This window comes from Centruroides vittatus, unplaced genomic scaffold (genome assembly GCF_030686945.1).
Source record: "Centruroides vittatus isolate TY-2023 unplaced genomic scaffold, ASM3068694v2 contig_409, whole genome shotgun sequence".
NCBI classification, from domain to species: domain Eukaryota; kingdom Metazoa; phylum Arthropoda; class Arachnida; order Scorpiones; family Buthidae; genus Centruroides; species Centruroides vittatus.
The window spans coordinates 682,712-826,890 of NW_027122221.1; the positions used below are offsets into that span (position 1 = coordinate 682,712).

The 144,179-nt window shown below is 34.9% G+C and overlaps 4 protein-coding genes across 4 annotated transcripts in view; 1 reads left to right on the forward strand and 3 right to left on the reverse strand.

Annotated features, from left to right (window-relative positions):
- The window catches only part of LOC136976595 (uncharacterized), a 414-nt gene extending 290 nt beyond the window's left edge, over positions 1–124 (reverse strand). Inside the window, exon 1 of the mRNA XM_067271924.1 lies at positions 1–124. This exon is cut by the window's left edge and continues 290 nt beyond it. Coding sequence (XP_067128025.1) covers positions 1–124 — 124 coding nt within the window.
- Positions 125–17,515: 17,391 nt separating this feature from the next.
- Positions 17,516–54,427, forward strand: LOC136976608 (rifampicin phosphotransferase-like). Its single transcript, XM_067271945.1, has 40 exons — positions 17,516–17,647; positions 23,742–23,932; positions 24,267–24,523; positions 26,174–26,227; positions 26,673–26,783; positions 27,185–27,297; positions 28,305–28,360; positions 28,491–28,543; positions 28,745–28,872; positions 28,989–29,127; positions 29,944–30,002; positions 30,072–30,199; positions 30,272–30,375; positions 30,472–30,510; positions 30,576–30,703; positions 31,152–31,222; positions 32,107–32,171; positions 32,451–32,598; positions 33,094–33,211; positions 33,288–33,382; positions 34,324–34,395; positions 35,885–35,991; positions 36,875–36,947; positions 41,118–41,222; positions 42,973–43,146; positions 43,936–44,070; positions 44,228–44,312; positions 44,723–44,811; positions 44,942–45,004; positions 46,506–46,595; positions 47,621–47,680; positions 47,920–48,014; positions 50,236–50,299; positions 50,676–50,839; positions 50,909–50,999; positions 52,110–52,155; positions 52,230–52,306; positions 52,461–52,563; positions 52,738–52,812; positions 54,191–54,427. Exons 1-40 carry the CDS (start codon positions 17,551–17,553, stop codon positions 54,256–54,258), a joined length of 3,990 nt encoding a protein of 1,329 aa, XP_067128046.1. The 5' UTR covers positions 17,516–17,550; the 3' UTR covers positions 54,259–54,427.
- Positions 54,154–90,335, reverse strand: LOC136976609 (rifampicin phosphotransferase-like). The gene is made up of 40 exons (XM_067271946.1): positions 90,259–90,335; positions 87,694–87,872; positions 86,691–86,935; positions 86,173–86,214; positions 84,292–84,402; positions 83,135–83,253; positions 80,696–80,745; positions 80,437–80,489; positions 80,246–80,364; positions 78,401–78,542; positions 78,281–78,324; positions 75,364–75,491; positions 74,244–74,347; positions 73,617–73,652; positions 73,416–73,543; positions 72,110–72,180; positions 71,962–72,026; positions 71,157–71,304; positions 70,353–70,470; positions 67,961–68,058; positions 66,719–66,790; positions 66,250–66,356; positions 65,094–65,166; positions 64,209–64,313; positions 62,468–62,644; positions 62,200–62,337; positions 60,790–60,874; positions 59,233–59,321; positions 59,102–59,164; positions 57,650–57,742; positions 57,510–57,569; positions 57,285–57,373; positions 57,153–57,216; positions 56,923–57,086; positions 55,906–55,984; positions 54,875–54,926; positions 54,736–54,812; positions 54,561–54,663; positions 54,413–54,487; positions 54,154–54,340 (listed from the first exon to the last, which is right to left on the reverse strand). Exons 1-40 carry the CDS (start codon positions 90,308–90,310, stop codon positions 54,255–54,257), a joined length of 3,903 nt encoding a protein of 1,300 aa, XP_067128047.1. The 5' UTR covers positions 90,311–90,335; the 3' UTR covers positions 54,154–54,254.
- Positions 90,336–105,726: 15,391 nt separating this feature from the next.
- LOC136976596 (rifampicin phosphotransferase-like) lies at positions 105,727–110,569 on the reverse strand. The gene is made up of 5 exons (XM_067271925.1): positions 110,474–110,569; positions 106,207–106,311; positions 106,032–106,134; positions 105,884–105,958; positions 105,727–105,812 (listed from the first exon to the last, which is right to left on the reverse strand). Exons 1-5 carry the CDS (start codon positions 110,567–110,569, stop codon positions 105,727–105,729), a joined length of 465 nt encoding a protein of 154 aa, XP_067128026.1.
- Positions 110,570–144,179: the final 33,610 nt, after the last annotated feature.

Consider the following 144,179-nt stretch of genomic DNA (forward strand, 5'->3'; position numbering starts at 1 on the left):
CATCCGCACGCGCTAGTAGTAACAGTTCGTTTCTCGACTCATTTTCATTGTCTATCCCCCGGGCCATTCCGACTACACCTAAGATGGATGTACGCATTGCCGTCCGGGCTCGGTCCATTTCCATCTCTTTTCAGTTCTAGAGCCTTTCCCGTTTCTTCCCGGTACTGTCATTGGCTTCGAGTTAATATACATCGTACGAGAAACGACGGTTTTGCTTTTTCTTCGTCATTACCCGGAGCTTGACTTTCATGTTGGTTTTCTGTTCCCGCTCCCGCTCCTCCGAGATACGTATTCTTACAATGTATCACATTTGAAGCCAGTAGGAAAAAGTATTTGACAAGATTCAAATCCCGAAAAAATATAATTAATGTATCGCGTTTATCAAAAATGATTATTATTATGTTTTATTGCATTATACCAAGCTATTCAATTACTTTGTTACAACGTACTAACTTTTTATGTAGTACTTTAACCGTTTCGTAAGGAACGAAGGCCGGACAATAAGGAATTGAAATAAAACACCCAACGAAAGTTTTCAATAAGAGAATAAACACTTTTTACATTTAAAGGTTTAAGAATCTTTTCAGAGAAAAAGCAAACGGCAAACGTAAATTGATGCGAAACAAATATAAATTTTTTAACACATTTTTTTGTATAAATTTTTCAATTATCAAAATTCAAATTATCATTTGTATTGCAAAATTATACGGTCGTTCCTTCTAATTCTAATTCGTTTTCTGTTTTTTCTCGTACCGTGTCCTTATTTCGGGATAGTCTTCGACCGTATCCCAACTCCGTGTCAATTGATTATGGTTCCTGTCTGTAAAGACGAATAAAAGGTTCGAGACAAAGACGACGAAATTCGACGCAATATCCAAATGTTTAACATTAAACCGAGTCGCTACGCGACAATACAATTTTCTCGTTGTCGAGAGAGGATTTATTGTTGACTGGTGCGGTTATTTATTGCCAGTGTTTTCTCGAGTTTTGCTGCATTTGCAGCGATTATTTAAATAAGTTTAGACTACGAACTTTCTAGATTTAAATATTCTTTAACTTTGATAAGCAAAATATCACAATTAGCGGCGGCGGTTTTCGATAAGAATTGATGGGTTTTCTTCGGAGGAATCGCATCCTTTCACTTGGGTGGAACCGATTCATTCTTTTCGTCGTTAATTTTCCAATCGAATTGTTAATGCAAAATGAAATTTAATTAATAGCCTAATTTAAAACTGTCATTCCCCGCTATAGTTTATATGTTACGTACGTATATACATTAATATCCCGTCCGAATCTTAATTCATTACAACAATTCCAGCTTATTCGTCGTCCCGTTTCCTCTATTTCCACACGTGTTTTGTGTTACGGCAGTAAACAGAATAGCACAATTTTTTATGAACTAATTTCTCTATCGAACATTAAACTTATTATATGTAATAAAAATTTTATTACAATATTCAAGGAATTAAATCATTTTTGCATTCGGAATTTACAATTCACAACAGGGAATATACACAGTAAGTTCTGGTTTCGCAACAGTCGATCATTTTTCTCGCAGAATGGACAATTTCAGAGAATTAAAGAAGTGGTCTGGCCCGGTCCGATGTAACACGGATGCTTCCGAAAGAGGGAGGAGTGGCGTATACCCGACGTCAAACGGGTGGTCGCGGTAACTCCGGCGACGGCGCCTCGTTCTCCGGAGCGGCGATATCCCGAAGTTGCGGAGCGAACGACAGAGACACGGTCACGCGACGATACCCGACTTCGCAGAAAGGAGTCCGAAGAAATGGCGAAAGAATCCTTCGAGCGTAAAAGGTCTCGGTGGGAAAGAGCGTTTTGCTGCCGGAAAATATAACCTTTTTCCTGCCGAGGCCTTCTTGCGCGGATTTCGACTTTCCATCGCTGCGACATAGCCACCCGGAAGTGACCTTTCATCCGGCTACGTCTTAATCGACCGGACTCGATTTTCCATCCCAATTCGCGGATGGATACTCTGACGACATTCGAGGTTGGTTCTTCCACTTCGGTTAAAGTGCGTAGAACGACGACAGCGACGTCTGCCGTGGCAAAGTAAGAAGGAAACATTAAGCGGCGTTCCGGTGTTAAAGACCGTTTAAACGACTATAACCGGTCGAGGCAACTTAGAATGTTTCGACCGGTGTTCTATCGATACTAGTAAAACATTTCATTATAGAATAACGAACTACCGGAGAAAACCGCGTTCGCGTCGAACTTTAAGTAAACACACTTCGCAGTCGGCACGCGCTCAGACCGGAATTATAATTACTTCGACAATTAAAATTGTACACGAAATTTTCACGATCGTGTATAAATTTTGATATTTAACAAAACGTATTAAATTTCTTATTAACGTCTTTTCTTTTCTTTCGAAGACACAATGTAGTGACGTAAACTTAAACACTGGGCGAATTTTTCATCCTTTTTATTCGGTTGGAACGCTTTTTTATTACATAACGCGTTTCGGGCCGATGCCCCTCTTCAGCCAACTAAACATTAAAAAGTGAGAGATGACTATATACAAATATTTAAAATAAATATCGTGACAGTATACATAATTAGTTTTTTAGAGGTTGTTACCTTCTAAATCCTGGTAAGAGCTTGTATACCGTTAAAAGCTGGTCCGTACCTCATTCGGTAGTTTAGACGGATGTAATAGTCCAAGGGTACGAATCTTGATAAAAATTCCATAAAAAAGGAAGGTTTAGTATCAGTCTGTAGAAGTATACGGGGTTATTCTTTCACAAATCATATTCGTGAAACCATACCTGAGATTCGTCTTCCGGTGTGTTGTCTAACACTGAGCTCGTACTCCTCCACCTCAACTGCGGAGCACGATCTATTTTTAATTTGCATATGTCTGGTCGAGCATTAGCAGGGGAATGTTCCTTTTTTTTAATAGGTTTCTTTTCCGATAAAATTATTCGGGGGGTTTAGCGGTGATTTTTTTAGAACATAGCACGTGGCCATTGCTATTTTTTCCCGCTTTTAGTATTTTTAATATTTGTCGCTATGCAAATGACGTAACAGATCGTAAAACAGTTTTTTATTTTATAGTATATTTTATAGTAATTTAATCCAGTTTTCATTGATTTTTATGCTTAGATTAGTATTTATGCAGGTCTTATTTTTATTTTTAATGATTTCTACACTTTCTTTGAATTTTCTGTTGTATGTCTTCTTTTCTCTATGTAAAATGCTTGTTTTAGTATCATCGATTTTACAGTTATTTAACACACAATGGTCATGGAATACTGAGTTTAGTCTGTTGTACTTTAAATCGGCTATATGTTCTTTCACTCTTATTTTGAGTTTTCGTTTTGTTTCTCCTATATAGAAGTTGGTATTTTTGCAAGTGCATGGTATCTTGTAAACTATGTTTTTCATATCTTCTTTTTTTATCGTGCTATGTTCTAAAAAAATCACCGCTAAACCCCCCGAATAATTTTATCGGAAAAGAAACCTATTAAAAAAAAGGAACATTCCCCTGCTAATGCTCGACCAGACATATGCAAATTAAAAATAGATCGTGCTCCGCAGTTGAGGTGGAGGAGTACGAGCTCAGTGTTAGACAACACACCGGAAGACGAATCTCAGGTATGGTTTCACGAATATGATTTGTGAAAGAATAACCCCGTATACTTCTACAGACTGATACTAAACCTTCCTTTTTTATGGAATTTTTATCAAGATTCGTACCCTTGGACTATTACATCCGTCTAAACTACCGAATGAGGTACGGACCAGCTTTTAACGGTATACAAGCTCTTACCAGGATTTAGAAGGTAACAACCTCTAAAAAACTAATTATGTATACTGTCACGATATTTATTTTAAATATTTGTATATAGTCATCTCTCACTTTTTAATGTTTAGTTGGCTGAAGAGGGGCATCGGCCCGAAACGCGTTATGTAATAAAAAAGCGTTCCAACCGAATAAAAAGGATGAAAAATTCGCCCAGTGTTTAAGTTTACGTTACTACATTGTGTCTTCGAAAGAAAAGAAAAGAAACGAAAATACAAAACACGGTTTCCTCAAGATAGATTCTTATTAACGTTTTAAAATTCGATATTTATCAAAATATTAAAATGGCGCATTTTTGGATTAATTTCTAACTAGAGACATTTTTATTATCGGTTGCGAGGACGACGAAAGAGTAAAAATTACATTAAAACGAGGTCAGCCGACCCGTCGATAAACACGTTTTTAACATCGGCGGAAACAAAACGACGACGAGTTTCCTAACTTTCCCGGCAACATTCGACGGCGCCATCCGTTACGCTATTTTATTAAAATCTTTTTACGGTTTAACTATTATAAAATGGCAATAAACTTAAGTTCGAGGGCAGGGATGGGTTTTACAAAAAAATATTGTAAATGTTACTAACGAGTAAAATTGTAATTAAGTCCGACCCTACTCGAGGTACGACACACGATTTTTTTTCTCTCTTCGACCCGCCGACAATTAATCCGCAAAATTTAACGGCATCACTCTTCCTCGTACACAGAGCTCCCGCAAAATTTCAGAAATTATATACAGTCAAACCTGTTTTTATGCGGTCTTTTTATGCGCGATTTTTATTTGTGCGATTTTTTTTATGCGAATTTTTATTTGTGCGGTATAATTGGCGACTAGTCTCGTGCGATTCGTCATGTCTCACGTTGACTTATTATAGCTAAATAAACTTATTATAGCATAAATGCACTTATTATAGTAATATTATTGCCCCCAGGCATTTTTCGGGGGTGGTCCGTTCGGATATGTCGGGCCCCGTCCCTCACCACCCGGTCGCCCCATTGTGGGCCTGGCCGAACCCATAATGGGGCTACTAAAAGAGGCCCTCTTAGTGCCCACAGGGAGGAAAGAGTTAAAAAAAAGTAATATTATTGCATGAATATGCGAAAAATGAAATAATTTACTTTCTAAGTTAACAAAACACCATCTGGACAAAAATATGTAAAACAGACGATAGACCAGACGATGCAGTCAAGTGCTGACATCTGTTGTCAATAAATTCTATTTCGTACGGTTTTGAGTTATTTTCTATGCGAGACTTTTTTTATGCGGTCCCTGTTGACCGCATAAAAAATATATTTTTAATTGTGTTGCGAAAACTATTATTTACAGCCATTCGTGAAGTTTCGTGAGATTTTTTTAATGCGTTTTTTTAAATGCGGTCCCTATCCACCGCATAAAAACAGGTTTGACTGTATATATAAAGCCCAGGGGTTATTAAGCTTCGAACGGGGTGAACAAAATCGTGCCACAAATACACTAACGTCCATACATACAGAAAAAAACCCATTTTTTTTTTTAAATTTGTCGACATTTCGAGATATCCGAGCCCAATAACGTAAAAATCTCGAGGGGTTATTTTTCGACCGACGGCTATACTTTCCTTTTGTTATTTATAACAGAGCGGGAGCGATTATTTATCGCCACGCGGTCGTAACGCCGGGCCGCAATTTTTAATCATATTTTAAATTTATTTAATTTAAAATATATTCTTTTCTCCTCAAATTAGTAGTTAATCGCCTCCCGGTATATTATACTTTTCCTCTAACGATAGAGTCGTGCCGACCATAGGGTTTAATTAACCCGGCCGTCTCCGTCGCGGGCCCGACCGACCTCGAGATAAATATGGGGGGGAAGTCCCTCTTAGCGTCTACGGGGCAGAAAGATCGAACGTAGAAGAAAGTCTTTACATTTTGTCTTTTTTAATACGATCGGTCGATAAATACCCGTCAAAAAGTAAATAGGTTATTTTTGAAAGTTTTAGTCGGCGAACGATAAACTAAAGAAAGCCGAGGTAAACATCTAAATATAATTAAAAAGGTATTTTCGACGATGTAAAGTTTTTATTTCGTCGGAATATCGATTTTGCGAAGTAAATATTTACCGTAACTTATTGTACGCCGGTTAAAACTTTCCGAGAAAAGCCATTTATTTTCCGACGCGTTTTTTCCGGCGTATTTTTCGATAAATTATATCGGATAAGAAAAAATTAAGACTTTTCCGATAGGAGAAGGGGAATCGATCTAGAAGCGTCTCGAAACATTTTCGGAGTAAGTAAGAATATTACGTGTTATTTAACTTTTATTAATTTAGAAAGTTCGAGTTTGAATTGAATATAAATTTGATCGTACACAACGCTTGCCTAAAAGAAACATAAATTTCGATACTCGGTTGGCAAAAGATATTAACAAAATCCCTCGGCAAAACGAGTACCGAAGTCTCGGTTAATCTCGGATTCGTTGGCGAATATAATTTGTGATTAAACGATTTTGACGGGTAATTACGTATAACGAATAAATATTTTATAATGGTAAATGTTAACCGAGAGAAATTTCTTATCTCGCCAAGAGAATTTCCTTAAAACGTTTTCGCGTTACGCTCTACGAGTAACGGAATATTTTTCTTCGCTAAGATACTGGCGAAGAGAATATCGGTTCTTTCGTTTTCTGTAAGACACTCGTAAGGCGAATGAAAGAAAACACCGAGCATCGGACGTAACGGAAAAAGACTAAAGCGGAAAATGAGTTTTCTTATTCCAATACGTGGGCCCCAAGAAGGCCTTTTTTTCTTTTTTCCGTACCCATTACGCTCGGCATTTTTGCGGAAATTCTTATAGAGTTACTTGCCCGGATCGAATCCGGACGGGTCGAAAATCCCCGGAAAGTTTTCGGGGGCGGTAGGTCCGGATACGTAGGCCAAACCCGTAATAGGCTGGCCGAAGAGATATTTTTAGCGCCGACGGGGTGTTAAGAGTTAATAAAAATCCCGAGTTTTCGAACAAGTAGGAAGACGCCTCGACGCTTTAATAGATGCGTTTAGTACGGTAATTCAGTGTTTTTTTATCGCGATATTTTAGACAATTTCGTATACGGCATTTTACTTAATTGGCCAAGTTTTCTTTTCAGATAAAGTTAGCTCCGGAGCTAAAGAAATGTTATCCGGGTAAGTTTTTCGAGAATTTCGTAATATATTTTAAAATTTTTTACCGGAATATCGTTAATTTCAGAACGAGCGTACGAAACCTAAGAGAAAACAATACGAATTCCTCGATTCGGTTCGATCGTATCGAGAAATTTACGGACGAAGAAGAAACGAGACTTTCCGTCTACGGATATAGATGGAAATCGTTAATGTTGTCCATGAAAATGTTAGGTTTGAAATTCGAGAAAAGATTTACTCCGCATATAATCTTTACGTTGACGACGGCAAAAATATGCGTAATTTTCTACGTCTGCGAAAATATATCGTTAATGAAATATTCTTCGTCGTTGGTTAATTGGATTATATTCGCATTCTTTTTTTTCTTTCTCGTCGTAAATATATTTTCTATGTATTATTATCACCTAAATAAGAAAAGAATTATGTCGAAATTGAACGACTTATACGAAATTTCTGGGATAAGAATCGAGAATTCCGGCCGGTCTAGATCGATGGTAATTAAAGTCTGTTTGACTTTCTTCAATACTATCGTTTTCAATACCGTGAATTACGTCAATGCCAATTCGAAGAGATTCGAGTCGGTTATCGACGAGATCTTTGGCGAAAAATTTGACGATTGCCGAGACGACATCGTTAGATTTCTTCCTCATCTTCTTAGTAGCTGGACCGTCAACATCCAGTTCCACTTCTTATTGCTTTTTTTCTTTTCCATTTGCAAGGATTTTGAGTATTCTTTCGCGTCACTTCGTAAAAATCTTGCCGACGCGCGAAATCGGGAAGAAATTAAACCGGCATCGTTTAAATATATTCAAATATCGGATGTGGTAAACGAGATAGAAAATATTTATTCCCCCGTTTTGTTCCTATGGTCGATTTTGATCGTCGGGAATGTTACGTTTACGATTGGCAATTATTTTAAAACAATTAAATCTTCCTCCAGCGTAATAGATGTAATATCGTTTTTCTGTTTCTGCGGTTTTCCTTTCTTATTATTTTCTAGTGTTTGTTTCGTTTCGTCTAATATGAACAAAGAGGCCAAGAAGTTTGCCATGTCCGTTTACAAAACATCGCTTTCTAGCCAGGATAGATCCACTCGGGAATTCGCGTTTCAATTTTCTGTACAAGCGCTGCAAGATTTGCCCAGTTTTTCCGCGTGCAACATGTTTTGCATCGATAATAATCTCACGTTGGCAATTTTTAGCGTCGTTCTCACTTACGGTCTCCTTATGTATCAGTTTTCAAAAAAAGAATAATTGTAAAATTCGGCACGTTTTAAGTAGACCGCTACAGTTTTTATAATTATGATATTTTGAATTTCATAAATATCTGGGAATTTAATCACTGTACGTATGGAAAACACATTTTACACACTTAGAAATTCGTAGTGAAAGGTCGAACTCGGATTCGACCGAAGAAGCGTCCGAAATTTTAAAATGTGCCGCATATACGATTGTTCTATCGGCGCATTTTCCAAATGTTTACATTGTATATAATATATTTGTTAATAAATTTGTGTACCGCCTAGTCTGACGTAGTGAATAATGAATTACACTTCTCCAGTACGGGAATGTTGTGGAGAGATTGAGTCTTCCTCGCATCAGATTTACGAGTTCTTTTACGTGTGGTCGGTCAGAAGTTAAGATGCCACCCATCTAAAAATCCGTGTAAACGTCGTAGTTTTTTCAAACCAATTCCAAAAGTTGCCACACAATCAGGGCCGGATTATCGAATAGGCAAAGTAGGCAAATGTCTAGGGCCCGTAATTCGGAGGGGCCGCCATTAGCCATTACCTAAAAAAAAAAAGACCAACAGCCATCCGTGCGTCAGAAGTAATCTCTCCCACGAGATCTCTCGCACCATCTACAAATATTCTTAGGGCCGCCTCTCATAGTAATACTGATGCGAGGTTATGATTCATTTTCTAAATTTATACTTATACGTCGCGACATCGCATCGTTCAAGTTGCTCGAGTGGGAAGTTATTACAATTCAATAGTGTTTTATAAAACAGTTAAAAAGGGTAACACTACGGTGTGACTTGGGGTGACACCACGATATCTGCACCGGGTGTCACCCATGCTAGCTACGCTAATGTCACATTATATAAGATTTGTTTAGAAGCAACTTATTTAAATAGGGCCCCAATTTAAATTTTGTCTAGGGCCCGCTAGAGGCTTAATCCGGCGCTGCACACAATGTAGAATCCCAAATAACAGTTGCGGATTTTACGAGTCTGCAGTGATGCGGGTGACAGCGAGGGCCTATTCTCTCGCTGTCCATCCGCATTATTGGTGGACCTTGCCGAGCTCTCGATGGGTTTAGAAAAAGGCCCTCTTAATGCCTGCAGGAAAATAGAGTTTAAATAAACACGCTAATCAATTTACACGCAAATTTCTCTTCGAAAGATATTATTTTGCTAATTTTGATGATATTTCGTTGAATAAATTTACGACAAATTTTCAAAAATTATCCGATTTGTTCTTTTATTTGATAAATAATTCCGATAAAATGACGAGGAACGAACAAACAAAGCGACATTAGCGGAAAATAATAATACAGTCAAACATCTGTTTACGAACTTAGTTTATTCCTAAAAGTTGTTCGGAAACTGATGTTTTTCTCAAACCGAAACAAAATTTTTCGTAGAAGCTGTGTAAAATAGATTAATCCGTTTCCGACCCCCAAAACAAAACATTGTTTTTAAGTTTTCTTTGCCGTACAGTATTTGTAATATCAATTAAAGCAGTTTTTATTAATTAATTTGATTTAAATTCAAACTGTGGCGCGTACCGAAAAACCGAAATAGTATGCGCGTTGAAATATAATTTAAATAGCAACGTCATTCGTGATTCGTTACGTGACACAAAGCGATCTCGGCGCCACCAACTTCCGAATCGGTAGTTCCGTCGCTAACAAGTCGGGTCGTCGAATTTCTTTAACGCAAAAAGTTGACCATTATTGACCGGCTCTGCCGAGTAGCTTGTTCGAAAACCGAGCAAATATGGTGTTTCAAATTTTGTTCGTAAATCGAATTGTTCGTAAACAGGGGCGTTAGTAACTAGAGGTTTGACTGTACATAAATGTTATTCGTTATTTCCGTCAATTAACTAGATACTTCACATACTTTAAAACATACGCATTATTTAAAAATTTAAAAATCACCATTTAACCACTTTTATCAACACGTATTTTTTCTAAATATTTACATTAAAAAGAGGGATTTTTTTAGTTTTCCAAAATAAAAATAAAAGTAATAACAATTTTTTTAGTATTTTTGCTGATGACATTACTTTGTAAATAAAGTTTAATGTATTAAGGTAAATTCTCGATTTAATGATTCCTCGATATAGTTAATGTTTTGTCGGTTCTTGCTTTTCTTCGTGTATATAAATGAATTTTTGATATAGTGGACGATTTGTCTCAGAGTTCGCTATATCGAAAAGGTTGGATTGATGGAATAAGTCAACGCCTCGTGTGGGCGATCTGCCAGGGGAGACTATCTTTGGGAGGACTTTCTATGGAAAACTGGCCCTATTTAGATGTTACACACGTGAAGAAAACCAGGAAAACTCCACCTGGCTAACCCATTGGTGAGGCGCGACCAACGACTGATGTTCCGTGGTTTTATTCACTGTTGGGTCCTATATCGCGAGTCTACTGTATTTTAAACGAGATTAAAACTTATCGTCATTTTTACAAGTTAGAGTATGCTATTCACAAATTTTATCCCCCTTTAAATGTGTTATATCTGTAAATAGAGCTTCAAATGGTGTGTAAGGTGAACAACTTGCCTGTCTGGGGATCCGAGATCGAATCCGACGGAGCATCACCCCAGAAATTTTTGGGGTGATGCTCCGTCCGTATATGTAGACTGCGTTCCTCAGCCGCTCTATTGTGGACGTGGTCGAACCTGTAATGGGCTTGCTAAAAGAGGCCCTCTAAGAGAACCTATTTTAGCAAGCCCATTACGGGCTCGGCCACGTAGAAAGCTTCTCGACATTATCTATCCTCTCATACTTTATGGGTACTCTCCAACGTTGATCCATACCCGGATCAACGTTGAAGAGCAGAGCTTTTTTCCAGTCGTTGTCTGTAAGGGGATATAGCAAATTCATAATTTCTGACCGAGAAAGAGTGTTTCTGTTAGTACATTTCAAACTGGACGCCTCGCCCGTACTATCGGGTCAAAATGCTTGGAGAGTAGCCATTACGTGTCTGCACTCTATAAAGACTAAAATGAACCAACCTACACTACAGACAAGTGATCCGAAAGAGTGGTACAATATGTATTTTAAGGGACCCGAACCGAAGTCTAATATAGTAACTCGGAAACTGGAACTGTACTTTGGAACATGAAATGATTGTAAGTTAAAAATGTGGTTCTAGTGGTGTTGGCACGTGTGGTTGTATGGTTTAAAATTTAATAGTTGTTTTTCAAAATTGGCTAAGGTAATCACGAAAAGAAGTAATTTTGTCGAATTGTGATAAATTTCTGTATATAAAATAATATTTACTTTTAAAAGAGACTAAAATACATTAGCCTAAATTTAAAATTGTGTGTGGCGCCATGTGTTACGAGATTTTATTAAAAATAATTTTTTATATTATTAATTATTATAAAAAGGCAAGAAGTTTAATTTTGAGGGCAGAACTGAGTTTTTAAACATATTATAATTGCCAATAACGAGTAGAATTTTCATTAAGTCCGACTTCACTCGAAATACCACACGCGGTCCCTTCTATGTTTACACTTTTTTTTTTGAACAGTAATCACAAAAATTTAATACCACCAATGCCCATTATATAGAAATAAACCTTCCATTTTTCAAAATTTTTGGCGCATCCAGTCCTCAGATATAATGAAAAATAAACCAGCAACGAGTTGCTCAACTTTCCCGGCAACATTTAAAATTTTGATGGCGCCATCTGTTGTCATATTTTATTAAAACAATTTTTTATATTTTTAACAATTATAAAATGACAAAAAGCTTAATTTTGAGAGTAAAGACGAGTTTTACAAAAAAACTGTAAATGCTAATAACTAGTTAAATCGTCATTAAGTCCGACCCTGCACCAGGTACTGTACATACGACCCCCATTATCGCCTCACCTCTCGATCTTTATCCACCATAATTTAAAAGCCTCAATCCCCTAATAACCAAACCTCCCTGCAAAATTTCAGAAATTTTCGACAAAAGGCACAGGAGTTATTAAGCTTCAAACGGGGTGAACACAAAATCGTGCTCCTCACACCCGTACATATAAAAAATATCTCCAAATGTGTTTTTGCATTTGTCGACGTTTCGACGTGTTCCGAGTTCAAAAATGTAAAAATTTCATCGATGTAATATTTAATATTATGAACTAAGAGAGGAATTTCTTCGACCGGATACTTCCAAATTCACCCAGCGGACGAATGGAAGGATGCAGGAACTCCTTTTCGATCCGAGAAACGGGACGAAATTAAAGATTTCGTCACGAAATATAGTGTTTCGAAATCTAGTCATTACGAAGAATACTTCGATTCGAAATATTTATGGATCACGAAACATCAAACGTTTATTTACATCTTTGGTTTCTGTACATTTTTAACATTTCTAACATCATAAAACTGTTTTAGTTGTGCAAACGTGTAGTCGAAATGTGGATGTCGAGGGTCGCATTATCTCGTATAAACAGATTTTCTGAGTTACTCCGAGACGAAAACGACTTCGAATTGATGCAACCGTTTCTCAATACTTACGAAAAACCTGGTATTTACGAAAATAATCCTCATTCAAAGATAAGGAAACACGAGATAAGGAAGTTTTCGCAACGTACGACATCGATGAGTTGTCGATGTAACACGGACATTAGATCTAAAGACACAAGAAGTATCGAATAGCGGTCTTTTCATTTGACTCTCTTTTCTGTATACCTACGGGAGGATTTATAACCACCCCGCAGGAGTGTAGATAGAGTTATAAATAAAAATTTATGAATTAAGAATCACTGGTTTTGATAAGGAACGAATTACGGGTGTATTTAAACTAAAAATCGAATAAATTACATAAAACAATCTCTTATTATAACCGTTTATCGAAAGTAACGCATTCCTCCGAATGCATACGCGAGTCGAATACAGAAATGACGTAACTTAAATTCCGTGGCCTCCCGAAAATATCTTGTCAAAGAAAAATAAATTGGAATTTTCGGGGTATTTCTTATTGTATTAAAACAAGTAACTGGACAATAAAATGAAGTTATTAAATATTTATTGCTATGGACATTTGACTTTATATTCGTCCTTGTGTGTAAAGGCAGTTTCGTTAATATAATGGTTAGTTTAAAGGTAATGTATTTAATATAAAATGTAACGCTGGCACTTATATTAGAGGTGGCCATTTATGGAACTGCGAGTGGTTTTGAAAAGGTTCTGTAATTAGTTTCCGCTGTAACGAAAAGGGCTTATCGCATCGAGACGAGAAGGAATATAATAACCACTAAATAACCAAACTCAAATTCTTCAAAAACAACTTTAATTAATACAGAGAATGCGTTTCGGGTACTCGGACTCCTCATCAGCCCATTAAAGGTTATAAGGTTAGATATATCTATAGTATTAAACACAATAAATGTTTAAAATATTGTAACAAGCATCCGGGTGATCGACAGATTTCCACCAACGAAGTTTTTTGCCACCCAAAACTCTACATTTTCCCATCCTAGTGTCTTTCGTTACATACACCCCAGGCTCTGTGAAAGTTTCACTGATTTGGAATAAATATTATCATTTATATCCGCTTTTTACACTTTATTCTTAACTTTTGGAAATTTACTCTCTCTCTCTTCACTCGATTATCAGTTTTATTCGACGAAAAAATGGAATTATTTGGCAATTTTTTACATTTTTCTAAGTCATTGGATGTCGTAAAACACATTTTAATTCGTAAGCACGAAATTCCTCTATGTTCACGCTAAAATGACTTAGACAATTGATTATGATGAAAATTAATACATTTCAAATTCATTTAAATTAGAGAATTAGAGGTTCAATTTTGGATGTTGCGCTGCATAACATCGGCTGTATATTATTTAATTCGATTATTCGGTCGCAAAAATGTCTTATTATTACACATGCCAATGACGAAACAATAAATTGCAGTTTATATTCGATTAAACGTGTGACGAAATTGGTTTAGACCGGAGGTTGTTAACCTCGCGACGTGACCGTTTTCGGGAGAGGTGCGAATATAAACGAGTGTGAAGACGATCCGTTTAGATTGTCTACTGCCCTATTTAAACTATGGTAAATTAGACAAGTAAATGCATCGTTTATATAAAATTAAGCAGAAATTCCATTAATCGGGGTCGGATCAACTGGGATCTTGGTATTCAAGGTCGTCGAGAGAAAAGAATTTGCGCGTTATTTACAATTTTGAACAACTTTAAGTAATACAAGACATGAAAAATTGTCATTACGCTTCGGTGTTCTCGTAGAAGAATGTTACGCTCGTGCTCTAGTAACAGTTACGTTACTGCTTTCGTATAGTGAGGATGGAACCTGCTGCACAAATCGTGTCTGTAATTAGGCGTGCAGCTTATAAAGGTGAGAGCATTAAAAATCTTTCTGTTAATTAACAATACTGGTTCCTTTTCAGACGATTGACTTGCAACGGTCACTTGGAGTTTTCCGAGTGGACGTTGCGCAGAGACGAACCTAGGACCAGTTACCACGGTTGTATTCATGTTTTCAGCAACGTTGGTTTTTTATTTTAAAAAACCCCGCGTACAAAATAACCTCTTAACAACGGTCACTTTTATATGTTCTCGTCAGTGGCCGTTATTCACAGGTTTGACTGTATTATGATCGATTCATTTTGCAGAGTTACTCTTTATTTATTTATTATTTTTACTTTTCCTTCTCTGTTATATATAACAGAGGGAAAGTATGGTAGTCGGTCAAAAAATGGCCTTCAAGATTTTTACGTTTTTGGACTCGGGACGCGTTGAAACGTCGAGAAATGCGAAATAATTTCAGGTTTTTTTTCTGTACGTATGGATGTTATAGTGTTTGTGCATGATTTTGTTCACTCTGAAGTTTAATAACTCCCGTGCTTTTTGTCAAAAATTTCTTAAATTTTGCAGGGAGGTTTTGGTTATTAGGGGGATTGATGCTGTTAAATTTTGGTGGTTGAAGGTCGAGGGGTGGTGAGATATAAATGGGTCAGGTGTCGTATCTCGAGAGGGAACGGACTTAATACTTTACCAGTTATTAGCATTTACAAATAAATAAATAAATAAATAAAACTCATTCCTATCCTCAAAATTAGGCATTTTGCCATTTCATAATATTTAATTACATGAAAAGTTTATAAATAAAACATCGTAACAGATGGCGCCACATGCAGTTTTAAATGTTGCCGGAAAAGTTAAACAACTCGTTTTTGTATTATTAAAAATAAGGAATACGATTTAAAAACAGTAAATAAACATCGGTTTTTAAGCGTTCATTAGCATTTTCCCCGAAAGTTTGAAATTTAAAAATTAATTTTATATTTAATAAGGAATTAGACAAATTAATTTTAAAATACTAATTTTGTGATTTTCTGTAGAAAACTGACCTTTATTTAGGTGTTAGACACGCGAAGAAAACCCCGAAAACTTCACTGGGCCAGTTCATTGGTGAGGCACGAACCCGTGACTATGTTCGGGGGTTTTCACTACATTGTAACTGGGAAAAATAACCATTGTAGAATGCCACTCGGTTTTTCGCGAGATCTGGCAACTACAGTCGTGTATAAACACCTTTTTTATACGGGCAAGTCTAAGTTGTGGGAAGAAGGAAGCTACACGACAATGACCTAATATACAATATACAATACGAGTATAGGAGAAGGTGGTATTATGGAACCCTATTTTCATTCATTACAGTAAATTGTAAACAAGGTATCATAACTACGCCCACATTTTTTGTGCGGAAAGTACTGGTAACTATCAAACTAAATGTTCCAAATTGGATTTTTCGCTAGTATAACTATAAGCATGGTTTTTGAAGGCTTCTGTAAGAAAAGTCAGAAAGTCGTTTTTGGGAAGCTGGATGGTAATATGGAACCCCATTGTATGTTTTCCAAAAACAATATGCCTTAATGTATTCAAAAACAAATAGAAAAGTACAAAAATGTTAATTAATTACAAAATCATTAACTCCAATGTATTTTATCGAAAAAATGCTTTAATAATAGAAAAATATGACCTCCATCAACAATACATATTCCAGAAGCTCTTTTTCGATATTCTCGGAAAGAATTGTCTTTCTACCTAGTGTCTTTTTCACAAATTGCTCCGGACGAACGTCTGCTTGCAAAGAGGAGTTCGCGAAGTAGTTTTTGGCACCTCATAAAATTTTGCAGCTTTCTTCGGCTCCCATTTTCTTGTCCCTTACCATACTCACTGTCTCTGCCCTTATCTCCTGGCTCTATGTTTGTCTCCTCGAGTTTTTCTTTGGCTCGTTCAGCTGGGCCCTAAGCGTGTGAAAATTAAAATAAAATCAATTTAAGTGTTCTTTTATGATTTTTTACCTATCCAGAACAGTTTTTTAAAACCAAAAATAACTTCAGAATTTAGCTAGATCTACTTATCTATACTTTTAGATATCTATTTCTAATTTTTTCATTCGTCTACCACATACTAAAACTATTCTGTGGTTTTAACTTGTGGGTATTACGAACCCCAGAGGAGTCGGGTTCCATATTAAAAACGCCAATGGGATCCGTATTTCGCGCATCTTAATTTCTGTCAACATCAAACTTTAAAAACGTGAACATCAGACAGATTAACACGTACCCCCTGGGCCTATAGAACGGGACACACGCACCAGTTAATAATTAAATTCGCTTACCATTCAAAAATTTGGAATGGCGAAAAACACAAATGTCCCGTTTCACCGAGCTCAACCGCATAACTGAAATGGGAGGCGTCCTCCCCTTGCTGCGGATGTCTGCCTAGTGCAGCACAGCCGCAATTTGCTAGAGTTCGAATCTATTATCAGTCCGAAATGGAGGAGTTCCATAATACCACCTTCTCTACTAAACTGTAAACAACTGAGTCGCGAACACGTGCTACAGAGGCACTGAACTTATTCGGGATGAGCCTCGCTGACGACTTCGTATCACGCGACATTCTTCTGGCGCTTCTTTAAGCTTCTTTAATGAGCGTCGTCGATCGAACCATCGAAGGGGGAACGAAAGAATGTCAACGCGAGGGAATTCGCGACAATCGCATCCAGTAGTGGATTCAGAAATCTTTAGAGGAGGTTCAGAAAGGAAACAATATGGGTTAGAAAGTTTTTTACGCACTTTTACTCTGAAAAAACACCCAAAATGGGCGCGATGAACCCGGTCGACGCTGTTCCTTCTCGCTTAAACTCCCGAGAAATTCGACGTTCGATCGGGTTTACCTCCGTAAAGTGCATTTAATTATCGAAGGGTCGAAAGTTGTTATCGCGCGATGACGAAGGACGCGCGATAGAGGTAGATTGATTACGTCACCGTCGCTATTTATTTAGGAACGGCGCAACGAAGATCGCTCAGAAAAGAATGGAAACGGTTTTGGCTGTGGTGGCGCTAATAGCGATCTATTCTGTACATCGTCTCTTCTCGCGGGACGGGGCAGACGAGAAGTCAACTCGTACAGGTATCGTCACTTCCTCCCTTACGTTATCGTTTATAAAGTAACTCTCAGCCGGAAAACTTCCGGAATTACGTACAAATTGCGAAAATTGATAACGCCCCTCTATTTCCGATCCTCACCGGAACTCAAACAATTCGTAAAGAAGGATAGAAGTCACGCCGGGATGTAGAAACATTGTAAGTGTGCGGAAATGGCGCCACAAAGCGGCGAGACATAATTAAAGAAAATGACGCCATTAAAACGACCTTTACCGTTTGATAGGAAAAATGAAGCCAGGATTCGAGATAAAACAAAAATCATTTTCCGGGGCGTTCTACTCGATAACATTGTATTTTTTTATCGGGCAAAAAATTGGGTTTCGCCACCGGAAGTCGCGCGGGAGCTCCGTAAAGATGCGGAATTAACGCATTTAAGCCGATTAAAACTATTTTGACTTTAATATCGACGAGAATTAAATGGTTTGAGAATGAAAAATTGTTTACGTAGGACGAAATCTCGAATGTATCGCGTTTAGTAACGGATAACGGGTTCGAATCGGCACGTTATCCGAATTAAACCTTGAGTTCATTCGTTATGTCGAGATTGAATATCGATTCGACCTCGACATAACGAATAAACACCCAGAAAAACACTTTCTATCGCTCGATCCTTCCTTATATATCAATACATTTCCATCGTTTCGGTCTATAACTTTACGCTAATTCCGGCGAACGGGTATCCGAACGGATCCAGAATTTAATTACTTTTCGAAGATAAAAGCGAGGATTTTGAAGAATAATTTAGAAAATTGATTAGCAAATTACATTTCGTTCGCGTTATATGCGGGTTTCTCCGTCGTTTTCTATTTCCGTTTTTTAAAAAATAGATATTTTTATAATCGACAAACACAGAAGACAATGGTTTTTATCGATGATTGTGAAAGTCGCGATTAAATTATCGGGCATTATTATTACTGTTTCTATTATAAATAGAAATGACGATTTTATTTTTCGAAGCAACCGAAAACTAATTCTTTATCTTATTCGTTATCTTTCGAAATTTGCTCCCTGTCTTGATACCAGACTACGATTTTTCGCATTTATTTTTTACTCGGACAAAGGAATATTCTCGTAATCTCAATAGTTAAACGAATAAAAAATTAAAATCGACAAGAAAAAATATGTTTCAATTAATTGTAAATACGGTGTAATCTGAGCCGTTCTCTACGCCATATTCTAAAGTAGAGTTAATGTGTCGTGTTGCCGATTGCTGGCGCTAGAATCGCTTTGCGGCGAAAAGTTGGTTTATCCGCTTGTTTAGTAGGTAGTTTTCGAGCATTCTACTGTGTCAAGAAAAATCTTATTCGTAATTATATTTTTAAATTTTATATCACGTATAAAGAAAGAAAAAGTATATTTGGTTTTTAGAAAAATTTAACAAGATAATAATTTAAAAGTACAGATGAGGATGTGAATAAATAGAAAATAATTTTATTTTCGATTTAATTTATCCGAGTTTTAAATAGAGATTTGTTTAAAACTGTGAATGAAAGCTTCGTACGTAATATTCTGTGTATAATATATCTGTTTAATAAATTGGTAGTGGTAAAATAAGTAAATAAATTTTCATTTTATTTTATTACATATGTATGAGAATATAATTAGGAAAACCATAGCTTATCTTCCGATACGTTTAAATAGCCATAGAAATTTAATCTAGATAAAAACAAACTATTTTTAAGAATAATTTATTAACTTTAACACTACATAAAGTGTGCTATACAATTTTACTCGATTCATTATGGTGAGAAATAGTATTTGGAATGAAATTGTTTTGTATTTTTGACACGAGAAATTACATTTCTTATAACACTCACATATTTTGGTAATTTATATAATATTCTGCACTATCGAAGTAAAATATGAATGAAAATTTATTGACGGCCTATTACACCTGTCCTTTGTTTATATAGGCCTAAATTATTAGTAACATATCTTTATTTTAGACTCCGTGTCATCACTAATCACTATCACCGTCAATATCTAATAATACCGTCCGAACTCTCGCCATCCTACATTTACCTATTTTTTTTAATATTTGTCAACCCCTAACTCATCATCCTCTAATTACCTAACATTATGTGTCTGTAAATATGTCGAATATGTTGTCTAAATAGTTGGAATTTCTGTTATTTAGACAACATATCTAACGTAACTGTAATTCAATTTGTTCACGTCCTCACGAAGTATAACGTTTTCTGTACGCTGTTTCAGTCACGTCAAGCACGAATTGACAACTCAAGTTTTGCGACTCCCCGCTCCGCTTATTCGCCGAAATTACTTTTTATACTACATTTTTCTGTTACCTAATAAATACATAGATTAATGCTTATAATCAAGGAGTTTTATTAAAAGGTGGCATAAAATGTTTAGAGTAAGAGTTTGAACTTGTTAATTCACGATAATGAACGTCCATTAATGACCGAATGAATAAAACCACACGTCAAGTATAGTGTAGTTATTAACACGTAGCGATGTAACGGACGTGTGCGAGTCATGTATTCACTTTTATGAAACACAACATAGTTACAAATGACAAGGTGCGAGTTGTTAGATGTTTGTAGAGGGAGATATCAACGAAGTTGTTGAGTCAAGGATTGGATTGAGGAGTTTGGAAGGATTTTTTTAATAGGAGATTGACTCATATTGAAATGTGAGAAACGTCAAGTATATCAGAAAACTCCACATGTTTAACCCATCGTTCAAACGCAAACAATATCAACGTTCAGTGTAGTTGGTGTCGTATTTGTTCCCACATATTTTTACGAGTGTCGTGAAAGACCCCGAATTAAAAATCATAAAAATAGAAATGAAATATTTAATAAGTGTAAAAAGTTTCGAAGTATTTTAAAAGATCATTAAATTTTAATTGTTAATAATTAAATTTAATTTTTCATTTTTCTAAGGAGTAAAAGGTTCTACAGATTTACACTGGAATTATGTTTGTAAACGTGTTTTGTTATCGAAACGAATTTTATCAAACTAAACAGTTATAAAAACACGAGATAATATCTTATAATTAAGATAATAAATATACAGCTCAACTCTTTCAAATCAATGTTTATCATGTCTGATGGGTTAAATACTTTGAAAATAAAACTTGGTTCACACGATCCGGATGCTCTTTTCACCCCGAAGGCGCCTGTCGCGGGTTCGGCCTACTATGGGATCGGTCGGGTCCGACGTATCGTTCGTCCACCAAAAAATTCCAAAACTGACATTTTATAAAATATATTTAAGACGTAAAAAGAGAGAATATTCCGTATAAACGGGAAGTTGTAGAAGGTTGTTTTTTGTTATTTATTAACAAAAGGGCAAGAGAAGGGAAGAATAATAATAATTAAAAAATAATAGCAAGGAAGCTTGTTTGAATTTCGAAATCGCACCGTAAACGCTTCCTCTATCACGTTTGACATTTATATTTATAAACGTAACAAGGATTATTTTTGTTTAATTTAGCCATATAAACAAACTATCGAATTAAATAAACTTTTATAAATGAATGTAAAGTAGTATTAAAGGAGATTCAATATAATAGACTGAACGAATTAAAAACTGAAATTAAGCAATTTGTCAATCGTGAAATCTCCTAATTTTTCTTTTTTCTTCTTTAAGCTTCTTATTTGAGAATTATAAACACTAGTATACTGTATATAAAACACTGAACTTAGAACATCTGTGCGTGTAAACGGTCGCTTTCAATTCGAGTTTAAAGCAATAACTGCAGGCGTAAACAGAAATATATGAGAATGGAATAATGAAGTTGGCATTATTCTCTCTGACCAGAAGGCCCACCAGTGGCCGAGTGGACGAAATCACCGAACACTGGTCGCACGTGGGGTTATCCGGACCACCAACGAGCTAGACACGTGGAGTTTTCCGGGTTTCTTCGTGCGTTTAACACCTAAGGGCCAGTTTTCTTTAGAAAGTCCTCTAGGAGTCATTGGCAGAACGTCCTTGCGCCGCACTATCTTATCTCACCAAACCAGAGGCGTAGTAGTAAATTCAAAAGTGTCAGGGCGCTAACCGGAGCCCCGAGTTTGAATCGTCGTTGTCTAAGGAAGCGCCACTGTCTACGGAATTTTGTACGGGCAAAGCGCAATGTTGTTGCGCAATAACTGCGAAACGGCTTAAGCGTGGCCTATATATTGGTATATAGCGCAGAAAAAAACTGCAAGAAGTAATTTTCCAGCTTTTTGGCCGAGGTACATTGTCTAAATGTTTACAAACTACAATGGCTTCACTCTGCTTTAAAAATAGTACCGAAGCACCACCTTGTCAGACTTCGCGCTGCACTAAACCCCAACTATTTAGTATGGAACAAAACCTGTGAGTACCTTTGACTTAAGAAAAGTGTTAAAAAAGGTCTTATTTACCGAGCAAATACTTTAGTTTAAAGGTTTTATAGTTTATAAAAAAAGAAACAAATTAATCCAATATTTACGATTTCTAGTTAAAAATATCTTTTTAAAATAAGAGTAAGTAAACTAGAATATTTCTGTGACGTCAGATAAATTGTCGATTGCTTAACACATCCAAATATCTATGTTATCGTACACAAATCACAGAATTAATGTTTGAGACCTTTTTAAATAAAATGTCGCAATTAATGTCTTCTTGGTGGTCGAGGCCACTCCGAGGGATCCGACATCGAATTTTTATGGACGATCAGTGCCGGATTTGTCGGGTTTCGTCCCTCACCACTTTGTTGCCCCACTAGCGAACCTGGCAGAACGGATTAATTAGATAAGACAACACATTATTTGGGCGATCTGCCAAGAGGTTATATCTTCCGAGGAAACTTTCTGTAGAAAACTGACCCTTATGTAGGGGTTAGACACATTTTCATTCATTAAGTTTATTTAACGGGGTTAGACACACGAAGGAAATTTGGAAAACTCCACGCGCCAGTCCGTTGTTCGGTGGTTTTATAAACTAGGCCACTCGTAGGTCTTTTGGTCAGAGCGAATAATGGCAACTTTATACCATTCTCGTAGATGGGCCTACGTTGATTGACTTAAACTCGAATTGAAAACAATACTTTACACGCAAAGGTATACTAACCTCGTAATTATAACAACGTAATGAAAGAAAAGCGTGCATCGGATCTAAATCTTCGGACTTTGAACTGTTTATTTAAGTAATATATACTTTAAATAAAAGCGAAAACAAACCATGTTTATTTTAACTTCCAAATTTGAAATACAAATAGAGACGTGAGGAGGCTACGTCTCTATTTGTATTTCAAATTGAAAATTAACAAAGGGGATCTTTGCTACTTATTTTCGTAAATAAATAAATGAGGAAAAATAAATACAGCAGCAAGATTTCAATGTCTTAATTCTCGTAAATATACAATATCCAAGAGTTTATTTTTCATAATGGTACAAAGGCGTAAAACCAGTGAAACTGGTAGTTAGTCGAGGAGAAATCCCCTTGTCAAACTGCCCAAGTGTGGTGTTGCTTTGCCTGTCAACCAAATCCAGGGGTAAATGTAGACTATTATATCCTAATTTGGACCCTTCAATCTCTAGTTACGTTAAGGATTCTATGCAGAAACGATTTATCGCTGGTCTGTATTTATCAGTTTTAATGCTGAGGAATGTTGCAACGAAGTTAATATAGCGACTAATAAATCATTTTATCGGAAATATTTAATCTGTCGAATTAATTTTAGAAAATAAATAGATAAATAGGAACGATTTCCTATGTAATTATAAATATTTTTCATTTCTTAAATCAGAGATCAAGATCGTTTATTATAATTTTTAATCTTTCCATCCCGCATGTACAGTACTGACGAGGAACGTTTTTAAATACTTGTCAAATACCGGCCACCTCGTGAAAAATACAGATGATTGGTAAGAACTGTGGCTCAAAATTTCTGAAGATGGTGGCGTATGAAAACATAATGTAGAGTTGCTAGATATATAGAGTACCGTATTCCTTTGAGTTAGCCATTCGCCATCTTTAGTCCAGTTATTAGTAAACTACGATAATTTTATTATCCTACGAATACTGTATTCTGTATAATAATATTTTATTTGCTTCGTTTGCAGGTTTGGTCTTCGCTGCGAAACACGCGTTGGCATTCTTATACATAAAATTGCTGAGACTAATCGGTAAGGACAGGAAGGGCAAAGAGGACGTTTATGGAGAAGTTAAAAACGACTGTGTGTCGCTAGGAGTGTTGTCTCATTCTAGAGAATGGGAATATGAATTACCTCGTCCCGACCATCCATCTTCTCAGGTAGGTCATAATTAGGTGGTAATTCTACGAAGCGCTTCGATCCCTTCTCGGTTTGGACCATGGTCATAATGGTGGCGACAGAGGAATCTGACGTATCCTAATCAAAACACTTACTTCTCACTATTTCGTTCCGAGAAATAGGTGTTTTGGCCGCACCTATTACGAACCTGGGAGAAAGAGTAACGAGAGTCAAAACACATTTGGGAAATATTTGAGAACTTTAACTGGACTCAAACAAGTCGAATTGTAGTTGTTCAAATGTTTTTCGTACTTTTTGTCCAAACATAATCCGAGAAAAATGAATGAATTTGTCATTTTTATATATTTTTAAAAGAGAAGCGACGAGATCGCCTTCCATGGTGTCAATTCGAAGGGAGCGTGTCTTGTGACGTATCTGATTCGAAGAGTGGACGATTTTGCCGACGTTTGGTTGTACCTGAAACTAGAAGACGGTCGATGTTACTCCCTGTTGCGTCAACCCATCACCGCCAATTACGTCGGCACGGAGCATTGTTTCGCTGCTCACGGACTATCCATCAGGTGTCTGAGTCCCATGCGTCGCTGGAGAATTGTCTTCAATGGACTCCTCAAGTAAGCATTTTTTAAAAAACTATTGGCGCGTGTATAGAAACGTCACAAGCGGGAAGCAGCTGCACCCCTTTTCCGAGTTAGCCGGGTTGTAAAAAATATGTAAGGTCGACTGTCTCCTTTCTGCACTCCCTTCTAAAGATTTCTGGATCCTCTATTGGTCATACATAAAATTTATATTTCGGATCGATTTTCCTGTTATCTTGCCGACTAATAGAGAAGTAACGGATAAGCGCATAACTATTTATCCGTGGCGGGTACATTCGAAGACTTCTCATCGCCCCGCAACACGGTTTCGTTACTATGACAGAAAACTCACTGTTCTTTCTTTCTCTACGAAGCATATTTGAATATCGAAAGGTGATTCTGAATTATCTTCAAGAAAAATCAACAAATGGACTATTTTACTTTGTTATACAGCATCCAAACCATTCTTACACGCTCGTGCTCGAGTTTGCTCCTCCTCGTTCTCTATCGGAAGAATCGCTCGATGGAATATCGATGGCGAACCAAGGACCGATATCCACTGATCGAGACGCAAAGATAACGACTAGCGTCGATAAAGTGTGACTTTGTATCCCGTATAAACGCCACAAAGATAACTAGAAAATAGATCACGCATCATTACCCGGCATTATCATTTTAGTAAACGTTCTTTCTTTGCTTCAACAAACAACCGATAAAGTTCGGTATTTGTCAGGATACTATAAATGAATAAGTTTACTTTAGAATCAACTATTATAGTGTCTTTAATAAAAACGAAAGAAACCTGTGTTATTTGGACTCGATGCATATATCCAATCCATCCAATACATAAACAAGAAAATTCGAATTTCGGGAAATAGTGATAAGTAATTGCTGTTTTATAGTTACAAATAAAAATAACACTTAAGATCAACTTTCTTCAGTCTTTTGAAAAAATAAGGTGTGCATGTATACAAATATAGGCTACCATAAAATATTGTTTATAGAAGATGACCGCCATTAAATAATGCTTCGGATACAGGTCTAGTTGTTTCAGGAAACAGCAAACTCCTTTCAGTGTTGAATCCATTTAGATTTTTTTTTGTTTTTGCTCTTTTCGCCCTTGGGACACTAAGGGAGGTCTCATACACATCGTGGGTTCGGCCAGGTGCATAATGGAGGTGGCTAGATTGCGAGGGACAGCAAGTAACATAAACGGGACAGATCGCTGGTGAAAAATTCCAAAATTTCTGCGCCGAGTTCCAATAGACATCCCGACAATGAGACTCGGTGTAGCACCATTCTAAGTTTAATCCTTCCACCCCGGGAGACCCGAGAACGAATCTGCTCGGGACAAAAAGTTTAGGAGTTTTACGGGGTGGTCCATCCCGGATACGTCGTCTCTCACCATCTGGCAGCCCATTGTTGCTATGCCAAACTCACGTTGGGTTTGATTAAAGGGCCCTGCCTACAGGCAGAAAGAATTAAAAAACAGATATCTGTGCATTACGAAAGCAGAACGAAATCTCTTTTGCATGTCAATTTAATAATTTACTATTCGTTTGAATATTTGGAAATACCTTCAATGTTTGATACGATGGCGAAACTGGAGGAATAAAAATTTTATTTCCATAATTACTTTACTCTTAAATTCTTCGTCTTATAAAATATTCACTTTTATATTGACAGGACTGTACCTGCTACGGATCCTCCGACCGTAACCCACGTGAAATTCCAGTTTACGTAAGTATTCGTTTTCATTTTCACGCAACCTTAACCAATTAACCGAAGTTCCTTCTCCCACCGTTTCGTTTGAAAATAGAAAAAAAATCACGCGTGAAATTCCAATGTCTTTAATCTAAATCAGTGATTTTCAAAGTCCAGAATGTCACGGATTACTCGACACGCAATTATATACCGGCTGCCCAACTGGTATACTAAAGTCTTACACCAGTTAGGTAGCCGGGTTTTAAAAACACTTGGAAATCACTGGTTTAATGTTCTTCGTTTCGTCCAACGCTCGAACCATGACCGGTACAACTGCGATCAAATTGTTGTGTTCGTAATTTTCTTCCCGTACGAAGAAAGTTCGGTTCCTACCCTAACGGTTCGTACTTAGACGATTGGATAAAAGAAAGAAAATCAAATGGAATTTGAATTTTTAACGAGGAAATGACGTATTTGACAGATGGAATGCCACCAGCACCGTTTACGACTTATTTTACGACACTCCCGTCGATCTAGTTGCTTCGGCCATGGCCGCGGAAAAGTGGAAAAGTAATCTTCCCGACGTAGAAAAGTAAGTACTTTTAATTTCCAATTAATAACTACTTATTCAAACGCGTAATTTTCAATTAACTCAATTACTCCCACGTGTTTATTTTGTTTGTAATTCACCGCCGAATTTCAAAAATAGAAAGGTACTGTACGTACCGATTAAAGGTAATTCGGAAGACGGTCACGGAGGAAAAATCGGCGTTACGTTACCAGAAAGCCAATAACAAATTCGCACTTCGATGAGGCGAATTTAATTAGTTTTATTTTGAAATTTTTCTTTTCCTCTTAACCACAAAATTAAAACCAGCATCAAAATGCCTTAATAAATTAAAACCGAGAATTTAAATTTCGGTCTTTTTGAAGGATATAAAATCAATTATTTGGAGATTTTATAAACAATCGACAGTTTATATTTATTGGTAGACTGAAGACGATGTTAAATAAATACGAGCAATGCGGATGTTTAATGGGAACCGTCACCGTGGATGGTAAAGAAGAGGAGCTGCATCTGTGGGGAACCAGAAGCAGAAGTTACGGTAATTCGCCTTGTAGTCTCTCGTCAATGGCTGCGTTGTCTGGTAAAGCGGCTTTACACAGATAAAGAAATTGTTTGTACTGTATTAAAGTCGCCCCACCAGGCAACGCGCCCAATTTCTTCTATCGGCTTCTTTCTCAGTTTTCTCTTCCGGATGACTCGTGACTATCAAAAATTTTCGCGGGTGGTTTTATATGGATCCCTCGGGCCTGTCTTTTACTAGGCCCGGTTGTTGACGTTAGAAGTCGTGCTAGGTTTGCAAAAGAAAGGTCCACTCGATGCCTGCGAGAACAGAAAAAATTTAACTAGTTTCGAATTCGGCTGGCTACTCTACCGACCAGCAGAAGTAGCGTAATCGAAATAACTGCTCTACTTTAACCAGTAGAATAAGGAAGAGCAAACACAGCACTCTATCAGTACTCCAGATCGGCCAGAATTCTCGATAAAAAGTGATTATTTAACATTATTTATTGATAGCTTAATCGACTCGTATTGTTTTTGTCACCCCTAATTAGCGGAGAATTAAAATGCAAGAAGCAGTTTTGATTTGTTTCGTTCTTAATTGAAGAAATGCTTTCATTGTATAGCAAATATCAGCCATTGCTACGAGGGCAGTCAGTGGCGAGGGACGACCACTGGCGAAACATTCCAGGAGGATCCCCACCCGAATTCGATTCCGGGTTTCTCAGATAAACGGGAGGTAGGATGGGTCCGTTACCGCCTCGGCTATCTCACCGCGGTATTATTATATGAGAACATTTATTAAATAAGTTTATGCCACACGACTCAAGACTCAACAATTTCGCGTTGCATTTTGCATAATTCAAAACTAGTTATTCTGGACAGAAAGTAGAAATTCGTTTATAGGTCAGGATTTTTTCCTATAGAAACTGAACCTACCTAAACATCAAATTTATGCCCATCGTTAGGACTTGTTCAGTCGGTTCTTAAGCAAATTTTGTCTGTCTTTCGGCGGTTATCTAACGTAAGATTTATTGGATTTTACAGGGACTCTACGAACTCAACCCTCTTATCATCATTTGCATCTCGTCGGAATGGGGAAGGTAAGCGTTTCGATTTAATCTATCTCTTCGAGATACGAAAGATGATGGATATGCGCTCTTATCTGGCAAAAAGAGGAGAAACTACAAATGCCTCCTAGCTTTATTAAATGTGGATATTTGTACTTTGCAGACGGGCGAGACCGTCAGCATTGGCGCTCTGAACGTCCCCGAAGTGATTTCGGAGTGAGTATTTTTTGTTTTCATTTTAAATCCTTACCACACTGCGGGCAACGATATGGCCTTATTCGTGCCATCGTGGGTTCGCCGCGTATACAACGGGGACGGCCGGATGTCGAAGAATGGAATCAGACATATTCGGAGCGAGTTTCGGTTGTAAATTTCCTAGAGTGATTAGTAAATTTCAAGTTATTTCATTTTGGACAGTTTCAAGTATGGATTCGTCACGACGGGCAACGGATTTCTCTACCCGATCGACGTTTCCGACGTCAGTTTGAGTCGACTCTATCTGGACGGACTCCCTCCCACTGTCAAAGTGGCACGAATACGATCCCGTAAGTAATTTCTGTCCCATAATTTCTTCCTCGTAACAATAAGGGAGAGACAGCCGAGAATTCTCTTATAAGTAAACTCTTCGGAATGATTAATGTAAATGACGGTGGTCTTTCAGGCAAGAGATGGTGGAAGATGAACATCGACGGGATGGACGCTAAGACAAGTATCGGGACGACCTTCTTTTCCGAATTGCAATTGTCTTCGGCCAGACTGAACGACAAGCGAGCACGCAGCGTCTGTGTCTTCTATCACAAGTAAGTTCCGTTTCCGAAAGTTTTCCATTGGCTAAAAACTCGACGATGATGTAATTTACCGATAAGCTATGTTCGAGAGTTCCTCTTTCTCGAGAAATTCTGGAGACAAAGAATTTGCATGAATTAAAACTTGAAATACTATATTCGTGATTTAAATCGGTCGAATACCTGTCTTAATGCGACTTACTCCTAATATATTTCCAGGAATCCCAAACGGGGTCGTACGAGGCTCAGAGGTAGAGCAGGCTCCTTTAGCCTTTTGCTGGGCTGCAATTTGAATAAACTGTAGACCTATAAATTCCCACTGTCGCCGGTCCGTCCGTCTGTTTTCCCTTAATCTCGAAAACGGAGTTAGACGAATGAAGAGACCAGATATGGAAACCCAGGGGCGAGAGGACCCGATTAAATATATAATAACTTCCGATACGAACGGAATGTCATATTATTTCGATTCAAAAATTTTCCCGTGAAAAACGTTAGACGACCGGCACGACTCTATTGTTAAAAGAAAGCACGACGTATAGGGGCGAGGCGCTACTAAATTGAGGTGGAGAGGATATAGTTTAAATTAAATGATTTAAAAATATGATTAAAAGTTGCAGCCCGACATTGCGACGATCGTTCGTTTAGAGAAGTGTTAATTTACCAAAAAGTATTTAAATTCCTTCCCCCTTACAGTTTAATACCGCTCCTTTCTTCCGAGCTCGAAAGACTACGAAGATTTTTCGTATTAATTATCTTCTCGTCATCTCATAATTGGACTACGAATTCGGGTTGGAAATACTAAAAATAGATTATTTTTTAACGAAATTTTAGATTAAGACCAGAAACGATAAGAGAGAGACACGTGCCTCGTTTCATCCCTCGGATCAAAGGTAATCCTTTGATTTTATCCCGAATTTACACGTAAAGACGAATTAATCGGTTATAAAATTTTCCCGCAGATAACGAAGAAGTGGGAGCCATTTTGGTGACGTCGTTGCAAAATTCGACCACGAATCGATCGTCGATCCTGGGTGGAAAAGGAAGTTCTCTGGTCGATTTACACCAAATTTCCGATATCGAAAAAAGCGTAATGTTTATTTTCCTAAATGCTAGGCGTAAATATTTTTATTAATTTGCGAAAATTTAAATAATTTTTCAGTTTTACGTACCGAAAGGAATTGTAGTAACTTTCAACGCCTATCGAGAGTTAATCGGAAACGAAGAATTACTTCTTCGCATTTCCCGATTGGAAGATGCCGCTTGGTAATTTGCCAACGACTATTTTACATTGTTCCGTAAAAAATAACGTTTTATCTAAGAAAAATCACCTTTAAAGGTCGTCTCGTTGCTTTTTTGCAGGGGTAAAACCGGCGAAGACGTCAAAGAAATTTGCTCGCAGTCAGTCTGAAATTCTTACTTTCGAAATTACGTTTCCTCGTGAACTGAAAAGAATTTCGTTTCAGAACTGTCGAATACCTGAAAGAATATTCTTTACCCGCGTCCTTGGCTCGGGTTCTCCACGACAAGTTCGTCCAAGTCTTCGGAACAGAATATACGTCGCTCCCCTTTGCCGTCAGATCTTCGGCCCAGGGTTGGAATCTTTTTTGTTACGTAATAATGAATATTCGGAAAATTTCCGTACGGTCGATTTATTCCTTTAGTAAAATTCTTGTTCGGTTTTATATCGAAGCTATCGAGGAAAATACAAGAAACGCGCGTAAAACAATTAATTTCCGGTGCCTTATTAATTTTTAAAATTTCATTTAAAAAAGGTATAATAGAACCATTTTCGTACTGCAAATTTTAAGAATCCTGTTGCCATACTTTTCGTCGGGTTTGACTAAGAGCGCGACGAGGTAGGCGGGTGGTGAGGGACGAGATCCCATACGTTTGGATGGAACTAAGCGAGAGAATTTCCGAGTCGGCTCGAAGTGTAATCCGGGTGTTAATTCTTTTATCGGCAACGAAGAATATTTTATTTTGCCCACTTTTTAATAAATATAAATGTGTTGTAATTAGGGAAATATTTTCGTTCCCAGGAGAAGATTCCGAAGATTTATCGGCCGCGGGGCAAATGGAAACGTTTCTCAACGTAACCGGAATCCGAGAGGTAAATGAAGATCTTTGCGTAGAGAATGAAATGTTTTATTTTAGAATTTAATTCTTTAGAAAGCGATGCGTGTGTTCGATTACCAATTGCTGTCTTACTGTAACTCGCGATGTGTAGAGGTTTTCGTTTCGTTTCGAAAAGTTTATCGAGGCTGACGTTTTTCGTTACGTCTATTTTCCACCACGATTCATCCATCACTTTTTATACGCTTTCCTTTCTGGTCTTTCTCGATTTATTTCTTGCGCGTGCCATCAATGGCCGTGTGGATAAATTCACCGAACATCGGTGCCTAACCGCAGAGATGGCCGTCTGGAGTTTTCGGGATTGTTTTTTACGTGTTTAGCGCCTAAATAGACCGGATTCCCGCAGAAAATTCTGGAAGGTCGACCATTGTCTTCTCTCGTCGATTCAATGATCTCTAATGTAGTTTCCATTCTATGTTTTTGGCAAAATTCTTGTTGCCGTTGTTGCATCGAATCTGCAACGGCGGCGAAATTTTCGGATAATTCTTTGACACGCGTGCAAAATAACCTTTAAAATTAGAGAATCTCCGAACGGCAGCCACTTTTTACGTTCTGTCGGTGGCCGTTGTTCTCTTTTTGCCACATCGATATTCCACTAAACTCCATTCGGCCCCGTGTTAACCGGCGTTGTTTTATCCAATTATTTTTCTCATCTTGGCTTAATTCCACCCGTAAATGTTTCTTACGGTTACTTTAATCTCTTCGTTGTCATTCGCAGAAACATTAAGAGTAAAAGAAACGGTGGCAAAATCTGTCAGAAAATGTATCAGTTTAAAATTGGTATAACAAAGTACTGAAATAATTTATTAACGACGGCAGATGTGACTGTTATTATAAATAATTAAATATTTCATATTTCAGATTCACAAAGCCATTATGAGGTGCTGGGCATCGCAGTTTTCGCACATCGCCGTTCAATATAAAAGGTACAATTTGATGTTTGATTTATATTCTGCCGGATAAGTGCTCTTTTTTGAATTACGATTAGAACCATTCTGTCTATATCCATTTAAGACCATAGTTACCGTAGTACTGTCGAGTTGACGAGTCAGCCGCCATATTTAGCCCTTCTTATTCTTTCTCGATTAGTCTTTAGTTTAAATTCCTATTTTATTTATTTATGCACTCAATATTTCCAAGTATTTATAAGAATGTATGCGATTTCGATTAATTTTAAATTAAAAGTAATGTTTTTAACACTTTAGGATAAATGGCCAGGCAATAAATACTCCGATGGCTGTAATAATACAAGAAATGGTGAAGGCCGACGTTGCCGGTGTAATGTTTACGTGCGATCCGGTCACCTCGAATCCTAATTATTTGACTATTTCTGCAAATTACGGACTAGGAGAAGTGGGTATAGTAACTGCTCTTCGATTACCGATTCGAATCGTTATTTTAAAATCGCTTACACCGTATACAATGATATATGTTTTATCCTGCGAGCATCGTGGCTTTCTCCTCGAGATCATTCTTGCCATTTAGTTGTTATAGTTAAGTAGGTTAATCGAGTCGATTTCCTCTCGAGACTGTTTCTATAAACTTTATACAAGCCGAAGAGTGTGATGTATTAAATCTAAGCTGTCGGATGGGCTGGTTAGTGCTGTCTGGACGAGGTCGCGAGATGTCAGACTGCCGCTCGGGGTTCTAGGACCTACTATCCGCAATAATTTCCGATGAGCGGGACCGGTAATTTCGTTCGGATATATCGCTTCATTCTGGATTTTGCTAAACATACGATATACGCGACGAAAGCCACGTCAGTGCCCACAGAAGCTTATTGAGCTAGAGAATAAATAATATAATGTAAATTGCTTTATCGATTCGTATAATATATATTCTATTCAGTCTGTTGTATCGGGTTCGTCGGAAGCTGATACGATAACTCTGTGGCGAAATCACGAGAATCGACTTAGTATTTATTCTTCGAATGTTGGATCGAAGAAAACTAAAGTTGTTTCAAAGGGTAATTACATATTTATCTTTTATTCGTTTTCAATTATGATTGTGCTGGAAATCTCACGTGTATTTTAAAAAAATAGAATCCGGAGGAATAGAAGAAGTCAATAATTTGGAAGAAAATAAATTATGTTTGAACGACGAACAAGTACTTCGACTGGGAAAAATTGGAATTTTGGTAAAGTAATTATACAATTAAAATAATTAAATCCGATAATTTCACAATTACTGGGTTTAATTCTATATTAATGACCGGAGATAAGGCAGTATGTAATATTGACAATGGACGTGTTAATAAATCGGAAAATAATTTCATAAAGGATTAAGTACTTATAAGCGTTTGAGGTGGAATAAGAAATAAAGATACTTTCCGTCTTAGTTAATTAGGATACCCGAGTGTGAGCGCGTACACTCTCGCGCATTACACGCCTCTAAAAGTTCTGACGGATGATTTTATTATCCCGCATACTTGTGATCTATCGGCAGAAACCGATCACTCGCACGAAGCCTCGAGTGTTTGGTTTGGTACGATGGGATAAGACAACATAAAACGTGGGGGTGAAACGCTAAGGGGATGCCTCCCGGAAGACTTTCCACGAGAAACTGGTCCCTATTTAGGTGTTAGAAACCCGGAAGACTCACGCGGCTAGTCCATCGGAGAGACGTGAACCAGTGATCGGCCGATGGTGATTTCACGAGTAATTTCAGTGAATTTCAGAGATTTCACCTCTAAACGCGAGTGATTTCAAGAAACTTTAGAAAAAAACTGGGATACCGACTTTCCTATTACCAAAAGTCCTGCTTATAAGTTTAATTTATCCAAATATACAATTTTTGTATTAATAAGAGTACAAATACCATATTAACACGGAGAAATAAGGTTTGTCGCTGTTTATACATTTACTGTGTATAAATTTATGCACAAATTCTTTATTATTCGCGATTTTAAATCGTAATCATTTTGTGAATGATAAATTGATATTTCGATTATTTCGATATTTCAAAGCTTTTAAAATGTATTAAAAAGTTTTGGCTATTTTATATAAAACATTTCGTGAAATAACGTAGAATTAAAAATAAATTTCGAAATATTCATAAACATTCGATTTTTTTTTTCAGATCGAAGAATACTTTGGAAGTTTAAGAGATATTGAATGGGCCATTTATGGAAATGATATTTATCTTTTACAGGTGACTATGACGCCAATAATAATACAATCTAACCTAATATTCTAAAGAAACACTAAATAAATGGCTTCTATAGAAATGTATCGTCATCCAAATATTTCCAACCAGCTTTATTGTTTCGTAGCTCTTATTTTATTATCGGTAAGTTACGGCAATTTCCAGCGAGGCGCTCCGGAGTAACGGGTGTTGTCAGACAGAAAATTCGGGTGACAAATAGAATAGCCACCGAGTCCATTTTCGCGGTGACGAACGAATAGGATAAGAATGTTTAGAGGACGTCACAAATGCAGCAACTATTGAATTGTGTATTCTGGAAAAGAGACGTAATAGCGATACGTTGCAGAAATACCTGTAGTGTAAACCAGCCTCTAAGCGATCTTAGATGCAGCAAATATATCAAAATGTGTGCCAAGTCGCTTATAATAAAGTATTTTTATTGTTATAAGTTAAAATGTTTGCATTCTACTATTAATTTAAGAAGGAATTGTTTTTAGTTTAAGGAGAGTCGACGGCCGAAACTCGTAATGAAATAACAGCAAGAAATAAAAACTCCGATTGGAAATCTTTAAGCAGAGATATATTTCTACAGAATTCGTTTATTTGGAGTTCTTTAAATATTACATAGAATTTAGCGTGTCGTTTAATTAACACCCATTTTTAAAGCGCTATAACCGTTTTAAAATAACTGTCCGATTATTACTATTTTAAGAGAGGAAGAGGGACTGAATTTGGTTCTTCAAAATTACTTTAAAATGACGTTTGAGATATAAAAATACGACAGCTTTTTTAAATTAAATTTTCGAGACGTCTTTCCCACGCTAATCACGCGCTCTACCAGGTCCACAATGGCGAGGGATGGGGATTTCACACGTCGGGCTTACGAAAATTTATCGGGGTGTTCCGCTTGCCCGGATTCAATCTTGAATTTCCTACAGCGGTCGGCAACCTTTCTCACCTCACGGACCACTAAATTCGGAATTTAGTGGTCCGTGAGGTGACCACCATCACGAATTTTTTTAAACGATACAAAATCTTAGAATAATGATTGTAAAAATTCGATTTTACTATATTAATACGAAACTCGCGTGTTTAATTATAAATTAATGCCAGCCTAAAGTTCATTGCCGCCTGTTTGAAATAAGTTTATGGATTCTTAGCGCTTTCCACCGAGGACGGCCACGGCACTCGCAATACTGTTTATTGTTCATTATTTGTCGATAACAGTCGCTTCGTATTTGGTTTTAGATCGGAATAAAAGCCCCAATGAGTGAAAAAAAGCAACTAAGCACTTTGCATTTCTTTCGTAATCCTTCGCGTAACCTTCGGTTAATCGTGTCCAAATTTCTCTGCGGACCACCGGTTGCCGACTGCCGTCCTAGAGCTACAAATAGTTGCGGCCACCCGGTCGTCAACTATTTGTAGGTGTAGAATGTTTATTACGCACGTCTCGTCTTAAGAGATTATTTACAGTATTTTTATATTTTATGCACAGACTCGACCGATTACGTCTGTCGATAAAGAAAACGATTATTCGATCAGACGAGAGTTAGAAGGACCTTGGAAAAGCGAATGCGAATATATAACTAAAGCCAATTTAGGGTAAGAAATCTTTTCACTTTGTAACAAGTTAATTCAATTCTACTCAATTTTTCTCAATTTGCTAAATTTGTATAAGAACACAAATATTGAAGGAAATTATCGTTTAAATTCGGAGATAATTTTTATCTAAAATTAAGTAATAAACATTAAGAATCGTTTGAAAATATAAGACTTTAGAATTTGGAAATGGTTTTTCCGGATTTTTAAAAAACATACTTTTGCCCGTAAGCACTAAGAGGGTCTTTATTCGTGTCCAGTCGGTCAGACTTCGAGACGAGTGAATGCTTCGGGGCAGGTCTAATCTACGGATGGAAATTGGACAGGATCTAGCCAGTTCTTCGGAGCGGAAGGCACGTTCCATACAGCTTTGGTCATATAATTAGATTGTAGTTGTGTGTGGGAAGAGATCACCCGAAATTGAAGCGTGAAAAGGTCCGTACAAATTGCCATTCGTAGATCCGAAGAGCGACTCCACCGAAAGCGGCACTCCATCGAACTGCCACAGAAAGTTCCAAAAATCGCGAGTAGTTACCTCGTATATGTCGGGCGGATGGCAAAGACGACAAAAGTGTCAGTATGTCACTTTGGGGATTCGTCTTCGAGTCCGAATCGGGAACTGAAATTTTTCGTGGATGAATTATCCCAGACATATTTTTCTTGTACCTCACCACGAAGACCTGGCCGATCCGACGGTGACTACGAGGAACGAAAAATCCTCTTATTGCTCGTAGAGCGGCAAAAGTAATAAGTCGCGATCGATTTCGGGCCGTTCGCGCAGCAAAACAATCGAGTTTATTGGTATATTTATTCAATAAATTAATATTAGTTTTTAGTAAACATTTACTTTACTGTATCTAATTAAAAAATATCTATTTTTTTATAGAGAAGTATTTCCCGGCGCTATAACACCTCTTACATTTAGCATAATTATAAAAGTCTTCGACACTTCGGGTCAGGTAAGCAAATGATAATTTTTATTACGTTTAGGAATTGTTATACCTTGTTAAGCTTAATGTCTTTTTTGGCACTTTATACTTTACGGGAACAAAAATCTTTCTTTACGTTCATCGCGCACGAACCTTGGGAGCCAGGTAATTGCCTCCCACATATTTGAGACAGGCAACTTACGAAAAGCCTAAAGTTCCGCGCATCAGAACCTCAAAATGTTTTTGGATTCGAGTTTAACTCGAACAGAGGCGCGCGCTCTACTTTTCAAAATTTCGGCAATTCGCCCATCACAGTTACTTAGTTAAATTATGGGACCTAAACAATGCGAGACAGAGCTCAAAACCGAGAAGAGAATGACAAGTAACTTTAAAATCGCTTACTAAAATCACGAGAAAAGCTTGTTTTGGTTATCGAAATTTTCTGTAAGATTATATGTACAATTGTTCGATGATTTTGTATTCAATACACGGTAGAATTCCCGCGCTCTAAAGCGTATTAGTTGAAATACACCTATGAAAATTAACTTATTATAATCAGAGTTTCGATTATAGTTATCCTCTTCGAGTAAATAAGCGTTTGAAATCAGTCTTTCCACGCTATCGTATTCAACGTATGACTGATAACACGCGATGTTTATTGTTTTAAGCAGTGCTTCTAAGTAGTTCGGTAGTTTATATTCAGTTGTATATCCAGTTGTTTACATTAATAGCACTTTTTTGGCTTTTTCCATTTTCCAATGAGCTGGCCACGCCGAGTTTTCCGGGTTTTAACTCTTAAATAGGGACCAGTTTTACAGAAAAGTTCTCTCGGCGGGTACAGATCTCTCACGTGTTGCATTGCCTTATTCTATCAATTCGGTATTGCCGGCACTGACGTCATGTATGACAAATAGATAAATTATAAAAATAAAAACTAATAAGTTTCTAAGTTATACATTTTTTAATCGTTTTAAGATGCGAATAAAATTAGAATTTCCATTAACTGTGGTGTAATTTATTTACTCCGCTTAATTTTAACAATATAGACAAGTTCCTAAATGATCATAATAAGCGGATTCTGCCGTATCAACAGGTTAAAATTCTGTTTAAAATGCTTAAAAAAATGAAAGTTCGATACGAAAACTGTTGAATTGCGTAGTAGTTTAATACCAAGAATATTTGAGAAATTGACCGCGATGCTGCAAAATTACTATGACAATCACACTGGAGTATTCCGGAAGGCTAGATGGCCGAGACGATAAAGGCGCCAACCCGCCATTTTAGGCAACCGAAGTGTGAATCGAGAACGGAAACTAAAGTGTACTAAAGAACAGCGATTAAAGTAATACGAACTATTGCGCCGGATTGCCGATGGCCGAAGTGGTTAAGATGGTAAATACCTAACGTGACCATTTATTTTTTGACTCAAAACGGGACATTGGTTTATTTAGGTTAATTAACAGGTAGTCAATAAAAAACTTTTTTAAAGTTATTTATTCAGAAAAAGTCAGTTAGTTTAAAAGTTACGAATTAAAAAATATATATACCCGAAACGTTTAGTTATATTTATATTTATCAGAGGAACAAATTTGCTTTAATATAGCTGGTGATGATTTTAAGTAAGAATGAAACTCTTGGCGCGTTTTTTTTATATTCACCTTAATTATCAACATCGCCTTTAGAACTGAAATTTGTAACTGGGTCTTCTCAGATGGCCACAATTTGTTCATCATAGAAAATACTCTTTCTACTGGAGCATTTGTAGCGGGCAAACATAAAATATATTCAATTAAAATAGAAAAGTTTTCATGCCGAAGATTGTTGGCTCGAAAGTGTTTGAATACTTCCACACAACGAGTTTCCGTGGAAACATTTAGATTATTCCATTCGGTTACTTTCTGCGATGTAATGTAGTTACAAATTAACGAAAATTCGTCAAAAACTTCTGCATCTTTATTACAGTCAATATATTCCTTTTCAATTAATACATCCAGAGATTTTTGAACGTCTTCCCATGCGGGGACCTTTTTTAAATCTGCCCAATAAAATATCTCCATTTCTTTGGTAAGAAAGCAAGTCCACTGCTCCAGATATTCACGGCTTGTTTGATAAAATTCTGTAGCCGCCCTTTTCACAAACTCTTCATCTATGTCAGTAACATTATCTTTCGATTTCACTATTAATTGACGGACCATAAATGGAAGAAACTGATTGGTCCGTTTCTGAGTCAAATTGTCTTTTAGTTGATTGATTTCTTTTGCAGCTTCAATTGCCGATACAGTCTGACCTTCCAGTTTCAATACAGCTTGATGAAAACTTGCTGACAGAGCGTGTAAAAAATAAAGCCACAATTCGGATGTGGGATCTTCAAAAAAGTTTTTTAGTAACAGGGGACATTTTTCAATACTCAAAAAGTAGTTTTTTAATGGCTGATACATTTTTAAAACCCTTTCCAAGGCAGGCATAAGAGCAAGCCATCTAGTTTTGCTATAGCCGAGCATTTGTTGATATTCCGTTTCAGTTTCGGCGCAAAACTCCTTTAGAGCTTCAACTCGAATCGTGTAAATATAAAAAAATGAATATATCTTCACAATAATGCTTTCGTAATCTAAGGGTAGCCTGTCTGCAGCAGATTTTATTGCATTGTGAATTACGTGGGCTCCACATCCAATACCTATCAATGGCTTTTTCGGTGATGATTGCAATTTCGTTAACACATTGTTAGTTCCTCGCCTAGCCGCACCTCCGGAATTGACGTTGGCATTGTCTCCGCAAAATGCCACGACTTTTGCTGTCAAATTATTATCTGTCAACACTTGATTTAAATAATCGACAATGATGTCAGAAGTCTTACCTGGTTGGTCTTGGAGATCTAAAATTTTTACTTGCGCACCTACGTGAGGTTGAAAAAAGCGCACTAGAATAGGGTATATTTTCTTGTTACCGTGGTTTGAAGCGTCGTTTAGTATTGTAATACAATTGGACTTATCAAGATCATCTTTTAATTCTTTCATTGCTGTAGGCGTCAAAACATTTACTACAATAGCTTCTGATTTCGTACGCGCGCATGTAAATTTGGGATCAAAACATGATTGAATTAATTTCGACGCACAATCATTAGAGCGAAAACTGTGGTTTTCTTGTATCGTGTGATAAGCCCAGACGCCTTCTGCCGCGGCGATATCCAAATCCTTTAAAGTTGGTGCGTCCGATTTCTTGAAAAAGGTTAACATCGAAGAACTCGAAGCGGCGGTACGATCGGCATTTTTATGTTTTACAGACTTTAAATGCTGTTCAATATCACTGGCACCACCATGGGAAACGCTAAATTCTGTACGACACTTTTCACATCTGACATCTGAGGGAGTATTTATTTGCTTGATAAACGGATATTTTGCTTGTAAGTTAACATTGAACGTACACTTGCGTTTCGGCATTTTAACTTATGATTCCAAAACAAAAGAAGTTTAAGTTATTTACTAGGTACACTAGCATCAAACAAGAACAAAACAAATATCGAAAAGTGGGCGAACGAAAAATCTGCCAAACAATAGTCAACAAAGCGCGAGCTTCGCCACTCTCGGCTATCGTCGCGTCAACCGACGACGCGGTTTGCTCTCGCACACCGATCGCGTCCGGCCGCCGGCGCGACTACTCAAATTTTCGCGCGGTGTCAGAAAACGGGACAATTTTGCGTCCCAGAGTTCATTTCGGGGACACCGGGACTCGTAACTCTAAAAAGGGACAGTCCCGTTCAAAACGGGACGTCTGGTCACGTTGTAAATACCACTCCGGAGAGTGTAGAATCGAATGTTGGCGAGAAACCTCAGAAATATTTTATGGGAAGTCTGTCCCGAAATCTCGGGCGATATCTTTCACCACACAACGGCGGTAGGGGAAACCTCTTACTACCCACAGGACGGAAAGAGCCAAAAGTGAAAAAAAGTTTAGCAGACAGAACTCATTTAATACGAATGTAAGTGCATTTTACCAGTGTTTTTCGGCTTTCGATCCGCATTTACTTTCGTATTAAATCGGTTTTTAATTAAAACGGATGGCGTAAAACCGAAATTCGGTAGTTAAATAGTTGTTCATTTTTCATTTACTCCCTTTTGAAATATCACGTACTGTAATCTATACATACAAGTTAATTTCAGTTATTCTAACATCAACTATTTATGTATTTTTGCATTTCTGTAGAGAAGAATGCAGAGAAGAGGAAGATTAGAAGAAGGAGCATTTTGCCCTTATTTCCTACGTGGCATGATGATTACTAACGGTCACATGGTATTTAATTTAATAGACGTAGGTATAAGGAATGAAATTATTATCATTATTAGTAAACAGTAATCTGAATATAGTATATAGTTTAATATTTATATTTTGTTCTAATCGAAAGACTAAAAGTAATTATATCTTAACACCTCACTTAACGCTTAGGATACGTTCCTAGAATACGTCTCCATAATTTTAAATTTTAGATAAAGGGTCGGAGTTTAGTCTTACGGAATCTTGGCTTCTCGATGGAGCAATCGACAGTCAATCGCTTTTTCTTCCTTCGATCACGAAGGAGTTATCGATAGCGGGATATCATTTACATAATCCGGAACACTCTCTATTATTGTTTTGTAATTAGAATGATCGTTGAGATAATACTGTTGGAGAAGTTGCAGGAAGTTTTATGTCATCTTGAGAATCGGAAATTGTAGCTCGTCTGGAAGCATAGCTCTGACAGTAGTCGAAATTCTTTATTCCTTAAAACAATTAGCACGGAATTACAACAATACCCGAATTATCGTAGCCAAAGAAGCCAGTTTGAAAAAAAAATTAAGAGTGCAAGTTGTCCATTCCAGGAACTTACTGCTTTATTGAGTATTAGCAAAAGCACGCTATAACGAAACAGCATTAATGTTAAGCGGGGTTTTACCGTTTTAATTAAATCTGAAGTTAGATTTTAGTACCTCTTTTATCAATAGCGATTTTATTTCGATCGTACGGGAAAATACACTCGTAGACGTTAGGACGTGTAGGATGGGTAGGAGGTAGGACGTGCGATGTAACCTCATATAATTCTTTCATTTAAATAAACTGTTGTTTTGGAAGAAAAACTCCGAGGCAAGTCTCTCGTTGCCTTTCTCCAACGGTCATACGAGGAAAAAAAGAGTTAAAATCCCTCACATACGTATTTTGAGTTAGTTTTTCGCCCCAAAAGACTGATTTGTGTCATATCTTCTAAGATAGATGTCAAACACCACGAAGGGAATTGGTATTCGTCGATGACGGGCATTATTCCGTGAACGAAACGATGCCCGTCATCAACGAACATCGACTTCTTTATCACGGCACGACACCATCTGGATCCCGTGGCACGAAACTCTTGTCGTTACAAGCTTCGCAAGTTACAAATTACAAGTAAAATGTCTCGAATGAAAAGTTTTGTAACAAGTTACAAGCTAAGTTCTTTATAAGAAACTAGTCTTAAGCAAGTTTGATTGCATAAAGTTACTTAAAATCAGTAACAAGCTGCAAGTACTCGCTACAAATAGCTTGTAAGTATTTTTTTTTAACTCTTTCTGCCCTGTGGGCACTAAGAGGGCCTCTTTTAGTAGGCCCATTATGGATGCGGCCAGGCCCACAACGGGGTGACCGGGTGGTGAGGGACGGGGCCCGACATATCCGAACGGACCACCCTCGAAAAATTCCTGGGGATTTTTCGACCCGTTCGGATTCGATCCCGGGTCCCCCAGAGCAGTAGGCTGCCACCATGACCGCTCGGCCATCCGGCCGCAGCTTGTAAGTATTAGTTTGTTACTTGTAATTTATATGCCACAGGGTCCCGGTGAATATAGAAATCGATTTATTCTTAAGAAATAGTTATTTTATTATTTCTTCGTTATTTCTGTTATCACGTAATATGTTATGCGCTAATAGAAATTACGAAAATGCGTGATAAATCGGGCAGTAAGAAATAAAAAAGTTATATTGACGAATAATAGAATTAACATACATTTTATATTTTAAAAAACATATAACAAGAAATTTCATTTATTTTTAGACTTTATACCGATATAATTCGGAAAAGGCTACTACTTTAAGTAATTCTTCTTTAGTCTCGTTATTTGGACGAATTCTGGAAGAGGATGACGAATTTAGAAAGAGAGGAAGAGAACGATACAGCACAAATCGTTCGACCACGCAAGCAGTTTATCGTCTCGCGTATCTCTTTTATGTAAGTACCTCTATTTGTGTATCTAGAAATTACATTATTTTAAGGGAAAGAAATTGGCCTAGGCAAATCGCAGTGTTAAACAATCAAGATTTTTCTTATTTAAGTTGATTCATTCTTATATAATAGGCGTGTCCTTTTAGGTTACATTTCGAGAGGATTGCCAGATGATATTTTAAGAAAAGTCATAAAAGTTTGTCTGAAAATAGCAAAAGCAGCCCAATATTCACGAGAATTACTGTAAAGAAAGTTATACATCTTACTGGGTGTCCCGTAACTTACGCACGTCAGACTTACGATGTGTTTAATGCGACTTCTGTCCTGTTGCACGCAGAGATTTAAAAAAAATGGGAATCCAATCATTCCAAATACCTTGTAAGACGTTACGAGTCTTGACCCCGGTATGCAAATTAGCTGCTCGAACCGGATGCTTGCGGATGAACTTCTCTGCCACTTCCCCGTTGCCGCGCTGGCTGATTATTAGATCCGCTAACACAGATGACATACAACGGAATGACAAGCTTTGAAACGAAAAACCCATATTATGGAGCATCCTGCGTAAATATTATGCGCCTACAATTTAAATAATACTAATACAATTCTTCTATACTTGTGTATAATTACTTTGACAACGAGAGTTTTGATTATATCATCAGAAATAAGTTGCAAGAACCGAATTTGTAATTTTTCGCTAAGTCTGGCAACTTATTTTCAATGGAAAAATTTTAACTTTTTAATATTAATGTGAATTTTTAATAATTAAAATTTGTATTTTTAAAATCTCTTTTACAGGATATATATAGATCCAAAAAATTATTAGACAAAACATTGGCCAAATATGCAGATTTTAAGGTTTCGACGACCGAATTGAATTCCTCATCAGAAATATTTGAGGAAATTTGTAAGAAACTATACCACATAGAAGAGGTAACTCGTTTACACCTTTTCCGTGGAAAATACTTTAATAACGTAAAGAAGATTTTAGGCTATTTGTGCGGATAATACATCATTAAGAAATTCTTTTAGTATTTTTTAAAACAGTGTAAAATATTCGGATATTTTAAACGCAGAACTTATTTTTCAGCCCGTTAACGTCCACATAATATGTACCGTCAGTTCGTCTATCTGGAATTCGGCAGTTTTATCCAACCTCGTTAAGGCGCAAAATGGTAACAATATTTCTATATAAGTTAATATTATGATTTTAAAAACGAATAAATACGTGTATATTTGACACTTTCGTTATGTGGAAACAAAGAAAATCTCGCCTTTTATGCATATTATGAGTACGGTCAGGCCCCGGGAGAACCACAGAGCCGATACATCGTTGGATCGCTGGACTCCGGTCAATCCACCAATGAAAATTTCTACGGTTTCGACTCCAGCTGGTTTATTAGGCTAGAATTGTCTCCTCACGCTTAATACTTAAATTACGGCAATAGAAAGTCTTCTCTCGAGAGACACCCCCTTGGAAAATTATATTTTGCAATTCTGATTATGGACAATTATAATAATTTAAAGTAAGAATATATATAATTGTGGAAAATTACAATAAAATTGCTTTTATTTCTATATTTAGGTTGGACGACCGAAGTTTATGCAGATTTTGCATTTCTTACATCGAACATAAATTCAATCGAAAGCGCATCTGTTCCTGCAGCAATAGATGTAAAAATATTTGAAATTTTTATTATTTTATTTAATGAAATTTGAAAAAGGCTTTTATTTTAAATAAAGAAATAAATTCAATTTATTTATCAGTTATTTGTTGTGATGTATTTTCAAAATTGAATTTCAGGAATTGGCATCGCTTATATCGAAACATATAGAAACAGAGGAACTTCGAAAAATGGAAACACAGGTAAGAATTTGAAACGTATACTTACTTTTAACGCAATTTATACGGTGGGTGATCGGTTAACGAACACTTTCGCGAAAAATTTTTATGTTCGGACAACGAACACCTCGCAGTACAAACACAAGAAGAAGCGACGTAAAATAACGAATACCGGTTGGTCTTCCCTCGTCTTCGGGCAACAATTCGAAACTTTTCGGGAGAGCGGGAGACGTCGACATCGACGCTCAACCCGGTAACTCGATCGGATAGTATTCTCCCCCGAACTTTGAAACTCTCCCTTGTAATTCCAGCCTTTTATTTTTCTGACAGAAACAATTCTTTTATGGTATTCGCGGGTAACCGGTAGATACAACTCGTGTTGTCTAAACATGCGGCAAATGCGTGCAGTAATGCGGCACAGAACGGTACTGACGGACGGACTATTGCGCATTCCTTTAGGATGTGTAAAGTGGTGGCGGCAAAAAGAGATTTGTTAACCTTGTTCGAGATATGCTTATGTTTGTGAATGGCACACCCAGCCGCATTTACTGTTGAGCAAATGGCAGTAAGTTCAATACCGGTAGCGGTGTGCAGTAAAATTAAAATTTAATTTTATCAATACTACATGTTTTTACTCGCGTAGTCTTTTATAATGTCGTCCTACGCCAGCGATATCGTAATATCATTTTCTATTGATAATATGCGTAAGTCTGCCAATCTTTCATTATTCGTAGTATTACCATACTTGTTTTTTGTGTAGCTCATCCTGGAGAAAGAACTTTCCGCCTGACAATTTACGATAATAATTCAATTTTTGTGGGCCCTCGACACTCGGAGGTTTAGGGCTTAAGTCCTGTTAGTTTCTACGTAAATCCGCCCCTGGTTGTGCCGAGCATCGCTACACGGTCCCACAGCGGGGTGTGTCGATGTCGTAACACCATCCCAGCGAGACTGTCGGGCGGGCACTCGTTAAGTTTTGCGTGGGTTTTTATTTTCGAAAGGCGAGAGTATAATAGCAAAGGTAGAGAGTGAGCGGATGTCTGATGTTGCTAGGCAGTATGGCTCGAACGGGTCTACGGTAGACCGCAGTTCAATCTTATCTAAGAAAGATACAATATAATCAAGAAGACTCGAGCAGCTAAATAAGTAACAAAATCCACATCTGAGAAATGAAGAACTTCGAAGAGGTCATAATGGAACCCGAAACGAATCTGACGACAGAAGATCGCCAAGAACTCTCGAATGAAAAACACCAAGAAACTCGGCGAGATATGTATCGGCGGATAGCTAGGACTCGGTAGGCCTCGCATAGCCTTTTGTGGAGAGGCTAAGTAAGGCCTAAGCAAAGCTATATACTAGGAGGCCTCAAAAAGTTTGTCTCGATGTCGAAGAGTTGCCGTCAAAGACGAAGAAGAGACGCTCGAGTCGATAATATATTACGAGCACCACGAGTTAAATCTTTTTAATTGAAAAAAATCAAATTTGAATAAAAACTAATTTTATAAAAAAATAATTTATTTTTCAGAAAGTTGTTTCTTGGTTGAACGATAATTCCGAAGTAAGAAAAAAATTTCAAGAATTTATACAAAAGCACGGTCATAGATGTATTAAAGAGGTAACATTTATAATTTCTTATTGTCGAATGTTATAATAAGACACAATAAGATATTTTATTAATTGTAATTAAAATTATTGAGGTGTTTTGAAATTTTTATTTGGAGATCAATTATGTGAATTTCGGGATTGTTTGTATCTCTTCATCTAACCTTTATTCTACTTTATATTTGAACATATCAGAAGCTAAGCGAGACTCGGGAGGCTTTACGTAGCCTTTTGTAGAGGAGCCAAGTAAAGCCTAATTGTAATGAATTTCAATTACGATTTATCCATATCCATTATTGATTGGGCCTAGTACAAAATGCGGGTGGCAGAGTAATAAAGGAAGAGGTCCGAGTTAGATGTCTTTTGACAATTTCTGAGGATCTCGCTCGCTTCAACTATACTCTCTGGCTACTGTTTTCTATCAGCTTACTTCTCTTAGAAAAGCAAGATGACGGCTTTTGTCATGCACGACTCGTTGGCCCAAGCCCGATCAATCATTCCAATTTAACGTTCGTTAGATGCTTTATTTGATTTTTCTCGATCGAATTATAACATTTTCTGACAGCTTCTTCTCGTATTATTAATCTTATTATTATTATCTTCTCTGCTCTAGAAAAATCTGTTTCTGTTTGAAGTCTGCTCTAGAAATTTAGTTAAAGTCGTAATACTGGCGAGATCCAGAGGCAATGAAGTATCACGTGTCTTTATAGCCAGGTTGGAATATCGCAGATTTTCGTGAATGGTTAAGTCTATCCTGGAAAATTAACTGGGAATTGAGGGATGGAGTCCGATACATTAGGCTCGGTTCCTCAGCTTCCGATCTTCCTACTGTATATTTGATGAAATCTATCACGGGCTTTCAGAAAAAAGTGTAATAAATTTTGATTAAGAATGTAATAGATTTGTTAAATTTAAACGACATTAAATTAGTGTTATCGGTAAAAATTGTTAACAGATACATTACAAATAATAATTGTAGTAATAGATTATAATACCCGATATACACCATATAAAAATATTTTCTTATTGTATATCTAGTTTGATTTATATTCTAAAACCTGGAAGATGGATCCTTTACCATTAATTAAGACATTACAGGTATGCTAATTCCAGAAACTTACGTAAGATATTTCGTGTAAATACTTTGAAGAGTAAATATATTTGGCGTGTTTCGATACATAACGCATTAAAATACGAGAAATGCTTCTCCCTTCTAAAATGTCGATAAATATGTATCAACTTTCATAAAAAATTTCTATGTTTTTCTTTATTTTCTTTATATATTTACTGACAATAAATCGTAGAAATTATTTGAAAAATGACTGTACTTATTACAGAATTCAGTGGGAAAACCGATAAAACAGAAAGAAGGTGAAATGGATATCGAATTGTTATTGAATAAAATTAAGTCACCTTTAACCACGGGGCAAAAGTACGTATTTTTGTTTAATTCAATATAAACTGTAATATTTATATAAAATACCTTGCATATATTTATACAGAGCGCGAGTCAAAATTCCCTTGTACCCTTTGTACCCTTGTCCTCTTTTATTTTAAAAGTACCTAAAATGTATCAATTTTTTTTACTGTAGTTACACGGGAAGTCGTGCATGGAGAATCGGATGGTCCGTTTTGATCTCGAAATGATTTTCAAAGTCACTTACTTTGTAACTTCTTAACTAGCAAAGATAACGTAACACAATTCCGTGCTGCAATTTTTAATAATATTTCTATTGTATTTAATTTAAAATATATGCTCTCTAACTCGGATTATTAGTGGTGTCTTGCCTCTGTATATCATACTGTGACCAACGGGTCGGAACCAGACCGGTGATGCCTATGTCAGGCATCACCGGTCTGTGTCTTTTAAGGCAGACACAGAAACCTTGTTGGTTGCGGTTTCGGTTTTGCGCGTGTGTGAGCAGTCGGATTCGGGAGGTTGGACGTCTAAGAGACAACACGGCCGAAAGAAGTGCACATTACAACTTAATTATAAAGAAATAATACCCGTTTATTTATATAAACTATTTACACGAATACATAGAATAACAGAGAGGATAACTTTTATATATTGTCATAAAATGGATAAACCTTATAAGCGTAACATACTGGATAAGGCTGATACAGCGTAACGTAATTGATTAGGCTTTGTACTAAGTTAACGAGTTCCTAGCCGAGAGAGAGAACTGACATTATGCGAGATGCTAAATACCTCGATTGGTCCTTGATCGAAGTCTCGAGGTCGCAAAACGTTCCGATGACGGGGTGGGGTCGTGCCCATCATCTATTAACTGCTTTCGGGGGAAAGTTTTGAATCGAAATAACGTAACTTCCAATTTGAATCGGAAGTTCTTATACAGTTAATTGGGACATCCTGTCCCTAAGATTTCCATATCTGATCTCGTGTTCATCTATCTAACTCCGTTCTCGAGATTAAGGAAATACAGACGGACAGGTGGACGGAAGACAGCGGGAATTTTAGGTCTACGGTTTTTCCAATTTTTCCAGATCGTCATATTATTTCAATTCAAAAATTTTTCTCCGGAAAGTGTTAGATGATCGGCACTAATCTATTATTGAAGGAAAAGTATGATGTACAGGGGCAAGTCGCTACAAATTTCAGATGGAGAACATACATTTTAAAATAAAATAAATTAAAAATATGATTAAAAATTGCAGCCCGGCATCGTGACGATGTCACAATAAACAAGTGCTCGGTTTTATTTACATTTTTCGACTTGTGGGACTGAGCGCTTTTTTTTTTTAAATGAAACTCATCGTGTGTTCAGCCAGGATTCACAATAGGGCGATCGGGTGTGAAGTATGGGACTCGACATATCCAGTATGGACCACTTTTCAAATCTTGCAGATTCTCAACCGATTATGATTCGGACCCGGATTTTCCAGAGAGGCAGATTAACGTTTTAGCCCCTGACTGTCAAGTCGGAAACAATTTGTACATTCCTCTAGATAATTCAGATTGCACCTACAGAAAGTTTTTAGATCGTTTCATTAAGATATAAGGGCCCTAACCTATTGTGACTTTCCCGAACACACGCTAGGTCCTTCTAGTGTCTACAGTTAAGAAAGAGTTTGTTTTTAAAAATTTTTTTTCTGTTTACCCTAAAAAATATTTTCTTAGAAGTCCTCGAAATAAAAGCGATTTTTCTTTTATAATTTCTAAAGGTAACAAGAATTTTGTTTTGTTTCTAATCATTTCTTCCGTGCGGACACTAAGAGGACCTCTTTTCATCGAGCCCGTGATGCGATCTGCCAGGCTCACATTGGGCAGTCAGATGGGCCATCTCCTGAAAAATCCTTGGAGATTCAATCCTGGATCTCCAAGAGCGATAGGCTGACGCCTTGATCACCTCACATCTTTTGTGTTTTATACTAATCTATTTTTAAAACTATATTTTGATACGAGATTTTATTGTCACGACATTTTAGATTTAAATTTAAATAAAAACTAAAATGATGACGTATCTCCATTGATTTTCAATTTGTGTTGTTACTTTATTTTTGTGTTAAATAAATTGTATTGCATTATTAGTATCATATTTGAAATATAAGCAATACGAAGTTATAAATATCTGTTTATTTATGATTAATAATAATTCAAAAGTTTCAATTGTTATTGTCTAAATTCACAGACGAATACTTCGATTCGTGTTGCCAAGATGTCGAAAAGCAGTCGAATACAGAGAAGCAACTAAAGTAAGATAATTAATCATTGGTTATTAAATTATAAATTTACGAGTTTGGTTTGATCAAAATTAATGCAGTCGGTTGGGGTGAGGAACCGGACACGACATATCCAGATTGAGGTTGCTCATCTGGCATCAAACTCTGGTGCTCTGAGCAGCAGTCCGATGCCTTTATTGTGTGGGGTCTAGTTATCACTATTTCAGCCTATGGGCTTACATAGAGCCTGTTCTCTCTCTCATTACGAATATAGTGAAGTTTTCAATGAGAACGATTTCTGGGCAAATTACTCCAGAAAATTGCCCATTACTCGGTTGCTTAGGGTGACAAACTGATAACGGGTAACCTTATGAAATATTTTAAAGTAATCCTATTTTTCTCTTTACAGTCTTTTCTAATCAAAACATTAAATTCGTTTCGAGAAGCATTTTATCGTTTGGGACAAGTGATGGTAGATGAAGGAAGGTTATTTGACAAAGAACACATATTTTTTCTAACCTTCGAAGAACTGGATATGTTAATAAAAACGAGATCTGCAAGAATATTGCACAAGTAAATAAAAGAATGATTATAAGAGTAAATATAATTAAATTATTAATTAAAATTTTTGCAATTTTGTAGAGCAGTAGCCCGTCATAAAGTCTACTACGAACTCGACTCCCTGAAACTTCCTGAAGTTCATTGTGGTATTCCTAATCCTTATCGTAATGAAGTAAGTACTACGGTATACAGCAAATTCTTAATTCAAAATTCAAGGGACGAAATAATCGCGAGTTCGAATTAACGAGGATTTCTTGCAATGTGTACAGTAATAATCACAATATAAAAAGTCAACGAAGAAAGGTCAGGTTTGTAATTTAATAAATACAGTTCTTGCTGTATATTGAAAGTAAAATTACGATATTTTCCTGCGTATTATCCGCGGGTTATACGTATTTCAAAGACAAGTTGATTAGGGTGCGGGAGTTATATACCGATTATAAATTGCAAATATTAAACACACGCCTATTTAGTAACGGCTGCTCTATACTTTCGAGGTATACGATGGGTGGGTTATTTTTATTTTATTTTTATTGTATCAATTTTCTGCGGGAACGAAAATACTACGTAAATAATCAGAAAATAACACGTTATCTATAGAAATAGGCAATTTTCTCACGTTCTTATCAAATATTTTAAGATAGCGATCCTCTTTGCGAGTTTCACCTGCACTTTTTGTATATATATTACACTACTTAATAGTCAGAAAACTTACAAAAATTATTGTATGTGTATAAATAGTACGTATCAAATTCATAAAAAGAAATTGTGTACGTAGGAACCACTAGACAAGGGTCTAGAAGGTCTAGAAGAGTCCCGTGAGGTTCTCGAGCCACAGTTTGGCAATCTTCATATCGAGTGTGAGTGAATATGTACCGTATATCGAAGTGTTTCTTGTCACGAAAACAATATATTCTTACTAGCAGTATTCCAGAATATTGGGAAGAAAAGAATTGGTTTAGTTCGGTATGATGGTACAAAGCAAATTAACACCAGGGCAACCTGTCAAGGGGGATTGACTTATAGGAGGACTGTCTGTGAAAAATTAACCCCTACATAGATGTTAGACAGGTGAAGAAAATCCCTAAACTTCAGGCGATCAGGCAGTTAGTCAGTTGAAAACTCGGGACTATCTTTTTTATCCATAGTAGAAAAAGGTATTCGGGTCCACGTGTATGAAATTTTCATAAATAACGATTAACTATATTGTTATTTTTCACTACTTTGTTCCTTTTAATTATTTTTTTGTGGCTACAAAATAAATGTAATTTTATTTTAATAGGCAGTAATTGAAAATAATAGAAATCGAGCATCCGTAATAATGAAAGGTAGGTTAACATATTTTAAAAGAGTTTATTACGCTGTTGTAATTTAAATGTACACTTTTATGATTTTCTCGTAGGAACTCCTGTCAGTCAAGGAATAGTTAAAGGAAAAGCCAGAGTTATACTTAACATAAAAGAAGCCGATTCTATTTGTGTGAGTAACATTTTAAATCAGTTCTATAAGATTATAGGCACTTTATATACGTGACATCATACGTGGATGGCTCAAAATTCAGTTAACGGATAAATTTCATATCAAACAGAAAATGAATGTGAATTTTTATATTTATTATTATTATTTTTTACAGCAAGGAGAAATACTAATAACGTACAGTACAGATATCGGATGGAGTCCTTATTTTCCTCTTATATCCGGTCTGGTTACCGAACTCGGTGGATTAATATCGCACGGTAAATAAGCAATATTCTTATTTGTTTAATATGGGCTGATAAAAAACTTTCGATGGCAGGGGATAAAAAAGTAAAAGCTTAATAACTTATAAATATGTATTTTTAATTTGATCATTTTCGACTTTGCTACATTCGTTTTTATGAAAGTAATATTTAAACATTGTTTTCCTTTAGGTGCGGTAGTGGCCAGAGAATACGGTCTTCCTTGCATTGTCGGAGTTCATTCTGCGTCAGAAGTATTTCGAACAGGTAATTTCAGCAAAAACTTCGAAAATGTCGCGTTTTCCTTATATGATCGTTGGCGGGGCCACATTTACGTGCAAAATAAATAAGCTATAGCTTAGAGCCTCGGCTTTAGGAAGGTCTCCACAAAGTACTGCGATTACAAACATAATTTTCTCATAATCTCTTATGCTGGATGCGGCTGATTAACTGACAGTTTTTAAATTAAAACAATATACAAGTTACGTAATTGTGCTAAATTAATTTATCATCACGCTGCACTTAACTTCAAAGCATTTAACATTGGGATTCGTAAGTCACTTTTCGAATGTTGTGTCAGTTAGATTGCCCCTCATCCCGTCAAAACCACAGATTCTGGTATTTAATATCACACCGGCGCATCTACAGTTCGAGAAAGTTGCGCAACATTTCGATGTAGCCAGCCGAATTTACTGTCGCAATCCCGCATTCTTTGTCTTAGAATAAAATATAGACTAATTATTTTAAAAGTTGATACACATCGTTAAGCATTAATCTGCCGCGAGGCTTCATAGAAAAGTCTTTTATTTAATAACAAAGATATAGAAACACACAATAATAAATATATGATATGACGGATTGTCCTCTACTTTTTCACGTAATTGCTTAACTGCTCAGTTTTCCACCGCGTATTCCACACCTTCGTACTGCTTGCTGCCTGTACTTCATCGTTAGTAAAGTGTTTTTCACGAAGCAAACTTTTTAAAGGTGCAAAGAGATGGAAATCAGAGAATGGGTGGATGCTAAATAACCGTCTTCCATATATCATGTATAGAGTAAATCCTGGTTTAATGCAAGATTTTGTAGTTGTAAATTAAAATCAGCGTGTAACCAGTTCTATCGCATAAGCTTCATTCCCTTTCAAATTATCTTTTAAACACACAAACTGCAGATAATTCTCACAAAAATACGGTATTTATAGAATAAGTTTGTTTACCTTATAAAATACATAGCGTATTTAAAGTCTAAGCAAAATAAAATTAGATTGTAATTTTATTATTTTTTCTAAATTCGAATACATTTTTTTCGATATTTTGAATGGTCATTCCGATGATTTAAAATATAATATAAAAGTATGTTTTTCATTTAAAAACTTTTGCGTGTCGATTTAAAACCTCACCAAATGATTATAGTATACATTTCGGCAGATTTTAGTGCAATTTCTAAGGAATGGTCTTATGAGAAAAAAGGACCTCTGGAAAGAATAGTATTCGAACATTCCGTTCTGCGGATACTAAAACGACTTTAATCCTAAAATTGTTTTGTGCACAATTCCCGAAAATGGTTACTCGTACAAAGGCCAACACGAAATAGTAACTCGGACTCGGATTGAAAATTCAAAAACATTTTATTTTTTTAATTTCAGGTGACATTGTTCTATTGGATGGAAACAGCGGAATTCTACAGAAAGTGGCAGAAGGGGAAGGTTTCTAGAGGCGCTCTCCTCCATTGACCGCATCGGATTCCTTCACTTTGCATATGGTTCCTTCATCGCCGTTTAAAACGATAATGTCTCCTAAAATATTTCCATTTATATTTATAAAAATGTAATATTTTCGATAATAAATTATTAGAAAAAAGTTTCAACCTGTCTCGAAGACTTTGATGGCTCCGTGAGCGGCCACAACGCACGGAAGTCCGTACTCCCGAGCCACGACGGCTCCTAAACCATTAAAATATTTAAAATGAAAGAATGCTTAAAGCTTTCTAGACAACGCGCCAACGACGATACTTGCCGTGCGAAATGAGTCCTCCGATTTCCGTTACTATTCCCGCCAAAAGGGGGAAATACGGGCTCCAACCGATGTCCGTACTGTACGTGATTAGAATGTCTCCCGGCTGAAAATTACGCAAAAATATGAATTAAAAGGGCAGAGAAATGTCGCGTGGATCTCGCATTTGGTTCCCTACTCGAATGTCAACCGCTTCTTCCACGTTGAGGATCACTCTGGCCGGACCTTTGACCCTTCCGCAACTGACCGGAATTCCTTTAAAAAACAGTAGGAATGAGTTATTTATTTATTACTTTGAATTAATAAAATCTGCTCACCTTTCATGACGGCCTCGGATTTGTAGGTGATTTCTGAAGATCCTAAATTGATCTTTGAAAATGACACGAGAAATTAGAATGTAAAACGTTAAAGAAACGTAAAAAATAAATTGGTTTAAAAATTGTTGAAGACATTTTTTTTATGGAGTCCATATCAGAATAAAAGGAAGGTTTTAAATAATTTTTCAGTTTTGGCTCCTTCCGTTTTACGGCCGCTACGAATATTATTTGTTTTCTGATAATCATCGTGGCACGTCCAGAACAACAATCGGAGCGATCGAATGGTGAGGGATGAGTCCCGACATATGTAGGATAGACCGCCTAAGAAAAATTCCCGGAGTGCTGCTACGAGGAACCTAAGGGTCGATTTACACACAACAGTGACCGTTTGGTGCATAAACATCGATAAATATCACACGTAGCCAATCGGAGTTTCATCTACGACACGTGATCTGTATTCTGTCAATCATACAAGTATCGTACATGAAATTCCGATTGGCTATGTATGATATTTATCGATGCTTACTGCACTGTGCCGGCACGTCGCTGTTGTGTGTAAATCGACCCTAAGATAAAATCCGGGCGAGGAATTCCCTGGCATGCCGGGAATTTCTGCGCCCGGGACAGACAGCCCATCTGTCCCGGATTTATCGGGCTTCGTCCTTCAATACCCAGCCGCTTTCATTCGTTGTCCGGAGTCACGACTTTAAAAACTGCCTTCTTATTGTCCGTAGGACAGAAAGCGTAAAACAGTTATTTCTCTAAAGCGATTTTACATTTGTGAAAATTGCCTGATTGTCATTAATGTTATAATTACCGATTCTTTTCAATAGATGATCTGTGCACATCTCATATGTATTTATATCTTATTTCTCATTGTCTGGTTTACGGCTTTTTATATCTTTGTATTAATTTATTCACGTTTTCACTAATATGTCGCAATTTCGTCTAATGTGCAAAAAGCGATAACAAACAATCTAAATAATTCTTTGTTCAAAGGTTTTGATTTTCGGACAATTTTTTCTACTTACGGGTTGGGGTATGCCACGCATAACTTCCGGATACATAATTTTGTCCTGTTCCGCGTGAATCTTCTTTCGACGGATCGCTCTGTAAATTGATGTTAAAATTTAATTAATTTAAATTATAATTTAGTTCGAGTTACTGTTTTTTATTATTTATTTATTTTTTTACGCGTACGTCACCTACTGAAATTCGCGAGCTACTTTGTGGACAAGAACTCGGTTGTGGAATTTTCCTATTATTACCAGGTGTAGTTTTGTATATTGCTGCATATTGTACGTGCCAAGCCTACCAGTGATGGAATGGATAAAACTACTGAATATTTTTGTAATTGAGGCCTGACTAACGGGTGGACCACGAGAAGTTAGGTATTTTTTACGTATAAAACACATAAATAGGGGTCAGTTTTGGACAGAAAGTTACTTCCGCGTGACAACCTTTGGAAGTACGCCCTTGGGTTGCTCGTCTTATTTATAAAAATGAATGAGACTTTGTAACAAACTAAAAGTTTTAAATACACGTAAGTTATAAAATTTAATATACACAATAACTGCAAACAACAGTCGATGGGATTATTACGATTTTTGTGCGCTCTAGGACATAGAACATGGGACGTAATGGAATAACGCAAACCAGTTTATTTGACGATTTGTCGAGAAAAAATGCTTCCCCAAATTTTTAGAAAACTGGCTTTTACTTAGGTGTTACGCGTGAAGAAAACTCGGAAAACTTCACGCGGACATCCCGTTGGTCGGGTGCAAACCCACGATTAGTGAATTTTACAGTCGAAATTGAGAAACGGAGAATCAGAGTTCAAGTTCTGATAAAATCCTCACAAATTTTGTTTTGTGGATTGAGATGAAAATATCGAGTCCATTCTTCACTATCCGACGGCCATATTCGTGGCAGCCAGATGGAATCATCAATGGGCACGACTGCTTTCTGTGTGCGCGAAGATCAAAATTTTGTAAAAACAATCTGATCATCCGGAACACAAGACAGTTCTATCGCATTTTAATACTCACTTGGAAATTATTTTCGACGAACGCGTTCTTATCAGCTCTCCAATTTCGTCATGCGACAAGAAAAACAGAAGCTCTCTGTGTGGAAGTCTTCCTTCCACAACCATCAATTCGGCCAAGCGCCAATACGCTTCACGATTCACGTCGAACATCTTTATCATCAACGACTGAAAAGAATAGAGAAATGCTTTCCTCGGTTATATCTTAACGCGACAGTAAACGAATTTCCTTACTTTCGCTCTCTCCCTCAGTCTAACTGCCTGTTGACATCTGGGCAACAGAAATTTCAACAACAGCCTATTCGAAAATATTTTATAATTATAACTAACATTTTCGCAAACTAACACGAAACGCCATTGGATTACCTGGATTTCCAACTTGGGTATTTCCTCAATTTGTCAAGAACGTTGCCACGAACAGACGATTTAGTATTCTTTACGTTATTCACGATATTCTATTGTAATTTTAATAAAGAAAGGTGAAATTTCGTGGTTAATGACAATTTACGTAAGTCCGAGAAGTTGTACAAATGCATTCTACAAACCCGGGCACTTTTAAATTATTAAAACTACCGTATATAACCTGGTTACCTGTAAAGTCTGGACTAATTTATGTTGATTCTTTCTCCAAGGGATCGAATACGGATCGAACTAAAATTGTTAAATATATAAAATATATGAAATATAAAGTATAATTTCAAATATAACAGATATTTTAACGAAGAAATGACCTCTTTTATAGATCTATGTCCGTGAATATCGAGAAAATTTTTGAAATCTTCTGCCGATTTCGACGACGATGTCTGAAGCCATTTTAATGCATCCTGAAACAAATCGAATGAATCAATTATTATAATATTTAAAAAATTACGCACGATTTTAATATTTTGTAGCTTGAAATGACAATAAACAAAACAAAGACTTTTTTATTTTCAATATTTTACGCCACTGATGCTAAAAGCCAGTTGTGACTCGTAACATTTAATGTCGGGGCCCCGTCTAGAAGGCCCCTCGTGCAACCCAGACAGAATCGTTTTAACTTCTAATAACGGTCCGATCGGTTCTCGATTTAGATAATCTTAACATCTCGATACAATTAAATTAACGTTTTTATAAAACGGAGCGAGTCGCGGTCTCCGGATGCGGCAACCGCCTCGTAGAAAATCCGAGCAGTCGTAGACCGGACTCAATCCCGAATGTTCCAGAGCGGAAAGCCGAAACAGCCTCTTTTGCCAGCCAGCAGACTCGAGACGACAACAATAAAGATATAATTAGAAAGTTTTATGCTTATTTTAAAGCTCGAGGGGATCCCGCGAAAGTATCGTGTTCGAATGGTACACTTAAGTTAAATGGTGCCGTTTATTATTATCCGGGGCCACTAGAATTATATTTTATTTTAAAAATGGAACTGCGGATTAAGATTTTCCAGTTTTCAAAGACAATATTTCTGTTACTTATTAGAGAAGAGGAAAACACTTTATTGTACCAAATGTGTAATCGAAAGCAGCGCAGCTTAAATTTCACGTTTGTTTCGCTCGTGAGAGCAAATTTCATGTTTGGCCTAAAAAATTATAATCATTTTGTTAAGACTCTTCGAGTGGTTCTCATAAACAGACTGCGCGACTGAATTTCGGAAGAAAACCGAAGAACGAGAAGACCAACGACTCGAATCGAACTATGTCGTAGGTTGGCTTATTCAACTGTATTATCGTCCGCGCAACGAAAGAGAAGATACGAGTCAGCCCGAGCTGAAACGATCTACGTCGGATGAAAGGGACGAAAGAAGACACGAGAGTTGACACAAAATCTACTTAAAACATTTCTATACAATCTTTGTCATAAACAATTTTATTCGTTCACTCGTTTTTACAAATTTTATTACTGCGATCCATGTGCCAACTCCCATACGCTTTTTTTTTTTTTCATCTGACACGGGTCCTTCCAGCTTAGGCTGACTTATGTCTACTCTCTCGCTGCGCGGACTATAACCGGGCAAAGCGCCCATTGTCTTTATACAAAAATAACACGAAAATATCAAGTAACTACAGGAATAATATGAAAATATTTTGGTAATATCTGAATTATATTCAAATATCCTGGTCACTTTTTCGGGCATCTGACGTGGGCCCGCTTGCCTCTGCGAGATTGTTATATTAAGTAATAATAATTTATGTAATTCTTACTTCTGTTTTCATAGCTTTAAATGTGGCTGGCTGAATTTCTTTGGAGACAGTATGAGCCAATGCCTGCGAATAAACGAGAATTTACTGTTTCGTATTAAGAGTAAGTGTTAAACTTTTAGTAAAATATGAACCTCTAAAGATTGAGGAACGTCGGCGCTCTCGACATCCGAACAATTCGATAATAAAGTTGCGAAATCCGCGTACACGTCGTTGTTCCATCCTGAAATAAAATATACGTGCGTTGTAATAATTTATTTTTCAGTAGATACAGTTTAATAATTACATAAAAACTACGTAACCATTTATGCGAGAGACAGGGAGGGAGAGAGCGAAAGAAAGGAAAGATGCGGCACTTAAAAAGATAGATTGAAACCACACAATAAAATTATATTTATTTAAATTTAATGAGAATTAAATTAATTTATCCTCTCGTAATAGTATAATTAATGTGACCTTTGTACTGTACTTATATTTTAAGAATCTAATTATAGATTGATTTATGTAGAGGATAGCGTAACGATTGAAAAGGTAAAAAGATTGTCATTCCGGACCAGAGATCTGGATCTTAACCTTAAAAATTCGTTGAATCATTTGATTTTTGTACAATAAGCTCCATTTATCCCTAAATTTAATTAATTTGTTGCGCTTGAAATTCAAATAAAATTTAATTTACTAAAAGAAAAAAAACTGATTGAATAAAATCAAAGGGAATTCAATGTTCTCTCTCGATATCTTTGAACATAACATTTAACCGTGTTTAAATCAATTTAGGGATTAATAATTGTATGAAAAATAATTGTAAACAATTCAAACAGTATTAAAAAATTAATTATTCTACTCGCAGGTACTAGGCGATCGTCGTTAAAGTATCCAAATTCAACGTTGACTAGAGATATTCGGAAGGCCAAATACGACCAAATCTGGCACGATGACGCAAGACCATACGCGACACATTTCAATTAAAGACAGATTAATATTAATACTCACCGGCATAGACCTTTTGATTTGTTTTGATAGAATATGCAAAACTTAGGCGGTTTGCCAGAAAAACACTTTTATGTTAGAAACATTGCGGACGGTTAATTACGGTCGGGTATCGGATACACCGTTCGTCGCTTTCGGATTTTGTACCTCCATAATGGGGACTACACTGAACGGCATCTCCTGCACGGCTAGTCTCCATATACTGTACCGTGAATATATTTTACAAATAAAATATATGTTACTCGCAGTGGTAAAATTACCGTAGTAATGTGTTTTCGCCAGTTCTCGTTACGTCGATATCTTTTGCGTATTAAAAGGTGTCACCTTACCAGATTTGGTTGCATTATATCTACGCTACGCTTTATCTCTCTAGACAACGTTGAATAGGGGTACTTTAATTACGGTTATCCACTGCGTGTGATCTTAGTTTCAAATATTGTTTCATTGGCAATCACCATAAGCTTTCTGACAAACATGCAGAAGGTAAGTCGGATAATTTTATTTAAACAATTTCCACGGATTGTTAAATGATATTTATGCTAAGCGATTATGAATCTGGTCGTTAACCTCATTGGTAAGAGCGGAAGAACTCGAATATATTTTATTAAAACAAATAAATAAATATATGCATTTTTCGTTATTTGACTATTATTTTGACATCTACATCCATAAAATTTACCAAGTCATTAATTATATTTTTTTACCTCCGTGTTCCTTAACGAGAAGCGACATCAAATTTGTATTGTACATGGCAGAACATATCAAAACTTCGGTATTGCTGTTAGTACCCTAGAAAAAAATAATATATATGATTTATGTTATTAGAATTTTATTAAACAAAACAATTAATATAATGTATAAATTAATTTTTTTAAAGCAGAATTTTCATAAAAATAAGTTATATTCGACTGCCTATAATTTTATTCGTATAATGATGAATGGAAGGCAGAGGCGGTTAAGGCAATAGCCTAAGCTCTCTGGAGGGCTCGGGACCGAATCCAGGAGAGCCATCTTAGAAATTTTCCATGGGTTCGGATACGTCGGGCCCATCCTCGGTTCGACGTATCTAGCTAGACCCGTGGACTTTGCCAAACTATTCATGGATATGATAAAACGCCCTCTTAATACAAACAAGGATAAAAAAAAATTAAATTTAAGTTATACAAGTTTTTGTTTTGATCTTTCAGCCTCGAGATCACGAAGAGAATCTTTTCCGGGACCAGTATGATTTTTGCAAACTCCAGAATGGGGCATCTATATGGCGAGTAAGGGGTCCAGCATATCCTGATGAAAAATATCCATAGAATTTCTGAACATACGGCTTTGATTTGAACCGATGCTGACAGAGCGAAAGACTGATTCCTTTGCCGTTTTAGTCGTTAAGAATGCTATAAGGATTACTTTATATTTATCAATTTCGTTACTGTCCTCATCACATTCTGTTAGCTCACGAAAATTCCTAGTTATTACTTAGGAAAATAGTATATTTTTTACTCTTTCTGCGGGCATTAACAGGGCCTTTTACAAAGTCCGTCGGAGATTACGCCAGGACCATTATAGGACAGCCGAATGGTGAGAAACGAATTACCGTCCGAAAAATTTCTGGAGTTTTTCGAGCCGTTCCGATTCTAACCCGGATTCTCGAGTGTAGTAATAGGCTAATGCCTCGCCACGTCCGGTCTAGAGAAAATATCTAAACTAGAATGTAAAATATACTGAAAATACATGGCATAAAAAATAAATAAATTTTATATTTCTTTTCCACTCCTGAAAGTTGCTTCGAAGAACCAGCTGGCCCTCCCATTACAGTCCTGGCTCGCAATGTATCCGAGTAACGAGACACGATCGACATTAAAAGGAGTAGGGACACTCGACGGATGTAACTAAAACTGCTTTTTTGGTATCTTCGGGATGGGATTAATATAAATTTTCCACGATTAATACAATTTAAATCTCTGAACACGGCAAATGGTAGCAACATAAAAAGTGATCGTTGTTCGCGGATGGTCATTATTCGGGTTCGACTGTGTTATTAATAGGCGATCGGTCATCTTTTATTCATCGCTGCATATTTATTTTAAACTGCAAAATTTACACATTAATTACCGACTTACTTCTAAAATACATTTCCAGTGACGATGCATATCTTGATATAATTCTAAAGAGGTTTTGAAGTTCTCCAAGTCTTTAATTTTATAATTGAAATATTTCCTTTTTCTCGCTTCTAAAGCACCTTCGGCAGTTAGAAGATTCTAAAAATTTATCAAGACTTTGAAATATTTAATCACTTATTAATTTATATTTAATATTTTAAAAATTTTATACGGAATTTAAACTCTAAATTGATTTCGGCAATTTTATAGAAAGAAAACTAATTATTACCTTATAATAAAAGAGCACAGTGCGAACGTATGTAAATGAGAATTTCTTTTTATAAAGTGAAAATCTTTCCTTCGCTCTTTCGTATAATTCGTCATCGTCAATAGTTCTTCCGATAGATGCCAACATTGGCGCTTTATTCAAAGTAGACCCTTTCTCGGGCGAATTACTTAACCATCCCTTTAACATAATTAAAGAAATAAAATTAGAATTATTTGCGAGTCAATAAAATATGTGTAGTGGCAGTCTTAGACGTAGAAAATTTAGGCTATAGTCTAGGCCCTGGCGTTCGTAGGAGCTTAGGTATTTATAACTGTCGGGACCGATTTTATACATAATCTATGCAAGCCGTAGTTTAGAGCCTTATTCAAGAAACTTTTATAATATTTCATGGAGGCTTTTATATCATTTTCAAAGATCTCTTTACACAAAATGTTTCAGAAATGCTTAGCCAAATATAGTAGATTATCACAGGTTTATAGAGCAGAGAAAACCAAAACTATTCAAAACTTTTTAATTAAAAAGTTTTGGATCGTTTATTGATGTGAAGCATAATTAATTAAGCTTATTAAGAGTCAAAGTGTAATATTAGTCAAAGCGTTAGTTTCGTGTAGGGATGAGCAATTAGAAAACTCGCGTGAAAATCAACGTCTGTTTGGAATGCATTCCACTAAGAGTACAGTTGTAGCTGTTCATCAGCATCTTCTAGAAATGTGGAAGCTTTCGGCAGTCAGCATTAATAGAAGAAAAGCGAGAACCGCACAAATACCGGATACGGAAGAGTGAGTTATTGCTAGAATTGATGAGGATTCTAATACTAGTATAATACAAATAGACAGAACTATAGACTCCACTCATTCAAGTTTATGGCGTATTATTCGTGAATCTATTCCCTTTACAGAAAGTGCAGACACTCGCACTACGCGATTTTCCTCTACGAATAGAAGTTTGTTATTTAGACTCGTGAAATTCTGACGATATCGTCCAATTTCAATTCTGGCCGGAATAATTGACAATTAATTGATTGGTCTATTTTCTGCTTCGACACTCGCAGGTTGAAAAAATTACAATCATTAGTTTAATAAAAAGCTAGGTATCCTTTTAAAAGATGTTCTGCTGGATATTCAACACCAGAATCTCTTCGTGTGTGATGGCTCAAGAATACCTTGATAATAATTATTCTAAATAGAGGGACTGGAAGAGAATGACTAGAAACTCGGCCTGCACGATCTCTAGATTCAAATCCTTAGAGTTTTCACACGAGGACATTTAAAATATATAGTTATTCTACTCCAATTGCCAACGCACAAGTTATAAAAGTCATTAAAAGCTGCAAAACATTCTCACTTTGCCGTGGTACCTCGGTATCCGAAGTCATCGGAACTCGAACTGCGGTACCGCCGTATTTAATAATAGAACTAGGCACGATACAACGTAAAACAGGCAAAACACCAACCTTAGAATTTTGTACCTACTGTAAAACGTGCCTACTCTGTCACGATATGTAGAAACATTTTTATGAAAGATTATGAACGAATGTATAAATATTATGCTACTAGCAGTACGGATGCCAATGAATAGCGAGGTTGAGGCCGAAGTTTTAAACGCGAAAACGTGTACGTCGGACGTTCGGCGCCGCTTTCCTGTAAGCCTAGAAGTTTGACAATGCGTTTGGAAAGTCAGCGGAATCACGCTCGTAGTATAGAAGTATAGAATATAAAATATGAATATATATTAAACTTACGTCAATGACATTAAATAACGCATGACCATTAAAATAATGAATATTCATTGGAAAATAAGGGCAAGCGGGTCCGTTTGCCGAAAAGATTTTCCTCCATTTGGATTTCTGCAAAAATATTTGATTTCAATTTTTCTTATAACTAATATAAAAATAATTTTAAAAAATTGAAAATAAAAAAAGTATTTTTAAAGGATTTAACAATAAATCAATTTCTTTCTTTTATTGAAGTTACGAAGTTCTTGTTAATCAATGCTGTAATTCCGGCGTACAGATTAAAAATAGTAGTGATTTAAAACTAGTTTTTCGTAACCGAAGAGGATATTGTTTCAAGCACACATTAGCTATCATTTCGACTTCATGTTAGAAACAGGACACAATTATTTACAAGATGGGTTGACACTAGCATTTCTATTTACCTACAGAAATGAAGAAATATTAGAGAAAGACTGCTTTCTTGGCAGTAGAGTATTTTTCCTTCAACCGCGTGTACAATATATGGTGTTCTGTAGTTTCTAAAACTCGTTTATCATTAAAAGTTGGAGTCACCGATTTTGATCAAACCCGCTAGTGTATCCCCAACAACTGCCAAGCGCTAAGCGGTAAAAAGCAATACTCGAAATTAAAGAAGAAAATTGAGGCCGAAAATTGCAAATCACTTAACACGAACACGATCCGCCGGCCACCCTACAAATGACGGAAATTCTAAAGGTTTTTAAGTAATCTGCAATTTTCAACCTCGGTTTTCTTTCCACGACCTCATTTTGTGAGTCTAGTCAAACCCATGACGGGTATGATTAAAAAGGTCGTGCAAGAATCCTAAGAACTGAAAGGGTAAAAACTTTCGCTGATTCTCGCATTTAAACAACGAGATCAATCGATACTTACCAAAAAAGTATAGCTAAATACTTTATGAATCGAAGACATGCACAATGGACTCATAGCTCCAGGAAGCACTTCCCTAAAAAATGTAAGTTTCATAAGTCAAAATTGTTTAAAAACGTTTAATATTCACCCAAAACAATAAATTAACTATTTATATCCCTGATAATTTTCGTCAACGAAAGTCAACTGTTTAAAGTTTTTTAAGTATTAAAATAATTAAATTGCTTAAGATAACAGCTCAAATTAATTTTTGTTTGTAATTCAAATATATATATATATATACATACAAGCTCTAATGAAAATTAAAGACACACTCGGAAATTTTAAAAATAATGTCAAACTGGGATTTAGCCGTACAATTTGTTTGCTTTTGAAATTGTCACTAAATAGAGTGTGGAGTAAAATTGAAGTACCTCAATTAATAATAATTACATCATAGAGCAATGAGGTCGACACATAAGTCGAAAGTCAAATGTTACGATAATAACATTGCCCTTTGCAATGCAAATTCGTACTTGTAATAATTCTTGGATATTGAAAAATTCTCTGTTACGGGATGGATTTGTTTACAAGTATCGCCGATCTTTCACGAGAGCTCTAAATTGAGATTTGGCTGTACTTCTATACTAAAATTTAATTAAGTTCTTAAGATAGAACAGTGGTTCTCAACCTTTCTGAAGCCGCGAAACACCATTCATATACTTTTTATCACACGGAGCATTAGCACCAATACATTCAAAAATTGATAAGCAATTTCATTGTTTACTATTCTCGGGAAAGAATGAAGCAATATACTAATAAACTTTAATATATTGAATAAAATAGAAACTTGGAATTATGTACGAATATAGCAATGAGAATAAATATTTGAATAAAAAGTTTAAAATCTTTTCTTTCGTGGAACACTCGATGTAGGTTTGCGAAACACCTGTGTTCGGCAAAACACTGGTTAAGAACCACCGAGATAGATTAAAACATTATTAATTATTTTTTCATTTTAAAATTATTTCAACAAAAAAGTTATATATATAAACTATGTTATAAATTTTGTCAAGTACGAATTATATTACGGGTAATAAAATTTATTAATTAGGGTATATGGTAAAAAATATCACTAAATACATTATTTCACTTAACAGGTTTTTAACACATTATTTACCCAAGGTTTCCTGTAGATAAATATTCTTCTTCGTCTCGAAACATGCAGTCAAACTCGTGAGCGATTTCGTAATCAGTTTCTGTTGTAATCGACGTAATGGGTCTCGACTAATGGAAAACCAAGAAATTTTACAGTTATTATTTGAAATCAATCAGTGAAATGAGAAAACCATAACCGTTATTCCCTATTCTCTTCGATTTTTTCACGTTAATCACTCGGAATCTGTTCGGAAAGTGTCTCTGTAGGCTAATGAACGTTAGGATTGGTCGCATTAATCGATATCGAATTAGTTAATCACATGTAAAGATAGAGTATTCCATAGGTATGTAATGTTTTGGAATGTAAATATGATATTTTGACTTTACATGAAAATCGTAGTCGTAAAAATCAAAGTGGAAAATCTTAATTTCCATTAACAAAAAGGACATCGAAGAAATATTAAATAAATATGACAATATAGTCTATTTACCTGAAGAAGATACAACTGGTCATTCAAAAAGCACCATTCGATATCGCGGCAAGATCCGAATTCTTTTTCCAACTGAAATTATTTTTGTAATTATTAGAGCTTATTTGTTCTGTGAATTTAATAATCTATGATTACACATCTGTAAATGTATATTCACGTATTTTATGTAAGCAGGCGGGCGGTGTAGTCACTTTGCTATTATATAAGCGACACGATATAGTCTGAATTAAATTCCTTTTATGTTTCACTATTTTTTTTCGTTACAGTTAAAGAATTATAATTGGGAATGTAAGAAATAAAGAAAAATTTAAACGGCGCATGCAGAAAATGCATCTTGAGTGATTCGCTACAACCGAGTGTTTAATTGGACGTTACCGACTTCTTCACGATTTCCCCACAGTCGACAGCATATACATTCTCCAAAATTTCTTCCTCACGTTTTTGAATGCTGTCCTTTCCCCCGAGTTAAGTTCTTTTTTGGAACTAGGATCCTTCAAAAGCTGTCTTACTTGGAGACCGACAAAAATTTCCTCCTTTACTTTCGCATCACTCTAATGAGAAAACCTTTGCCTCGGGTAAGCGAAGTCTTCTTCTCTGTCCATACCTTTCACAAAGTTTTCCATCGAATTGAGCTCGATACGAAGAAGACGTAAGAAAATTTTAGTTTTCTCCACCAAAGCGTGAAAAGCAATATCATTCTACCTTACGTGTTGCAGCGCGATTGGACCACTCTTTATCCAAGAAGTGACTGGTTCTCGCTCGACTGCACCATTCATACAAAAACAGTAAAATTTAGTGAAAGACCTTTTAGTATATTATATAGTTTTCTATTTTTTATATTTTATTTAAACAACAGGAACTGAAAATTTGTCTAAAAGGTGCATTTTTCTGCAAACCCACGGTATTTAAAAAACTGTAGGTAATAGAAGAGTTTGGACTTCAGATTCATATCTAGCACACTAAAATACATAAAAAGTCGCATCTTTCACGGAAGGATTTTGATGCAGAACAGTGTTATCCGCATATCCCCCAATTCGTATCTGCGATACCTAATTTATTGACTGCTGATATGTTTATATAATAAATAATAACTTAAAATTAATTGCTTTGATTAGCTATGCGCACGACGAATGCTACGAATAAGATGTATGTAATGTAACAATTTTAATTAAAAAATTACTTTAAGAAAGTAAATTTTAAGAAACAAAATACTTTAGCATTCTGTAAACAGAAATTACATACCATTATTCCAACATTTCCTAAATAAAGCGCTTGTTCGTCAGTCAAACAGCAATTATCTTTGAATTCGACATTTTCTTCTTCGACAACGTCGCCCGTCTCTGAAAAAAGGCATTGAATGCATTGATGTATATTACTAAACATTTGAAAGATATCGTAATATTCAATCTTGTATAAAAAGAGTTATGTTATTTCACGTTTGTCTATGATCTTGCAGCAACCTAATATTCTCTTTGACGACCGTAAGGCTGGTAAGATTTAGGGGTGAGATTTCTATTATGGTGTCCCGAAATCGAATCCAGTTCAGTAATTCCAGGCTATTTTCTATCCCGGATATAAGTCCAGATTTAACGAAATCTCTCGTGCAAACTGCGCTATTATCATCTACACGGATGGCTCAAAACGTGCAAATCGGGTCGGGGCTAGCTTCGCAGCCTACCGTAATGATGTTGAGGTTTACTGTAATGTCTTTCGCCTTGGAGCTTTTTGTAATGTTTTACAGACCGAGCTTTTTGCAATTTTGAAGGCTATTGATTGGTGTGAAGGAATCGTCAATAATGCTAGAATTGCGATAGTAACAGATTCTCTTTCATCACTTACAATGCTCAGGAAGAATGCATCCTGTAGCCTTCACCATTCTACAAACATTAATTGACTCCGATAACGAATACTACTTCAGTTGGATATGTTCACGCAGTGCTGACAGGGGGAATGATCGGGCTGACCGACTTGCCAGATTGGCGGCTGGTGATGTGAATATTGCTATTAGTTATAATAAAATCTCTACCAAGGAGTTAAAAAAGGCACTATGGAATGAAATGCTTCTGGAATGGCTGCGTGACTGGAATGCTAACAGGTCTCTTACCAAACTATTTTTTCCCGATTTTTAAACTTATATATAATACTTGGATTGTTATTAATCACTAAACTGTTCAATTTTATACTGGTCACGAGCGTTTTAACTCGTATTTATCCCACTTCACTACACACAACAATAACCTTTGTCCTGTTTACAATACAACTGATGGCAGTCTTTATTATATATTTGATTGTATTACTACTGAATGAGAAAGAAACAATATACGAACTCGTATGATTAGCAGAAATCTTACTTGGCCCTGTGAGGCCCGTGCGCTCACAGTAGACAAAGAATCTCGTGATTTGCTTCTTCAATTAATTGAAAAATATTTTCAAGTTACTGCAATCCACTGAGTTTTCTTAATGATAAAATCCTTCTCTTTCACTGACGTACTGTACATCTGGTGGTATTGTTGTTTCATACAACATCACCCCTGCTTGTTGATGGCACGTTTTGACCCACAATTTCCTGTGCAGCTTTGCAACTTTTGGTTTCACTTTCTTTTATGTCAAATCATTCAAGGACTCTTGTGGTGCTGAGGGACATCCGATGGACTTTCGAGTGGTACAACTCACTTATGGACTTTTGTGATGTTTAAGGACACCCTCGATATAGGAGATTGATATGTATGTATCAATCTCAAATTACTTAATTTTTAATCGTTAATATAATATTACATATTAACATTTATGCTTTATTGTTAATTGTTTTACAGCTGTTGTAACATTATTGTTATACTTTGAAACAGTATGTTCTATTTGTATATGTGGCTCGGCATGTAAAACATCTGTAATACTCTTCTTGTATGATAAAAAGGCTAACAAAAAATTGCTAAGGCTAATTGCTGTCAGTACATAGTATTATCCACGTTATTACTATGTTTGTAAAGTATTATAATACTTGATTACGCACTTGCGACATCAGGTCATGTAACCTTGTTACATTAATAAATCTATTGATACAATGAATGAAAAAAAAAATCCCTGATATGTTGGGCTCTGTCTTCCACCACCCGCTAGTATACTGGATATGCATGAATGATATGCTATACACCATCCATGAAAATAACAATGCATGAATGACGTATAAGTATAAACCAGTAGAAAATAATGTTTTCTAAATATTTTCAAATTTAAATTGTTTTTTGACTTTGATGAACAATAATGACTAAGCAGCGAGGATACAGCCTATAGGAATTTTATAATTAATGTACTGTACAGTACAACATTTAATATGCTGCCTTCAGGGATTACAGCAAAGAAGACTATGCCTCCAGTACGGATTTTCTACGGAACACTGGCTCCTATTTAGGTGTTAAACACGTGAAAAAATACGTAAAACTTCACACGGCCAGTCCATTTGATGGGCGCGAACCCGTGACCAGCCAGTGTTCAGTGGTTTTATCCACTAGACTAATGGTGGGTAAATTCCTGTTTAGATTTAAAATCTTCGTAAGAACGAAGTGTTAAGGCGTGTTTATTTTGTGAACTTTTTAATAATTAATTGCACGAATATCAAATCGATAGGCCTACTTACCACTCACGACAACCATTGTATTTTTTTTACCAATACTAATATTATTAACGGTTAATTTCTGATTGATATCTCTTTCTAAACAAATGGTATCGGGTTCGGCAGTGGCAGCCACTACAGACTGAAAAAGTTTTATAATGCTTAAGTTATCTACGAAATTTAAAAACGCATAAGTATTTGTTAAAATTATAAATTTTAAAAAGTAAGATTCTAAGTTATACTTTAAATCAGAGCATTGTTATTTATTTGTTTTACAATTTTTTAAATATATCTTTCTGTCTTGCGGACACTAAAATGGTGTTTTTCTATATACATCACGAATTTTGCCGAAACCCATAATGGAGTAAAGAGATGGTATGTAACAGTCTTGACACCTGTGTCAAATCACTTATTTGAAAAGTAGCTAAGGTTCCGACTCGAATCCCTCTGAGTGCAACAGGAAAGTGTTTTTAAGTGTTTATTGCATGAAAAATTTTAACAATTAATGTTATTTATATATAAAAATATCAAGTTTTATTTACGTTTTAAATATGAATCAGACGGTAAAGTTCAATCTGAAAATAGCATCACATTTTTTTAAAACCATAAAGTTCAGTAAAAACATTTCTCAAATAGTTTTATCTGGATATGTCGGCCCTGCCCATCCTACTACCACCATAACATAGGCCTGTGGAAGCAATGATAACTACAGAAAAATCTTTCTTAGTGTCCGCAGGAGAGAAATCCAATTAAATTATGCAAAAATATTCGGTTAAATTAATCCAGCTGTAAAAAATACAGAAAATAAACAAAAATGTAAATCCATACCTCTCCTAGTCCGAAATTGGCTGTTATCGTTACGTGTTTCGGATTTGAAGTAAGAGGATTACAAGTAAACATAACACCCGCAACATCGGCATTTACCATTTCTTGGATAACAACTGCCATCGGCAGGTTCAACAGTTGACCGTTTTGCCTGTAAGAAATAAACTGTTATATTAAGTTTACATTCTTATGATTAATATTTAAAAAATTTATTACAAACTAAGTTAATCTTAATATTCTTGAGAACTGTTAGAATAATAAAATATCACACTAATTAGTTATTATAGTTACTTTCCCTTATTTTGTATTGAATTTAATGGGATACGGTAACGCGATCTATCGTGGGGAAATGCTCCCGAGAAAACTTTCTATGGGAAGCTGGCCACTATTTAAGTGTTAGACTCACTAACGAAATGTTGAAATCCCTATTTGGATAGCCGTTAGTAAGGCACGAACCCACGACCATCTACCACTTTCAAGTTTTTACCATTCCGTCGATGACTATTTTATGAGAAAAAAAATGTTAATGTAACTAAATATTTAATTTTTACTATTAAAATATATTATATGGCTTAGAAGTTTGTTAATCCGGCAACTACAAATCCAAAGTGGCGGTAGAATATCAAAATGCCGAACTACCGGACGTTTTTTGTGTATTTTTTTGCAAAATTCCTCGACTCAAACTAAAACTGCAAATAAACAAATAAATACAGAGACCAGATTTTTGCCCTTGCGAATTATTGAAGATTTATCATTATTTCTATTTTAATAATTTCAATGCGAATGTAATTGGTATCAAAATTCTCACCTTTTGTACTCAATAGCTATAAACGAAAATTGCGATGCCCAACACTTCTTGACTGCAGTTAATATCTGACAAGAAAAAAGAATATATATATATATGTAAATGTATTCGGAAATTAAAATATATATATAAAAAGTTAATTCGAAATCACTTCTTTTAATCCGGAGACTCCGAGATAAGTTTCCATTTGACCCGCTGCAGACATATCTTCGCTATCTTCGCCTTAAAATTAAAATATTTAATAAATTAATATTTAACAAATTTTAATTTCGATAAGAAAAAACTATTATTTTTAATAGGAAACTTAGAGGAAGATAAAAGTATAAGGGTTTCGGACACGAGAACGTTTCGGTGGCCAACTAAATAAAACCACTACAACCGGCTAGAAACATGGAGTTTACCTGGATTTTCTTCACACGTATAACACCTAAATAGGTGCACGTTTCCACTGAAAATCCTAGTAAAAGGCCCTCCCTCTTGAAAAGTCGCCTTTGTGTTCGCCTTATCCAATAACTCCATTCAATTCCTGAAAACATTTTATAAAAAGACCAAGATGCGTACAGAAAATCTGACATTTTTCTTTTTGTTTTTAAATTGTAATATTTCCATGTAATTCCAAAGACGGCCTTTTCCTACGCCTATAATTTGTGTCGCCTTACAATAGGGACAGCTCAATGAAGAAGGTTGGGCACACATTTACGTCAATACAGTCACGAATTTTTCTAAGACAACCCGGACACGATGGAGTCCAGGTTATGTCAGAACATCTAGAGCAGCACACTAGTGTCTTTATCGCGTGCTATTTCTTACCCAACACGACGTTAACATTTTTCGAGGTCGTTTCAATTCCCGTCAATAAATTTAGTCCGAAACCCGCTGGAAATGAGAAGACAGAATTTTACCACGAAACAATAAGAAAAATCTATTGTTAGCCACCAAATGTGTCGCCTTCGTTCGAAGATGGAAGTAATTTAAACATAAAATTCTAACTATATACTAGACTTTCGCTAATCCGGCTTCTGAATTGACCGGAATGCATTCCAGTGTGCTCGTTTATGAAAATGTTCTAAACATGGCGAAACGTCTAATGAAAACGGAAAAAGTGAAATATTTTCTACTCTTTTTTGGAGGATTTCGTCGATTTTGGTAAGCAGAAACTTCTGGATTCTATCTTCTGTTTCTGGTGTATTTTCCGGTGATGTGGGAACCAGCTTTTAATCACGTCAGACATCTTCCTTTCATGTTTACTCGGTTTTATTTCTTAGAACAGTCTTGCGTGTGAACGTGTTGTGTCGTTAGCCCGCATGCCTCAAAGAAAGAAAAAAAAATTCGGTACCGAAAGGAAACGTATCGTGCCATTCATTTCCTTTAGGTCTACCCACGTATTATTCCTCCACACCCCTGTGCAAGAAATAGCCGGAGTAGCGAGAGTCTACAGTATTAGTTTTTATTCTTACCGCAAGCCGACGATCTGACGGAAAATCGAATTTTATTTAAGTCATTCGTGTAAATTGTCTTTAAATTATTTTCAATTTCATCGCAGATGATATTTGGGAGTGAAACCTCCACAACTTCTTTCATAATTCTGAAAGTATTGCGAGGTAAAAAATTAAAGGAGAAAATTAAATTAATTATATTCGAAAAATGAAATGTTCTACCTTTGACATTCGGCTTGGACGTCACTTTTTGTTTTCCTAATTAAAAAATGTAATAAATAAATAAATAAAATAAAATTTTTGAATTCTCGCAAAGTGAAGCTTAATTATAAAGTGCATCTTTAAAAGGTGATAACTAGTACTTAAAGTTTAACACTATCTCGAGCTATATTTAGCTGGCCAAATGTGTATGGCGACATTTCAAGACAGGCAGAAGACACTTCCGTATAAAAAAAAGTAGTACTAAAACTCACCAGTAAGGCAGTTTCGGCGCTGCATGAAACCAACTAACATTTTACTTATAAAGACACTCGTGCTGTACAGAGATCCTAGCGATGCAGTGACTACTGTTCGATGTGTTCTGCGTAAAACCTGAAGCGTGTTCAACGACCGACCATAATCGATCATCTATGATGCTTATCACATGCAATGGAAATCATTTCAAGGCTTCTAAATTTGTAACATGTTGTCAATAGTCCAGAGTCTTACGTATCCTCGTCATTAAACATCACACGGATTAAGATTTGAAGCGCCAAAAGTACCAAAATGGTGAGTTTTTATACTTTTTAAGAAAAGTCAAAACCAAATCTTCAATGACAGAAATAAATTATATGCAAAAATAATACAAACCACGTTATTTTCTGCAAACAAGAAACGATGTCTTTCATTCTGTTTGTATCCTGAAATATTTTGTAGGCTTTCGTCGTCACGACAACACCTTTGGGGACTACGAACTAATAGAAACAAATAAACCAAATATAATTTTGCATCAATTAATAAGGGAAAAACTAAATGATCAATAAGAATTAAAAAATAAAAAAATAAAATATTTAATAAATACGCAAGATACTAAGAAAAACAGTTTTTAAACGAAATTGTTAATTTAGGCATATCTTATTAATTACGCTTTATGTACTGTACATAGTACAGTAGCTATACTCATATATAAAATTATAGAACTATAAACAAATACAATACAATACCAAAGATTACATAAATATAGATATATAAACTGTAGATAAACGAAAAATAATTACAATCAGTTTAACGCCTTCAACATATTCTTATAATTATATTATTCAATATTCAATTAAGCCTACCGGTGGTCGATTGAATGAATGATCACGAACACTGGTAATTTAATTGGTCGCGGTTGCCACCACTTTAACGAACTGGCCATTTGCGGTTCTTCGTGTGTCTAACAACTAAATAGGGGCCAGTTTACCGTAGAAAGTCCTCCCGAGAAGCATTCTTAGCAAAGTATCCGTGTGTTGCATTGTGTTTTCTCATCACTCCACTACACACTTATATTACACGTAAAAAAGGTAATTTATAATGTAGATTTTGTATTATTCTACTCGTATTTTATTTTAACATATCCGAAGACTAAGATTTGAAAAAAATTATTGCATATGGAGTAACCAACGCAATACAAGAGTGGGTGGCTCCTGGGAAGACTTTTCGTGATAAACTGGACCATATTTAAACATTATGCACGTGACGAATACTCTGAAAACTTCAAACGATCAGCCCGTTAATTAGGAGTAAACCCATTACGAGTATTAGCTGATTTTATCTACACAGATTGTATCAACATTGATTTTATTCAATTAACATTGATATTTCTTCATTAACATAATGTGTTTTCGAATAATACGACTAGAGGTAGTTGTTTTAAATTATATTTTTATAAAATATCTGTATGTACTGTACGAGAAAAAATTATATATTATATATTACAAAAATTTACATTTTTCTTCTCAGAAGCAATTTCCGTAAGTACTCCGAGGGAGGAACCTTTCCCACCAGTTAATTCCGATACTTGACAATGCAACGATGTAAGTGGCACCACCAAAAGATTTTCTGTTTTATTAATTGCTGAAAAATGAAATAAAAAATAAATTGAATTTTATATTCAATATAGCCTATAGTACACTTTCGTTAATCCGGCTTTAGCGCCGGACTGCCAACAAATTTCTGCGCGGGAATTTATATCGAATATAGGCCCGTATACACTTAGATTTTAGAAAAATAACACAAGATTACCGTGTTTCTAATGTCTTGTGCCGTAACCCTTGACTGCTACGAGGCCCTTACTCTTTCTGGCATACTATCCACCAATTTTTTAAATAAATATCCATTAGGCTTTAACTTAGCCACTAGTTCAGCTTTGTTCTTGGGCGGTTCTCGAGTGCACGCAATGACGCTCTATTCCATTTTAAAGATACTCAATAGAATTGAAATTGGGACTTTGGGGGTTAGCCAATAGTCCCAACCAGCAGGATACATTGTCTTTCTTTTAGACATAAAGTCCTTCCCGAAGTACTGCCGAAATATAGTAATTGCGTTTCCTTTAAACGCCGTAAGCAGTTTTACCGAAAGGATGCCATATTGACTGACTTTCCCTCGTTTAAGGCCCACCAGTGGCCAAGCGGTTCCGTTCCACGAACACTGGTAGTTCGGTCGTGAGTTCGCACCTCGCCGGGATGTGGAGTTTTTCGGGTTTTCCCTATGCCTGCGTAACGCCTGAATAGGGGCCAGTTATCCTTAAAAAGACTTCCCGGAAGGCAGATCGCCAAAATGTTGCGTTGCCATAAAACCATTTAAGAAGCCGAATCATGAAATAAATGTTTTCTGAATACATTTATACATTTTTTAAATATTAGGTCTTTCTATCTATTTATTGTGTATAAGAATACGTACAGATAAGAAAATTATGTGTTGGCAGTGAATGCACTACAATTATTTTTTTAACTTTAACACGAAATTTCTAAATTGGATTTATATTTTACTGCTACGTTCTATCATTATTTAACAATTACATACCTTGGGACTGCATAGAGCCCTATTATTTCGTATACAGATTCGAAAGTGAGCTTCATAATGAGAACAAAGACAACCTAAAATCTTCTCTGGAGAGATTACTGGTATACAGATTTAAAAAAACATAAAAACACTTCAATGAGAGAAAACGATGCGACACAACAGTGATGTGCCAAGAGGTGCCTCCTGGGAGGAATTAGATGTTAAAAACAAAAGAAACTCCGCGAAAACTCCTTTTGTAAAACCCGAATCCAGATTCAACCCAAGTATCTAGTGGTTTTAGCCATTCAGTCACTGGTGATTGAACAGATAAACAGTTTGCAAATACTTTATTATTTTCAAAGCGTTTTTCATTCAATAAACAGATTAGAGATAGGCTTAGGCCTACCACTAAATTTGATATACGGTACACAATAAAACAAAGATATTCATAGGCCAGGAAAGATAATATGGAAAATATAGTCATAAATTTCAACACACGACACCGAATGAGAAGGAATAATAATCTTGAGTTCTCCAGGAAAGTGTATTTTCGAAGATACAGTAAAAACTATTGAAAACGGAACTTCAATAAAACAGAAACCTGCCTAAACGGGAAGAATTCTTCTAAACGCAGCGATTTTCTGTGTTAAAAAAAACCTGTTTAAAACGAATTTTTAACACAGAAAATCGCTGTCCTATTTACGCAGGTTTTACTTTAAACGTTTTCATAATTGAGAGAGCACGAATCAAATAATCAGTAAACATTCTAGATAACTCGTGTACAAAATGAATCGCCGTGGATAGATAGTGCACCTATTATATAACCAATAAAGATAATGCAATATGCCGAATCGATTGTAAATTCCTTTATCGAACAAATTATTAGTAGAGAAAACAAGATCAAAAATATTTAGTCAAAAATTTAATTATTTAAGGAGATGAGGGTTCAAATTGCTTCGATTTTTCCAACGTCTTCCTGTAGGTAGATTTAAAAATTATCAACACAGCCTGACGACTTTTCAATAGTTCATTATCTATCTTACGAGTTACGTCTTTAACTTGTCAATTATCGCTTTTAGATAAAAAAAACTGGTTGATTAAAAGTATTATCATGAGAATAATAACATTGCAGAAGTAGTATTAGAGATAGGACTTGTTTAGTACTGGTGGAAGGTTGCTTAATAAAGTTTTGTCTTTTGAAAATATTTTACTTTCAGTTAATTTTTAAAATAGATTTCTTTATAAGTATTTTATCATAAAGTAATTCTACGAATTTATTAAAAATACTGCATTTCCTCTCAGATAATCAAAGCGTTTCTTGCCTGCTCTATTACAGATAAATAACAATGCTTTGGTATTGTTATTTAGCTGTTGGTTGGTAAGTGCCTTTAGTAGATTAAGTGTAGTACTTTTAAGTTATCATAACAATTCCCGAATGAATATCATGCAATTTATTATTAAACTCTTAGCTTCTAAACTCTTAATGCACAAGTTTGATGGTGATTACTTGTATATCCTTTACAAATTATCATTATATTGAACCGTATTTACAATTTTACATTTAACTTTTTCATGCAATTTGTCTTCTGTTAATATTATAGATTGGTGGTGACCAAACTTTTGCATATTCCATATATACAAAAAAGTTGGCCTATTTTTATATCACTTGTAAGAGATCGTTCAAATATTACATAAACAAATATTTGTAACTTTTTCATTTCCCTTTCTTCACCATCACTCTCCTCGTAATTATTATTAAGCGCGATGTTTAAACCGGACTTGGTAAATGCCTTTTACGTTCATTCATTTACATTCGTTACATTCATTAAATTTCAAAGTATTTCAAATAAGACTTAACTTACATTTTTGCAGTGGATAAGATTTGCTTTTATTTTTCATGATTTTTCTGTAAATATGCATTCATTAGTATTCTAATATTTATATATTATGCCGTATTAATTCAAATATTTTATAAAGCTCACCCTTTTAAAACAACTCCGTGACCCTTCCTTCCATTTTTGGACATTATTACGTGTTTTAATTCGATCCCATTGGGCCATTTCGATCTCATAAAAAATGTCGAGTATACCTCAGAGGTAAATTTTAATTTATATATTTCATCCTCTGAAATAAAGGAAAATATAATTATATATTATCATTTATTATGTTAAAAATATTATAACAACTAAAGATTTCTCCACCAGCGACCGAGTGGATAAAACTACTAAACGCTAGTAGCTTGTCGCAATTTCCCACCCGACCCTGGGGCTTTCTGGGTTTTCTTCACGTGTCTAATACCTAAATAGAAGCCTGTTTTCTTCCTCGATGCACCGGATCTTGGCAGATTGGCTCTGTTGTATTGCATTAAATCATCAATCTATTCCAATTTAGTATTGTATTTATTTAACAGAATAGCGAGTTAACACTGTTTTAAAACTCTAAACACGTTGCTCTGGCTAATAGTTCTATAAAGTATAGATGTTAACACGCAGCTGTAGAGATCCAGTTCGAGTAAGCATTGAATAATCAGAAGTTTAGAAAATTTCTGAGGTAAAATACAAGGTTTACACGTACTCGTTCGTATCTCTCGGCCTAGCCACACGTGTGATGGACTAATATAAGGCTTATTTGGTGTCTACAGAAAAAAATGCTCCGTTACTATGTCTACTGTAATTAGTGTACAACATATACAGTAATTTAGAAACTATCAGTAAAAGCGTTAAGCTTTGTGATGGATTTTAGATTATAAGTAAGATGCCACAAGGATATATATAGGTAAACATTGTTAAATCGGTGATAAAATTAATTATTCTTTAATTATCGGATATATATTTCGTAAATGAACACGTGTTAAAACTATACTATTAAAGGGATCATACTTTCAAGATCCCAGCATGGCTTTTTATCATTACGAATATATTTATATAAATTTTCTAGGAGTATATTTTTTATGTTGCGTACAGTTAATTATTTCCTGATATAATAGGTAATTTCGCGAGAGGATCCTTAAGCTTATATATTTGGCTGCAATTTGAAAAACTGTAGACCTATAAATGTCCACTGTCATTTGTCTGTATGTCAGCCAGAGACCAGATATGGAAAGCTTAGGCACAGAAAGTCCAGATTAACTATATAATATCGTCCAATAAAAACTGAGAGTCACGTTATTTCAATTCGAAATTTTTCTCCCGAAAGGATAGACGACTCAATTCCTAACAAGAAAAGTGTGATGAACAGAAAAAGTATAATGTTATCCGTAAGTTATACATATTATTTTACTTCTCCAATCGATAGTAAATAATTATTGAATAGTCCTCGTTTGATACGTCTAGAATTTCACAGCGAAAGCTAAGAATGTTGTCCAAATAGCTAAGGAAATTTAAACGCACAATACAATAGAAAAGTAATAACCGCGTGTCTAAACATATTTCCAGTTCTTAGTTTATTAAATATCAAAGAATAATTCACTTACATCAATATTTTGTTGGTAAATTTAAGATAAAAATACTCTCCTAAAACACTTGTACAAATTTCCAATTTTCTTCTTACAATAGAGATGGTGTTGCTAACAGTTATAATATGAGTTTACTCAAGCGAACAAAATTTGAAAATTTAACATATTCCACGCTATCTGCCAGCAAAATTTCAAATCTGATCTTACACTACTTATTTGACGAAGATGAATTTAAAAAGTATCACAAAATTACCAATTTTTGCACTACAGTGAGCCGAAGGCTATTTGTACTGTACATATATAACTGTATACAATCAATAAAAATAAAATAAAACACGAAACAAATTCAAATTCTATTATTCTCACAACTTACCCAAGGAAAATTCTAAGACTTTATTCTCGATTTCACTAATATTTTCGCTGTCGGGTAGAACTTTACATTTGATCGAGTGCAAGCGACCGTTAGAATTCATTATATGACCGTGATGAAGCCTGAAATAAAAGGCTTTTCCTTATTTATTTTATAAAACGGAGAGAAACGATTACGTTTAAATATGACATTACCTTTTTATAATATTATCAACACTCTCAATTCCAATATGTAGTAAAATCCCGTGCTACAAAGAAATACAAAAAATATTTAATTTTGATTATGTACAGAGCAATGAAATGAATACACGGATGGTTTTTACGTAGTTACATCATAAATCTTATTAATAAAATACGTAATTATTTTTTGATCTTTGAAATACAGGGTGTGCATAAAGTCTGAAACGGAAAATTTTCTTCGATACTCGTGTACCGTACCTTTTTAAATACTTACCTGCAAAAAAGCGAAAACGTGGCAAAATTCTTGTTCCGAGGAAACTTTTCCTTAATTAAAAAATAAGAATAGATCTTAATTATGAAATGAATTAAATATTTTTATAGTTAATATTTTAATTAGGCAATATAATGAATATATTTGTAATGACTATTGGGCTTTCACGCTGACAAATGAATTTACTAGTAAATATATAATGAGGTTAATAAATGCTCTATTTTGGAGACAGTCTCAAAAGAGCGAGGTCCTATCATTCTCGTTCACTTGGAAAACGAAAACAATATAAAAGAAGAGACGATACAGAAGCGCATTCGAACATTCAATGACAAACACCTCCGATAACGGCCACCTCTAAACGGCAGCCATTTTGTTAGGAACGTTTCTTTTCGAAATGTATACGAAATAACTTTCGAACAAAGACCATTGTTTATGTTTTCGTTAGTGGTTGTTTAGAGGTTTGACTGTACAACTATACCCGGATTTTACCAGTCCTGACATAACAAATTTAGAAAGAGGTTTGGCAAATACACGTATCGAAGTGGAAATAGAGTATTTGAGAATATCCTCTAGTCATCGAGTGGTCAACAATTGTCTACTTCTAGTTGCATGTGTGACATTTCTTTCCCTCGTATACAGACTGTCTTTTATCATGTCGTACTGTACTGTACAGTACATATCTTTTATTTGTAGTTTACTTTGACACGCTCGTATACAATAAACGATTGAAATTATCAAAATCATTAGTCCTTCATATCGAAGATCAACAGGACAAGAAGGGACGTCACTACGAAATACCGTTTAAATTAGTCAAAATAATACGTAGAAATGCTATATATGGAAAGAAACAAAAAGTAGTAAATTTTCTAGAACAGCGAGTAGCATTTTTCTTTAAAGTTATAAATTCTTTCTTTATCAAATTTTGAATAAGAAGAACCCGAATAATGATGTAGGGCAGGGGTGGCGAACCTTTCTGAGCCCGCGTGCCATATAGTAAGTACACTTAGCTTTAAAGATGTTTATGTGTGCCAAAGTTTTAGACTTCGAATAACGATAATTAAAGAAATTAAACGAATATGGTTTAATTAGAATAAATATACAAAAAGCGTATTGAAAAAAAGGATGATTGAAAAAGATGTGTGATCGATCGAAATCGTATGATACGTTACGTGCCAGATGATTTCTCTATACGTGCCACTTTGGGCACGCGTGCCATAGGTTCGCCATCCCTGATGTAGGGCAATATTTCTTATATTGCTTCCACTTTCTATTGAAATCCAAACGACAAAGCGGATGTAATTGATCGGAGTGATGACACGACAAGTCATAACAATGAGAACATAAATTAAATATTGGTGAAACCCTCTCTGTAACTTTCATTCTGTGTTTACATTTATCACTTACAAATGCAAATTTGTAAATTTACAACTTTAGGTAATGAACACGTTATAGTATTTATAACGACTCGTGTGAATTTAATATTTATTTTCCTGACCTGTCTGCATTTCTGCGTAGGGACTACTAATGGGAAAGTGGATAAAACTACTGAAAAGTCAGTGATGACGACGTCATTTCCGATCGTGTTGACCAAAGAGATTCTCTCGCTTACCTAGCAGTAGAGTATCCACGGTCTCGGGTTTTCTGAAGACTCTAGATTGTCTAGAGCAGGGCTGTCCAACTGGCGGCCCGCGAGTACATTTTACTATGAATAAATTTATGTTACTAAATTATTACTATTAATATTAAAATTATTTTACTATGTGAAAATTACGGCCACAATGTTCTCATTAATATATTACGAATATTTTAAAGTTTTCTTTTTAGTATAAATAAAATATTTTTTTAATTAACATAAACTGACTTTTCATTTATCAACCTTTTTGGCCCCCGAAATGTTTGGTGAAAAAATATGGCCCGCGGGCTACGATAAGTTGGACAGCACTGGTCTAGAGTCTACAGTGTAGACTATGGGCTGGCGGTGTGTAGAACAGACAAAACTCAAATTCGTACTAAGATAGTAGCCTAGTGTTTGTAGACTCTGAAGTAGACATCGTACGGAGGCATCGTTTATGGAGTTTCGAAAAGATTTTTTGCGTTTAATTTTCGTATGTAAGCACAGAAGAATCTCAAAGAACCTGCCGTAGCTCTCTTCAGAATACATTATGCAATATCTAAGTGTGGAAAGGAGAAAACTCTCAAGACACTTTTACTCTAATTTAGTGCTTCCGAAGTTACGAATTTTAATATAAGAAACTTTTAGTGCCATCGAATCGAGTAAAAAATGAATAAAATAAAAACTTTGTTCAATGTTAAACGCAATTAAAAATTAGCATCAGTCGCGAAATTTAAAGCTCCTGTTTATAGTAAATATTAGAGCACTTTTGTGAAATAAAAAAACAAACTTCGGTTCGAAGATTGAATGAATACTGGAACGATACTTACGAAGATTTCTCATTTTGGTTCCCCATAAATGCATCTCCTTTTCTTTATCGAATCCTTCCACCTTAATAGTTCCTCTCATTTGTCCATGTTGGGTGTAGATATCCATTAAATTTCGTGTTCTAAATGTAACAGAATCAGATGTAAGGATGGTAAAAGTGTCGCAAGATATTATTATTGGTAGAGTAATTAGAACGTTCCGATTACTACAAAAAAGATTCATAAATTATCTAAGCGAATGTAATTGATCGGAACAAGGCAAAAGAACACGAGCGATCTGTCAGAGGGAATTCCTCCCGGAAGAACTCTCCGTGGTTCCTATTTAGGGAATACACACACGAAGAAACCACGGAAAAGTCAACGTGGGCAGCACGTTAATCAGGCACGAACTCACAACCACCAGTGTACATACCAGTGTTCGATAGTTTTATCCACTATGTTTGTGTCACGCGTTTGTATCCACTGATGGCATGTCGTAGGCATGCCACAAACACGGTTATTGATAAATCGAAATGTTGTAACTATCCACTCATAACATAATGCGTAAATAAAATTCCAGCAACGAGTCGCTTAACTTTCTCGGCAGCATTTAAAACTGCGTGTGTGGTGCCATACGTTATGATATTTTATTAAAAACTTTTTATATTTTCAATTATTACGAAATGACGAAAAGCTTAATTTTGACGGTAGGGATAGGTTTTATAAAAAATTGTAAAATGCTAATAACGAGTAAACTCGTCACTAAGTTCGACCTTACTGGAGATATGCTATATAAACCCCGTCTATCTCTTCATCCCATCGACCTTTAACCCTCAAAATTTACTAGCATCAATCCTAATACGCAAATCTCCCTGCGAAATTTCACAAATTTTCGACAAAAGGTAAAGGTGTTATTAAGCTGAAAAGAGGATAAATGAAATCGTGCATTGTTTTAAAATATTCCATTATTCCAATAAATATAGACCCATTTCCACGTGTTTGATATCAAAGATAGGCTGGTTTCCTCCCGATACGTATCAATTTTGGCAGAAAACTGAAAAAATCCACAAAAAAAAAAAATGCTTCGGAAACATTCTCGATTTTCTTCTCCGGCGACGATCGCAGCCGGAAGTAATTTCTGTTATATTTCCTTCACCGGAATAAATATAATCTATATTTACCTGGCAACGTTGCCGAAGAGTGAAAAGAAGGAAGCGTGGTCTAAGGCATTGGCCATAGCATCCTTATCCACGTCGCTGGAGAAATCGTACACTCCCGATAACGCTCCCCATCTATTGGAAAAATTTGTTTGATTTTTAAAATATATATTTATTATTAAAGATATGCAACGACGTTACTTATCTTTACTACATTTTTTAATAATCAATTAGCCTCTTTAAGTCCAGATGTCCAGATTATATAACCGACTAAACGGTTATACAATCTGGACGTGTGAAAAATAAAATTTTTTTGCAGTTGAGCCACCTATTAGTCAAAAGTTTGTATTCCGGGACATCGAAAGCGAATAAACGGTGGTTCCTTTTTAAACAGACTTTATCTCCAATTTTATTTTTAAAGAATACGCGACACTCCGACAACTACCCAAAAGGAATGAAGAGGACGACAGCGGTGGTTGAAAAATCTTAATATTAATATTTTGACGTATTCATCGAGTTGTCGTTCTTTTATTAAAGAAAACCAAATAAAAATTTTCGAAACAGTTAATTATTTTAATTTCAGATCTTATTTTAGTGGAATTTATAAATTTCTACACACAAAAGATGGTCGAGGAAGCCAAAATATGACAATATTTAGCAAAAACAACACTTGCCAGATCAAAGTCTAGCAATGGAAACTGATAACACCAAAATATTGAGAAAATTTCTCCCGTTGAAAATTCATATTTTTGACATACTACTTTTGGAAAAACCCTTCTAATAATTTATAATTATCTTAAGTTACGATCAAGAACGCAATATAACGTCTTACGAGCCATAACCGAAGAAAGGAAATAAGTTAAATGCACGTAGTAACGAAGTGTAAGAGACAAAAAATCTTACTGATGTTCGCAATGAACAAGATTATCACGTTTATATACTTTTCTTGAGTCTTGAAGTATATCGGTTAGCTTTCTTCACGTTTATGTTTATTGCCGATCGAACTTGCAAGATGAGTAGAAAATAAGGCACAAACAAAAAGGAATATGGACGGATGGTTTGCTACGACACAGGAGGATCCCATACTTCTTATTTTATGTTATTCCGTGGTTTTATCAAAGACGTTACTCGTTGTTTTTGTTTGTTTCAAATTTAAACTAAAATTTAAAAAATGTGGAAACTCGAAGTCACTTCGACTTCAAGTTTCTCATTTGATGTGAGAGGTTTAATGACAATACGGTCATAAAGGTACAGTAGAGCATCGATTATCCGACTTAATTGGGGACTGGAGTTGGTCGGATAACCGAAAAGTATGAAAAAATACATTATTAGTATAGTGTATTGGGCCTGGTTTAAATACTAGCCTCCCTTTCATGGTCGAGCCATGCTGCCAGCTAAAACATGCAAAAATTTAACAAAAATAATATTAAAGTAGCCAAGACGTAACCAAATATTGAAGCGCCACGTCACTAGCAGACATTTGAATTTGCCGACTAGAACGTAGTCGGTTAACCGATAAGTCGGTTAATCGTGGGTCGGATAATCGATGCTCTACTGTATTATTAAATCTCTTACATCAAGTGAGAAACTTAGATTACAAATTGGTACATCCGATGTCGTACAAATAATAAGGAATTTTTTTAAAAAAATTTATGTTTTAGACACATGAGCATTTTTCTTGATGTAGGTAGGAATTGTTCGAAAGTTTACATCACGTGTTTACTTTTCGCATCTTCCCGAATATTAGGCGTGCAGTTTTTAACGCTGAAATACGATGTTTTCAATAGTTAAAAGCTGTAGGGGATAAATTTTCTTACAACACGTTTTACAAATTAAGCCAAGTTTTTATTATTTAAAACTGTAAGATTTCAGAAACTTTTTAAGAGTTAAGGAATATATACTTACACGAAACTAAATTTTACGTGAATCACCTTGTCTCCGTTTTCCCTAAATAAAATAATACAGTTAATTTATAACAATTATTATAATAGAGTATCGAAGTAATGTTAATAGTTAAGTTAAATGACCCAAACACGAGTTTCGAGGACTTTCCTCCAGCTTCTTATGGGCGGGAGAAAAGATCTTTTTAACAGTTTCAATCATGTATTGTGCGTTTAGCATTTTAGCCGCGAAATGCTAAACGCACGATTTTGTATTGCGAACAACATTATTATCGCTAAATCATGTAACTTTTCGAGCTCTCAAACTAAAACTTTTATATACACTACATTATTACTATATATAATTCTTGTTAACGTGTTTGAGATTCATCAGTTTAGCATCGCATTCATTCTCAGTACCGGTTTCGGAAGTAAACAATCGGGTGCGCTAAATCCAAGTTTCTCCGTCAAGATCAGAATTTTTCTTCGTCTAGCGAATTCGATAGAGTGTAAAAAAGAATATTTCTTAAAAAAACTTGTTACCTGAGAAGGCCGTTGAAGAATATTCTCCATCTTCTCAGAGGAGATAGACATTGCAGTCGCAAACCGGCCGCTTGGAAGTAACGGTCGTCCGTCGTTCTACCCGTTTCTTGCAGAACGTAAACTTTGCCGTTGGAAAGTCTCAGATAGAGCCAGGCTTCGGCTATCCTATCGTCTATCCTGGCTATCCTCACCAGCAAACATTCCTTCTTCGAATTTACCCCGTATATCAGCGCTTCGTCCTCTTCCTACGATATATTCTTATATTGTACGAACCTCGAAAGCCAATAATATCGCTATAAAATCTACCGTAACTGTTAATTATTCGTATTAATATTTATTCAGATACCGAGTACATAAAACTGTAGAGCTATATAGATTTTCATGTCTGCAGTCCAGTATATGTATCTACTCTAACCAATCGTACCCACTAGTATGAATATTATAGGCATCGAGCTTAAACAACTTTCTGTCATTCTACTCATTTCTTTAAAGAATTTATCTTTACTGTCACAAAGTGTAGATGGGCCAAGCGTTTTTATTCCGTTCATCTTTTAATTAAATATAACCGGAAATATTATCAACTTTTGGTCGACTTTTGGCGAGTAAACTCTCATTTGTTTTTAGGTATACTCTTCTCGAGATTCTACCGCCTTTCCTGATTCCATTAATGTTATTTTACAAGTTCTCGTAGTTATTTATGCGTCGCATTAATTAAAGTTAGATGCATTAAATTTTAGGTAGTGAAAGCTGCGAGTACGGTCCATTTATTTTGTACAGCATACGCGACATAATTCCTTCGCTTTGTTTTTACGTAACCCGCATACCTATCACCCCTACACAAGAAAAGGAATATACCATCACCTTTTCTCCGTCTAAAATTTTATGCATATAACTGTATAGATATTATGCCACGAATAAACTATTAACCCCGGAATAATGCAAATCTCAAAAAATAGTGTCTTATTAATTCCTAATAAAATATTAATTGAAACTAAGTACTTACTCTGTAGAGGTCGCAGTTTCGAGGGCATTCTAGTTTCCATTCGACCGGGCTGGGGAAGACGCCGGCTTTTACCAAATCTTCGTCGTCGTCGAAGTCGTGAAAGTGAAGTCTGGGTTTGAAGACGAACTCGTACAGTTTCAGAAACAGAACCAGAAATATCTTCTTGATTGTCACTGGCTCTGTCGGCATTGAATAATAATCGTCACGCATTACACCAATTCGTTATTACGAAGTTCCCGGTTATAGGAAACTAGCAAATAAACCCGACGTTGCTCGTGCAAAAAATAACAATAGCGAAGATTAAGATTATTAGAATATAGTCGAACTTACCGTTTTCAATGGGTGCAAGAATTAGGCCCCGCCTTCCGAGATTAATTAGAGAATTTTTAGATGGATCTAAAATTATGTTCGATTTCCCGCAAAACGGTAAAAAAGCATCTAAAATAGTACAGTAGAAGCCGAGTTCTTCGGGGGTAATCCTTAACCCTCTCCCCAGGGGGAGGGAATTTCCAAAATCCCTTCTTACTGTAAATTCTCACGACGTACTCGAACTGTGTACCGAATTTTAATTTCAACTTCTAACCGTTTGGGCTCTGCGCTTATTATTATCATCATTATATTATAAGATGCTTCGCGAGTTACGATCTCGACGAGATAGATTTGGGTGTCCTCTCTGCGTATTGTTGACCTAAACGTAAGCGCCAACCCACGACCAACTACCGGTGTTCGGTAGTTTTATCTACTCGGCCACTGGTGGGCGAAACTGTCGAGTAAAATTTATTTGACTATAATAATACACACTATAATAAAAACATCATTAAAAATTACAATATTTAAACATTAGTGACTCCCTCGAAGTTCAAATTTTCAAGCTAACAGTTCGATATTTGGGCTGTAAAAAAGTCAAACCGAACAATCGGTTCACACTTTGAATTTTTTTTAACTTTATGGACATTTCCGAATTTACTTCAGTTAAACAATTTCTATGCGGATTTATAATATACAGTAGAGAGTCGAAAATCGGCATCAATTGGGGACTGGGGTTGTTCCGATTACGGTCTATGTACGAAAAAATATATTAACCTGTCCGATGTTCAAATTTTTCTTCGTTGCGTGTCGCTTCCTGTTGAATTTTTCTCCGTTGCGTATCGCTTCGCGTTGAATTTTCGTCGATTTTAAGCCTAACGAAAATTTTTATAATAATAATCGAGGCTATCGTATCGTTAAAAATTATTTCTGCATTTTGTACAAACAAAATAAACATATTGAAGAATATAAAAAACATGAAAATTATACTTTAGAAGTAAATTTAGTATCAAAAACGTTCGATTCGGCACGACACAGTCCGACTGAAAATCGTGCCGATTATCGGGCGATTCCGATTACCAGGGTGCCGATTTTCGACTCTCTACTGTACTTCAATGAGAATATTTGCTCACAGTTGTGCCGAAAAAAGTTAAAAGAGCAAATGAGACTTTTTCATATACGAAAATCTGCCTGGAAGTTAATTCCACGTTTCAGTTAATATATCAAAATTTTAACCTATATCTCTTATATTATATTATTATTAAAATAACAAACGATTCATTATTAGAATACTGCAAAAGTTTTATTAATTGTCATTGTTTAGGCAGTGCCATCAAAAAACTTTCTGTATGCCATAGGTTGTGGACTAAGACCTAGGAAACTGGAATCTACTTCAGATATTAACTTTTAAGTCAAAATTCTCAACTATTAATAAAGAGAAAATACACGCCTTCCTTTTGCATCCCATACATAAGTCATATACATTTACCCTTCGAAAAATAATTTATTCTATATAAGATTGTTTCCAAATTATTCTATAACTATTTTCTTGTTACTACGTTACGAAATGGTAAAGCTGTCAACGAGAAAATTCCCGACAGTGGCGATTTTCTGAATTCACCCGATTTACATCTGAGATTTAATGAAAGGGTGAAGTTAATTCTGTTTGCTTCTTCACGCCGATGTAAGAAACGTAGGAAGAAAGCCCAGTACGAGTGTCTTTTAGCCGAAGACCTATCGATTGTAGTTCGAAAGAATATGAGCTAAATTATGGGGAAAGTGCATTATAAGTTTGAAATCCCCAGGATGGAGTTCTGATTTTATCAATTTTCGAGGATAGAGAATTAAAGAATTTGTATCGACAACGTGATAAACTGAACCAAGAGTAAAAACAGTTTATTTGTTCACGAAACATACACTCGACGTTCTGTCGTAATGTATGAAGTGTAAAGAACAAGGACGAATGACGAAGATAAAAGTCGTCGCTTTCGATAAAAAACGAAATGCAGAACAAACGTAAATTAATTCAGTTTTTATCGATAACGAGTCCTCGAAAAGTATATTGCATCGAACCTTATTAATTGTATAAATTAATGCTAATAAATGAATCTATCTTCCAGAATAACACGGGGATTTACGGAATCGTTTACTGAAGTAGAATGGGAAAGAAAAGAAAAACTCGAGATCTAGTAAGACACAACGCCGAGATCAATTGCGGGATGGAAATATGAGGGGGAAAACAGAAAAACGAAATCTCACCTGAGTCGGATACGGAGAGTAAACGTCCGAATAAAATATTTAGAACAGACATGTCGCCGTAGGTCTTTACTCGGCCAGAATCTCGTCGATTTTATCGCATTGTCGACCTATTCTGCGATAATGGCAGATAAACGCTGGATTTTCCGAAACGCCTCCTCGATTAACCGTTTTTGCACCGAGAGGGACGAAATGCGCGCTTACTACTTTCTACTTAATGCGTCGATACACCGTCACAATTCAGTCAATGACTCTTTTGTTTTTCTACGCGAAGTTACTAGTCGTACGCAACGTGTGGTTAGTAAAACGCATTAATATTATTTACGTCGAAACCAATGGAAAACGCTCGTATTTTTTAAACATTTTCAAATTACAAACTCAATTGGGCGCTAAAATATTGGAGCGACGACATTTAAAGTTTTTTCATATTTATTATATAATGTCGGCATTGAAATGTACAATAATCTATCCGTTCTTATCTCATCCGTTCGTAAATATTTTCATCGATATCTTTCTCGTGAATTATTTTACAAAGTCGACCGAAATGACGGAAAAACATTCTAGATTATTCTACGTGGGTATATAACTAGAGTAACCGAAGGGCATTTTATCACACATTTCATTGGAAACAAATCCATCAACAACGTCTGAAAATACGAAACTTCCGATAAAACTTTTGCGTGCCGTTGCTCTATCTATCACTCGAAAAATGATCACAACGCAACCACTGTCACAAAAGAACTGTACTGTGACAACTGGATCCTTCGAATACCAAGATTAAAGAATATCGTTCAAAAACCGAGAAAGTCCTGTACTGCCACGCAGCGGCGGCCTTAATCATTGCGATGCTCCGGCAACAGAATCCCCGTGTTTCATTTCGTTCCCTCGTCATTCGTGCAAAGTATGCGAACCGAAAGTAGGTATTTCTGATGAGCCCCGAGGGAGGTTCAATAAACAAAGTCTGTTTTCTATAAGAACTTTTACTCAAATTTGCATAAACATCTAACACCAGTTTAACAGTCCTATTAATAATTAATGTCTAAGTTGACAAATACATTAAGAAATAAATTTAGAGTTTTAAAGTATTATAATAGAAGATTTATAAAAGTTAACAGACATAAAGACGACAAATTATTAATGAGAAAACCAAGGTACATAAATGTCTTATAAGATATACGCAGGGATTTAAAAATGACGTTTGCGGCTTTTCCTAAAACGAAAATCTTTAATTAAAGCGCAATTATCTAACGAATGAGCTACGTCATTTTCGATTGAAAGAATAGCAAGGGCCGAAAGGATCTTGTGTCATCGAATTCTTCAAATATGTTTTAATAATTTTTAACCTCGAAAAACTTCTTTCCGCAGACGCAACTGTCGCGGGTGTGGCGGCAATAATTCTCGGGACTAATTCGATAGTTAAATTTTTTTCTATTATATATATTTCGGCACCAAGATAATGTCGTCGTTTCCTCACATACAGTGGTGCCTCGTATAACGTGCGCCTCGAATAACGGACGCTGCGAACAACGGACTTTCCGTTTGGCCGTTACGTGACTCGAGCAACGGACTGGCTGCGAACAACGGACTTTCCGGCATAATTGTGACTGCTCCACGGGTGCGTTTTTTAATAGCGGTCGCTCTGCGTCTCCGCTACTACGGGAGTGCGCTGCCGTTTGTAGGCATTTAGGAACGACGGTGAAAGAAAGAAAGATGGCGGCGCCCGCACTATCGATAGTATCGTGATGGAGAAATCTATAATTCTAAAATATGAGCTTTAAAAGGCAAAAGAAGGGTCCCAATTGTAAAATTTAACCATAAAATGGATTATTTGTTGAAAGAGCATTCAAAATAGCCTGGGAAAAAAATTCGTAAAGACACATCACCGCGTGCGCTAACTCGCGCTTTCACAATTTCTAAATTTTCATTCGTAAAACCACGTAATGGACCCGGAAACGAAACTATCTGAGCCACGGAGGACGCCGTGTTGCTTTCCACCGTAAACTACTGCTACCAGCGGCCGTTTTTGCCGTTCGACGGCGCGCACTCCCACCGGAATTTAGGAACGCGTTCCGCGGGAATTTTTAAACGGATGTCGCTCGCGCAGCGTTACGCGGAGGAATAAAAGAACGCACCCCGTGTTCATTTTTTTTTAATGATACAGAACGGTTATTTTATGCTGCGGAACGAATTAGATGTTTTAACATGTATTTCTATGGAAAAATGCGTTTCGTATAACGGACGTGCACCTGGAACGGATTAAGTACGTTATATGAGGCACCACTGTACACGGATAAACATATCCAATTCTTCATACAATTCGTGTCCATCAATATCAAACGTTTCTCCTATTGTTACAGATATTTGCGAGTCGCTGCATTGCTTTTTGCAGTTCACGATCAGTAATTTCCTTTAATTTAATGTTACACATGAAACCAAATACGCTGTCGTGATGTTTAAGTGCCTCGAATCTAGATTTGCAGCTTGCGCGCGCATTGTCGACGATGACGTAAAAATAGCTTGTTTTGAAAATCTCTTCCGCGGGCAATTCGAGAGCTTCGCCTTCTCCGTCATAATCAAAACGCGTTCTTTTACGTCTCCTTCTCACGACTTCCAACTTTCTGTCGATATCATTTTCCTCAGCTATTTCTCTCGCTGTTACCAAGGGTGATTGGAAACCATTTTCCCGATATTTATCGAGCCAAGGTGTAAATGCGTCTAGGTGTTGTATAGCCGCATCTATTCGCTCTGCCACAATTTACTTACAACATTTATCTTTGTAAGAATGTCATACCATACGACGACAGCAACTACAAATTCGTAGGTAGTTATTTCCTTTTCTACAGAATGGCATTCACTAACCAACTGACAATCTGTTGAATTTCCTGCTAAATCCTTCAAAGCATCACATACTGTATATCGCTTGGTATTTAACGGCCTTCACCGATTCTACCCTGCATTCCCATCTGGTTTCGGAAAGTGGTTTTAAAGATAAAGATTTTACACGTGCTTTTAAAAAGCCCAGCTCTGACTCGAGCCGGAAAACAGTGTGTACAGCCTTTGTAGCAAACCAAAAAAAGATTTTGCTTGAACACAAGACGATGCGACATCTCCTAGGATGAGATTCCAGCTGTGACTCCCACGAGGTAAAAAATAAACGAGTGGATTAATTTCAAGTATACGTTGCTGGACACCATATTTTCCTCCACGCATATTGGCTCCATTATCATATCGTTGTATCGTAAATAAACATTAAATGATATTAAGTTTTAGTGAATCTTACATTATTAAGATGCAGTTGTGAGATCCACGGTTTACAGAGGTTAATTATTTAAAAGAAAATATTTGCGAAAAGAACGTTTTAATTTCGAATAGAAACATAATATTTTATAACTTGAATAATTTACACAAAGGATGTAAAATTCTTTCGTTTTATGAGAGAGGGGAAGTTGAACTTCCTTTAAAATGGGGACTTTCGAGATGCTTCGGATGCTGCCTTTGCGCACGTTACTTGGCCGTCTACTAGAGCCGTCTGCTCTCTATAGAAGGGACATTTTCCCGCCACTCGGTGTAGTCTCATACAGGAAGAAATCTACATGTAAGGTAGCCCTTCCAACGAACTACCATAGAAGATCTTTGTAAGAAGACAGCCATACACAATGCGGCCTAGAACACAACCTTCCTTCGATACAACGAACATAAACGAAACGAAGTAAAGTGTTACTAAGGTAGTATACACTGATAGAAATATTGTAAACTCTCTCTCCGCGAGATAGGTCTTTGTATGCTAGATAGTAAGTAGATCTCTCCATGAGATAGGCCTATATTTAATCTATAATAATCCTAATTGTAATTCAGTCTTTTTGTAATTTTATTTCGTTGGATTTAATTAATTTTGTTGTTATCTGTTAAATGGATTCGTCTCTGACTCATCATCAGCCGACAGCCTTTCCAACTTACTCGCGAACAAATGTTAGCGTGCCTAACGCTATAATTAGGCTGGTGTCAGGAAGACACACTTGCAGGGGTTCACAGGAATCTCTGTTCTCCAACAACGTCTTAAGAAGCCATCCTTGAACGACCGCGGGTCTGTTTCTCCAACAGGACACCCGATTAAATGGCATACGAGTGCTTTCAAAACTCCGTGTCCCCGGCTAGCCCCTCACACAGTTATCTATTGCAATTTTACAGATATTTTACTGAAGCAAATCAATTTTTATCATATATTCTTTTATTGCCTATAGATTTATACTATGTATTGAAATTAGATTATTGAAAACTAACATAGAAAAGCTACGGCAGTAATTACAAAATTTACTCTTAACATTTTCTTTCGTCTTCATTTAAGACGTAACAAACGAACTCAACAATTGACCGATTGTTGGTTTGCTCTTATTATTGAGAAGAGTGTTCGCGCATATCGATACGGTTGTAAACAAGCTGTTCCGTTCGAAGGATAGCTTACTTTATAATAAAGGAAGAACGAAAATATTTTTTAGGAAGGTTAACAACGGTACAATTAAAGGAAGAATTAAAAAAGTACAATGCCAAGTTAGCTGGTAGAAAAGCCGATTTAATAGAAAGGTAAGTTAAAATAATCTACATCTATATTTTTATCGTTAATTATTACATTTATAATTTCAAGTCATTATAACTATTACATGATAAGGTAACTTACCAGTAGATGAAAGTTTTAAGAATAAGATTTCACAAAATGCACATTTTTCGTCTATAAAAACATTTAAAGATCAGTAAAGTTCTCATTGATTCCTTTCACATTTGTCTAACCAATACATAAGGTCAAAACTTTAATTAAAATAAATTTTTTTTCCTTTGGAATATGGTCATGTACTGAGCCTGATATATTATAACCAATTTATATCAGTATCTGAAATGTTAACTGTACCAATAGGTTATCACTGTAATTTAGAACAACAATCAATACAAACAAAACTACTTTCTATGAAGTTCTAAGACAATATAAGAGATATATATCTTAATCTTTTACCAAGAGAAAACAATATTTGGAGTATTTAAAATAAATATAATCAAAATGTCTTTTTTATTGGTCACAAGTCATCTTGTTTCAATAATTTAATGCAATAAGACTAATTTCTTCACCAATAAACTTTTTGTACAAGTGAATTTTTGCCCATTTTCTTTTACTAAATCTGGCATACACTATATATATGCCATATTTAGGTGCTTGTCAATACTGTTCAGTTACCTTATACTGTTTATTTTTATATTATATGTAATATATTAAGGTAAGAATATAATATATAATAATAATTTTTGCCTTTCCTGTCAATGAGACAGAAAAAACTAAATAAAATATTGGTGATCATATCTTAACTAGTTATTAAACTTGTTTACAATAATTTTCAGGTTACTGGCATATGAGAGGAATCAGGAAACTCATAATTTTTCTATATCCTGTGATAGCTCTCCTGAACTCAAACTTCCTGATTCATCTGAATATAAGGATCTCTCTCCAAGTTTACAAATACCAGTTTTGACTATAGAGACAATTGATGCCTACATGGAGATGTCAGATCAAAGAATGCCACTGTCTGCTGTGCAGATGTATTTTAATGAATTCTTATTAATAATAAGAGGAACAAAAGAGAAACATTTTTTTATATTTTAAAGGTAATGTAAAATCTGAATTAATCAAGGGGAACAGATTTACACAGATTTAGTAATTACAGATGATGGGGTTATAGAAAATGTAATATGTGAATGTACAGCAGGTAAAGGGCCTAAAGCGTATTGCAAACATGTATGTGTAACACTATTGGCAATAGAAGAATATGGAAGAACAGGCACATATAAGTGTCACAAAACATGCACACAGGTTCTGCAAACATTCCATCAGCCTACCCGCCAACATAAAGGTTCCCCAGTTAAGGCTAGTGAGCTTCCATTTCATTTATTTAAGAAGAGAGGAATGAAAAGAAAATTATTGGAAGACATAAAATTTGACCCCAGACCATCTGGCAGTACAATCCCTGATTATACAAACTTTGTTATTAATTTGGCAATGAACATGCAAAGTGGTTGTGCAATACCGATATTGCAATTAAGGCAACCAGCAAACATGAGGGCTTTAGAATCAGATCATGATTATTGGAAAAGCACAATGTCTGAAATGTTTTTTAAGTGCTTTACATGTAACTGAAGCAAGTAGGGAGTACATAAAACATTTGGAAAAAGAGACCAGATTACAATGAAAAAGTGCAGTTTGGAAGAAGGAACATTTGTTGCATTTGACATCTTCAAACTTTGGAAAAGTTTGTAAATTAAAATCAACAGACAGAGTAAAATTGTGTGGCTCATTACTGTCAAGTAGGCCAATAAAAAGTAAGGCAATTTCTCACGGCTTAAGGTATGAAAAAGAAGCAATTGAAACATATTCTTTTGTAAATACTCCTGTGAAAGAATGTGGCATGTTTCTTCATTCAAAATACCCATTCTTAGCTGCAAGTCCAGATGGGCTAGTGGATGATGATAAAATATTAGAAGTTAAATGTCCTTACTCCAATTTTAAACTTCCTGTGAATGTGCTAAAGATACCATATTTGGAATGTACTGATGACAAAATTACTTTAAAACGGAATCATGATTATTTTCATCAAATCCAAGGACAATTAGCAGTGACAAATAGACAAGTTGCTCATCTGTTTATTTACACAAAAAGTGACTTCAAAGTTTGTATCATTCCAAGAGATAATAAATTCATTGCAGACATGATTGAAACACTAATTATGTTTTTCCATGAGCATATTAAGCCAGTTCTTTTTTAAAAAAAATGTTTTATAAACATTAAGTTTATAAAATAATTGAGCTAATTGTTATTTTACAATTTGAGTTTATGTAAAATTTTTCTAGATGGTGTATAGTGTGAATTTTTTTAAATAATAAAAAGAGATTTTGTTTTAAAGATTAAAATTCTTTTATTAGCTTACAAGTATTTATTCAACTATAGTACAAATTTTAAAACCACTATATTACTTTGAATTGAAGTTCCACAATGAAGACCTTACTGTGTATGATAGTATACATTCTTAATCTTAGAATTTATAAACAGACAAAAATTTAAAAATACTATAGATGGAAAACTTGAATTAGGCTAGGGTCTAGAATAGAAAAAAAAATTATATACGGTATTAATAGAGAGCTAGACTAACAGTGAAACAAATTAAGAATCTCTGCCAACAATGCATGGTCTAAAATTGCATAACATAAAACATATAAATATAATTTCACTGCCAAGTTTCGTTACTGCCGGATGCATGTGTTGCCTCAAAATTTTATATGTACAGTACGAGCCATTCCTATAATACGTTCAATATGATTGTATTCTTTTACTAGATATTTTTCTGTCTCGAGATGACAAACTGCTGCTCAGCTGTGCTTTTCCTCTCATAAAAGTGGGTATATTTACCACAATTTCTTTAGTAATTAGTTATTCCTGAATGTTAAAACCTCTATCAGCCATTACCCAGTCTTAAAATAAATATTGGATTTTCGTTTAAAGAATTAACAAATCGTACTTTAGAACCGACAACGTATCGCTTAGTCTGTTTACAACCTCGTCGATACTAGCGCCGCGTACGGAGTAGATTTCACTTTTTTCCCCTATTGACCGATTGTTGGTTTGCTCTTATTATTGAGAAGAGTGCGATTTCGGAGATTTCGAAGATGAATTTTGATTTTGCTGGGTATCGTCCCTTGGCTGATCCCTTCGGGTGAGAGATTTTTAACATTTTATTCTTAGTTAGTCAAATGACAATTTACAAAAGAAATTATAGGATTTGCAGTGACATTTGGTGGAAAGTATAATGGTGAAAAGTATAATTAATGAATTAAGATATAATTAGCAGCAATTCTCTTTAATAATTTTAAAGGTTTTAGATTTATAGAAGTAGATTTTAATCGATTTTAAACTCAAACTCAAATTGTTATAACTATTCTCAATAATTAACGAAATGGCCGACGGAGATTCCGATAGATTTAAAATTTGGATGCTCAACCGATTACAGTTAATGGCCTCAAGTTAAGATTTTCGGGATTTAGCGTAAGATACGCTAATTTTCTTAATGTGAAATAGCAAATTCAAAAGCTTTTAAATTTAACATTTATTTGAAAAAGGAAGCAAAGTCTGTTTTATATTACAGTCTCGGGTCTGTTCGGATCGAATTTCGGTCGTGAAGAGTAACTAATATTTTGAAATTTATAACTTATATTTACTAAATGAAATTTATAAGTGTTTAAAATTTCAATACACGTTATAAAAGAACAGGAGTGACTTAGCCCAATTGAGACCTTACATTATAATTTATAAAACGCCCTTCCCTTATTCTAAATGATAATATATTTCGTGTATGCGGCCCTAAACACCTACTTGGTCCAGTTTATACTTTGAGAGGAGATTTTAAATTAAATAATTATTACACTATTATGTTTCCTTAATAGTGTAATAATTATGTTATAATATTTATTGTATAACGAATTTTCTTTTTTTACATTTAGGGAGAGATTGGATATGCACGGATTCGTCAATCCAAATAACATGGATCATTTTAGATTCCGTGCCAAGAAGAAGAAGAAAGGCCTCCTACAGCAGGATGAGTCAACAGGAAGTACTTCTGAACGTTCTAATATGTTTGACAATAACATCAAACTTGCTGGTAGAGAGGTTCTGAATAAGGTTTGACCGTTGTATGAAAGAACGTGCGATCGTTTGAAAAGGTAAATTATGCTACCGATCACATACATAATAAGAAGTAATACAGTACAGATATGATTCGTTTAACGACGAGGATGTGTTCTGAGAAATACATTGTTAAGAGTATACTTGCACAAAATGATTCAGTAGGCCATATTACACAATGCACGCATGCTATACCTCGTTTGCAACACAATAATAAGTATAGTATTTAAGTATCCAAATATACGTAAACGCAGAACAAGTAGCCTGTAAACGTCTACGTATTATTCTGGCCCATTCTAATCTCACAAACCCTTCCGTGCGATTCGTCGTTTAGGGGTGCATATATACATATGCACCCCCTTTTTAATACTATTTGAGGAATTTTAGTTTATTCTATTTAACAAATCCAAGAAATGTTTCACTATTCTGTATTTATCTCATTGTAAATTCTTTCCATGTTTAGTGAGAGATTGGTCGAAGATTCTTCTGGAAATAACGTAGAGGATGGTGATAGAAATCCATTGAAAAATGTCGGATCTTTCTTTAAATCAATGTGGAAGCCGGTTAAGAGGTACGTTTTTATATGTACAGTACACTACATGCAATCAAAGTTCGATTTAGCTCTGTCACTCGTTTCCCTGTCAAATTACCATAAATCGAGTATGACGCTAAACCGAAGAACCGCAAACACCAACAATTATATATAGTATTAAAATCTACACATAAATTTGACGCGAATCACATAATTTTCCCGTATTCTTTGGCGCTGTTTGGAATGCGGTATATCGAGTTTTGAGGGTTTTCTCTTCGTCCAATTCAATACAAATATCAGTTAAAAGTGAAACTGATTTGAAAATATTACTGAAAAACTTAATAGAAATTTGTTTGCTAATTTTTTGATGTAATATAATGTTTGCAGTCGATCATTAGAGATGAGCTTGAACCTCGATATAGCGCACTCGATACCGATAAATTTAATTCAAATTGAGATTTCAATGAGTAATATCACTTGTAACGTTATTTTTTTCTATATTCAGAACCGTGCGCAAGTGGAGAGGGAAGGAGGAATCCGAGTATGCTCGGTTGGAGTAAGATCTCTTTGCCAATATATGAAGAGATTTATTTCTGATTCGAACCGAATTCGTTTGGGTAAGTGTTTATAGTAATATTTTTCTATTTTACATTAAACATTTAGGAATTTTTACACTCTCATTTTTTAAACACTGTAATGACCCCGTTGTGCAAAGGACGATATGAATAAGACAAAAGGTAGAAGCAGATTAATGCTATTGCAATTTTATATACCTAACGAGGCTTTTAGGGTGGACGACATATGTATTGGTCCAAAACTGGAATCTAGTACTGTATTTGGAAAGATCTTAGATCTTACACGGATATATATATCGTTTTAATATCTACTGTTGTGGACGGCTTTACATTGTATACATTTACATAAAAGGACCTCATATTTCGATGTCTAGCTAAGGCCATAACATCGCTAGTGATTTGATGATATACTTACTTAACAAGCGCGCTGTCAAGAAGAGACCAGAAAGGTCATTTGTGTCTCCTGAAATATTCCTTCGTTTTATTACAAAATAACTTTAGAAATCGGTGAGGTCTGTAAGAGTAAGGTTATTTTAATTGCCGATGCATCAAAACTCAGCAGTCAATATTTTCGTGTGCGACGAGATTGACCCCTCTTTTAAATCCTATGAGAAACTATACTACTCGCTTGTGTTTTACGTGTTTATTATGAGGATAGATGAGAATAACATAAGCAGAAGAAAACCATAATTTTATTTAATCGCTTTGTTGCTTTACACCATTTGCTCTCTATGAGACAAAATCCTGGGGATGCGCTTGACTGGTAACACTGCGAAATAACACAAATGGATGTAAAGATAAAAGTATTCAGTAACTTTAATATTATTACAGGAAGGTTGTAAAACGATGACATTCGCAATAACTTACATTTGATACGTAATAAATCACACAAGGTAGTCATTTCTCAGTGCGATGTAATTTCAGTTTCATTCGTGTAAAAGTGTTTCTTAATAAGAAATAAACTTATTATTTTAAAATGATTGAAATTTGTAGATGAAAATCTTAATAATTTCCATTTTATTTTTACAGATCTTTGAAGAAATTCTGAGACTTCGTTCTCTTTGTACATCGTGTCTTTTGTTTATGGCCTCTCACCGAAATTGAAATTTTATCGGTTTTGACTCCAAACAATTTGACCTTTCACCGATTTTGACCTCCCAGAACTTGACCATTCGCCGATTTTGGCTTCCCAGAACTTGACACTTCACCGATTTTAACTTCCCAGAACTTGTCCTCTTATCGGTTTTGACTCATCACAATTTGAACTTTCGTCGATTTGGACTCTACATAATTGTAACTATTCCCGAACTCGACTACCGAATTGTGTCTATCCACTAAATTTGGCTTCCATATCGTGTCCATTCTCGAATTTGACGCATTCTGGTTATGTCTGTTCTTTATTACGTCACTGATTTCGTGTTCATTCCCCATTAACTTCTTTCGATCTGTGTCAAATGCGAACGAAAATTTGCTCCAAATTACGTAAAAATAAAAATATCTTGAACTTAATTTGCGAAATCTTGAATTCTGAATCCTTATCTAAATCTATTAAATCTCTAATAAACACAAGAAACATTAATACAGAAAAGATAAGACGGACAGAAGGAATATTACTGCAATAATTTGCGTCTACCGAAATTTTCAAAACAAAATTTATGTCGAATGGAATAAATTCTGAAATGGTACGTGCAATTTTCTATCACGAAAATATACATTTGAATAAACCTCGTTAAGTATTGTTTATCGTTTTAGGTTACGAATAATCGATTTTATGTTTGAAAGCGTGTGAAAGTTCGAAGGAATTGATCTACGAAAAAATTTCTTTAAAAGTAGACATAAAGCAGTCGAAGAAGAGGAGCAATTTCAATTAATTGAAAAACTTTTCAAAGACACAATTTGTCGACTGCATTGGCTTTAAGAATTGAAGAACGTAGATCTAGTCAAATTTTATCGTGTGATGTGAATGTGATTACAATCATTCTGTTTGTAAACATTTTGTTGTCTAATAAATGCTTTTATTTGATTTTTCGTAGTTTATTTCAAAATCTCGAAAAATTGATAATGTTTTTGCTGTTTCTAAAATTCAAAATAACTTAATTACCATTCAAATCTGTGCAATGCGTTATTCTGTCGAATAATCCGGGCGATGGAAATTTTAAATTGCGCGAGATTCTAGAGAAATGTCAATGTCGTGTAGTAGATTATACCATATTGCATATTGCAGGAGCACAATGCACATGAGCAGGTGCATTGTGCACACCTCAAAAAATTACATCTTGGCATAGTGATGATGTCACAATAAACAAATGATCGTTATTTATTAATTTTAATCATCGTTTATTCTTAATTGTTATACGTATGCAATGTGCATTGTCATCCTGCAATATGGTATAATGTACTACACGAGTGGATTGAAGTTTTGGATTTGTGAATTATAGATTCAAATGATAATGTTGATGTACCGGCTGCATAATAGTGTTTATTGTAGGTAATCGACACAAATGGTAAATTCTATCAACATTTCTTTTATAACTTTTCTTTCGTAGGCCGAATAAGATATAAACTGTGTTATTTAAGTAAATATTTCAACTTTATCATAATGCAAAGCAATTTATTTATGGCCGACTAACATGTACTGTACTACAATCTCGAAACTATCCACAACAGTAGATATTAAAACGATATATATAATGAGGACAAGAAAATTTAGAAATTGTGAAAGCGCGAGTTAGCGCACGCGGTGATGTGTCTTTACGAATTTTTTTCCCAGGCTATTTTGAATGCTCTTTCAACAAATAATCCATTTTATGGTTAAATTTTACAATTGGGACCCTTCTTTTGCCTTTTAAAGCTCATATTTTAGAATTATAGATTTCTCCATCACGATACTATCGATAGTGCGGGCGCCGCCATCTTTCTTTCTTTCACCGTCGTTCCTAAATGCCTACAAACGGCAGCGCACTCCCGTAGTAGCGGAGACGCAGAGCGACCGCTATTAAAAAACGCACCCGTGGAGCAGTCACAATTATGCCGGAAAGTCCGTTGTTCGCAGCCAGTCCGTTGCTCGAGTCACGTAACGGCCAAACGGAAAGTCCGTTGTTCGCAGCGTCCGTTATTCGAGGCGCACGTTATACGAGGCACCACTGTATGTGAGGAAACGACGACATTATCTTGGTGCCGAAATATATATAATAGAAAAAAATTTAACTATCGAATTAGTCCCGAGAATTATTGCCGCCACACCCGCGACAGTTGCGTCTGCGGAAAGAAGTTTTTCGAGGTTAAAAATTATTAAAACATATTTGAAGAATTCGATGACACAAGATCCTTTCGGCCCTTGCTATTCTTTCAATCGAAAATGACGTAGCTCATTCGTTAGATAATTGCGCTTTAATTAAAGATTTTCGTTTTAGGAAAAGCCGCAAACGTCATTTTTAAATCCCTGCGTATATCTTATAAGACATTTATGTACCTTGGTTTTCTCATTAATAATTTGTCGTCTTTATGTCTGTTAACTTTTATAAATCTTCTATTATAATACTTTAAAACTCTAAATTTATTTCTTAATGTATTTGTCAACTTAGACATTAATTATTAATAGGACTGTTAAACTGGTGTTAGATGTTTATGCAAATTTGAGTAAAAGTTCTTATAGAAAACAGACTTTGTTTATTGAACCTCCCTCGGGGCTCATCAGAAATACCTACTTTCGGTTCGCATACTTTGCACGAATGACGAGGGAACGAAATGAAACACGGGGATTCCCCGAGCGTAAATCGTAAACACGATGAATGACGAAAGTAACAAAACCGCGCGTTTAGGCGGGTTTTCTAACGCGCGAGGCGCGAGATTCAAATAATGAATTTTTCTAAATGAGGAATTTAGTTAGGCTCTTATTAATAATAACGTATAGTGTACTGTGAATTAATCAAATTTATTCTATTGTTATAACTAATAGCTAAGGAGAAAATAAGAAGTTTTAAATATCAACTTTTTTCTACTCGGATTGTTGCACGAGGTCCTGGGCGATTGCCCTGCTCGCCACCTCCTAAGACTGCTGCCACGATAATGCGCCAGCGCATTGAACAAGGATGACCTAGGAGAAATCAGCTAGTCGAAGTGCTGCTTCATCCGTCTTACAACCCAGAATTGGCCATAACTGACTACCATCTATTCTGCGTCTGCAGAATCAAAGTGCCAATATAGAATTCAATGACGATATTTACATTCTTCAAAGTAAAACCTCAGTCAATCTATACTCAGGGATTGAAAGTTTGCCGAAATGTGATCGATATTGATACCTTTTTTTAGAGCTGGCCGTTTACTAATGGTTCTTTCGGTGGTTTTGTTTCTCCGCCTTCCTGTAAGCCTAGAAGTTTAACACTGGCGTTTGGAACGTCCAGCGTGATTCCACTGACGTTCCAAATTTTCTCCTCCACGTTAACTCTACAATCGGTGAAAAATTTGAATAATTGGGTCAACTTCATTTTCTTAAATGTGCCCTCCCTTTTTAGAAATTCATTATACATTAAAAGGAAAAATCTTTCATCTGAAACATTTTTTTGGAAAGAGGCACTTCGGAAGTTGCGTGGCCGCCATTAAAGTAAAATACTTTTGGTGCGATCAATTTTTCTATCGCAGTTATTCCAGTGTATTAATTAAAATGGACCGCTCGGTATATATAGATAAATTATATACGTATTAATGTTTAATAAAATCTCATGACGGATGGCGCCATACACAGTTTTAATTTATATTGCTAATATGTTCTAATGTTTCTTAAGAATAAATGTCTCTATTTAAAAAATACTTATTACACATTAGCCAAAACTTTTCCGTTAGGCTTTTATTAGTATTTAAATTTTACACTGTAGTTTGGTTGAAAATTATTTATTGGACTCGGTGATTTCCTTAACCTCCTTTTAGAGGGTCCAGCAAAACCCTTACCAGTATTGTCTTCTTTTTTTAACTCTTTCCGCCCTGTGGGCACTAAGAGGGCCTCTTTTAGTAGGCCCATTATGGGTTCGGCCAGGCCCACAATGGGGCGACCGGGTGGTGAGGGACGGGGCCCGACATATCCGAACGGACCACCCCCCGAAAAATTCTTGGGGATTTTTCGACCCCTTCGGATTCGATCCCGGGTCCCCCAGAGCGGTAGGCTGCCACCTTGACCGCTCGGCCATCCGGCCTGTATTGTCTTCTAATCTGTCTAATAGAATCAGAACTAATTTCAACTATTTTAAGTTTTATAACGTTTCATGTGAATATAATATATATTTTACGATAAATTATCCATATTCAGTAATCATCCGAACTTAGTTAACATATTCGGGCATCCTTATTCTTTAGTTTAAATTCTAGACAAGACTAGACTACCGATGGCCAAATGGATAGAACCACTGACGGTCACGGGGTTCGCTGGTAACCGACGAGCTGCAAGATGGCGTGTTTCGGATTTCTTTACATGCAAAATTCCTGAGTAGGGACCAATTTAACATCGAAAGTCCTCCCGAATTCATTCCTTTGCTAGAAAATCTTTTAAAATAATAACAATTAAATCACTTAAAAACATTTTATTTTTCTAATGTTAAGCGGCATTCTTCTATTGGATGAAAACAACGAATTTTGCAGAAAGTGACAGAAGTGGGATTCTAGAGAAGCTCTTCTCCGTTGACGACATCGGCTTCCTTCACCTTGCAAATGGTTCCTTTGTCGCCGTTTAAAACGACGACGTCTCCTGAAAGTATTTCCATTTATATTTATAAAAACTGTAATATTTTCGATAATAAATTAAAAAAATGTTCTAACCCGTCTTCAAGAGATTGATGGCTCCGTGAGCAGCGACAACGCTCGGAAGTCCGTACTCTCGAGCCACAACAGCTCCTGAACGAAGAAATGTTCAAAATGAAAACGTGCCTTAAAGCTTCCTAGACAACGCACGAACGACAATATTTACCGTGTGAAACGAGTCCTCCGATTTCCGTCACTACTCCCGCTAACAGAGGGAAATAAGGACTCCACCCGATGTCCGTGCTGTACGTGATTAGAATGTCTCCCGGCTGAGAATTACGCAAAAATTGAATTAAAGAGTGTGGAGAAATGTTGCCTGGATTCTTCACTCGGTGCCTTACTCGAATGTCAACCGCTTCTTCCACGTTGAGAATCACTCTGGCCGGCCCTTTGACCCTTCCGCAACTAACCGGAATTCCTGAAGTAAAACAATAGGAATGAGTTATTTATTTATTGTTTTAAAATAATAAAAAGTGCTAACCTTTTATGATTGTTTCGGATTTGTAGGTGACGTCCTAAGATCCTAACTTAATCTTTAAAAAGAATAAAATAAATTAGAATGTGAAATGTTAAACGAGCGTAAAAATTGATATGATTCTATTTGAAAGTATATAAAATACTTTCCTTTTATATCCTCGGAGTCAAATTTATAAAATTAAAAGAGGAAAATTGTAATAGAACAGAAAGTTTTGAATAATTTTGATTTTTAATATTGACCCTTTGCACTTTGTGAGTACTAAGCTTATTTTCCTTCGCCTATCATAAGTTAGATCAGACTCCGAATAGGCAAAAGGGTGGTGAGAGCGGGTCCCGTCATATCTGACACAAATCACCCACGAAAGATTCCTGGGGAGTTGCTCCCTGGGATTCGATTCATAGGACTTGCTCAAGGAGATCAGAGGTTGAATCCGGGAAAGCAACCCCTTTATATATATTTTTCGTTTTAATATAACGGGTACGTAGGGTCCCTCCCTCTCCACCTGGATGCATCTCTTCTGGGCTTGGCATTAGCCACTGTAGACTTGATTTACAATTTAATTTTTTTTAGTGCTCATAGAGCTGAAAGAGTAAAGGAAGGTTTACTACTTTATAGATTTTTCTACATTTATGAAAACTGTGTGATCGTCACCACTCAGCGTTATAATTATTGATTTTTTTAATCAGATAAAAATATGTATATAAGATGTCCGTGAGTTATATGTTGCTTATTGTTAAGTTTTCGCTCCATTTTCATGTATTTTTATTTATTTACATTTTTTACTGGTGCCTGGCGCCTGGTTAAGTTAAGTTTAACAAGAGTAATAATTGGTTGTTACTATTGACACACGTTAACTAAATAATTAATTCGATTCTGAGAGAATGTTTCTACTTACGGGTTGGGGTATGCCGCGCATAACTTCTGGATAAATGATTTTGTCCTGTTCTGCATGAATTTTCTTCCGACGGATTGCCCTGTAGATTACATATGTTAATATTCATTTCAATTGTATTATAGTTCCAAGTTTAACTTTGACTAACGCGAAGATAGCCTTCTTAAATGTGTAAGTTCACATCTTTTCTAATATTAACCTGTGTCATTTTGTATATTTTACGTGTTTGAGCCAGTTAATATGTAGCGCGACTTTCGATTGGGTTGATGGAAAAAGGCAATTCACACGAGAATCTACCAAGGGCGATGCTTTAAATAGGAGCCTATTTTTATGGAAATAGGCGCCTATTTAAGTGTTGTTTACGCGAAGAAAACCAGGAAAACTGTAGATGGTCAAATGCATATCTGCTAATAACCGTATCAGATCCAGAAATCTTTAGATGGTGTACCGAACGGAAAGAATATGCCTCGCAATGTTTTACTAGTCAAGGTACCCGTCTTTACACGGAAATACAATCATATGCGCCATGTTCACCACTAAATCATCAATTGCAACTAACTACCACTGTTCAGTGGTTTAAACCACTGATATCCGATGAGAGGATTCGAAGAACAAATAGAAATATTATTAGAAGGCAGGAAAAATTAGACAAAATTTTTTGTCTAATTTTTTAATTCGAGAAAGTTTTAGTAGTATAGTTTTAATTAAAATTGAAATAATTTTATTTCTTTTCCATCATTTTTGATGAATTACAGCTTATTATATGTATATTTTTTATTCATATAAATAATAAAACTTCGTAACAAAATTAAAATTAGAATTCTTTAAATAAATATTTCAACGACATAATAACTGCAAACAATAATCGGTGAAATTGTTTTCGTTTTAAGGCACGTATACCTCTTTTCAGAGTGTTTGCTATCATACAGGATATCTTTTATATCTTGAAAACTTACTAAGATAGGATCATGATTTTGGTGTTGCCGGATTCAATAATATATCCCGCGTGTAACGGTACTAAGAAATTTTCCACATATATGTAAATATTTTTCGTAGACGTGATAGACCCTTGAAAAATAGAAAAAACAATTTTTCGATTTTTTCCAATGTTTGTGGTTATATCTTGAAAACTTACTAAGATAGGATCATAATTTTAATGTTGCCGGATACTGTAATATATCCCGCGTTTAAAGGTACTAAGGAATTTTTACTATATATGTAAATTATTTTCGTAGACGCGATAGACCCTTGAAAAATGGAAAAACAATTTAACGATTTTTTTCAATGTTTGTGGTTATATCTTGAAAACTTACTAAGATAGGATCATAATTTTAATGTTGCCGGATACTGTAATATATCCCGCGTTTAAAGGTACTAAGGAATTTTTACTATATATGTAAATTATTTTCGTAGACGCGATAGACCCTTGAAAAATGGAAAAAACAATTTTACGATTTTTTCCAATGTTTGTGGCTATATCTTGAAAACTTACTAATATAGGACCATAATTTTGGTGTTGCCGGATTCGGTAATATATTTCGCGTCCAACGGTACTAAGGAGTTTTTCCTATATATGTAAATTATTTTCGTATACGCGATCAATACTTGAAAAATAGAAATAATGAAATTTTGTCATTTCTTCATTATTGTCGTTACATCTCGTAAATTTACTAGAAGAAAATCATAATTTTAAGTGAAGATGTAGCTATTTTACGCGGTATTAAAAATGCGTACAAATTTCTATACACTTGTACTAACGACGTAGTTATTTTACGCGGAATTGTAAAGATGCGTACAAATTTTTATATACTCGTAGTAAAAACGTAGTTATTTTACGCGGAATTGTATAAATGCCTACAAATCTGTATATATGCGTAGTGAAAACGTAGTTTTTTTTACGCAGAATTGTCACAATGCGTACAAATGTTCATATACTTGAAGTAAAGGTGTGGTTATCTTACGCGGAAGTTGTAAAAATGCGTACAAATTTTTATATTTACGTAGTAAAATCTTAGTTATTGTACCCGAAATTGTGAAAATGCGTGCAAATCTTTATATAGTCGTAGTGGAGACGTTGTAATTTTTACGCCGAATTGTAGAAATGCGTACGAAGCTTTATATACGCGTAGTGATAACGTAGTTATTTTACGCGAAATTGTATAAATGCGTGCAAAGTTCTATATACTTGTAGTAAAGAAGTAGTTATCTTGCTCGGAATTCAAAATGCTTGAAAATTTCTATATACTCGTGATAAAAACGTAATTATTTTACGCGGAATTTTAATAATACGTACAAATTTTTATATACTCGTAGTCTAGATGTAGTAATTTTACGCGGTACTGTGAAAATTCGTACAAATATATATATACGCGTAGTAAAAACGTAGCTATTTTTCGCGAAATCGTAAAAATTCGTACAAATTATAATATACTCGTAGTAAAAACGTAGTTATTTACCCGGAATTTTAAAAATGCGTAAAAATTATTATATGCTTGCAGTAAAGATGTAGCTATTTTACGCGAAATTAAAAATGCGTACAAATTTCGGTTAATGTTATCCTAGGATTCAAAATGGCAGCGGAGGGAATTTTTCCCTACGTTGGAGACTGCGACGGAGAGAAAATTTTTCTCTCGATTCAAGATGGTTGCGATTCCGGCCGCCATCTTGATTTTCTCTGCAGACTCCGCGGATGTTAACCGAAATAAACAATAAAAAAAAAGATTTTTTTACTCATATTTCGATGGTGGTTGCCTGCTTTTTCCTATCTTTTTTCCTTTCCGAACGTACTTTTTAATATACGCCCTTTCTCGTACTTTCTTTTACATATTACGGTCTCGTCGATTTCCACTGTTTTATTCGGCCCTCCTATTTTAAACGATGTCAAATTACTCAAACCTATAAGCATTACCAACCGTATTTGATTGGACCAATCGACCCCTTTTTTTAATATGCCCGCCGCAATCGCCGAGGTCCTCGCCGTATATTCCAGACATAGATAGTGTCATATAAACGTCAGAATGCAACCCCAACAAATGTGGCCAAATTTACTTTTAAATGTTCTTTCAAAGGCAGAAGTTTTCGTTCCGCACTTACTGCGTCGCAAGAAACAGCCTTCTCTATTACTCCAATAGTATAATTTGCATATAAAAACGCAATGAATGCAAACGGAATCGGTCGGCTGTAAACTTAATTTTACAGCAAATTTCAATGCGTTATCGATATGGGGAGACAAACCTACCTCCAAAAAGTCGTCTTCCATTAACTTGTAGAAATCACGGGTGGTGCATCTCGACCAAAATTCGGCGTTGCAACTCAAATCGGCAATACTACTCATTATCGAACAATTGGCAATAAACTAAACACGGAGATTTTATTCCTCCCCAGGAATAAAAATGAAATATCGTAACCAGAAAAAAACAGCAATTATTCCAATACGCAATTCGTCGCAACACTGCAGTAAACGATTCCAACTGGAAACTAGTCGATTTGCATAAAATTGCATTGAAATGAACAGAAATCACGTCACAGATCGAGCATTTGCATATTTGTTCGTAACACCACTACGTATTTCCCGCCGTTATTACTCTTGCACGACGTCACGAAAAGGCTCCCTCTACCGTCGCAAATTTGCACACGACGGTCGCCGTTTCGAAATTACAGGATACTCGGCAAAGTCGAACTCAGGGTTGAAACCGAACGGGGAAAAATTCTCAACGGCGTCGACGTCACGACTCTAGGGAAAAAATTTTTCTCCGTCGCAGTTGCCAAGTTAGGGAAAAAATCCCACCGCCGCCATTTTGGATCCTAAGGTAACATTTACCCAAATTTCTATATACTCGTAGTAACGACGTAGTTATTTTACGCAAAATTGTAATAATGCGTACAAATCTTTATATACTTGTAGTAAAAACATTATATTTACGTAGAATTGTAAAAATGCGTAGAAATCTTTATATACTCGTAGTGAAAGCCTTGTAATGTTTACGCGAAATTGTAAACATGCGTACGAATCTTTATATAGTCGTAGTAATAACGTAGTTATTTTACGCGAAATAGTAATAATGCGTACAAATTTTTATTTACTCGTAGTAAAAATGTAGTTATATTACGCGAAATTAAAAAAATGCGTACAAATTTTTATATACTTTAAAAAAGACGTAGTTTTCCTACGCGATATTAGAAATATGCGTATGAATATATATATAACCATACGGGCGATATGTCTTTGATACTGCGTCAGGATGACACCACTGTATCCTTAGATTGATACAGAAAATCAATTGTGCGAGCGGTTACGTATGGGTTAAGCCTGGAATAAAGCAAGTGCAGAAGATGACAGAAAAAACGAACTCGGACATTTTTATATATATAAAATATACCTGTTCATTATCTCATATGTCTAATTTGATACAAATAGTTACTTTACAAAGAGACACATGATAAGATACATTACTCACGATTCGCGAGCGTAATTGATTTTCCGATTAAAGAGAAAGCTTACAAATATTCGCGAATAAAATAAATACATGAAGATATGTAGTGATTATTTGACGAACGTTGTGTAGATACACGACGTTTGTCAAAATATGATATCTTCACTTTTAGATTTTTTTCTTCCTGCTAGCTTAATCCAATGGTTTTAAATTCCAGTCAAATTGTCTGCAAGTCTGAAAAAAATAAGCAGTGAAACAGAAATTCGACGATAGTAAATTCGAACAGAGACGCACACACAATCTAATGACAAATTCCTCTCTTTTACTCATTGTACGCTTTTTCATATAAGTAGAAAGTCTGTAGGCTTTTTGATTTTTATCAGAAGAAATGATCTTCTTAGATTAATGAAGTTATCAGTACATAGTCGTGACACAAAAATTTGAGTCATTTTCAAAAAGAACTCAACTCGTGAGAATCGAGTTAAACCGATCTTATCAAAAAGTTTTCTCAGTTGATTTTTCGTTTTACTAACTCTTTTCGGTCCATAACGTTCTGTTTTCGTATGAAATGTAGAGTTTTTATAAAATATAAAAAATTATCAAAGTACATAAAACTGATGAAGTACGCAATATAGAGGTTTCCCGATTCTCACATTTACATATTTGTTGTAACGACGTAGTTACCTCTACGCGGAATTGTATAAATTCGTACAAATTTTTATATACTCGTAGTGAAAATGTAGTTATCTTAAACGAAATAAAAAATGCGTACAAATTTCTATATAATCGTAGTAATGATGTATGTTATTTTACGCAGAATTGTAAAGATGCGTCCAAATTTTTATATACTCGTAGTGAAAACGTAGTTATTTTACGCGGTATTGTATAAATGCGTACAAATCTGTATATATGCGTAGTGAAAACGAAGTTGTTTCACGCGGAATTGAAAAATGCGTACAAATGTTTATATACTTAAAGTAAAGATGTAGTTATTTTACGCGAGATTGTAAAAATGCGTAGAAAATATTATATATACGTAATAAAGACGTAGTTATTTTACGCGGAATTGTATAAATGCGTACAAATTATTATATGCTCGTAGTAAAAACATTATATTTACGTAGAATTGTAAAAATACGTATAAATATTTATATACTCGTAGTAAAATCGTAGTTATTTTACGCGAAATTGTGAAAATGCGTACAAATCTATATATACTCGTAGTAAAAACATTGTAATTTTTACGCGAAATTGTAAAAATGCGTACGAATTTATATATACGCGTAGTGATAACGTAGTTAATTTACGCAAAATTATAATAATGCGTACAAATTTTCATTTACTCGTAGTAAAAATGTAGTTATTTTACGCGGAATTGTAAAAATTTATACAAATTCTTATATACTCGTAGTAAAGACGTAGTTATTTTACGCGTAATTGTAACAATGCGTACAATTTTTTATATACTTGAAGTAAAGATGTAGTTATCTTACGCAGAATCGTAAAAATGCGTAAAAAATATCATATATACGTAGTAAAAACGTAATTATTTTACGCGGAATTGCGTACAAATTATTATATGCTCGTAATAAAGTCGTAATCTTTACGCACAATTGTAAAAATGCGTACAGATTATGCTCTCACTAAACACGTTGTTATCTTTACGCAGAATTGTAAGAATGCATACAAATCTTTATATACTTGAAGTAAAGATGTCGCTATTTTACGCGGAATTAAAAATTCGTACAAATTTCTATATATACGTAATAACGACGTAGTTATTTTACGCACAATTGTAAAAATGCGTACAAATTTTTATATACTCGAAGTAATAACGTAGTGATTTTCCGCGAAATTGTGAAAATGCGTACAAATCTTTATATATTCGTAGTGAAGATTTGTAATTTGTACGCAGATCTGTAAAAATGCGTACGAATTTTTATATACGCGTAATGATAACGTATTTAATTTACGCGGAATTGTAAAAATGCGTACGAATTTTTATACACGCGTAATGATAACGTATTTAATTTACGCGGAATTGTAAAAATTCGTACAAATGTTTATATACTTGAAGTAGAAATGTAGTTATTTTACGCGGAATTGTAAAAATGCGTGAATAATATTATATATACGTAATATAGACGTAATTATTTTACGCGAGATTGTATAAATGCGTACAAATTAATTTATGCTCGTAGTAAAAACATCATATTTACGCAGAATTGTAATTATGCGTACAAATCTTTCTATACGCGAAGTGATTACGTAGATATTTTACGCGAAATTATAAAAATGAGTACAAATGTTTATATACTTGAAGTAAAAATGTAGTTATTTTACGCGATATTGTAAAAATGCGTACAAATCTTTATATACTCGTAGTATAGACGTCGTTATTTTTACGCGAAATTGTAATAATCTGTACAAATTTTTATATACTTATAGTGAAGACAGTTATCTTTACGCGGCTTTGTAAAAATTCGTACAAATATATATATACGCGTGGTAAAAACGTAGCTATTATTTGCGGAATCGTAATAATTCTTACGAATTATAACATACTCATAATAATGACGTAGTTATATTACTCGAAATTCAAAAAATGCGTACAAATTTTTATATGCTAGTGGTATAGACGTCGTTATTTTTACGCGAGATTGTAATAATTTGTACAAATTTCTATATGCTTGAAGTAAAGATGTCGTTATCTTACGCGAAATTGTAAAAATGCGTAGAAAATATTATATATACGTAACAAAAACGTAGTTATTCTACGCGGAATTGTATAAATGCGTACAAAATATATGTTCTCAGTAAATACATTATATTTACGTAGAATTGAAAAATGCGTACGAATGTTTATATACGCGTAGTGATAACGTAGTTATTTTACGCGAAATTGTAATAATGCGTACAAATTAGTATATACTCGTAGTAAAAACGTAGTTATTTTACGCGTAATTGTACTAATGCGCACAAATTTTTATATACTTGAAGTAAAGCTGTAGTGATCTTACGCGGATTTTAAAAATGCGTTGAAAATATTATATATACGTAGTAAAAACGTAGTTATTTTACGCGGAATTGTAAAAATGCGTACAAATCTTTATATACTCGTAGTAAAGACGTTGTAATATTTTCCGCGAAATTGTTGAAAATGCGAATCTTTATATACTCGCAGGGCGGCCTTCTCGATAAAGGGGCCCGGGTGCAAGAAACTATTTGGGCCCAAATGTTTTTCTAAAATAAAAAAATTTACAAACACGAACATGTATTAATGCATGTTTATTTAAAGCGTGATTTTGTTCTTGCTAATACATTAATTACTTCAGAAAAATTACTAAAAATACTGCATTCTTGATAATGTTGGGGCCCCCTCAATCGCGGGGCCCCGGTGCGTAGCATCCGCCGCACCCCGCCGATTGGCCAAGCCCTGTATACTCGTAGTAAAGACGTTGTAATTTTTACTCTAAATTGTAAAAATTCGTACGAATCTTAATATACCTGTAGTAATAACGTAGTTATTTTACGCGTAATTGTAACAATGCGTACAAATTATTGTATACTCATAGTAAAAACGTAGTTATTTTACGCGGAATTGTATAAATGCGTACAAATTATTATATTCTTGTAATAAAGACGTAATCTTTACGCACAATTGCAAAAATGCGTATAAATCTTTATATATTTGTAGTAAAGATTTGTAATTTGTATGCGGAACTGTAGAAATGCGTACAAGTCTTTATATACGAGTAGTGATAACGTATTTATTTTACGCAAAGTTGTAAAAATTCGTACGAATGTTTATATACTTAAAGTAAAAATGTAGTTATCTTACGCGGAATTGTAAAAATGCGTACAAATTATTATATACTCGTAGTAAAGACGTAGTTATTTTACGCGTAATTGTAACAATGCGTACAATTTTTTGTATACTTGAAGTAAAGATGTAGTTATTTTACGCAGAATCGTAAAATGCGTAGAAAATATTATACATACGTAATAAAGACGTAGCTATTATACGCGAAATTGTATAAATGAGTACAAATGTTTATATACTTGAAGTAAAAATGTAGTTATCTTACGGGATATTGTAAAAATGTGTACAAATTTTAATATACACGTAGTAAAATCTTAGTTATTGTACCCGAAATTGTGAAAATGCGTACAAATTTTTATATAGTCGTAATAAAAACGTTGTAATTTTTTACGCAAAATTGTATAAATGCGTACGAATCTTTATATACGCGTAGTGATAACGTAGTTATTTTACGCGGAATTAAATATGCGTACAAATTTTTATTTACTCGTAGTATAGACGTAGTTATTATTTGCGAAATTCAAAATGCGTAAAATATTCTATATACTCGTTTTGAAGACATAGTTATCTTTACGCGGAATTGTAAAAATGCGTACAAATTATTATATACTCATGGTAAAAACGTAGTTATTTTACGCGTAATTGTACTAATGCGCACAAATTTTTATATACTCGAAGTAAAGATGTAATTATCTTACGCGGATTTTAAAAATGCGTAGAAAATATTATATATACGTAGTAACCACGTAGTTATTTTACGTGGAATTGTAAAAATGCATACAAATTTTTATATACTCGTAGAAATAACGTAGTAATTTTCCGCGAAATTCTGAAAATGCATACAAATCTTTATATACTCGTAATAAAGACGTTGTAATTTTTACTCCAAATATTAAAAATTCGTACGAATCTTAATATACCTGTAGTAATAACGTAGTTATTTTAAGCGGAATTATATAAATGCGTGCAAAGTTTTATATACTCGTAGTAAAAAAGTAATTATCTTACTCAGAATTTAAAATTCGTACAAATTTTTATATACTCGTAGTATAGACGTAGTTATTATTTGCGAAATTAGAAATGCGTGAAATATTCTATATACTCGTTGTAAAGACGTAATTATTTTACGCGGAATTGTAAAAATGCGTACAAATGTTATATACTTAAAATAAAGATGTAGTTATTTTACGCGGAATTGTGTAAATGCGTACAAATTATTATATGCTTGTAATAAAGACGTTATCTTTACGCACAATTGTAAAAATGTGTACAAATTTTTATATACTCGTAGTAATAACGTACTGATTTTCCGCGAAATTGTGAAAATGCGTACAAATCTTTATATATTCGTAGTAAAGATTTGTAATTTGTACGCGGATCTGTAAAAATGCGTACGAATTTTTACCTACGCGTAGTGAAAACGTAGTTATTTTACGCGGAACTTTAGAAATGCGTACAAATCTTTATATACGCGTAGTGATAATGTATTTATTTTACGCGGAATTGAATAATTCGTACAGATGTTTATATACTTGAAGTAAAAATGTAGTTATCTCACGCGGAATTGTGAAAATGCATACAAATTATTATATACTCGTAGTAAAGACGTAGTTATTATACGCGTAATTGTAACAATGCGTACAATTTTTTATATACTTGAAGTAAAGATGTAGTTATCTTACGCAGAATCGTAAAAATGCGTAGAAAATATTATATATACGTAGTAAAAACGTAGTTATGTTACGCGGAATTGTATAAATGCGTACAAATTTTTATATACCCCCCAGGAATAACGTAGTTATTTTACACGAAAATGTGAAAATGCGTACAAATCTCTATATATTCGTAGAAAAGATTTGTAATTTGTACGCGGATCTGTAAAAATGCGTACGAAGTTTTATATATGCGTAGTGAAAACGTAGTTATTTTACGCGAAACTGTAGAAATGCGTACAAGTCTTGATATACGCATAGTGATAACGTATTTATTTTACGCGGAATTTAAAAATTCGTACAGATGTTTATATACTTGAAATAAAAATGTAGTTATTTTACGCGTAATTGTAACAATGCGTACAATTTTTTATATACTTGAAGTAAAGATGTAGTTATCTTACGCGGAATTGTAAAAATGCGTAGAAAATATTATATATACCAGTAAAGACGTAGTTATTTTACGCGGAATTGTATAAATGCGTACAAATTAATTTATGCTCTCTTTCGAAAAATAATCATTTATTGTACAGTTTATGTAAACTGAAAAATTAAATTTGAAACATATTTCTTCATATTTCTTGGTGAACACGTGACTGAAAGCTATTTTTATTTTGGCAGGAGATTTCTCAGTGATCTATCTGATATCTAATTTGCATATTTGTAATAATATTTGTGATAATCTTTATTAAACAAATCTAGACATTTTATATTATTTAAATTTGACTGGATTAATTAAATAATTATATAAAATTTTTAGTGTTTAGAGCAAAAGCTTTAATCGCAAGTGACGTTGTAAGTTTTCCCATGACCTATGGTTGGCGGGAGAGTTTGCGTAGTGATTTTTTTATATCTAATTTTCATAATTATAATGGTAAATTATTAATCTTTAATGAACAGATTTAGTTATTGTGTATTAATTAAAGTCATCGGGTTTCATAAAATAATTTTTTAAAACTTTTAGCGTTTATTGAAAAACTTTTCGTATGATGAAATTTTCTACAGGAGCTTCCTATATGAATCAGTTGGCAGCAGATTTTTGTAGAGTGCGGTTTGGTGTTTCTGTGTTTACTCGTTTTTTCGAAGTTTATTGCAATAAATTTTTATTACGTAGATCCATACATTTTGCGTTATTTTTAACGGATAAAAGGTAGATATCTTACTGTGAATTCAAAACTAGTTTTTTCGAATGTGTTACTTTACAGAAAAAAAAGTTGAAAAATAATTTATTTTTGACAATTAGCGAGAACTGATCTTTGGATATAAATGAAGGCATGTATTGTAGGTTTACTAATTTATTTGTGCATATAATTATCTAGTTCTAATTTCGAAACATTTATCGTTTTTAGTGTTTATAAGCGTTATTTAGACATGTCTACTAATTTAGTGCTATAAACGTAGAACATCAAAGAAGAATACTAAGTCTCATCTTAGCATAGTACAGTAGAGAGTCATTAATCCGAATCAATTGGGGACTGGGGTTGTTCAGATTAGTGATTTGTTCGGATAACCGATTATGTACGAAAAAATATATTAACCTGTCCAATGTTCAAATTTTTCTTTGCTGCGTGTCGCTTCGTGTCGAATTTTCGTCGATTTTAAGCCTAACGAAGATTTTTATAATAATAAACGACCCTATTATATCGTTAAAAATTATTTCTGCATTTTGTACAAACAAAATAAATATATTGAAGAATATAAAAACATGAAAATTATACTTTAGAAGTAAATCTAGTATCAAAAACGTTCGATTCGGCACGACACAGTTCGACTGAAAATCGTTCGGATTACCGGGGTTCAGATTAACGACTCTCTACTGTAGTCTCTTTATTAGCAAATTAATTTGTTGGTAGATTTTTTTACATTTTAAGTGTAATTAGATGAAACTAAATGGATGTGAATATAGAAAGTATATGTAGAATATGGCAAGACTAATATAAAAAAATTATTATGTATTACTCGATCAGAAAATGTTAGAAACATTTATAATTAACCCATTTAGTTGTGATTATTATGGCCTAGTGATTATATTGAAAATATTTTTCAGTTATATTTGTATTCACAGTAATAAATTATGTAAAATTCAGTCTTGATATAAAAATACATCATTCGAATAGGAATGGCGCTTAAAATATTTAAACGATTAATTGAAGTTTTCGAATTTTGTTTGAAGAACGTGATGAAAGAGAACGTATCGAGAGTTGTATAATGAACTAAATTTAAGTAAATTAGTTGACTTGGCATGTTTCGATGTAGTTTTTTCGTAATATTACAATATACGAACTTTTGATTTTGTAAGTTGTATTATACTAAAAAATAAAGTTTCTTATGTTATTCTCCTATATAATGATGTATTTATAATGTTTCTGAACTAAATAATACTTATTAAATTGAAATCCAAGCTATGCAAAGTACTATAAATATTAGAGAAGACCGTTTTACTATAAATTACTAGGTCTTAAGCCTGGACTCCACATTAATGAAATCCGCGATGTAATCATAAAACTGAGAGCCAAACTGACGAAACTTCCAGTTTTGGAAGGTTCAGTTGGGAAGAAACAAGACTGAAAGCAAAGTTAAAAATTATTTAACTTTTCCGTTTTCGTTCCGCGCTTTTGTCGTACTGCAACCAATAAAAACGCCAGGATTTGTGACGCGAATCACGTGCATTCGTCACGTGTAGTTTGATTGTCGTAAAGGCAGAAAGTGTAGCGAAAAGGATGAGGAAACAAGTACATTTGGAATTATTCGTTGAAGAAGTTAAAAAATACGACAAAAAATGTAAATAATTCAAAGATTATTAACAATTTCATTGTTGATAAATGCAGAGAAAGCAACGCAAAATCCATAGCGTCGTCCATGTTTGACTCTACGACAATTACAAAACTGATCAAGAGATGGCGCAGTTCCACGTAACGTGCTAGTGAAGTCAAGTTAAAACGAAAACTATGTTTGAATTCTGTTTCTGAGTTTTTGCTTTCAGGTAATGCGGAGTCCAGGCTTTATTCTAATGTTGATTTTACAAAAAGTTGGTCAGACAAGGACCGTTAGACTAATGACGTAGGCTGTTTACTTTTTCAGGTTGTATCTGTGCTCTCGCGATAGCGTCATTTACAGAAGTCACACCTACTTTTTTCTGACGCCAGCCAATTAGGGATATAAATTTTTTTAACCAATCAGATGATGGTGGGAGGTTTAAATTCGATTTATGTCGATAGATGGCCCTCTAAAATTTCATATTTATTTTGATTTTCTGTCTTTTATTGTAATTTTTCGAGAATAAAGGATATTCCAAAACAAAGTTGGAAAATCCAACTACTCGTGAAAATTCTAAGACTTCACGAAATGGTCCAGGTATTTTATAAGAATTTTTTTACGAGTATAGTCGTCCCTCACCCACTGCCACTCGATTGCCTTGGACGACTATTCTCGTCCCTCACTGGTAAGAGGATATTCCTCTTTTCTGCTTTCATATTCCTCTTCTCTTATTTCATTTCTTTCATCTTGTTGTTGTAAACAGATGTGGCTTGAAAGCGAACCTTGATGCTTATACGAAAGATCACAAAATTGGCACTTGTAAATTCTGTTATTTGAATGCGATACGCGGTATACTTTCAATTTTGATTTATACCGAAATTTCTTCCCACAGTTTTCACAAGTAAATATTATCTGATTTTAAAAAATTAGTTGAGTAAAAATAATTTAGTAACAAATAGAAATTTTCTATAGAAACATAAATTTCTGTGATATGTTAAAATCTTATGGTAAAATGTGTAATATGTACTATAATTCTGACCCGAGATTAAAATTGAAAGTTTCTTGAACTTTTAATAAAACACTTTGTCAAATTACAAATATATTTCACAAAATAAATAAAGATTTTACTTACCGTTAATAATATTAATTTGATTTACAGCAAAAATAAAAGACGACAAGAGTAAGAGAAAGTTAATATAATGCTTTCGTTGTTCTCAAAGAGTGAACAATTGCACATGTCTCTGAACATGAGAATAGTAGGAGACACAAAGTGATATAATTATGTCTTTGAAATGGGTGTGAAAATTCTACTGCGTAGGATGCAGAAAGTCTTCCCCCTGCATGGAAGTTTATGATTAAAAGATTTACTAAGAACTCTAACCAGTTAAATTAGCAATTGAATTTTATTAGAGATGTTATATTAATTGTTATAAAACATTCTTATATACTTATTTTAAGTTTTTATCTTATGTCCATGAATATTTTTAATTTTTGTTTTAATTTAATTTAATTTATGTTATTCCGTTAGCTATTTAATTTTTGAATTTTTGTATTCTATTTTTGGAATGCTTTAGTCCCAATTTGGTTCATAAGCTGATGATGGCCTGTGAATCAGGCTGAAAACGTTTGTTTTATGAAATAAATATTCTCTCGGAAAGGATAAGGTGTTATTTGTATGTTATATATAAATAAATGTTATATATATATATTTTTTTCTTTTTGAAAAGTAAATATATATATAAATTATTCTATAAACACCTTTTCGGCTGCTGGGATTCGCTTTTAATTAGGCGACGTTTTCAACCTTGTTTAATAGGACATTCTCAGGCCGAAATTTTTTGAAACATCTTAACCGTTAAATATTGTTCCAAAATGGAATACAATAAAAGAATAACAATTTTGTAAATATTTTTTCATATTAATAAAGAAATATTTTTAGTAATGGATCAAGGCTGTTAAACAGATAATTTAGAAAATGGGTGCATAACAATTGTAATTTAAATCGCCTTTAATAAATATGAAGGGAAAATATTACAAACTAGCAGGTAGGCCCGGCATTGCTCGGGCGAAAGTAACGATAGCGAAAATTGAGATTATTACGTTATAGTCACAAAAGAAAAAGAGTAATTTCATCAATGAACTAAGTATTTTTAAAGAAAGGTCGAATTTAAAATCGAATGTTCTAAAGAAGAAAGGTCGAGAAAAACCGAACTAATCTGTTTAAATTTGAAAATCGAATGTGTTCTAACATATTACTCTTTTTTTTTTCCCAGAGCCCGTAAATCTTGCACGTCGCTTTCTCTTGTTCTCCATTGTTACTTAACACTACCATTGTTGACATTTCCATTGTTACTTCACACTATGATTGTTTCTTAACACTTTAGTACTTAAATTTGGTACCCTAACTGTGTACCAAATTTCAACTTTCAACTCCTAACGCGTTTTAGCGAAAATGAAGATTATTACGTTACGGTCAACCTTACCCGTTTTCACAGAATGCAAGAATTAGGTCCTCCCTGTTTCCAGACTAATTACGGAATTTTTAGATGGGTCTAAAAATATGTTTGATTTCCCGCAAAAACGAAAAAAACTGCATCTGCGTCTTGCACGTCGCTTTCTCTTAACATTTCCATTGTTACGTAACACTTCCATTGTTGACTCTTCCATTCTTAACGCTTCCATTGTTGACACATCCATTGTTACTTAACACTTACATTGTTACTTAACATTTCCATTGTTGATGGAAGTGTTAACCTCTTAACAGTGGAACAGTCGTACTCGGCTCTACCAGTTAGTTGTGGAGATAAACCGTGGGAGTTTTTTTAAGAATTTTCCCACGCGTTTTTCTCGTTTCCGTTTAGGAAAAAAAATTTTTAAACAGTTACGTCTTGTAAAGAAAAAATCGTTCTTTATTGTCACATAATTTTTTTATATATGAATTTTTTTCGCGGTAATTTTTTGCTAAAATTTTTTTTTTCAAATTTATATTAAATTCTTTTTTGATTTTCCATCCGATACGATTTTTTCAAAACTTTTGAATTTATTTTCAATTTTATAAAATTTTTTAAAGTTTTAGGCATTTAAGTAATGACGATTTTTTCCAACCTGCGAATCAAATTCAAGAAAATGTAATTGACAGTTAACGAATTTCATCCACAACAATAGAAGACGTAAAGGTTGTTATGACTACAACTGGCGGCCTTTCCCCCCAGACTGAAATGTGGGTGAAGGTCGTCTCGTGTTCTACTTTCTGTAGAAGTGACGTAATCATTGTAAATAAAAGAAAATTTCAGTATATCTTTTATTTAAAATTTTAAAATTCGTTGTTCAAATTTACACCGAAATATTAAAGCGGATTAAAATATTAGAATTTTGTAAATAAACTTACTTCACATATAATAAATTTAAATGAATTAATCTATAAGAAACAACAAAACAATAAAGAAATGTAGAAATATTTTTATATTCATTTTCACATTTATAACATATGTTATCGTCATTGATCGATATTTAATTTTAAAAACAATTTTCATCATTGGCATGCATCAGAAAAAAAAATGCACAACTTCCCTAAAACACACTTCATTGAGAAGGTCCGCTTCACTCTGAAAAAGCCGACAGTTTTATGTCAGAAATCCAACGTGTGACCTACTTTCTCTAACATAGTAAAACAAAGTAAGTTACAGTACAACAATACACATAAACATAAATAAATTAGTAGCCCAATAATACATACTTTCATGTAAATCCATATGTTATATCCAAAAGTCAGTTTTCCCAAATTGTTGAAAAATAAATTATTTTCAACTTTTCTTTTTGTAAAGTAGCATATTCTGAAAAACAAGTTCTATATTCAGAGTAAAATTTCCACCTTTTATCCGTTAAAAATAACGCAAAATGTACGAATCCACGTAATAAAAAATTCTCGCAGTGAACTTCGAAAAAACCAGAAACACAGATACACCAGACTCCACTGTACAAAATTTTCCCACGAACTGATTCATATTTTAATGCACCTGTGAATAATTTCATCACATGACGAAAAGTTTTTGAATAAAAGCTAAAAGTTTTTCAAAATTCTTTCATAAAATCCGATGAATTTAATTAATACACAATAACTAGATCTGTTTAATAAAGATTAATAATTTTCCATTATAATTATGCAAATAAGATATAAAAAAGATCATCGCGCAAATTCTCCCGCGAACCATGGATGACTCTTACGTCATCTGGATTGAAGTTTCCTGCAAAATAGTGAAAATTTTTATATAATTATTTTACTAATCCAGTCAAATTTAAATAATATAAAATGTCTAGATCTGTTTAATAAAGATTAGTAATGTACTATCATTAATATGCAAATTAGATATGACAAAGATCACTGTGGGAAAATTCCCGCCAAGATAAAAATAGCTTTCGGTCACGTGATCACCAAGAAATACGCCTTAAATTTAATGTTTGTGTACAAATTAATACATTTTAACTAATGTCATCGTTTAAAATTTAATGTTTCTGTAAAAATGAGTAAATTGTAACAAATTTCATCAAAGACAACAGAATAATTTTCAGCTTATAAAAACTCTACAATAAATGATTATTTCTTCGAAAGACGTCGATATGCACGAATAAATAATAAATATGCAATAATGCTTTTATCCATTTTAAGTGGATATTGTAAAAATTAAGCTATTTAATTTGTTTGGCTTTTATAATTTAGTTTCCGAATATTTTACTGTGAAATTCCATTTAGTAAACAGAAACAAAGACAAGCTATTAGTTATAAACAGGACAATAGAATAATTTTTACGTAAATTGAGTGAAAATAAAGAAAAAAACGAATTATATCAAAGATGGGGACAAACAAGCTTACATCCCTAGAACAGAGCTTATAATTTGTTGTCAATTTCAGCCTGTTCCTACTTTGACTGTTTTCTGTTGGTAAAAACTTATTTTTTTAAAATAAAAGTACTTTGTTGTTAGTGAAGAAAGATAAAAGTATCGAAATATAATATTCAGAATTAAAAATATTGATGTATGTCCATATTAGAAATGTATATTTTTTTCCGATATTAGAAATAATATCACGAGAAAAACATTATATAAATGAAATACGGCCATAAACAATTTCTTTCTGTCAAATAAATTACGGATTAAACGGGTTTATTTAGAAAAATTCAAACGCGAATAACTGACTTTAAATATAGAGAGGATACAGTATGCTTGTTATGTGATAGTATCTGCGTTTACAAATTAACAGAATTTTCCATTTTTTTTTTTACACATTATAATCTAGGAAACTATGTTTAATAATAAGACATACTACAGAAAGGGTAAGAAAGGAACGTCAGTCATTGTATCTAATGTATTATTGAAAGTTTCATTCATATAGATAATTAATTTTATCAAGATACATTTCTCCAGAAGAAAATTATCAATATTTCTCGTAAATATAAGTAAATTTTATTATAATTTAGATAAAAACTCATTTTTTCCCCACGCATGGCTTCTTTCCCCTCCCTCTTACTCCTATACTTGGAACATTCCATTTCATAATTTGATGTAATAATAACGTTTAAAATGATTCTAAATAAAATATTGACACTTAAAGTAGGTTAATATAGGCCTATATTGTCACGAGTCTCAGGTGTATTCATAAAAATGTAATAATCTATACAATAATACTTTCTCACATGCTCCATGTGTTAAAGTTTGCAGCTGTAATTGAAGTAATATATAAAGAAACAAAATGTTTATATTATCAATAGTTATAAAAGATATCTTATTTTCACGTAGAAAAACAAAATAAGACAGAAGAAACAGACAATCACACGATATCTCTATCCAGGACATTCTATAATTGATTTCAAATTTCTAATGTCGACATACATGAATATTTTTGTGTGTGTGAATATTATATTTCGATACTTTTATGTTTCTTCACTAAGAACATCTTAAAACATTAACTTTTTACCAACAAAAAACAGTCGAAGTAGAAACAGGCTGAAAATAACAACGAATTATAAGCTCTGTTCTGGGGATGTAAGCTTGTTTCTCCCATCTTTGATATAATTCGATTTTTTTTCTGTATTTACACTCAACTTACGTATAAATTATCGTATTGTGCTGTTTATACTTAATAACCTAACTTTGTTTCTGTTTACTAAATTGAATTTCACAGTAAAATACTCGGAAACTCTAAATTATAAAAGCCACACAGATTAAATGGCTTAATTTTTACAATATCAATTTAAAATGGATAAAAGCATTATTAAATAATTATTATTTATTCGTGTATATCGACTTCTTTCGAAGAAATACTCATTTATTGTACGGTTTATGTAAGCTGAAAAATTAAATTTTAAACATATTTCTTGGTGAACACGTGACCGAAAGCTATTTTTATCTTGGCGGGAGATTTCCTAGTGATCTATCTCATATCTAATTTGCATATTTGTAATAATATTTGTGATAATCTTTATTAAACAGATCTAGACATTTTATATTATTTAAATTTGGCTGGATTAGTAAAATAATTATATAAAAATTTTCAGTATTTTGCAGGAAACTTCAATCCAGATGACGTAAGAGTCATCCATGGTTCGCGGGAGAATTTGCGCGATGATCTTTTTTATATCTAATTTGCATAATTATAATGGAAAATTATTAACCTTTATTAAGCAGATTTAGTTATTGTGTATTAATTAAATTCATCGGTTTTTGTGAAAGAATTCTTTAAAACTTTTAGCGTTTATTTAGAAACTTTTTGTCACGTGATGACATTGGACAAGAGCATTTTCGTTTTGTTTATTGTATACGACAGTTCGCGCCAGATTTCGTAAAGTGCGGTTCGATAATTCTGTGTTTCTCGTTTATTCGAAGTTCACTGCGATAATTTTTTATTACGTGGATTCATACATTTTGCGTTGATTGCAATGGATATTTTAAGGCATAAAGTTTACTGTGAATTACTTCTAAATTCAGAAAGAAAAGTTGAAAATAATTTATTTTTCGACAATTTGGGAGAACTGATCTTTGTTTGGATGTAAATGAAGGCATGTAAATTTATTTGTGCATATAATTATCTAGTTCTAATTTCGAAACATTTATGGCATTTAGTGTTTATAAGCGTGTTATTTAGACATGTCTACTAATTTAGTGCTAAAACGTAGAACTACGTCAAAGAAGAATACAAACTTTAATTAGCAAGTAGTATCTTTATTAGAAAACTTATTTGTTGGTAGATTTTTTTACATTTAAAGTGTAATTAGATGAAACTAAATGGATGTGAACATAGAAAGTTGAATATGGCAAGAGTAATAGATAAAACTATTATTACATATTACTCGATCAGAAAAATTTATACTTGAAGAATTTTGTTTTGATAATTATTGCCTAGGGTTTATGTCGAAAATATTTTTCAGTTATATTTGTAATTACAGTTAATTCGAATAGTAATGGCGCTTAAATATTTATAGAATTAATTGAAGTTTTCGAGTTTTGTTTTGAGGAAACTGAGGAAGGCAAGAGTATCTACAGTTGTATAATGAACTGAATTTAAGTAAATTAGGTGATTTTGTATGTTTCGATGTAGTTTTTTATAATATTACGATATACGAACTTTCGATTTTGTAAATTGTATTATACTAAAAAATAAAGTTTTTCGTTATTCTCCTACTTAATGATGTATTTATAATGTTTCTGAACTAAATAATACTTATTAAATTGAAATCCGAGCTTTACAAAGTACTATGAATATTAGAGAAGACCGTTTTACTATAAACTACTACGTTTTACTACAGCTTACTCCAATGTTGATTCTACGAAAAGTAGGTCAGACAAGGACCGTTAGACTAATGACGTAGGCTGTTTACTTTTTCCGGTCGCATCGGTGCACTCCCGATAGCGTCATTTACAGAAGTCACACCTACTTTTTTCTGACGCGAGCCAATTAGGAATATTAATTTTTTTAACCAATCAGATGACGGCGGGAGATTTAAATTCGATTTATGTCGATAGATGGCCGTCTAAAATTTCATATTTATTTTAATTTTCTTTCTTTTATTGTAAATTCTCGAGAACTAAAGGATATTCCAAAACAAAGTTGGAGAACCCAACTACTCGTGAAAATTCTACGACTTCACGAAATGGTCCAGGTATTTTATAAGAATTTTTGAACGGCTATTTCCGTCCTTCACCACTGCCACTCGATCGCCTTGGACGGCTATTTCCGTCCTTCACTGTTAAGAGGTTAAGACTGACTTAATCCTGTCCCTCTCCCCCGTGGGGAGGAATTTCGAAAAATCCCTTCTTAGTGTGCGTCCTCGTGACGTACCCTAACTGTGTACCAAATTTCAACTTTCAACTCCTAACCGTTTGGGCTCTGCACTGATTATTATTATTATTATCGACTTGTCTCAATTATATATATAGATAATGATGAGACTCGTGCTAAATTAATATGGAAAAGAATTAATGGCAAAAGTTTTTAAAGTTATTTTAAATATATCAAGATGATAAATACACCGACTAACCTTGTAATGATTTGCAGAATGCTTCTATTTTCGAATTAACTTTCTAAAATTTTAAATATCTAAAGATGTGCGCATGCGTGGGCTGTTATAACGCCGCGTCATACATAGCCTGTCATGCTTTGGAAAGTTGCTTTTGTCCTTAAAATTGATTAAAAGGCCCTGGCAGACCGCTTTAGAAAGTCTCTAATGCATCCAAATGTCTAAGTTTGTTTATATGACGAGTTTGCCGAATCGTGGTCGTTTATTTTCGTTCGGGAATAATGCCGTATTCACTGGCATTAAGGTGGTACTGCTTTCTTCTTTCCAGTATCCATTTTGTGTTCATGGAGACGTTGTTTGAGCGATCTCGTAGATTTGAAATATACAATGTCAATGATGAATCTGTTATTTTTAAACGGAATTTTATGCAATTCCGGTGTTCTTTCGATGTCCGCCCGATCCTTCTTATTCCTTAGCATGCCGAATGTGTGACCGGATGGTCTGCACTTCTTCGATGCCACGTCAGGATGACACTACTGTGCTACGTCCGACACAAAAGTCACGACGGCGAAATTTTCTTGTTCGAAATTAGGTCACGCGACCGGCCGCCAGCGTAAGCGATCGGATTCGGGATGGTGGAGTGTGAAACATCGTGTTGGAAGCAAGACAGTCAGATACTAGGTTAACAAAAGTAATACCCGTTTATTTTTCGTTATATGATCTACATGCTAACAGTAGCGAGACAAACAGGTATTTGGTACTAGAGTGACATCAAAGCGTCTGCGAGAGAGAGTTTCCATGACATCGCGCGTTGTTATAAATACCTTCAAATATCAATAGAACTTTGTGGATGGACGGTCGATCCGTTGACAGAGTCCAGCATTATGAGGACGGTTTGAAGAAGGAAGGAATTCAGATTTCTAGTTCTGGAGTCGTGATATTCCTCTGTTGGAGAAGGTGATGATCGGAGTATATTGTTGGAGGAGTAAGCGGAGACTTTAAACAATTCATTGTAAAAACTTTCAATCATGATACGTATAAAGAAGTTTTATTCAGTGCTATGCAGAAGTATTAAGACCAATGTGGAATTAAAAGTAAAACTCAAATATTATCATCTGTTTAGAACAAAATATCCTCTATTCCTTTATTTAATAATAATAAATTAATTTCAAACACCGTTGGCATAGATGCAAAGTATTTGGTCATTATAACTTGTAATTCTCACTGATTTTTTGATATTATCACCACAACATATATATTTAGTATATTTATTACATTACGGTCATTATTGTAAAACGTATTCATGCATAAAAGGGATATACAATACGGCAGCGTCATTAAAATTACTATAAAATGAAATACAGTATTTAAAAAATTCATATTTATAGAAGTTAACAGCACCATTATGCAATAAAAATTTCAAGGACTTTTTCAAATGGGCAAGAAAATGTGATATTTTTCGTAACACAAATTAGAATGTAATAAGTCTAATGGACAAAAATTAATATTCAATTGTAGGGTCAAATATTTACTCTAAAATAAATAGCTGCTAGAGTAGTAATAAATTCAGTGATCACAGAGGAAATATTGAAGTATTAATATATAAGTATGGTAAAGATGTTATAAAAACTGGAATTGCAATTGCACAAATGATAATTGGAAAAAAATCTTACACCTGACTTTTATATAAGATCTTTTCTAAAGAATTTGGTAAATGTATTAACACTTTAGAAAATATTGAACAGAAAATAATTAATGTATGTATTGACTTAAATTTTATATATAATTAAGCCTGTGTATTTATTAAAATTACAAAATATATTCGTATCCTTAAAAATTTATGTAGTTAATTAAATATTCATTGTACCAGAAAACACTTATTAACTATAATCATTGTACTCACTGGAAAAAAATAAAATACAAAAATTTTTATTTTAGATTGAAAAAGTGTTAATATATTGACATGTGTGTTTATATATTTTATATATATCACTGCATTTATGTTTTCGATATGTAATGCAGTGTTATTTTTATATTGTTTCTGGAACATTGTCTCCAATTTCTTTTCATAGCTACTTTTGACACACTGAACAAGTCGTTTTCCTCAACTATTGGTTTTTTTTTGTGTATGTGAAGACAACATACTTTGTCCTGTCTGTGCAGCTGTAGTTAACTTTAATTGCTGATCAGATGAGCAATCTGCTTCATTGCTATTACTAAACACATCAGTTGCAGGTCATGAACTGAAATTGTAATTTGACTTAAACAGATATTTCACTACGGCTTTTTCTTTCTTATAATTAGAAAAAAAACATTACGATTTTCTGTAGTTCTATGTAAATTTTGTTACTAATTAAATATGAATAAATCTGACAGCTGTATAATCAATTTGCAGCTTTAATTTTAAAATGTATACTAAAATTTCTGGAAAATAATTTAGCCGATAATATATTTACATAAAATATGTTTGAAATTTTACCGATTTAATTTTAATCAATATTCGGCGATATCCGCACAAATGTTAAAAGAACTAGCAAAAGGTATAATTAAAAAATCACGGAATTATGCAACTTAATATATAATTCAGGAGTATGGAAAAAAGAGTTTTTAAAAACAGCAATGATTGCAATTGCAAAAAAAGGGAAGCTGTTAAGTACGAAGATTATAGAACAATTAGCTTGATATTACGACTAATAACGAGAAGTTTGTATGGAAAAATTTGAATACTACATAGGAGCAGAACAATATGGCTTTGAAAAAGGGCAAGGTGGCTTACAAGAGCAGCGATTGGCGTTGTAAGAACAATTGGCGCGAGATACATAGAAAATGGCATAGGAATTCAGCTAAATTATTTTTCACAATCTTCTTAAATAATTAAATATATTTAATGCGAAATCTCTTTCACTGTTGTAACTTCTTGCCATTATTATTACTATTATAAGTTTTTGTGTTAATATACAATTAAAGTTTCAAAGCTTATCACACTGACTCACTTGACAAAAGGAGTCAGTGTGATAAGCCCTAAAAGTTTATACGTAAATTAAAAAATTTAAATTAAATAGATTTTCTGTTGAAAAAATCTGGATACTAAAGTTTTCGAATTTACCTGTTATAATTAGGGTGCCACTTACATTTTTCTAATTGACAGTTCAATTACATTGAAGTAAAGAAATGATAAAGTATATTTTTATTATAATTACTAAATTGAATTGATAGTTGTTTTCAGATAAGCAAACGCTTTTAGGAAGAAATGGAAGTGTGGGAACACCGGGAGGTATAGACGTAGTCGTACCTCCTTGGGTCGGCTTACAGGTCAGTGAGAGACCCGCCCACTGTCCAGGATGGCTGATTGCAGTTTAATTTTTGATTGTCCCGCAAAGTCGGGATTAATTGTTGGTCAGATCGAGTAGAGAAAGTGAGTAGGTTTGTCGATAAGACAGTGACAATATTCGAATAAACGACACAATTTAAATAACAAACTAAAAATTTATTAAATAACAAATTGGACGATTATAATTCTAAGATAATTAGATGACATCAAAGACAGTTGGCTAAGATTTCCCTGATACAAGGTAAAGTCCCGAGAGAGAATTTACATGAAATTGGTTGTCATACCTCGTCGATCTGTTGTACGATGGGTCCTCTGAGTTTCGTCGGTTCGGGGAGAGGTGACCAATTGATGGAAAATATTCGTCTTCAGCAACGATTCGTAGGTTAGGTTAAGTTAGGTTAGGTTAGGTTAGGTTAGGTTAGGTTAGGTTAGGAGGTTAGGTTAGGTTAAGTTAGGTTAGGTTAGGTTAGGTTAGGTTTGGTTAGGTTAGGTTAGGTTAGGTTAGGTTTAGGTTAGGTTAGGTTAGGTTAGGTTAGGTTAGGTTAGGTTAGGTTAGGTTAGGTTAGGTTAGGTTAGGTTAGGTTAGGTTAGGTTAGGTTAGGTTAGGTTGGTTAGGTTAGGTTAGGTTGGTTAGGTTAGGTTAGGTTAGGTTAGGTTAGGTTAGGTTAGGTTAGGTTTTTTTTTTTTTTATTTGTGGTTTAAGGTCCTTTACCACTCAAAGAGAGTATAAAAAGGCCCCAGCGTGTCATGTATAAGATATGTTTGCGTTTTGTTAGTAGAAGGTGTCCCTAGGTGGGCTCATAATTGTCCCGTATTGGGCTCATAAGAAAAACTAGTCCCTTGTGAGGGCTCATAATTTACGTGTTATATGTTATGTGTTCAGCTTTATTCTGTATGTTGTGTAGTTGTTTGTGCTATTATACTTACCAAGATTTACAAGTCAAGGAGAAAGAAAGTTGGATAGGAAAGTTGCAGTATGCAGTGTTAACCAAACCAAACCTAACCTGTATTTTGGATGACTCAAAGCAGCTGAGGAAAAGAAAGCTGCAGTAAGCAGTCCAGTGATAATGGTGCCCAACAAATTTGGAATAAAATTTTGAAAGGGAGAAATGCAACACCCTATGAGGGTTGTTATAGCAGCCTTCCGGGAGGACTTGCAGGGGAGCTGGCTCCCATTTGGGAAAATAGTGGAGGAAACCCGGAAAACTCCACTAAGCCAGCTAGGGAAAACCAAAAATAGTATATAATAAGAGGCAGGGGAAAAAAACAAGGGGGTGTTGGACAAAATTACCACAAGAAGAAAGTGTAGTTTTAATTTATGGACAGAAGACAAGTAGTCACCACACAGTCTCCAACAGGAGTGTAGTCCTATGTGATGAATAGTTGCGTCTATTCCATGTTTAAAGCTGAAATTTATAGTTCCGCATTACTAGTGCAGTTACATTTCATGCGGTTAAGTTTACAATTGGTTAATTTACAGTTTATTGTTCTTAATTATTTACTAACGTTACATTATTTAATAGTTAATTTACTGTTATATGCTCTCGCAAAGGCAGTGCTGCAGGTAGAAGAAAGAGAAAATTAAGGAAAGTAGAGTTTTCCCAGCAGAGGTTTCCCGGCGGAAAGTCCCATCCCAGAGAAGATACCGCAGACCAGGTGCGGAAAGAGGCACCGACGGTATCAGGGCACAAACTCCACAGAGGAGGAGGAAGCGAACAAGGGACCCCGCAGGGAAGCAAGATCCACTGAAAACTAAAGTATGTTAGTAGGATGTGTTTTTGACTGATAAAGTTAATTAAATGGCCCTACAAAGAAAGTATTTTTATTTAAAAGCCCAAGACCCAAAGCAGAGGATTGGGCTGGAAAGGGCTAAAAGGAGAACAAATATCTTATTAAATAATAGTTATTTATCAATAACGTTAGATTATTTAAAAGTTAATTGGCTGTTATATGTTCATGTACTGAAGGTAGAAAATGAAAAATAGAAAGGAGTGATAATGTAATTAGCCATAAGATTGGGTGTTAGTGTATTGATGTTAGTACAAAAGTTAAATAAGAAAAGAAGAGAAAATGATGTAGAATTTTTTTTTTTTTTTTTTTTTTTTTTTTTTTTATTTTATATATATATATATTTTTTTTTTATTTATTTATTTATTTATTTATTTATTTTTTTTTTCCGCCAAGAAGACCTATGAGACCAGGGTCAGCCCAGCGGTTTTTTAATTTATGAAAAATGAATGATGAAAAATGTACAAATGAAAATCAGGTGACAGATGTAATAATGCACTTAGAGTAGAAGATGAAATGAATGAAAAGGAAAAGTTAATAAGAAATGGCAAGTGGAATAATAATGTGTTACTTTACAGACTGAAAAAAAAAAACGCATATATGTTTAGATTATATCGGAAAGTGGATTTAAAAGACCTAAGTATGTAATAGGTAAAGTAAAGGTACTATTTAGGGGCTTCGAGTTTGTAGGGGTCCAAATTCACGAGCAGGGAAAGGGAACTAAAAGTTACGTAGTACTATTAATTTATTCTGTATATTTTCTAATAATTTATTTTGCACTATTAATTTATTCTGACATGTGATGAGAAGTTGTAATTAATGCTAGTCATTATGTTAAATTTATTAGTAGGAACCAGTTAAGTGAAGACTTTAAATAAAAACTGTAGAAAAGTAGCCCAGAAAGCCACTGCAGAGAAATGGGCTAGAAAAGCGAGTTATAATTAATGTAACAATTTATTTGATAAATAAAGTTAAAAGTGATTATTAGCAGTTTACGACATGCAAAAGTTAGTAGCGAAACATTATTAACGATCACGTGCAAGTAGTAAGCCCAAACTCCCGAGCAGGGAAACAGGCAAGAAGAAAACAAGTAGCAAGCTATTAAATAAATTTGGATGCATGCAAAACAACGAGAAACAGTTATTAATTGTGTTTAGTGTGCTAAAAATATTAGTAAGAACCGGTTATATTGTAAAGACACTAGAACAATTGCTCAGTAGTAACTGCAGGAAGTTTGGCTAGAAAGACCGAGTTGTAATTTCTATGGGAGTTTATTTGTTGTAAAAATAGTGAAAAGTATTAATTATTATTCCACATCGTGCAATAGCAAATATTAATTCATTAGTTAAGGGTTTCTAGTTACAGAAGAACTCATTTCTCTAACAGGAAAATGGGCTAGAGGGAAACAGGAAGTAAATTATTACTTTCATTTGGGAAGACATTATAGATGTGGAAAGCCGAGATTAATACTGTTTGCTATGCTAGCATTATTAGTAAAGTCCGGTTGTAGGATAAAACAATTGAGTAGTAGCCAAAAAGCAACTGCAGGAAGTTGGGCTTGGGAGAGCAAGTTATGATTACTGTGGCAAGTTATTTGTGATAAATGAAACAAAAGACTTAATTATTATTCCTCTGCATGCTAAAGTTAATAGTAAAAATTATTTGAAGGTTTTCTTTTAGAAATAGCCCAAGAACCTATAAGCAGGGAAATGGGCTAAGAGTAAAAAATAAATTTATAGTTTTGTTTGGAAGTATGAAAAGGCAACGAAAGACTGAAGTAAATATTGTTTATTATGCCAAAGATATTAGTAAAAACCAGTTTTGTACAGATTTTTGTAGAAAAGATTAAAGCCATTGCAGGAAATTGGGCTAGAACATAAATGTATATTTTTTTTTTTTTGTATTAAAAATAAACCAAATAATAGATCAAATATTGAGTATTGCATTTTGTGAGGAATGAGAAACAAGGTGCTGGTTGTGAGAAAGAAAAAGTAAAAATAAGCTTGTGCTAAAAATGGCTAAAGTCTAGTTGCCAACACCTGCCAATGGGCGTGGCAAAGGCCAGCACAACAAGTTCCAGCAAGAGAACCACCACAGAAGACACACAAAATCGACAAGGCAAATCAGAAGTTCAATTCTGTGCAGAAAACCAGTGTCACAAAGCAAGGTAAGAAATGCCTGCTATTATAATAAGTTAAATAAGCTAAAGGGGCCCCCAAAACATTATTTAAAATAGTACGTAAATAGTTTTATATTTAAACATTAGTTTAATTTTACTATTGTATTAATAAGACATAAAAGTTTTATTCGGTCTGTTTATTTTATTGTAATTTTCTTGCGTATACTAGTTTTACGATCAAACCAAGTTCACTAAACCAACTGAAATATGCAAAATTATGGTTAATAAATAATTTTTTTTTTTTTCCCCGTTCCTAGATGGCGCAGCCATCAAGAACACTAGGTATAAGAAAAAACTTCTTGTAAGGGGAGGCTTGGGAGGGGGGCTGGCTCGCGAGTGCTAAAGTGCCAGCTTTGTTAAGTTGGTATTTCAGATGCTTGTTCTCTTCCGCCAGAGTAATGAATGCATCTTTGAGTTGATTAAACAGGGAAGTGGCTTCTTCGAGATTGTTGGAAAATAAATCCTTCAGCTCCCTGCTGAAGTTCTTTGATTTGTCTACAGCTGCCTTTGCGTCCTTTATTTTTTCGCCGAAAGACTGGACGATCGCCGCGAGAGTCGACGGACGAGGGGACTGACTGCTAGAATCGCTCATTATTCTAATTCTAAATATTATTATTATTCGAATAATTCTAGATATTATTAAGGGTGTACTTAATGGACCCTGCCGACACTGGTATGACTGCACAAAAACTGAAACTTACCCAAAGACTCCTTACGGAAAACGCTGTAGATCTGCTCTTCACGAGAGACACTGCTGGAATGGGAAACAAAGAGGATTGTTAGAATCTATAACGGTCTACAAACCGGAAAGACACCCCCTAATTGCCTGATGAGGCATAAAAGCGGAAAAGAAGGGAGAATTTTAACAAATTTTATTCGCTCGTTTAATATTTTAATATATTTTAATATCGCGGAGATTACCAACATTCAAGGAATTAGAGTAAGATTAGAATAGTGCTATTAAATGTTTAATATTTTATTTTTAAAAACACCCTCCAAATAGTATTATTTTTTTCATTTCTTTTATTGTTCTTTTTAGTATCTTTGTTATTTACTCGTTCACTTTTTTTGTTAATTTAATACTTTACTGCAGTTTAAAGACCGATATTTACTTAATATAGATTTATTTTTATATTAACTTGACGAAACTACCGCGAGAGGGCTACTGAGATCTGTTAATTTTTATTTAATTTTTTTCTTTTTTTTTGATTTATTTTTCAGACCCTCCAAATTATTGTTGTCAAGATTATTACATTACAAGTTTAGTAATTAATTATTAATTATTATTTACTTTGAAATTGATTTTTTGAATTAGTTTTATAATTTTAAAATTTTTTAGATTAAAAATAATGACATGAGTGTAACGCCGAAAAAAGCCACGAGGGGGCTACAGAGCGCATCTATTACGGATGACTGCCATTGACAACTAGACAGCTATTTGTTGTAGGTTTGTAGTAAATTTTTAATAAGCTAGTTTAACCGTGCTAGAATTTAGTAATTTAGAGATGCAGGCGGAGTGTAATTAATCGAATTTTGTTATTTATTAGGGATAAATAGCGGAAGTGAAACACTTTTAGCGAGAAGCTAAGACCACGTGTAGCGGGATTAAAGATGTTTTAATTTTTTAATCATTGCAAGAATTTGTTATTATTTGTAAAAGAGAAGGAGCTACCTCCGAAAAAGCTGTCGACTTTTAAATAATAACTATTGTACGAATGCGTGTGACTAAGTGTATGTTATGTATGTTTTGTAATGTTGTTAGTGGTCGTTTTGTTGGTGGTGGTTGTTGGAGTTGTTGGATGTTAGTACGGTGCGGTAGGGATCGGTTTTTCTTATTGTTGTAGGGAGGGGGCAGAGTTTCTGTCTCGTTCCTCTGTTTTGTTGTTCGCCTGTCGGTGTCTATTTGCAGGTTTTTTGTTTCTTGTTGGGGGGGGTGTTTTTTTCGGGGGGTGGGGGGGGTTGAGTGTCATGTTGGCGGGTGGGGGGCGTGGATTTTTGGCAGCTGTGACTTTTTTTACAGGCCTCGGTGTTACGACACATCAGCTTTTTTTTTGGATAGTTGTAAATGTTACCAAGAAATTAATTTAAAGAACCCCGAAATCGTTAGGTTTAGTTTAAAAAGAAATAAGCTAAAACAACGGTTTTAGAATCAGTGCAAAGTAAAACGTCCTTGATTTCATTTTCTATTATATAATTTAGACTATTTCGTACAGCGAGAGTTTCCGCTTGTACAATACTACAGTCCGAGTGGAGTTTGTAGTTCGATTTATGGATCACTTGATCACCCGACAGAAATGCAAAGGCCGCGCCCACGCCGCGAGCAGAACGGGAGCCGTCCGTGAACAGTTTTAAAACGCGCGACTCGTCATAAATTACAATTGCATGCTCGTGATTGTACGCAGGGTGAGGCAGTGATTTGACCGAATCTTGCGTTTCAAAAGAAAGGGAAACGTCTCCGACAACGGAGGTCCCGGTAGATTTTATGAAGAAATAATCGTAGCGCTCTTTCAAGTGCACGTCTAAGGGTATTTTATTGGCCAAAAGTATCGCGGATTCTCTAGAAATTGTTCTGTAACCTTTAATTAATCTGATGCAAATTCTCCTTTGAAATTTAAGGAGCATTTCTCTATTTTTTTGGTGCGTGAGCGCGTCCCCCCAGACACCTATAGCATAACCCAAGAGTGGTAAAATCACAGCCTCGTAAAGAATGCTAATTGATTTGGAGTGAAGACCCCATTTAAGAGTAGCGACCCTATAAAGAGATTGAAGTAATCTTTCGACCTTCCCCAACTGAATTCGGATGTGCGGCGACCAAGAGAGCTTGTCATGCAATATAACCCCAAGATATTTCAGTGTATTAACGTATTCTAGTACCTGCCCATTTAAAGTTAACGTTGGTTTTTTGACTTTAAGTTTTCGCGTTACAAAAAGCAATTTTGTTTTTCCCGTATTAAAGGATAATTTACATTTATCAGCCCATTTTTCTAAATTCTCTAGGATTGATTTACATTTCTTTTTTAGATTATATATATTTTTATCGGTCGCCGTCACAACTAAATCGTCGGCAAAAGCCACAAGTTCACTTCCGGAAGGGAGTTTAATATTAAAAACTGTATTTATTAGAATATTCCAGAGGACGGGCCCTAGCGAGGAACCTTGGGGAACGCCTAGGGACACGAATTTAGACGCAACGGCCGAATTGTAGGTTAAAGTAGCCTTCCTTTCTCTAAAATAATCTGCTAGAAGATCGTGCAAGTTTTTTGGTAATTCCGCTCTGCGGAGCTCATACAGTATTAGAGCAGGCCAAGCTGTATCAAACGCAGAAGAGATATCTAACGAGATTAATATACATATTTTTTTATTGGTTAGAGCGTCCTTCATTCGGTCGCGAACCTTAATGAGAGCATCGGTTGTACTTCGCTGCGGAGTAAATCCAAATTGGTTTTCGTTTAGAAATTTTTTTCCGTTTAGATGGTTAGTTATTCGATTTACAAGTAGGCGTTCGAGAATTTTTCCTAACACCGGAAGGAGAGAAATAGGTCGAAATGATTTCGGATTGTCTAGAATTTTGCCTGGTTTCGGGATGATTTTAACAATAGCTTGCTTCCAGGCGGCCGGAAAGCGCCCAGAAGAAAGACACGTATTATATATATGTGATAGAATGTTAGGGGAAAGACTATAGGCTTTTTTAATAATTTCTGCGTTTAATCCATCCCGGCCTGGGGACTTTTTGTTTTTCTGTGCCGAAACAACTTCTCTTATTTCCGAAATTTCGAAGGGTAAGTCGTCGTTCATGGAGTAAGGCTTATCAATGGAGTCACGGATTTCCTTATGGTAGGAATTATCTGATTGAATATCATCTGATCGAAAGAAAGTATCTAAAAATAGATTAGCAATTTCTGCATCGTTGTATATGGTTTGGCCAGAAGAGTTTTTTATAGACAATTTTTGAATTCGGGTATTGTAATCGTTTCTTAATAGCTTATATACTCTGCCGAACGGATCCGAGTTACCCTCGATAGTGCAAAAATTTTTCCACGATTCTGTTTTTGAGTTTCTTATTAATTTTTGATAGTCCCTTTTGGCAATTAAATATCTATTTCTAAAAACCGCACGATCTGGATCATCATGTCTTTGAAATCGGCGTCTTAAACGATTAACTTTTCTCCTAAGGGCCGTCAACTCTTGATTCCACCAGGGAACAATATGTTTGTATTCCTTTTTAGTAGGTATTGAGTTATCTGCGGAAGATTGGATAGCTCTAGTGTAGCTGCTTACTAGATAATCGACCGAGTAGTTTTTATTAGTTAATAAAGGGTCCAATATTTCTATTTCTTTATAAAAATCATTGTTAAAGTTATCCCATTTAGCTTTAGTTAGATTATAATTTTTTGTAAGATGATTTTTAGGTAATGAAAAATTCGAATCAATTTTAATATCAAAAGTTAAGTATCTATGTCCCGACAACGTTTCTTCTAATTGGACTTCCCAGTTTAATATCTTATTCCCTATTTCCCCTTTAGTTAGAGTAAGGTCGATATAGCTTTGTCCCTGATGAGAATAAAAAGTAGGTGGCCCTTCTCTATTTGCTATACTTAAATCTAGTTCGTAAATAAATTCTAAAAGGCGTTCGCCTCTCTTGTTAAGCAGTCTGTCAAACCACACTGGGGATCTTCCATTGCCGTCGATGCCTATTAGGGCAGGAAATTTAATGGCCGAAAAAAGCGGTTTTAAAGTTAAGAGCTGTTCCTCGATACAGCCAGAGGGAGTAAGGTAAGTTGAATTAATTATGAATTGATAATTTTGAAAGCCAATGAGTACAGAGGTGGAGAAGTCGTTTGACAGTTCCTCGACAAGAGAAGCTGAAATATGCTTATTAAACACTAGGACTGCTGATTTAATACTTAAACTTAAACAAACAATACTATGGGGAATTCCTAGAATTCTGTTAGTTGCGTAGGGGTCTTGAATTAGTGCTATGTCAACATGATGATCAAACGCGTATTTAATTAAATGGTCGGTAGCGGCGGAGCCCTTATCTAAATTAATTTGAATTATTTTCAGAGCCATTATGAATGTTAGTCGCGAAGCTAGAATTTATCTTAATATTGCTTCGTAGAAGCATAGCTAAGCTTTATATGGTACTTAAGTACAGGGCAGTTTCTGCTCCGTGCACTATGATTGGGATCCACTCGATCCTTCGGTGATCTGCAAGTTTTGTTATATTTCAAACAATTAATACACGTGTGATCTTCGTCTAATTCTCGGCAGTCTTTTGTAGAATGAGCATCCGACGCACAGTCGGAACAGATTCTTTGCTCCTTACACTGTGCTCTGGTGTGAGAATACGACCAGCAGTTAGTACACCTTTTGTACTGATGGAAATCGTATACTTTTTTGGTCGTCCAGCGCACGTAAATTTTGTCTCCTTGGTCCTTTATCTTTCTTCTAAGTTTTGGGCTTACCGAGACCACCCAAGATCTCACTTTCCTGTCTTCCTTGCCCATAAAAAAGATATGTTTAATATCTTCGCTGTTCGAATATTTGTTGTCTTGTCCGAGGACGCATGCCCTGACGTCCTGCTCGGACAGATCCCAATGTAAGTTTGGGATTATTATACGTGGGTCTCTTAAGGCTGGAGTTCTCACCTTAATATCTTCCCGTTTTTTTAATACCTCGGATAACTTATTAGCGCTGTTTGAGTCGTTGCAGCTCACTGCATACCCTTTTCTAATTCTCCGGATGTTCTCGATTCCAACTCCTATCGAGCAGGGGTTGATCTCTTCTGAAATTTTGTTCATTACCTCCTTAACCTTTTCTTCTTCGTTTGGATATATTAAAATTACCCTATCATTTGGGGGTAAAGGAGGACGTTTCACGACTTCAGCGTAGGTGGCATGTTCCGGGGTTGGCTGGCTCGCGAGTGCTAAAGTGCCAGCTTTGTTAAGTTGGTATTTCAGATGCTTGTTCTCTTCCGCCAGAGTAATGAATGCATCCTTGAGTTGATTAAATAGGGAAGTGGCTTCTTCGAGATTGTTGGAAAATAAATCCTTCAGCTCCCTGCTGAAGTTCTTTGATTTGTCTACAGCTGCCTTTGCGTCCTTTATTTTTTCGCCGAAAGACTGGACGATCGCCGCGAGAGTCGACGGACGAGGGGACTGACTGCTAGAATCGCTCATTATTCTAATTCTAAATATTATTATTATTCGAATAATTCTAGATATTATTAAGGGTGTACTTAATGGACCCTGCCGACACTGGTATGACTGCACAAAAACTGAAACTTACCCAAAGACTCCTTACGGAAAACGCTGTAATCTGCTCTTCACGAGAGACACTGCCAAAGACTCCTTACGGAAAACGCTGTAATCTGCTCTTCACGAGAGACACTGCCAAAGACTCCTTACGGAAAACGCTGTAATCTGCTCTTCACGAGAGACACTGCCAAAGACTCCTTACGGAAAACGCTGTAATCTTCTCTTCACGAGAGACACTGCCAAAGACTCCTTACGGTATACGCTGAGGTCTTCGCTTCACGAGAGACACTGCCCTGGAATCGGTTTAGGTTAGGTTAGCGCTTAGCGCGTAGGGTTTTGTGTTTGCGTTTGGCTTTAGGCTCTAGGTTCCACCGCCCTGTGGGCTCTAGGTTAGGGCCTCTAGGTTAAGTTAGGTTAGGACCGTTAATGGCGTTCGGCCTAGGCCCAGCGGTTGGGGCGTACGGTTAGTTGAATGGGTACGGGGCCCGACGTATCGAGCTTACCACCCCCGAAAATTCCGGGTTAGGATTTGCGACCTCGGTTAGGGTTCGGTCTCGGGTCCCCCCAGACGGTAGGCCTGCAACTCCCTGACCGCTTAGGTACCATACCGGCGTTAGTTAGGTCTAGGTTCAGGTTAGGCTTTAGGTTAGGTTAGGTTAGGTTAGGTTTGGTTAGGTTAGGTTATGGTTAGGTTCGCTTAAGGTTAGCCGTTAGCGTTTAGCGTATTAGGTTAGGTTAGCCTTAGCGTATAGGTTTAGGGTTAGGTTAGGTTAGGTTACGCAGTTAGGTTAGGCTAGGTTAGCGCTTAGGTTAGCGTTTTAGGTTAGGTTAGGTTAGCGTTTAGGCTTAGGGCTTAGGTTAGGTTAGGTTAGGTTAGGTTAGGTGGGGGGTTAGGTTAGGTTAGGTTTAGGTTAGGGTAGGCGTAAGGTTAAGGCTTAGCGTTAGGTTTAGCGTTGAGTTAGGTTAGGTTTGAGCGTATAGGTATAGGTTAAGGTTTACAGGTTCGTTAGGTTAAGGTTTAGGTTAGGTTAGGTTAAGGCTTAGCGTTAGGTTAGGTTTTAGCGCTTAGGTTAGCCGTTAGCGTTTAGGTTAGGTTAGCGCTTAGCGTTTAGCGGCTTAGGTTAGGTTGGTTAGGTTAGGCTTAGCGTTAGCGTTAAGGTTAGCGTTAGGTTAGGCTCGGTTAGGTTTTAGCCGCCTTAAGCGCCTTAGCGTTAGGTTAGGTCGGTTAGCGTTTAGGTTAGCCGTTAGGTTTAGGCTTAGGTTAGGTTAGGTTTGGTTTGGTTAGGTTAGGTTAGGTTAGGTTAGGTTAGGTTAGGTTAGGTTAGGTTAGGTTAGGTAGTTAGGTTAGGGTTAGGTTAGTTAGGTTAGGTTAGGTTAGGTTAGGTTAGGTTAGGTTAGGTTGGTTAGGTTAGGTTAGGTTAGGTTAGGTTTAGGTTAGGGTTAGGTTTTTTTTTTTTTTTTTTTTTTTTTTTTTTTTTTTTTTTTTTTTTTTTTTTTTTTTTTTTTTCGCGAACAGTTTTGGAATAATTGCATTGGGTCCTTTCCCGCTCAGAGAGCACCAAAGGACCCAGAGTTAGATGTATAGTGTAATTGTCCCAGAAGGGCTCATAATGTATTGAACTAGTCCCTTGAAAGGGCTCATAATTTTTACGTATTTATTGTAGTCTGTATGGAATTAGTAATTAATGTTAGTATAGTTAGTAATGGTTAGTATGCAGGATAGGCTGCAGGTGCTAGAGTGCACCACACTCCCAGAACTGCACTGGCCGGGCAAAAGAAAATTGATGAATTTGGTCTGGTAAGGGATGTTGAGTTTAATTATAGTTATTATTTTTGGAAGGAATCAGGTTTTAAACAATTTAATTTTCTACAAAATAAGCGGTTATATTGCCTGTAAATATTTATTTATTTAGGGCTTGATGAGGAGTTGACCGGCCAGTGCAGAGAGGGAGCAGACGAAGAAGATTTGAAAGTAGGTAGATAGGAAAGTTTTTAACGTAACGTAACCTAACCAAAATTTTGACTTTTCCAGAGCCACAGAGGAAAAGAAAGTGACAATGGCTAAGCCACAGATGGTCAAATCGAACAATTTGGAATAGATAAATTTGGAGGGGAGCCTGGCTTGAGCATGAGCTGGAAGCCAGGGGAGTGCCT

Excerpts from the sequence above, each read along its gene's own strand:
- LOC136976608 (XM_067271945.1), top strand. The coding sequence starts at position 17,551 with ATGGAAACGGTTTTGGCTGTGGTGGCGCTAATAGCGATCTATTCTGTA. Across the intron at positions 28,544-28,744 it reads GTCCCCGAAGTGATTTCGGA|TTTCAAGTATGGATTCGTCA; the intron begins GTGAGTATTTTT and ends CATTTTGGACAG. Across the intron at positions 30,704-31,151 it reads CGTCAGATCTTCGGCCCAGG|GAGAAGATTCCGAAGATTTA; the intron begins GTTGGAATCTTT and ends TTTCGTTCCCAG.
- LOC136976609 (XM_067271946.1), bottom strand. The coding sequence starts at position 90,310 with ATGTCTGTTCTAAATATTTTATTCGGACGTTTACTCTCCGTATCCGAC. Across the intron at positions 84,403-86,172 it reads CACGTAAAATTTAGTTTCGT|ATGGGGAGCGTTATCGGGAG; the intron begins GTAAGTATATAT and ends TTTTTCCAATAG. Across the intron at positions 54,488-54,560 it reads CGGAGGACTCATTTCGCACG|GAGCCGTCGTGGCTCGGGAG; the intron begins GCAAGTATCGTC and ends TTAATGGTTTAG.
- LOC136976596 (XM_067271925.1), bottom strand. The coding sequence starts at position 110,569 with ATGAGTAGTATTGCCGATTTGAGTTGCAACGCCGAATTTTGGTCGAGA. Across the intron at positions 106,135-106,206 it reads AAGAAGCGGTTGACATTCGA|CCGGGAGACATTCTAATCAC; the intron begins GTAAGGCACCGA and ends CGTAATTCTCAG. Across the intron at positions 105,959-106,031 it reads CGGAGGACTCGTTTCACACG|GAGCTGTTGTGGCTCGAGAG; the intron begins GTAAATATTGTC and ends TTCTTCGTTCAG.